This window comes from Sciurus carolinensis, chromosome 6 (genome assembly GCF_902686445.1).
Source record: "Sciurus carolinensis chromosome 6, mSciCar1.2, whole genome shotgun sequence".
In the NCBI taxonomy this organism is placed as follows: Eukaryota; Metazoa; Chordata; class Mammalia; order Rodentia; family Sciuridae; genus Sciurus; species Sciurus carolinensis.
The window spans coordinates 38,158,795-38,302,973 of NC_062218.1; the positions used below are offsets into that span (position 1 = coordinate 38,158,795).

At 35.5% G+C, this 144,179-nt stretch overlaps 1 protein-coding gene across 1 annotated transcript; it reads right to left on the reverse strand.

Moving 5' to 3' along the window:
• Nucleotides 1–31,509: 31,509 nt before the first annotated feature.
• On the reverse strand, nucleotides 31,510–112,449 carry Fgf10 (fibroblast growth factor 10). Its single transcript, XM_047555986.1, has 3 exons — nucleotides 111,416–112,449; nucleotides 40,036–40,139; nucleotides 31,510–34,355 (listed from the first exon to the last, which is right to left on the reverse strand). Exons 1-3 carry the CDS (start codon nucleotides 111,744–111,746, stop codon nucleotides 34,158–34,160), a joined length of 633 nt encoding a protein of 210 aa, XP_047411942.1. The 5' UTR covers nucleotides 111,747–112,449; the 3' UTR covers nucleotides 31,510–34,157.
• Nucleotides 112,450–144,179: the final 31,730 nt, after the last annotated feature.

Here is a 144,179-nt window from a genome sequence, read left to right on the forward strand (position 1 = left end):
ATGAGAAGAAATTTTAGGATGTTGAAACATCTTAATGAGAGCATTTAAGTTTAGCTAATTAAGTATTTCTTTTACCTTGTTCCAGGGATTAAACTAAGGAATAAAGGGAAAAGTCAGAGAAAAGATGCTGATGGAAGAGGCAGCATACTGTGGGGTGGTCTGAGGGATTTCAGATTCCAGAAGTACAAGCTGTAAAGTAATGCAGTCAGTACAATGAAGTGTGGATTCCAGTAGTATAAATTCTTTTTTCCCCACTTTTTGTTAATGATGCAATTTAGTTGTACATGATGGTGGTTTTTGTTGTTACATATTCATACATGCACACAATGTAAGAATATTAATTTGTCCAGTGGTAAAAGTTCTTACCTTGGGAAGATATTTTTTCTCTGTAAAGATGTAAAATTGGTGATTGGAGCACCTGGTTTGTAATATATGGAAAGCAGCTACATATTGCTTGGTCTGGAGTTTGGAACTCAGTAGATCCCTAGTAATATCTTCTTTCCCTTCCTACTACATCATTAATTGTTCAGTATAGCAATTATATTTTAAACCTGTTGAATTGTGAGGTTGTTGAGAAATGAACCATGACTCATTCATACTTATAACCTTAGTACCTTATCATACGCCTTGTGATAATGAAGCTCAAAAATATTACATGGAAGTAACAGAATTAATTACTGGTACACAGGAAGATCATGAAGGGAAATATTTAAACAAACATGTTAAAGGTTATAAGCATTACTAGCAGAATTACCTTTATAGTAATATTAGTTCAAAAGGAATTAGATGGTTTTAAAATGAGATGAAGGATTTGGAAGTCAATGTGTTACAGTTGAGGAGAATTATCAATCACCCGTGCAAGAATCAAAGGCATACCTGAATGTTTCAATCCTGCTTGCTCCAAGAAGCCTTTCCAAACTCTCTAGACCAAATGTGCTTTCCCTCTACCTTTTTTACCACATTCACAATCAAAGTCAAGATTCTGGTTAGTGACAGCGCAGTAACCATGGAGTTTGTTAGGCTAGAACAAGACAGACAAGTTTCCTGCTGCCATTGCATTCTAGTTGGGTTGCTCACATTAGGCTAATACTTGACTCATTCCTAGTTCTTTATTACACATGCATAAATCTTGCCTCCCTGCCTTTTCTTCTCATAAAGACAAACAACTACACACACACACACACACACACACACATACACAAACTCACACAAACAAAATTGTTATATGCTTCTTCCATAGTATTAATTTTTGCTAGGAAAAAAAAGATTTAAGAATAAATAATAATAAAAGAAAAAGAAACCAAAATACTAGTGACTGGAATGAGACAGGTTCTCAATTTGTGTTCTCAGTCTTGCCACTCTGTTTGTGTTGCTGGGATAGATTGATTTCAGGAAATAGAAATAGATCACTTAGGTATATTCTTTTTTTTTTTTCACTTAGGTATATTCTTAAAGACGAATACTTGGAGAAACTCTTAAGAGAGAAGTCTACTAATCATCAGAAGAAAATACTTGGAGAATCAAATACACAGCAGGTTGTACTTGTCAAGCACACAACTGACAACTGCCCCCCCCAAATAGCAGATGTCTTATTAATCATTCTTTTCACTGTATACCACAATGTGAGAAAAGTGACATTTTTGAATTCTAAACTAGCCAATGGAATTAATCCAGTGAAATTCCAAAAACCTTAAGTGTCCCTAATTATTCTGTAAGCTATTCAGATGCAACTCAATTCTTTTTTCCTCCTGGGATCCATTGGGATAATATTGTTGATTTTCATATTAATTTAACAGACTACTAGTGTATAAGAATTATCCATTACAAAAACAAGAACAAGACACGGAAGTATTTGCTAACTACAAAAGTTACTTGGTAACTTGAAACAATAAAATTCGTAAAATTCTTGAACCCAATAGAAAAATGCCAAGCATAATTTAAAAATTCCTAAAATTTGATGAAATAATTAAAACAACAAAATTATTCCAAAAGGAGTTATAATATTATTGAATATGCAAAAGATTAGATTTCACCTAAGCAATAGTATTTATGAACAGTAATTTATGCATACCCATAAAAATATCAAATGGTGAAATAACAGAAGTTATTCTTTAACAAGATTTATTGACATAATTAAGATAAAAAATCATAAAGAATATTGTTCCATCTTCAATACCCATAGCTATATTCCCAAGTATAAAATAAAACCATTAAATGATTTTATATTTAGCTTTAATTGGTATTATTCAATAATTTTGAGTCAAAACAAACCATTAAAACCACAAAACATTTAAAATGGCTTATGTTAAAGTGTACTAAAACTGGGAAAAATGGATTGCTTGACTAGAGTAAACCTAAAGCAGATATCAAATAAGTTAGAATTTTGGAAAGAAATGAGGATGGTCAACTTGAAGAAGCTGTCAATGCACCTTACATTAAAAGGGAGTTTGTACCTCTCATCTGTTTCCTTGTAAACAGCCTTAACTCAATGGCTAATATATTCTGACTTCAAAACCCCCAAGTTATTCATCATGGAAGGAACTCTAGGGGTGGAGAACATTGGTACACTTGGAAAAGAATTGAAGCCCTAGTTGCATGCAGCTCCGTACATAGACTGGCTGTGTCTTAAAGATGGCCAACAGTCATCATAACTTGAAGTGAAGGGAAACACCCTCTCTTATAAACAGGCAGGCTATGAAGAGTACCAGCAGGATTTCTAACTTCCCTTGTATGGAGGGGAAGAACCTGAATGAAACATATTTCTGCATATGGTATGAGAGTGCAGAGAACTTTTTTTTTCTTCTTCTTTCAGAAGAAGACTTTGGGTTCAAATTTGAAAATAACATAAATGCAAGCAATTTAAAATACCTGTTCGTCTAGGATTTTAATAAGGGTAAGGAAAGGAAAAACAAATGTATAGAGAAGTTCTAAGAAACACTGACAATTTGAATTTTATGGAGGGAAAGTTTCATTCACAAGAAGACCACAAAAAAGAAGTTTCCTTTGCATGGTAAAAAAAAAAAATCAGCCAGAATCAGTGGCACATCCTGTAATCCAGCTGCTTGGGAGGCTGAGGCAGGAGGATGACAAGTTCAAGTTCAAAGCCAGCATTAGCAACTTAGCAAGGCCCTAAGAAACTTAGTAAGACCCTGTCTCAAAATAAAAAATAAAAAAGAGCTGGGAATGTGTTTCAGTAGTTAAGTTCCCTAACTTTAATCCCTGGCACACACACACACACACACACACACACACACAATAAGCCAATCATACAATCATATTTGGAAGAGTAAAAATATTTACTTTGGGGCCAGTGTCACTCCAATGACCTGATACTTTTGTTTTCTTTTCTAGAAATTACACTTTATTTATACTACCTTCATTGGAACAGTGAGATGAGACATACATATTTCCTTCTTTATTTAAACTATATATATTTAGTATGGCAGAAAATTCAAATGATGAATACAGGTTTCAAATATGTAATTTAAATAGTGAAGATATATTCATGAAAACAGATATTCCCTCCAAATATGAAACTTGCAGTGGCAAGAATGTAACTCTTCAAACACTAAAGGATGTAAAGAATGAACAAAAGATTCTGTTGACTACACCATTAATATTATTTTCAACTATGTCTTTAATAAGAAAATACCCAAAATCTTCCTGGACTCTGTGGATAATGTTAGAACATATGAAGATTATTTGGAATTTATAAAATAAAAAAATAGCTTTCTATACTATTCTTATCTGTTCAAAGAATAATGAGGAAGAGGTGGTAAAGTTGAATATGACTGTGTGAGAATGAAATATAGGAATAATTGCAACATTTTACCATAGTAGTTCAGTATCAGTATTGAAGGAAAAATATTTTGATATATAAAGTCTAAGAATATCATGGACACAGAATCTGAAAAATGTATTGGGGTAGAAGAATTAGCAGAAAGAACTGCATATTTAAAGACCTAGAGGCAACAAGTTTCTTGGCACATTTCAGAAATATTGCGAATATTCATGTGACCTGTGAATTTAAGGGATATGCTAATGATATCGTAGCAATGATAAAATTCAAAGAAAATATTCTTATAAATCCAGTTCTAATGGGAAGAAAAATGAGAGCTTAATAAGAAACATACTCATCTACTCTATTTCTTTTCTTCTTCTTTTTTTTATTGTAAACAAATGGGATACATGTTGTTTCTCTGTTTGTACATGGAGTAAAGGCATACCATTTGTGTAATCATAAATTTACATAGGGTAATGTTGTTTGATTCATTCTGTTATTTTTTCCCTTTCCCTCACCCCTCCCACCCCTCTTTTCCCTCTATACAGTCCTTCCTTCCTCCATTCTTGCCCCCATCCCTAACCCTAACTCTAACCCTAACACTAACCCCTCCCACCCCCCATTATGTGTCATCATCCACTTATCAGCGAGATCATTTGTCCTTTGGTTTTTTGAGATTGGCTTATCTCACTTAGCATGATATTCTCCAATTTCATCCATTTGCCTGCAAATGCCATAATTTTATCATTCTTTATGGCTGAGTAATATTCCATTGTATATATATGCCACAGTTTCTTTACCCATTCATCAATTGAAGGACATCTAGGTTGGTTCCACAATCTGGCTATTGTGAATTGAGCAGCTATGAACATTGATGTGGCTGTATATCTGTAGTATGCTGATTTTAAGTCCTTTGGGTATAGGCCAAGGAGTGGGATAGCTGGGTCAAATGATGGTTCCATTCCAAGTTTTCTAAGGAATCTCCACACTGCTTTCCAGAGTGGCTGCATTAATTTGCAGCCCACCAGCAATGTATGAGTTTACCTTTCTCCCCACATCCTCACCAACACCTGTTGTTGCTTGTATTCTTGATAATCACCATTCTAATTGGGTTGAGATGGAATCTTAGGGTGGTTTTGATTTGCATTTCTCTTATTACTAGAGATGTGGAACATTTTTTCATATATCTGTTGATTGCTTGTAGATCTTCTTTTGTGAAGTGTCTATTCATTTCCTTAGCCCATTGGTCGATTGGGTTATTTGTATTCTTGGTGTTGAGTTTTTTGAGTTCTTTATAGATTTTGGATATTAGTGCTCTATCTGAAGTATGATTGGCAAAGATTTTCTCCCACTCTGTAGGCTTTTTCTTCCCATTGCTGATAGTTTCCTTTGCTGAGAGAAAGCTTTTTAGTTTGAATCTATCCCAGTTATTGATTCTTGCTTTTATTTCTTGTGCTATGGGGGTCCTGTTGAGGAAGTCTGGTCCTAAGCCGGCATGTTAAATATCTGGAGCTACTTTTTCTTCTATAATCTGCAGGGTCTCTGGTCTGATTCCGCGGTCCTTAATCCATTTTGAGTTTAGTTTTGTGCATGATGAGAGATATGGGTTTAGTTTCATTCTGTTGCATACGGATTTCCAATTTTCCCAGCAACATTTGTTGAAGAGGCTATCTTTTCTCCATTGCATATTTTTGGACCCTTTGTCTAGTATGAGAAAATTGTATTTATTTGGGTTTGTTTCTGTGTCCTCTATTCTGTACCATAGATCTACTTGTCTATTTTGGTACCAATACCATGCTGTTTTTGTTACTATTGCTTTGTAGTATAGTTGAAGTTCTGGTATTGCAATACCCCCTGCTTCACTCTTTCTACTAAGGATTGCTTTAGCTATTCTGGGTTTCTTACGCTTCCAGACGGATTTCATGATTGCTTGCTCTATTTCTCTAAGGTACGTCATTGGGATTTTAATTGGAATTGCATTGAATCTGTATAGCACTTTTGGTAGTATGGCCATTTTGACAATATTAATTCTGCCTATCGAAGAACATAGGAGACCTTTCCATCTTCTAAGGTTTTCTTTAATTTCTTTCTTTAGTGTTCTGTAGTTCTCATTGTAGAGGTCTTTCACCTCTTTAGTTAGATTGATTCCCAGGTATTTTATTTTTTTCAAAGGAATTGTGAATGGGGTAGTTTTCCTAATTTTTCTTTCCAAAGATTCATCACTTATGTATAAATATACATTAGATTTATGATCATTGATCTTATATCCTGCTACTTTACTGAATTCACTTATGATTTCTAAAAGTTTTCTGGTACAATTTCCTGGTTCCTCTAAGTATATAATCATATCATCAGCAAATAGGGATAGCTTGAGTTCTTCTTTTCCTATTCGTATCCCTTTAATTTCTTTGGTCTGTCTAATTGCTCTGGCTAGAGTTTCAAGGACAATATTGAATAGAAGTGGTGAAAGAGGGCATCTCTGCCTTGTTCCAGTTATTAGGGGGAATGCTTTCAGTTTTTCACCATTTAGAATGATATTAGCCATGAACTTAGCATAGATGGCCTTTACACAGTTAAGGAATGTTCCCACTATCCCTATTTTTTCTAGTGTTTTGAGCATGAAGGGGTGCTGTGTTTTATCAAATGCTTTTTCTGCATCTATTGATATAATCATGTGATTCTTGATTTTAAGTCTATTGATATGGTGAATTACATTTATTGATTTCCTTATGTTGAGCCAACCTTGAATCCCTGAGATGAAGTCCACTTGATGATGGTGCACTATCTTTTTAATATTTTTTTGTATGCGATTTGCTAAAATTATGTTAAGAATTTTTGCATCAATATTCACTAAGGATATTGGTCTGAAATTTTCTTTCCTTGATGTGTCTCCGTCTGGTTTAAGTATCAGGGTAATATTGGCTTCATAGAATGAGTTTGAGAGGGTTCCCTCCTCTTCCATTTCATGGAATACTTTGAGAAGTACTGGAATGAGCTCTTTAAAGGTTTTGTAGAACTCAGCTGAGAACCCATCTGGTCCTGGACTTTTCTTTGTTGGTAGGCTTTTGATGACTTCTATTTTATTACTTGAAATTGGTCTATTTATTGTGTATGTCCTCCTCATTCAGTTTAGGCAATTCATATGTCTCTAGAAACCTGTTGATGTATTCAAAATTTTCTATTGTGTTGGAGTATAGATTTTCAAAATAGCTTCTAATTATGTTTTGTATTTCAGTCGTGTCTGTTGTGATATTTCCTTGTTCATTCCGAATTTTAGTGATTTGAGTTTTCTCTTGTCTTCTCTTTGTTAGTGTGGCTAAGGGTTTATCAATTTTGTTTATTTTTTCGAAGAACCAACTATTTATTTTGTCAATTTTTTGTGTTGTTTCTTTTGTTTCAATTTCGTTGATTTCAACTCTTAGTTTAACTATTTCCTGTCTTCTACTAGTTTTAGTGTTGGTCTGTTCTTCTTTTTTTAGGGCTTTGAGCTGTAGTGTTAGGTTGTTTATTTGTTGAGTTTTACTTCTTTTATTGAATGCGCTCCATGAAATAAGTTTTCCTCTAAGTACTGCTTTCATAGTGTCCCAGAGATTTTGATATGATGTTTCTTTGTTCTCATTTACCTCTAAGAATTTTTTTAATTTCCTTCCTAATATCTTCTGTTATCCATTCATAATATAATAGCATATTATTTAATCTCCAGGTATTGGAGTAGTTTCTGTTTTTTACTCTTTCATTTATTTCTGATTTCAATCCATTATGATCTGATAGAATACAAAGTAGTGTCTCTATCTTCTTGTATTTGCTAACAGTAGCTTTGTGGCATAAAATATGGTCTATTTTAGAGAAGGATCCATGTGCTGCAGAGAAGAAAGTGTATTCACTCTTGGTTGGATGGTATATTCTATAAATGTCTGTGAAGTGTAAATTATTGATTGTTTTATTGAGATCTATAGTTTCTTTGTTCAATTTTTGTTTGGAAGATCTGTCCAGTAGTGAGAGAGGTGTGTTAAAGTCACCTAGTATTATTGTGTTGTGGTCTATTTGGTTCCTGGAATTGAGATGGATTTGTTTGACATACATGGATGAGCCACTGTTTGGGGCATAGATGTTTATGATTGTTATATCTTGCTGATTTATGCTTCCCTTAAGCAGTATGAAATGTCCTTCTTTATCCCTTCTGACTAACTTTGGCTTGAAGTTCACATTATCTGAAATGATGAGGATTGATACCCCAGCTTTTTTGCTGAGTCCATGTGCATGGTATGTTTTTTCCCATCCTTTCACCTTTAGTCTATGGGTATCTCTTTCTATGAGATGATTCTCTTGCAGGCAACATATTGTTGGATCTTTCTTTTTAATCCAATCTGCCAGTCTATGTCTTTTGATTGATGAATTCAGGCCATTTACATTCAGGGTTATTATTGAGATATGATTTGTATTCCCAGTCATTTGGCTAATTTATTTATTTGTTTATTTTTGACACGACTTGGTTCCTCCTTTATTTCACAATTCCTTTATGATAGTTCCTCCCTTTGCTGATTTACTTCTTTGTTTTTCATCTCTTCCTCATGGAATATTTTGCTGAGAATATTCTGTAATGCTGGCTTTCTTTTTGTAAATTCTTTTAGCTTTTGTTTATCATGGAATGATTTTATTTCATTGTCCAATTTGAAGGTAAGTTTTGCTGGATATAAGATTCTTGATTGGCGTCCATTTTCTTTCAGGGCTTGAAAAATGTTGTTCCAGGCCCTTCTAGCTTTTAAAGTCTGGATTGAAAAATCTGCTGATATCTGTATTGATTTCGCCCTGAATGTAATTTGGTTCTTTTCTCTCACAGCCTTTAAAATTCTGTCTTTATTTTGTATGTTAGGTATTTTCATTATAATGTGCCTTGGTGTGGGTCTGTTGTAATTTTGTGTATTTGGAGTCCTATAAGCCTCTTGTACTTGATTTTCCATTTCATTCTTCAGATTTGGGAAATTTTCTGATATTATTTCATTGAATAGATTGTTCATTCCTTTGGTTTGTTTCTCTAAGCCTTCCTCAATCCCAATAATTCTTAAATTTGGCCTTTTCATGATATCCCATAGTTCTTGGAGATTCTGTTCATGATTTCTTACCATCTTCTCTGTTTGGTCAACTTTGTTTTCAAGGTTAAATATTTTTTCTTCAATATCTGAGGTTCTGTGTTCCAGGTGTTCTATCCTACTGTTTAATGCTTTCTATGGAGTTCTTAATTTGGTTTATTGTTTCCTTCATTTCAAGGATTTCTGTTTGTTTTTTTTTTTTTTCAGTATCTCTAACTCTTTATTGAAATGATCTTTTGCTTCCCATATTTGCTCTTTTAACTGTCGATTGGTGCGATCATTCAATGCCTGCATTTGCTCTTTCATCTCATCATTCAATGCCTGCATTCGCTCTTTCATCTCATCATTTACTTCCCTGATCATTTTAATTATGGACATTCTGAACTCCCTTTCTGTCATTTCTTCTGCCATGCTGTCATTGGATTTTATTGATGTAACATGTAGATTTGTTTGGGGCATTTTCTTCCCTTGTTTTCTCATATTGTTCAGGTATCAGTGGATCGCTGAGATATTGCAGATTTCCTCTATTGACTTATAGTGTCCCTGAAAATTTCTAGTATATCCCCTCTTAGACTTCAGTAGCCTGAAATCTTGGAGGAAGTTGATAATGCCGTGCTCCACAAGGAAGCTGCCTCTCTAGGGGTGGTGGCCTTCAGGTGGGGTATGTTCCCTGCTATTGGGCAGAGGTGCCTCCACTTTTTGACCAATGGTCATCCAAAGAGGAACTAGGCTGCGGGCTGAGGCAAGGCCTGTTTGTGCCTGTGTCTCTGGTTTTACCGTCCTTGTGGGAAAACCTCACCCGGCAGGGAAGACTCACCCGGTGGGGAGGTCTCGCTGGTCATTTCCCCTCCTAGAGGTTCCTCTCAATCCACAACTACCGCCTGGGCTGAGCAGCCTTCCTCTGCAACGTTCCCAGGGACCTGGACCTACCTCCTGGGCCTGGGAGCCTCACCCTGCGCAGAAGAGTCTCCGTAGGCTGCCCCTCCTCAGAAAACCTGCCTGCGGTCCTGGAACCTTCGCTCTGCCCCTCAGTTTGTCTCTGTGCGGCTCTTCCACCAAGAAGCCTCCTAGGTCCTGGGACCCTGCTCTGCACCTAATCGCCTGGCTATGCAGCCCCTCCTCTGAGCAGCCACTTGGAGCCCCGTACAGTCTCTCTGAGTCCCAGTGACCCACCGGATGCCTCCTCCTCCGGGCAGCCGCCCGGTGTTCTGTGCGGTTGCTCTGAGTCCAAGTGACCCGCCATTTACCTTTTCCTCCTCCACGCAGTCACCTGGAGTTCCGTTGCGGTCGCTCCGTGTCCAAGCAACTTACTGCGCACCTCCTCCCGACAGCCGCCCGTAGCCCTGGTGCAGTCCCTCCGAGTCCAAGCAACCCGCCACACTCTTCCTCCTCCTCTGGGCAGCCCCCCGTTTTCAGGAGCAGTTGCTCTGAGTCCAAGCAACCCGCTGCACGCCTCCTCCTCCAGGCAGCCGCCCGGGGCTCTGGTGTGGTCCCTCCGAGTCCAAGCGACCTGCAGCACTCCTCCTCCTTCTCTTCTGGGAAGCCCCCCAGTGTTCAGGAGCGGTCGCTCTGGGTCCAAACAGCTCGCTATGCAGCTCCTCCTCCGGGCAACTGCCCAGATCCCTGGTGGGTTGCTCCAAGTCCAAGCGTTGTGCTGAGCGACCCTCCTCTACGATGCTCCCAGTTGTCCGAGTTCACTGCTCCAGCAGGGGGAGGGGTGTCTCGTTGGGCAACTCCACTTCACAAACTTCCCTGTGTTCCAGGACTACTGCCCCATCCAGGATGCCTCCCCAACGGGAGAGACACACCCGGCGGCTTTGAGTTGGTCCCAAGTCTCTCAATATCTCCTCTTCTTGAATCCTGAATCTGGAGCAACATGAAATGCAGCCACCCTCTAGTCTGCCATCTTGAAAGTCCCCATCTACTCTATTTCTACTGAATTAATCACACTAAAAGTCATTGTACATCGACATTTTCCAAATATCATACTTGGTTTTCAAAGTTTTTAATAATATAAGATTAACAAATTCATGATTCAATTGGATTTGTATAATACTATTTGATAATTTGTTCAATCAAGAAAAAAGTTACTGAGGACAGACTTTGTGTGAAGAATGAGCCATAACATAAAATACTCACCTTTATTTATAATCATGTAAATAAAAGTTAAAATAACAACGGATTACCATTTTACAACACCAGGTTGTTAAAAATATTGTTTTAAATTACTGAAAACACAAGTGTTGGCAAGGATACACTGTCGGAGTATGACTGTTACTATCAACATTAAAAAATGACTTCGTATCAGCTTGTAAAGTGATAAATGTACTCACCTCTGTAATTCCTCTCCTAAGCATGTGAGTTGCAGGTGTTCATAGCATCAGAAACCAAAACACAACAATCAACAAACAAACAAGACTTACAGCTTTTAATAGTAGAGTAAATGAACAATTAGTAGTATCTTTATGAAATTAGGCAACAATGAAAATGAATTAACTCCAGTCAAATTTAACATGGGTGCATTTCAAATTCACTCTTAGGAAAATAGTTACAGAAAATATATAGAATCTGATCACTTTATATATACATGAATTCAAAAGCAAGTCGAAAATGAGTTTCCTGGGGATATGTCCATCTGGGTTGAAACTATTAGGAAAAAATGGGGAATTTACTATCACAATTCTCAATTTCCTTATTATCTCATTCCTCCTCCTTTTGCTGACACTATTTATTATACTGTGTATCTTTCCTTTCCATCATCTAAAATTCATAATGCTGAAATCTTATCCATTTGACAATAGCCAAGTCAGAATGTTCTTTCTCTATGATTCCCTTTCTTTCCTGCAATATGGCTGTAGTCTGTTATTTATCACATTATACATTGTACAATTTATTTAACCAGTTTTTATTATTACCTTTTATTGCATCAATTTCATAGATGGATCATAGATCTTTAACCTTTTTCAGGCTCACAGGTCTTAGCAAAATGCTTAGTATCTAGGAATACTCACAACTTTTCTATTGTAAATTGAATTGTATCTCAACAAGAAGTCAACCTGTTTTAAAACCCTTAGCAAACCCCATAATAAGGTTATAGGGTAAAACACTTTACTGTGTATTTTCCAATTTTGAACAAAATATAACTGCTTTAGAGACAAAGTCATGAGAAAGGACTCACTGTGCTTGAGTGTACACAATCATGCACATTTGACTTCTTGTAAGTAGTAAATGGGTATTATTTTCAGTGAAGTAACGCAACAAAAGAAACTTTTTCAAACATTTTCAAATCACACTCACCACACAATGAATGTATTTTTAAAAAAATCTTTATTCTTGAGATCTTTGATAAAACTTTCCTTTGAAGGAATAGAAGAAATAATGAGTTTATTTTTTTCAGAAACTTTTTCATTACGTTGTAAGTGAAGAGCTTGTTCTGAAAGTGGAAGGGTTGGTTCTGCTATTTTCTGGTTATTTATACTTGTTTTTTGGCATTGGGGATTGAACCCAATTACTTTTTTTTTTATTAATTTTTTTTTGTAAACAAATGGGATAGATACATGTTGTTTCTCTGTTTGTACATGGTGTAAAGGCATACCATTTGTGTAATCATAAATTTACATAGGGTAATGTTGTTTGATTCATTCTGTTATTTTTTCCCCTTCCTCCCCACCCCTCCCACCCCTCTTTTCCCTCCACACAGTCCTTCCTTCCTCCATTCTTGCCCCCCTCCCTAACCCTAACTCTAACCCTAACACTAACCCCTCCCACCCCCCATTATGTGTCATCATCCACTTATTAGCGATATCATTCGTCCATTGGTTTTTTGAGATTGGCTTATCTCACTTAGCATGATATTCTCCAATTTCATCCATTTGCCTGCAAATGCCATAATTTTATCATTCTTTATGGCTGAGTAATATTCCATTGTATATATATACCACATTTTCTTTATCCATTCATCAATTGAAGGACATCTAGGTTGGTTCCACAATCTGGCTATTGTGAACTGAGCAGCTGTGAACATTGATGTGGCTGTATCTCTGTAATATGCTGATTTTAAGTCCTTTGGGTATAGGCCAAGGAGTGGGATAGCTGGGTCAAATGGTGGTTCCATTCCAAGTTTTCTAAGGAGTCTCCACACTGCTTTCCAGAGTGGCTGCACTAATTTGCAGGCCCACCAGCAATGTAAGAGTGTACCTTTCTCCCCACATCCTTGCCAACACCTGTTGTTGCTTGTATTCTTGATACTCGCCATTCTAATTGGGGTGAGATGGAATCTTAGGGTGGTTTTGATTTGCATTTCTCTTATTACTAGAGATGTGGAACATTTTTTCATATATCTGTTGATTGCTTGTAGATCTTCTTTTGTGAAGTGTCTATTCATTTCCTTAGCCCATTTGTCAATTGGATTATTTGCATTCTTGGTGTAGAGTTTTTTGAGTTCTTTATAGATTCTGGAGATTAGTGCTCTATCTGAAGTATGATTGACAAAGATTTTCTCCCACTCTGTAGGCTCTTTCTTTGCATTGCTGGTAGTTTCCTTTGCTGAGAGAAAGCTTTTTAGTTTGAATCTATCCCAGTTATTAATTCTTGTTTTATTTCTTGTGCTATGGGAGTCCTGTTGAGGAAGTCTGGTCCTAAGCCGACATGTTGAAGCTCTGGACCTACTTTTTCTTCTATAAGATGCAAGGTCTCTGGTCTGATTCCCAGGTCCTTAATCCATTTTGAGTTTAGTTTCGTGCATGGTGAGAGATATGGGTTTAGTTTCATTCTGTTGCATATGGATTTCCAATTCTCCCAGCACCATTTGTTGAAGAGGCTATCTTTTCTCCATTGCATATTTTTGGACCCTTTGTCTAGTATGAGAAAATTGTATTTATTTGGGTTTGTGTCTGTGTCCTCTATTCTGTACCATTGATCCACCTTTCTATTTTGGTACCAATGCCATGCCGTTTTTGTTACTATTGCTTTGTACTAGAGTTGAAGATCTGGTATTGCGATACCCCCTGCTTCACTCTTTCTGCCAAGGATTGCTTTAGCTATTCTGGGTTTTTTATTTGAACCCAATTACTTTTTATTTTATTCTATTTATTTTAAGAAAAGGTCTCACTAAGTTGCTTAGGGCCTTGCTAAATGACTGAGGCTGACTTTGAACTTGCAATCCTCCTGCCTCAGCCTCCCATCAGTGAGGTTACTGGTGAACTATACTGTGCCTGGCTCTAATTGTTGATTCTTGCTTCTTTTGATAATGTTATCTTTATTCTGAATATTTATAGAAACCTCTTAAAACTTCTTGTTCATCTTGTTAGAGTTACTTGAATTGAAACTAAGTAATACAAACCTGAAAATCCCCTGGACTGGTCCCTGTAAGCTCCACTGTATGCTAATGTGCTAAAAGCAAATAAATTGGGAGGGTCACATGATTCGCCTTCCTCTTCCCACAGAGCACCTCTCCTATTATGATCACTCATGATTGTAAGACAAAAGGTCAACAGTGTCTTTATGTTTTTAGATATCAAGAAAGGTTCATTTCTGTTTTGCTACTTTGATTCAAATATAACAAACTTTTCATGCAGCACTCAGATTATTTTGTGGCTTTTTACACTCCTCTTTTGAGACCCATTGAATTAATCAGAAGTGGGGAGATGAAGAATCACCAAAGAAATGCTTCAAAGTTGTCATAAACAAATTGCTCTCTCTTCACCACCCCTGGTAGTCCTCTACCATGACAGTAAGCAACAATGGCTCTTCACTTTGGTAGAAAGAAAGGGGAAGTTGTTTTTTTTTTTTTAATTTTTGTATTTGTTCTAATTAGTTATACATGACAGTAGAAGGCATTTATGTATTTTGATAAATCGTACATAAATGGAGTATAATTTCTCATTTTTCTAATTATACATATTGTAGGATCCCATTGGTCATGCAGTCATATATTACAAGAGATAATGTCTGTTTCACTCTACTATCCTTCCTATCCCCCTACCCCTTCCCCTCTCTTCACTCTCCTCTACCTAATCTAAAGTAACCCTAATCTTCCCTAGTGCTCCCTGTCCCTTATTGTGAATTAGCATCCACATATCAGAAGAAAACATTTGGCCTTTCGTCTATTGGGTTTGGCTTATTTTGCTTAGCATGATATTCTTCATCTCCATCCATTTACCAGTAAATGCCATAATTTCATTCTTCTTTAAAGTTGAGTAATATTCCATCACATATATATCACATTTTCTTTATGCATTCATCTGTCGAAGGTCACCTAGGTTGGTTCCATAATTTAGCTATTGAGTTGAGCTGCTATAAACATTGATGTGGCTGCATAACTGTAGTATGCTGATTTTAAGTCCTTTGGGTATAAACTGAGGATTGGGATACCTGGGTCAAATGGTGGTTCCATTCCAAGTTTTCTGAGGAATCTCCATACTGCTCTTTGTAATGGTTGCACCAATTTGCATTCCACCAGCAATGTATGAGTACCTTTTCCCCCACATCTTTACCAACATTTATTGTTGCTTGTATTCTTGATAATTACTATTCTGATTGGAGTGAGATGAAATCTTAGAATAATTTTGATTTGCATTTTGATAATTGCTAGAGATGTTGAGGGAAGTTCTTTTTGAATGGGCATAAATGTAAAGATAACTGAAGGGCCAAAATATAAGACTATCAAACATCAGTGCTTCTCCAAACAGGACATTCTTTTTCTGAGTTTTCTCCAACTCCATTTCTCCTTCCCCCACTTCTTAAATCAGAATATTTCTTTAAAAAAAAATTAAAATATGTTTATGCTATAATCCAAACCTATGAGATGAACCATCTGAAAAGAGGGGAGTTACAAGGTCAGAAAAATGAAAGTAATATGCTGTAGAATTATGGATTATATTTTATAAACTTTGGTAATTAATGATTAATTTAGAAAAACTAGAAAACCAGAGTGTTTCAGGTTAAATATGAGTTTATATTGAGCCATGTGTTTCATCATTGCTAAATTAGAAGACACATATACCTGAAAACTTTAGGGTACAAATCAAGTTTCCATCTGAATCAAATATCAGTAAGGAATCTTTTAGATGTTTTTTTTTTTACAGTGCAACGTTTTTGCATTTATTAAGCTTTTTCCATGGACCAAGAATTGTGATAGACTTGCTTGTATACTTAAAATCTTTATAAAAATCTTAAAGGATGAATTATAATTGTTATTTTACCATAAACAAACTGACCTTCAATTCAGTTAATAAATGACTGATCCAGATTTGAATGCAGGTTTGTCTGAGTCCAATGTTTATATTTTCTCAACAACAGTGAGATTGTTTTTGATAGACCTGTGAAATCAACTGTAAAAAAAGCAAATTTTATTACTTTAATATGGTTGCAGGAGAAATACTTAGAAAAAGCAATAAATGATTATAATTTTCATCATTGCACATTATACCCATATTACTGGAAGGAATGGAAGATAAACCTCATTCAAACTCCTAGGACCTGCATAACAAGTAACATGTAACATATTTTCTACAGGTGTTTATTTTTTGTTTTCTTCAGTGTTTCAAAACTATTGTGTGTATGTGTTTGTGTGTGTGTACCATCATGTATATTTATTCTTGAATCAGCAATTCTACCTAGGTGGCAATAAATCTGTTGCATATTTCATGCTCAATTAAAATGAAATCTTACAAGATTTCCATGTATTATGGAAAGATTGCCATCTGTCCTCTATTTAATTAGGTCCATCCTGATTATGTTAAATGTGTTCTGGCTCCCGTTAAAATTCTCTAAATATACATGAAGGAGAAATTGTTAAAAATGAGTTGTCACCAAGAAAGGAGAGATTTAAACAAAGAAAGAAATCCTAAAAAAAGTTTAACAAAAAGAAATATCTCAAACCTGAATGCTTAGATTGAATTAAATAATAACTTTTTCCCTTCAACTCTCATGACTAATCCCCACCAAAATGCAAATGCAACTTGAAACCAATCATTTTGGAAGTTTCAGGAGTTTGGTTAATTTTTTCTTCCTGTTACTTTTCATTTTGGAACACCTTTAGGCTTTTGGGACCTGATTGGAGCCAGGAGGGGAAATGCCAAAATACTATAGGGAAGGCTTGATCTTGGGGTAATTTAGACCTGATTTGAGGAAGAAAAATGTTGCTATGAATGTGCTACGTTAAAAAAAAAATCTCTTCTTGTGATAGTTCCAGTGGGTTGAAAAGATGTAAGATTTGCAGACAATAAAACAAAATTTAGATAATAGTGCAAACATAGGGAGTTGTTAGAGGGTCATGGGGGTGAGGGGTAGTGTATTAAGTTCTGGTCCTGAGGACTGGGTTCTCTCCTCTGCTTTGCCATCAATTCTGGTTATTTTAAAAATCTTTACCCTGAATTTTCCTACTTCAAAAATATATGACAGCAAGATCTGATTGTACCAAATCATCAGGAATATAACAAGCAATCTAAAACACACTAAAGTCCTTTTTTCATTCATTTATGCATTCACTCAACAGATATTTGCTTGCTGACAACATGCCAGGAGCTATTCTAAATTCTGACCATACAACAGTGAACAAAAAATATCTGCCCTATAGGATCTTAAATTCCAAGAATAAAGAAACAAATACATATGTATTTTGTTAGATTGTATTAAGTGACATACAGAAAAGTGAATCCATGTAAGAATATATTTTTTATAGAAAGTTCAGAAAAGGCCTTTCCAAAATTGGCATTTAAGGAGAGAACTGATAAATAAGTAAAACATACAGAGATTCTAGGGAGAGTACCACAAGTTAGGACCAGTATAACCAGAAGTCCTGAAGTGTCCTAGGGCTGGTGGGTTTGAGAAGCAATGAGAACAATGTGGTGAACAATGTGGCTGGAGAGGAGTGGGCATGGAGGAGACTGACCAAAGGCACATACAGAATGTTAGCAAGAAACATATAATGTGAGCCTAGAGTTCATGCTCATGTGTGAGAGAAGTAGTGAGCAGCATGTACTGAGAAGCTGCTATTTGACCATGATAAAGGAATACACTGTGCTACCTGAGTTTAGAGTTGCAGTATATTTTTCATCAAATTTGTCAAGGCAACTAGTACAAATGTAATCCATGCTGGGGATAGAACCCAGGGTCTTGTGCTTACAAGGAAAGCACTCTACCAACTGAGTTATATCCCCAGTCCCAAATGTAGTCTTTAAAAAGCCAATCTATCTGCACAAAAAAGGTAGAAATTTTGTTTAAATAAGAGAAGGATATCACTGGAAAAAATTTAACTTTCCCCTAATTACACTATGCATTTCAAACAAGTCAGTTAAAATCCCGAAATGATGCTTCCTCCCTCTTCTTCTCTTCTTCTTCTTGGCTTTCTCTTCCTTCCCTTTTTCTTGACTTTGCTTCTTGTCCCTCCTCTTGCCTGTGTTCACTCACTTCCCTCAGGTTATACCCTGTATGATTTCAGTTGTGTAACATTCTTGAAACGACAAAGGAATTAGAACAGAGAAAAGATGAGCACTGTCAGGAGGACAGGAAGTGGGTGTGGCTATGACGGAGCAGCGAGAGGAATTCTCATGGAGGTGCAAACGTTTTGTATCTTGTGTCTAATAATTTCTACACCCTGTTTGGGAAACAGTGCTATAGTTTTCCAAGAGTTCATCTTTGGGAGAAATTATGTAAGTAGTACATAGCTTCTATGTTATTTCCTTAAACAATAGACAAGTCTGCACGTATCTCAGAATAAAAGTTTAGTTTAAAATATGGAATACTGCCTTACTAGAGGACACCCCTCACTCACAGCACACTACCCCATCATCGTTCTTTAAAACCTGTCTTGCTGCACAGTATTTTCAGGCATGTTTATTTCTGATATATTAAAGTAACCTTAACAATGATTTAAATTGATCAGTTCTCTCTTCAGCAAAGAAGTTATAATACTGTAGTGAGTGAGCTTTGTGAATTGAGAATGATGAGTATGGCCAGCTAAGAGCAGAAAAATCACTGAGATATACAAAAAACAAGTTTTTAGGAGAGCAACATAAGCTGATTTGAAAACTCATATAGAATAGAAAAGGGCCAGGAAGCATTTGGAACATATCGAGTAACAACAAAGCCCACTTGACTACCTTCCTTTTTCCTCTTTCTGCCAAGGTACCAATGGTGTATGAGATATTTTTGTTTTACCAAATATTCCATACTTGGTATTATCAGAATTTCTAATTTTCTCTCATCAGATAGGTAGGAGACAAAGTCTTATTTTTTTCATTTTTCTGGAAATTTGTAGAAGTTCTTGGGATATCCTAACACTAACATTTCTCAATTATGTAAACTGAAAATATCATTTTCCAATCCGAAATTTTTAAGAGTTTCTATACTATAAGATTTCGTCTTTATTTTATTAAAGTTTTGTTAAAACTTGCCTGACACTATTTGGCATTTTAAACTTTCAGTTATTAAAACTGTGTGTGCAAGAATAGACCAAAAGTTTTAATATAAGAGACTAAAGCATCAAAAAATAGTCCCATATACATATTGGAATTTGGTTTATGAGTAAATGACTTTATGTCCTCACTTGCCTGGGACAGTTCCTGCTTACTTCTGCTGTCAAAGCATAATTATTAAAAGTATCCCTATTCAATATTGAAAGCTTTTTGGTTTAAAGAAAAAAAACATGCATGCTCATTTTATACATGATAGAATTGTACATAGAAATAAATAGGTATACCATTGACTACCCATACTGAAAAGAATAAAATTTTATCCATATCCTAAACCATAATAACAACAAATTCCATAGGAGTTGAAAGTCTAAACGTGAAAAGAAATCTTCAAAGCCCTCAGAAATAATTACAAGAGAAAAGCCTAACACAAGATGAGGACAATTCTTTTAAATGGCATGAAAACACAAGCCATGTTAAAATTTAAGTTTTATTTTTTGGAGACACTTTGGCTAGCAACTTGATGCTAGATGGAAAATATAAAAGATGTTCAAATTCTGGAGTCTATCTTTAGTTACACATTAAGGAGACCTTTGATCTTGCACACAAAGGGACTTATACAAGTTATTTACTGCCTTGGCATCCATGAAAATTTACGAACAATTTATACATGCATCAGTTTGAGAGAGAAGAAATAAATTGTGGTATTTTATTTAAGCAGAATGCAATGCATCAGTTAAAACAAATGGACCAAATAAAAATTTGCACAAAATCATAGGGAGGCAGATCTTGGCCTTTTCTCTTGAAATTGACTGGGTCACCTGTTCCTTGTGTTCTGCATACTAAGAATGCCAAAGGCAAGTGCACATTTCTTTAAAGACTATTTTTGTGACATTAGAAAATGGGAATCACTAGATACTTTTATATTTTAAGATTTCTTAGCAAACTCAAAATTAAAAAAAAAAAAAAATCCTGTCTAGAGAATATTGTGTTTAATCATCAACAGACACTTGAAATATACCAAAGAGTGATTTTAGAAAAAGTCTAAAGACACAGTTTAGAACTCCAGGCACTTTCAGTATTATCTTATTTTGTACTAAATTCAGACATGTTCATATAAAATTTTATTAGTTCATAGAAGATTTTAGGATCCTCAGAAAATGAATATTACAAATGTAAGGTAAAATAAACATATGTAACTTCCAGTTCTTTTGGGTTAAGCTATTATTTACAAACTGTTATTGACTACCTGTAACATTTGTTTTAATCCGAGTTTCTTTATGTCTGTTGATGACTTTTGGTTATTGAATATTGATCTCTGACTCATGGAGGTTTAGGTATCTTCACTGAGCTTGAAGAGTGTTTCTGGTTTTCATTTTTGGCTTCACTACTGACTACCAATACCGTGGTGTTAAATAGCTGTGGAGAAGTAAAAGGGATATTTGTCCTAAAGTAGATGATTTGCTCCCTTAGATGATATTGGTGTTGAGGAACCAATTCATAAACTAAGACTGAGGGATCATAAAAACTATCCAAGGTGCTGGGAATTGCATGGTGCTCGAGTTCTTTGGTAAGATTTGATTTTACTTCTTTATCCCTGAGTTGAATATCTTCGTATTTCCCCTTTCTCTTCTTTTTGTCAGTTTGTGTGCTCTACAGATGGCAAAATAATTAACATCAAAGTGTTGGGGCAAGGACATTGGTGATGAGGTCTTAGCCACCTAATCAAGGACCTGTTTCACTGCACTCTGTATTTTCATTAGAAGTTGAATTATACTGTTGATGATATAAATTGCCCTATTTGGGACTATTAGAATAAAAAAAAATTCCTTAAAAATGTCTTTCAGGGATTGAGGGTAAAGCTCTGGGGTAGAGTGTTTGCTTGCCTAGAATCTCCAAGGCCCTGGTTCAATACCCAGTATGCAAAAAGAAAAAAAAAAGTGTTTCATAAAAGTAATTATAATTTGCGTTTCATTCTGGATTTCTTCAAAGGCATCCAGGGCGTGTTCATTAGAACATAAATGGGCAAATTCTAACATGCTAAATAACAACGACGAGTGCTTTTTGAGTTGGGAGATGTGGTGCACTTCATTTCCTTGACTAGTTTAGCTGTGCAGTAATTGTTAGGGAAACATCTGGTTACTGTCACATACTTCAGCATCCGATCTCATTGCATGACATTTTGTTCTGTGACATTTAGTTCCCACTTGGGACTTGGAATTGGAAACCTAAAATTAAGTTCCATTTCCAACATAATAATAGGGAATTGTCCTGGATAATGATGTTTGAGGTTCCCAGTGATGGAATTTCAACAGAGCACATTGAAAAATAATAGCCAATTGTTATCAATGATTTTCTATATAAAAATGCAAGTACGTAGATAGGTCCCAGAAGCTATTTGGAAGACAATTGTGGAACTTTGCTTGGTTTGGAGAATATTGCCCTTTACCTCTTGGAGTTAAGGTAAATTCAAATGAACTCTCTTAGAGTGAAGTTTATATGTCTTCATACCTTTTATTTTCCCTTAAACGCTTATTTCCTGTAAGGATATACTTAAGAATGTTCTTTTTGGAGTCTCTGAGTATACATTTCCAAACTTCAGATTTCTGCATTATAACTGTTTATTATTTGCCCTCTCTGCTCGTTCTTCAATAAAATAAAAATGGAAAGAAGCTTATAGATTGTCCTTTTGCTTCCGCCTACTCTTGGCACATAGCTGATTCCCCACATGCCTCTACTTCATATCAGAACTAGCTTGGTAAATCTATTCTTACTCTCTCCTCGGTTGTTACCTCTCTCCAAGCTAGTACTGAAAAACAGTACTTTCCTCATCATTTGGCTCCAAGAAAGTGTTGTGTATTTTCAGGTTTCTTAGGTGCAGTTATTAAACCCACATGCATTGTAAGTTAAAACTGAGAAGGTCGCCACGTAGAAGAAGAGAAGGCCACCTGTTACAACTTTCTCCAACAGTCCCTGCTATGATTTGAATATGTCCCCCAAAGTTCCTTTTTTTGAAGTTTCATCCCCAGGGCAACAGTGTTAGGAGATGGGACCAAGTACCATGTATGTAGTTCCTGAGAGCTCTACTCATGAATGATGATTATAAGAGGTCTTGAAACTGCAAGTTAGATCCATTGCCCTCTTTTGCTTTCCCTTCTGCCTTTCAAATGACAGTGCAAGAAACTTTCCCCCTACCCCCATGCATGCTCTTTGACCTAGAACTTTCAACTCTCCAGAAATGTAAAAAAAAAAATTTCCCTCCCTTGGAAATTACCCAGTTTAGGTATTTGATTATAACAGCACAAAATAGACTAAGATATACCCACATTAAAAATAAACAAACTATACTTACAGGATAGTTGCAGAGGAAATGGACTCTGATGAAGATCTACATTGTTTTAGTCAGTTCTTTTGCTGCTGTTACTAAAGAATCCAACCAAATCAATTGTAAGGGAGGAAAGGTTTATTTAGGAGCTCACAGTTTCAAAGGTCTTAGTCCATAGAAGGCTGGCTCTGTTCCTTGGGGGCTCAAGGTGAGGCAGAACACCATGGTGGAAGAGTGTGGCAGAGGAAAGCAACTCACACAGTGATCAGGAAGCAGAGAGAGAGAGAGAGAGAGAGAGAGAGAGAGAGAGAGAGAGAGAGAGAGAGAGTCCACTCACCAGATACAAATATGTACCCTAAAGTCACCCCTCAATTCCCACCTCCTCCAGTCACCCCTACTACTTCAGTTACCACTCAGTTAATCCCTAACAGGGGATTAATCACTGATTGAGTTAAAGCTCTCACAACCCAATCATTTCTCCTCTGAACCTTCTTGCATTGTCTCACACTGGAGCTTTAGGGGACACCTCACATCCAAACCATAACAAACATGTAGGAAGTTTTCCTGGGGCAGTGCACTTGAGAACCTCTGTGAGGGCTGAAAGAGGCAGAGTTGATAAAAAAGGAAATGTTGTTGACATGGCACCAAGTGCCCACAAATGTTTCAGCTGATCCCATGGCGGAATGATCCTAATGCAATGTCCCCAGTTCAGCAAGGGAGCAAGGTTCGTGTACCTCACATGGAGCCTTCTTTGAATGCAGCTGCTACAGTGAAGAGATGCAAATTGCCCTCAGCAGCTGGGAATAACTGCCTGGGGTCATGGAAAGAGGACACATAACTTTTCTAGAAGTTCTCACACTACCAGCACATACCTTTCCTTTCAAGGGGACATTTTATTTTATTTATTTATTTTTGACTTTTTTGTAGTTGTAGATTGACAGCATATCTTTATTTTATTTGTTTATTTATATGTGGTGCTGAGGATGGAACCCAGTGCCTCTCACTTGCTAGGCAAGCACTCTGCCACTGAGCTAGAACCCCAGCCCTCAAGTGGACATTTAAAAAAATCAGCCCATTTTAGTTCTTTAACCAGATTTCCCAATGACTACATCACTTCCATATCTGAAGCTAAAAACTGTGTTCTTGCTTAGTATTTTCTACCATGTCTTTGTCTCCTGTGTTCTAACACATTAGGAAGTCCATTTTCCCCTGAGGAAAAAGTGTGATTCAGGAACAAAGTGTCTCCTAACGAGTTGGCCCAGTGCCCAGTAATCCATGGTGCTGAGAGAAGCATGATTTCAATATAAAATGATGGTTCAGTCAATTGTCAGAGAAAATTTCTTGAAGAAAAAAAAATACAAATATACAAATTAAAATGAAAATCTGCATAATGATGTAATCTCTTGAGTAAATGTGGAGGTTTTAAGAGTGACCTATTCATTATTTTACTACATAAAAGAATTTTTTTCTAAATATTCACAATTGACTGGAACGAGAGGAGAAAACCAGCATATACTGAACACTCATTGCTCACCAGGTATTGCACAAAACAGTTAAGGAATATAACACTCAATCCTTATAACTGTTCCAAGTGTTAAGGATTGTTAACAGAGTTTTTTGGTCATTCATTTTTATCCAAAAGAGGCAACATTTCCAAATTTACTGCTAGAAATTGACAGAACCGGAATTCAAAATATATGTTTTCCTGATCCCAAAGTATATTCTATTACTTCTTAGGAAGTATTGAAAAAGAGAGATATGTCATTAAAATGAAACACTTTCATTACCCTTAGAATTACTTTTTAAAAAATTAAAATGTTATTGGTACATTAGAATTATACATGATAATGGGATTCATTGTTACATGTTCCCGCACTCACATAATATAATTTTGTTAATTTCATTCCCCATTATCTCCCATTTCTCTTTCTTCCTCCCTAGCCCTGGAAAATGAAAAAAAATTTGAACAGTGGGTTATAAAGGACATGGCTTTTATTTGGTTTCTGTAGAATGTCTATATAGTGGACAGAAGACTGATTTTCTAGTCAAGAGAACAACTTCATTACCTAGCAGTGAGCTCTGGAAAATAAAATGAACTTCAAGTTTCTCATTTGTAAAATTAAGATTAATTAAAATAAGGGAGGCAAAGAAAGATAAATACTGCATGTTCTCATATTGATGTGGAATCTGTGAAGTTGATCTCATAGAAGTAGAGAGAAGAATAGTAGTTACCAAAACTTGGAGAAAGCTGCAGGAAGGGATGGAGACAGCATGGTTAATGGATACAGGGGTATAGTTGGATACAAAGAATAATTCCTAATGTTCTATATAGCACAGTAAGAAAATTAGGGTTGACAATGATTAATTGAATATTTCAAAATAGCTAGTTATACAGGATTTTGAATTTTCCCAACAAAGGGAAATGATAATAGTCTGAGATAATATATGTACCAATTACCCTGATCTGATCACTACACATTGTATACATGTATTAAAATGTCACACTAAAACCCATACATATGCACAATTACTATGTGTCAATTAAAAATTAAATATATATTTTTAAATCATGATATTCAGATAGAATGATAGAGGTAATAGCTCAGCTACTTTCCTGCATTTGCTGTAGTATATCTTGAACATATTTTCTGGTGCAGGAACCAGGCCATGCCTTGGAATCTATTTGTGATATTTTGAATACTGAGTGCTCCTGTAATCATAGGTGATATAGCATAGGGTTATCCCAGTGTGATTTTATTTTTCCGGTAGAGATTTATTTTGTTGAAGATATGCTAGTTCCTTGCTTGTTTAAATACTAGAAATACAAAACAAGATGGGGGTGCCAAGGTTGAAGAGAGAAGAATGAGACGCAAAGCACTGTGGGAAGCCTGGATACTGTTGGCTTCACCAGTAATGATCAGAAAAGGGTGAATTTTTGTCCCAATAGCCACCTCATAAAATCTCTTCCTGAGTGAATTATAAATTAGATAAAAATATAAATTTGCAGTGAAAGAAGATCATAACCAAAACAGAAGTCCAAAGGAAGATTAGAAAATACTTAGCAAAAAACTTAATGAGAAATATACAGACCTTGTAAATGGGCTTGAGAAAATGAACTGATAAAATATGTACTTGGAGAAAATTCAGTATTATAAAAATGTTTACTTACCACAGATAAATGAGGTTTTTGGCTGCCCCATTGGTGGGGTGTTATGGGCATCCAGTCTACAACGCACAGGACAGTCCCATAAAATGTCAAGAATAAAGTAGTTAAGAAACCCTTGCCTTAGACAAAGTCCTTAACAAAGAAAATCACTAGTAGAGAATCTCTGGTGGGACAAGTGCAGTTTGAAAACAAACTAGCTCTTGGTCCAACTATTTATATTTTTATTCAATATTTTAAATTTATTCTTACCTTCCAAAAACATTAAAGGAGAGGTTGAGATTTTTGTGTTTATCAAATGGGATGACAGATTAAAAAGTCTGTGAAACACTGGTAGAGATTAACAAATTATGGTGCTCAGACCAATGTAGCTGTTAATGGTCCAGCTACATTTTTAAAGAAGGAAAAAAAAAAAAAAACTAGGAGGGAGGTTTGGCAAATACAACTGTCTTTACAAAAGATCCTTGTAGTTTTGGGTACATAACACAAACATTCCTTTGTTTTATATGTTGTTGGTTTTGGATGGATTTACTAAGATTTGGGGGAAGACGGTCCTTATTATTTACCCATTTTGTGGTTGCACTTAGTAGGATTATAGGAAAGGGACCAATTTAGTAAGTATTTAGATTCAGAGTCAATTATATCATCCTACTGGCAAGGATGGTAAATTATTGTGAGTTCAGTGACCTATGTCTGATGTTAACTGACATACGTAAGATGTAAAGTCACATGAATCAAAACATGCCTTGGAAGGAGGTAAAAATTGTTTAAGAGAGCATCTGATTTGTAATGTAACGCTTGTTAATATAGATAAACATAGTCATCTAAAGTTCTAATCTGAAGTGGGCAATATTAATTTGAAAATATACATTTGGATATATTACCCATTGAATTATTTTGTAGTTACATCTTCTTTATTGCATAATTTCAAATATTTATGTATAAAAGTAATTACTAAGAGATGTGCTAATTCATAAAAATTGTAACAAGCTATCAGGAATTAGTGGAGGCTGCCATAAATAGATTTATAATGTATGTTTTGGTTTGATGGTTCTTTTGTTTTTCATGTGGAAAACAGGGAAGGTTGATATATTTAGGAATTGAAATCCTCTAATTAGATGTCTGTTCTAAACTAAATTTTCTGGCTTACATCAAACTCATCTAACTTGGAGTTGAGGCATAGGTGAAACGTGGATGTTTGACTCTCTCTTTTTGAGAGCCATTGAACAAACTAACCATACAATACCCTCAGTGGAGGATGAAAGCATGACATGATTATGGGAATGCTATAAAGATCTATGGGTTGAATAAGTGAAGATTGAGCAAAATTTTGCTTATATTTTGGCAATGACATGTCTTAGAAACATGTTAACTTTGCTTTGTCAAACAACTCTGTTGCACAATCTGTAAGCCTTATGATCCCAGATATTAAAGACAGCTTTCCAACTATGGGTTCTATGGTCAAAGTTATAGGCCCTTATCAATTTCCTTAAGTTTCCATAATAAAGTACCCAAAATTGAATGGTTTAAACAGAAATCTATTTCCTAGTTCTGGAGGCTAGAAGTTGAAATCAAGGCGTTGCCAGTGTTGGTTTCTTCTGAGGGATCTGAGGGAGAATATATGCCATTCTTCTTTTCTAGTTTCTGATAGTTTACTGTCAGTCATTGGTATTCCTTGGCTTGAAGACTCAGTACCCTAAACTCTGGCTTCCTATTCACATGATGTTCTGGCTGTAGAATGTGTATTAACTTTTCATCTCTGTGACAAAAATACCTGACAAAAATAACTTTGAGGAGGAAAGTTTTATTTTGGCTCATGGGTCACAGACTCTATTGCTCTGGGTCTGAGATGAGACAGAACATTATAGTGGAAGGATGTGGCAGAAGAAAGCTGCTCATTTTATGGCAACCAGGAAGCAGAGAGAAATAGCAAAGAACCAAGAACAAGGTATAATCCCCAAGAGCATGCCCCCAGTGACTTACCTCCTCCAACCATGCCCCACCTGCCTACAATTACCACCCAAGTGTTCATTCTCATTATTAATCCATCATGTGGATTAATCCACTGATGAGGTTACAGCTCCCATAACCTAATCATTCACTTGTGTACATTCCTGCATTACCTAACACATGAGCTTTTAAAGGGACATTAGAGATCTGAACCACAATAGACTAAATGTTTGCATCACCCTAAAATTTATATGTTGAAACCTAATCCCTAAAGGAGATGAAAAGCTTGGGAGGTAATAAGGTGAGAAGGTGGCCACTTATGAACCAGGAAGCAAGCCCTCATTGAACTCAACTAGTCAAACAGCCTGATCTTAAACTTCCAACCTCTAGAACTATGAAATATAAATATCTATTGTTTTTAAAAGCCATATAGTATATGGTATTTTGTTTTGGAAGATTTTATGGACTAAGACAGTTCTTGTTTGCATGCCTGTGTCTAAATTCCCCCATTTTATGAGGATGCCAGTTATATTGGATCTACTCTAGTCTGACTTCATCTTAACTTACTACATCTGCAATGACACTGTTTCTAAATAAGCCACATTCTAAGGTAATGTGGATTAGGACTTCAACCCAAAACAGTACCTATGCTTGAATTTTTTTTTTTTCCTAATTGGCTATTTCTCCTCAATACTAGTATTGAATAATTTAGATGATTAAAATGCATTAATTTTATCACTAGGGGATATTTATACGTGTGAAAACAGAAATTAAGGAGAAAATAGAAAGGAAAAAGTAATAATAATCTAGGTTCCTAGCACCACTTGCTTCCTACAATCTCTATTGATATTATATGCATTTTTCACTCATTGACACAGCTGAAGTAGATGATTGATCCTAATGAAGTCTGGCTCCTTCTTGTAAGTCTAGTAAAGAAATACATGTCACATAGCTATTAAATATTACCTAGCATTAAAAATGGGGACAAATAGAAAAATAATTAACTATGGTACTTAAAATATGCTTATTTACTTCTTTTTTAGGAAATCTCAGAGGATGGAATGCAGAGCTTCCCTAAGGTAAGATGAGGAGAAGTGATTGCTGGTATTGGTCTAAAATTCCTGTTTAATTTGTTTCCTACATGAGAGTAAGCGCAAGTTTTAAAATGTGCTTCACGTCTGGTATTCAATTTATCAGGAAAACAAGATACTGTTCTTATCTGTAATTATATAGAAATTGCCATCTTCAGTGTTTCTCCATTGGAAAGTTCCCTAAAAACTGATATATTTTACTTATATAATTATAATAGGTATAGGCTTAAATGTCATTGGTTTGAGCATATTGATTCATGTCACCGAAAAAATGGCTATAGGCTATAGAGAAGTCTGGTGTTTAAATACCAGATGTTAAACTATTTTTTTAATGTTGAGTTGAATTGATAAGTGACCCCTAACCTTAATGCATCCCATAACCATAAAAAGCAGTCTTTTCAAAATTTATAATACCTCATGAAACACTGGTTTTAATTTACTTCTTGAAAGACCTCTCTGAGAATATTTGCATTGTCAGCAACTTAAATTGACCACAGAAATGATAACTAAATAATTTAGAAAATTGTAAGATGATTTAGGCATTTAAGATGTGTATAAGGTAATTAAAACCAAACTTTAGGAGGGCTAAGGCCATACTGCAGCGGGTTATTCTGCAGCTGGGGTCACTGCCTAAGTTGTACAAAGGCATATGTTCAATTTACAGTTGTAATGAGTAACATGGGATGTTTTGATTTTTCATTTGTTGTGCTCATCTCTGGAGGATGCAGTCGCCTACATTAAAAAATGAACATGGGCTCTTTTGTGGAGGATAATAACAATGTGTAAAATAATATATGCCACATGCATGCATGGTTGGCATATGGCTCTTCTCTGAGTATGGAATTGTTGCCCTTAGCTCCTATCATGATGCAGTCTCATGGAAATGTTCATTATTATCCACTTAGGAATGAGACTATTTCCTTTGATCTCATTAGTTTGATCATGATTATTCCATTTAAACTAATGCATGGTGTTTATGCATGTGCTTTTAGTAGGTTATTCACTTTCAGGGTTCTTAGTTTATATTTTATTCTAGTCTGCAAAAGGAAAGAGAAATTCAGATTACAAAATTTCCTTTTGTCTCATGTTGAATGTATACAAGACAGTGAAAGACATAAAGCAAGTAATTTCCTTTTTCTGATGAATGACATTGGGGTTTCTTGTTTTTTTCCTGTATGTTGATTTACTTGAAAAGACTCCTACATACTCTTGGGATAAAATTAAAGAAATAGTAGAACATCACATTATGTTACTGTTATTCAGTGTAAACTTGCATTCATCACAATTATCTTTCTATAAGGCTTACAGAACCACAGTGAGCCTGGCTATAACCAAGAACCCACTCCTGGCTTAAAACAAAACAAAACAAATACAATCTTCTATTTTAAAAACTGCATGAAAGAAAACAATCTTGAAATCTCTCTGATTTGGACAAATAGATGAAGAATGATTAGAACTGGTAAAACAAACAAACAAACAAAAAACCAAAGGCAAGAAGAAAAAAATAGATGCAGTTAATAACCACTCTGCTTTTGCATCTGCCTACCACGACTTTTTCTTGCCGCATGCTTGTTTACTAACCCCAATCTTCGGGACTTCTAAAGCCTACACTCTGGTTTTTGGTGGTCATGTGAGTGAAGATGAGCCCGTCACAATGCCTGAATCCCTTTTCATGCTGATTGATCCAGTGGTTGGGGTGTTATCCAGTACCTGATCAGCAAGAGTCCTACCTAGTATATTTCTATTTTTGGATTTTGGAGTTTTGGGTTTGGAAGTGGGAAAGAAGTGAATTGGAAGCAAGCAGCAGTCAAACACATACAATCCATCTGAGATGAAAGCAAGAGAGTGTCAGAGGAAACAGATATTAGTTGCTTCTTTTTCCAGTTCTGGTAGAACCCTAGAGTTGCCCTCCCCCAAACCTTCCTGGAATATGTTCTTTTAGCTTCTTACAGCTTAGTTTTAGTTGCAAAAGTCCTGTCTAGTGAAATAAATATTAAGAACTTTAATGAACAAGGTATTCGTTTGTATGTTTATATGCTGTTCTGTGTATAAGATAATCTTAGATATTTCAAGCTTCTTACATAGCTCTATTTGGACAAAGTTTGGATTAGCTAAAGACTTAAAGAAAAAGGTTAATCGTGTCTCACTAAATAATCATAAACGCTGAATTAGTAACACCTAAATTATTAGAAATGTGCAGTATTACTGTGGATCCATTTAATTTGTGTCCCTAAACTTGCTTGGGTCCTGGAATCAACTTGTGCTATTACAATTTTTTTCTCTCCACTTTTCAAATGGAAATTCATTGGCCTATTCCATCCCCTTGAAATCAGATTTTGCAGCCCCCTGGCTTTCCTCCAGAAGTCTTTCATTGTTTCACAAGCCATCCTTGTTTTCAATTCATTCTTCTTTATCCACTGTGTAAACGAGGTGGACCTGAATACTTAGGAAAATTGAAAGCATTTGGTTATTATTAGAGTAAGGATAGCCGACTCACACATGTAAAACATTAAAGAAACCTTACAAATGTTTGAGTACATTTTTTTTTTCTGTTGTTGTTGGGGCATTTAACCACATCCTGACTTGCACACCATTCTCCAGCTTCTCTCTTCATTATCAGGTAGAGTTTTAGGGTAATAAAACAAACAAAAACAATATTTTTATTTTCTTTTCCCAGCATTTTTATTGGTTTTATTTAAATGTAACATACTATACACTGTTCAGCCTTTTGGGAGGTAGGAGGAGGGAGTGATTCTGTACCTTTAGGAGTTGCTTCCTCAGAACCAACACTCATATGGACACATATTTGTGGCTCATGCACCTGAATTTCCTGGGCCAGGGCCCATGCTTCCCACAGAGGCAGAGCTCCCAAAATCCCTATTTTTTTTTTTTTTTAAACCTACAACATTCAGGAATTCAACTTCTTTTACTTCAGTAGTTGCAAAAAGGACCAGAATTCTATATCAATATCCAGCAGAGATGACATTTTTAAATGCAGAGGAATCTCATTACTCCTTACCAAACCATTTCTGTCTTTACTTCTGTTGGGGTGTGGGGTGGGGACTGGAGGCAGGTAGGAAGAGAGATGTTTTCTATTTTTGGACACTGCAAGCTTTGATACACTTTGCTAGAAGCTGTTTTAGTGTCTTGAGTACCACAATAATGACTGTTTACACAGTCTCTTGGGTAATCTAAATGGCTATGTGAAGTAAGAATCCAGTTTGTGCCCTCTGCTGTCACTGTGGTCATCTAGTACTCTATTTGTCTCACTAAGCATTTAGGTCTGGTTGTGGGTGGTCCATGTTCATGCGTCAGGTGCAATAATTATTTTAAAGAAAAGAAAAAAATACCTAGTTTTCATAGGAATGTGTTACATTAAGAGCTCAGACTCAGTTACCAATTAAATTTTAACATACAGATCCCAAGCATAAAAATTAAACATTTTTAGAATTCTATTTGTCAAAAAGCAAGTTGGAACAAAATATCATGAGATGCAACTTTAGCCGTTAGCCAGAACACTGTGCCTCAAATGCATTTCTTTCAAAATATCAACATTTTTAAGGAATCATAAAAATAGACCTTTTATGGAATTACTTTAAGGGAAATTTTCTTAATAAAGTTAATTTTTAAATAACAGATTAGCCAGGAGTGCTGGTTAAGCATCAACACAAATAAGTTATAAGAGGATCACAAAACACCAGCCTTTCTAGAGGTTAAACTTCAGTAAAAAGACACATTTGGGGAATATTTTCCTTGTACCAAAATACTGTGTCCAAACCATAAAAATAAACAGACTTTTTCAAAACAAGAACTATGAAGATAAAACTGCAGCATCAATATAGTCTTATAGTTATCACTTAAGTATTTAGAACAAATAATATTTTTCTACATTTTTAAAATCACTACAGACACTGCAAATAAGGCTTATGTATTTATTTAGTGGAATACATTGTGATGATGACTGGTACACTTATGTCCTTATGTACTGTTTTCTATACCTGCTCTAACAAATGGATTTCAATACGGCTACATTATGGAACCTTCTAAAGCTCTTAAATTTACAGAAAATAAGTTTATTTGGATTTGTAAAGACTAGATCATACAGCTTGAACAGGTTTCAGTATATGGTTACACATATACCAGGATATATTTGCTCAGTTTAAGCCCCTGGGAGAGTTGCACTTCATACCCAATTCCTTGATGGTTCCTTGGGGGAGATGCACTATGTGGGACTTACACAGGGTTCTTCCATATGCAGACAGCCTCTTCATCATTTACCACTGTGACATATGGCAAGAAATCATGAGAAAGTAATGAGGCTAGGTTACTAAAATGCATTTAACAATTAACTTTCCTTCTTTAGTATATTATTGGAGATGAATTGATGCATTCAAAGAGAAGAGTTTGGCCTTCTCATTTTTTTCTTAGGAAAGGAAGTGATATATGTTTTTAAATGATGGCAGACAGATCTTACTCAAGCATGGCAGAGCACCACCATTTTTATTACCAATGGATCTTATTGCAGAAGTGCAAATTAAGTCAACTGATGGGGTGCTCACATTGCTTTCTTAATTTTATCTTCTATATTTGAAATGTCTGTCAAGTTTTAAAAACACTTTGTCATGAACATGCATGTGGTGTGCTGAAGAAAAAGAGAAGGTAAATCAGAGGGCAGCTGCTGAGGATACTCTTTAAAACCCCAAAAGATATTTAACATCCTATTAAATAAATAACTTAGAAAGAAATAGAAAAGGATGAAGGCAGAATGCACAAGCATACCATACTATTTGTATTGTTAGAACAGTTTCACACTAACACATTTATATTTTTAAATCCTATCCAATTCTTCCGTGGTGCCACACCCAATGCTCCTTTGGTTGTGCATATGACATGACCCAAGTGCTTTCCAGTAAATGCTTGCGTGTCTTACTGCTCATTGAATCATTAGGCTTGAATGAGCAATGAAAGTCTTTGATATGAGTTCGTATTCCATAAATAACTTTCCCGAAGATCATTCAACGAATTGTTCCATGTCCTTTAAGTTCTATCTCAGAGGTTCACAAACAAAAAAACTTTACCAAAAAAACCCAGCCACGATGTTGTTCTCTTGGGAATCGCTTCTCTCCCATTTGATTTGCCTTTATCTTAGTTATAAGGCATGACACAGAGCTAATAAAAGAACATCATATGTCAGCAGTGAGTACAAAAACCTTCAAAGGCTTCCATTCTTTTAAGGAGGCAGATGTCTGTAGTGTTTCTTTGCCTTTTGAGCTACTGTCTCCATGAAGGATACCAAATATTCCTTGCCGAAAAGCCTTTGGTTCCACAAACATCGCCTTCCTCTATGAGTGAACCACCATGGGAAGAAAGTGAGCTGAGGTGTTTTTCCTTCGTGTTTTCTGTCCTCTCCTGGGAGCTCCTTTTCCATTCAATGCCACGTACATTTGCCTGCCGTTGTGCTGCCAGTTAAAGGATGCGTAGGTATTGTATCCATTTTCCTCTATCCTCTCCTTCAGCTTACAGTCATTGTTAAATTCTTTCTGCAAAAGAAAAACAATCTTTTATCCTGAGGGTGATGATACTTGATTCCATTTAACACAAACTATCTAAAGAACTCCAAAGGTCTTATTTGCGGTTGCCATTTTTATGAACTTAATAATGCACTTAATGAATAATGTCAACAACAGGAGAGTCAAATTCATAGCCAGAAATCAGATTCTGTGTTTGAAAGCATGTGATCCATTTTAATGAATCATTATAGCCATATATTTGAGCCCTTTTACAAATCCAGTGTGCTTTGAATATGACACGGTGTGTTCACGTGAAGCCTAGAATGATTCTCAGGAGCAGACATCCCACTGGTGATACTTGTGATGAGCCAATAATAAAGAATGGTGCTATAATCCTTCCTTCATCATGATAGCCAGAGGTACCAAGGGAAAAATAGAACTACAGGAAACGTTAGTCAAGTTTCAAATCTTAGGTATGGAACTACACTGAGGACACACATTGACAAGAAGGCAGATCTCATAGGGACACCACAACAGTACTACATAACTTAAAAGGGGAATACTTGCCTCTTTCCCAAATACCAAATATCTCAATTTTAATAAATTATGTACAGTTTTCCCTAACTTGGAATTTTGAAAAATGTTATTCTGAGTTTGAAGAATGATTGAAAACTAGGACATGGAAAACATCTTGTTTTGTTGATTATCATGTCAAAGAAATTATAAATGTGTTAAATAGCAATGCCCACAGAGCACAAGCCTAAAGACTGTGATCCTTGGAAATTCCACTTTATGGCCACAGCTCCTTAGGCTGTCATGTCAGGTGGCCAGGTGTTTTGGGGGAGTTTTGTAGGGAAAAAGATTCACTCCCAGTTGCTTCACAAATCCAGCATCTTACTCTGGCATTAGTAGCAGGGGTTAACCTGTTGATCTCAAAACTCTAGTTTCAGAAATGTCCCTCTTCTCTTATACTGAAGCTAAGGTAGTTAAGAAGTTAAGGGACTGGGGCTTTTGCCCTTGGATTCCTCCTTCCACATCTAAACCAAAGGTACTGTAGGCATAATTTGGCTGAGGACTTTACTGGGTAGTTTCTTTCACCTTAGGGACTTTTTGAAATTTCAACTAACTTTCAAATTCTTGGATGAATAGATTCAAGATTCTGTGGGAGAGATCATAATTTTGAACATTATTAGAACCATCACAAGCAGATATATTTTATGTTAATGTTATCAGCTTTAGTTTTCATTTCTGGAATTTATTAGTCCTAAGTGTTTCTCTTCTATAAAATAATCATAAATTCTTTTATTTAATATAGTCATCAAATGATGACTGAATTGAAAGAAAGGAGAAAAGGTAAATTATTCAAGGTAAGGATTTTAATAAAAACTTCTGCAGTAGAAAGAAATTTAAATATTCAGCGTGGATTTCTTTTCCTCTTCATTGCACCTCATTCTGTCAACAACTATGTGGTTTTCAAAGCAGAGATGACTTTTACACCCATAGTTATACTTATTTCAAAAGGGGAAATTTAGAGACTAAGGAAAGATTGAGACTATTTCAGGTAATTTCATATTGGAGATGACAAGGTATATAGAAAAGTGGGAGGTGATTTTGATTATTTTTCTTCCCCAAAATGAATTTTCAAAACATTTTTATTAGTGTGTTATAATTATACATAATAATTGCATTTGTTATACCATATTCATACCTGGACATAGCATAATTTGATCAATTTCATTCCCTAGTACATTCCTTTTCCTTCTTCTCCTCCACAAAAACAAATTTATAAAGTTATATTTCTTAAAGTGAAGTGCACTTGAATCAGCCACCTCATCTCAGGTAAGTTTAACATTTGGACCATAACTCAAAGGTGCATACTTCTATCTCTGGAGGAGGGACCTAGGAATCTATGTGGTTTATATGATGTAGGCAAAGCATATGTACTAATGTTAAAAAAAAAAATAAAGATTAAAACATCTAGGCTAGAGCAAGATCCAAAAGCAGGATTTGGGCAGTTTAGAAAGAGGTTTTGGATTTCCTCCAGCTATCTGGAAAATTTCTTTGGTTCTTAAATCATGCTCTATGAGGGCCTGTTTTATTTAATTCAGTTTTACAACTTATTTAATTCCATCAGTGAAGAGGAAAGTTAGAATACAACAGATACATTGTTCAGAGGATGACTGGTGAAGATATAAAAAAGATGTATATTTTCCTAAAAGGAACACCAGAAAATATTTAAAAGAGATTAGATGAAGATCTGATTTAATCAAACACTTTTGGTGTTGCCTAATGGAGAGTTTTCGGAAGTCTTACAGAGTTGATGGAAGTTGTATGGAAAAAAATTGAAGGTAGGAATTACAAAGAGTTCTTATTTTGTATACAAAATTATATTACATATGCAATCATGAATTTTGGGGTTATACCCTTTAGATTAGTTCTAAATTGTTCTATTCCACTCTATGCTGGACATCAATTTGAGTAGATTTTTTAATTTAAGTCACAACTTTTCATTATGATAATAATGCTAAAATCATAAAACCAAAACTCTGGTTAGAGAATGACTTTCTTCCTGAGAGAGGCTGAAAGTGGAAATCATGTTCTCCAATGGGCTGAGCTCTTTGCTCTGTGGGGTTCTAGATGTTGAGTGTGTAGTGGGAGACAAGGCTACACTGGTCTTGTTGAAGGTCACAATCTGATGAAAGAAAAAGTCAACAACAAACACATGGAGGAGAGAAATGCTAGATAAGAACTATTGCAGATAATTCACAGAAGGCAATGTAATAGAAAGCATGCTGACGTCAAGAAGATAAAGAACTGGAATAAAGTAATTCAGAGCCAGAGCTGTGGACTGTTTGGGGATAGAAGAAAAAAGTGAGGGAAAATAGTAGGTATTGTTTCATAATATTAGTACTATTAGGTCATAGTTCACTTGAGTGTTATGTTTTATATGAGGTGTCTCCAGGTGTCTCCCAAAAGTTCATGTGTAAAACAATGCAAGAATGTTCAAAGGTAAAATGATTAGATTATGAGAGCTATGATCTAATCAGTGGATTAATTCACTCTTACGGAATAATTGTGGTAACTATAGGCCAACAGGGTGTGGCTGGAGGAAGTAGGCCACTGGGGGTGTGCCATTGGGGTTTGTATTTTGTCCTTGGTGAGGAAACTTTCTCTGCTTCCTGTTTTCCGTGTCCTGAGCTGCTTTCATCTGCCTCACCCTTCTGCTATGATATATTGCCTCATCTTGGGCCTAGAGCTATAGTCAGCTGACCACAGACTGAAACTCTGAAACCATGAGCCAAAATAAATTTTTCCTCTTCTATATTGTTCTTGTCAGGTCTTTTGGTCATGGAAATTGAAAGCTTACTCAGAGATAGCTAATTCTTCTTGATGTTACATTTATAAATATTTATCAGTTAAAGGTAGTTTAATATTTTATTTCAGTTAAAATTATTTAAATTTCTTCTTTAATTTAAATTCGTATTAGCTAGCTTTACCTTAAAGCACTGGTTTTTGGCTAAATGTGTTTATCAACAAGGGATATACACCTATTCCTCCTGCCCAGTAACTAGCAGAATAATCTAGGAGGGACTTAAGCATGTTTAATGGATTCCCCCTGACTCTGCTTCCTTCCTTTCCTTTCTTTCCCTAGCTCTTTCTCTTGCCCTTCCTTCCTTTCCTTTTCTTCCTTCCGTCTTTCTTTCTTTCTCTCTTTCTTTCTGTCTTTCTTCATTCAGATTAGATCATGCTTTGTTGCCCAGATGCCCTTGAACTCCTGGGTTTCTAACACTCTCAGCCTTCTGAGTAGCTGGTTGTGCATGTGCATTACATCATGCGTGGCTCCAGGCATGATTAATGAAAAGAAAAACAAGAAATGCCATAAAAGCAACTATGATTTGAACCCCTAAACATAATCACTTTTTTAAATGCTCCATGCTCCATTGCTCTTAAAGGGTTCATTAATGGAGTGATGAATGCATCATGGAGAAATTTAACTCAAATAACTTTGACCCTCATGGAAAAAGTATTTATCCAGGTAGCCCCAAGTCCCCAATTAAAATTGGATTTGTTATGAATTAAATGCAAGGCTACTCTATGTCCCGAACACTGGTTCTCAACTTGCAGTTACCAAATCAGAAACATCAGCAACATCTAGGGTCATGCTAGAAATGCAAACTCCTGAACCCTATCACGGTCCCACAGAATCAGACAATCTGGGTGTGGCTCCCACCATCTTGTTTTTTAATAAGTCCTCCTGTTGATTCTGATGCATACTCAAGTGTGAGAGCTACCAGCTCTGGGTAGTCATTATATTCAGCCTTATTCAAGAAAATAAGCTTATTTATAATTTCAAGTAAAGTTCTTTTTTGATCCTATAAAAAATGTAAAAATGATACAAGATATGGCTAGAAAACAATGGGATTACTTAAGTGAACTGTGTCATTGGCAACTGAGATTCTTATATATCCTTCAAAAAATGCAACTAAAATTTTACATAGCTAACTTCAATGTATTCCTCTAAGGTGAAAGTTCAAAAACATAACAAAACAAAACAAAACACACATACACGAAAACCCTTAAATTCATTTAACACCCCTTTGATCTGGCTCTGAAATTGACACAGAAAACACAGCCACATTCATAAACGGATCTACTCCTGTCATCATTTGAAGAGACTAGAACTTAGTTCCTAAGTTTACCATAAGGCTATTACATTATTCCTGGCCTTTTCTTGTATTTAACAATTAAATATTCTATAATTACATTTAACAATTAATTGTTCTGTAATTATTTTTAATTTGTTACATTTTCCCATGAATATTGTAAATTACTTTTCAAGTTAGTCAAGGCTTATTTCCTATATTTCTTTCTTATGCCAAACACTATTTGACATGTAATCAATGTTCAAATAATTGATCGGCCTATCTTCTAAATATCTCAATAAGATAAATTGTTATACTGCTTATAATTTAATTTTAATTATAATTGTAATTCTAAAATAACTGCTTATTATTTTACATGAGACTTCAGTCTAAGAAATTTGGTCTAGATGAGATTGAATTAGTGATATTCAAAATATTTAACGGTTGGAATGATGCACAGTAATGGATCTACCCAAGGCACTGACTGAATACTAGCACCACAAGGACCCTACTGTAAAAAATAATATTCTCACATCCATCTGATTTTCAGGCACAATTTGAATTAATTACCATTGTCTATATATATATAATTTGGAATAACCAACAAACTGATGAATTTCTTGATATTTCCCCATTTTGGATTTTATTAAAATACAAAACATCTGAGTTCCTATTTTATCTTCATCTGTAACACACAAACACATAGTATATGGTTTTCTCTTCAGTTCGGGATCTTTGTTTTTAATGATTCTTCTCCAAGTTGCCTGCTGCTCCCATGCCAATCTGACCAGATGCTTCCGTGAGAGTCTGACTAGTTAGAAGTTCAGAACACTCACAGACAAATGTGAGTAACAGCCTGTGTGGTAAACTAATGGGTGAACAACAGAGAAGATTGTGGAGTTGGAAGAGATGCTTTGCAGCCCTTAAGACTCTGGTAGCCAGACCACTGTAGCTGTATTTACTAGCAAAGGATGATAACAAAGATATTCAATGTCTGGAGGAAGCATTCCGAAAGTGTGGTCATGATTTACTACAGTGGACTTCAAAAACAAAAGCATGATACTTACTGAGCCATAGAGTTTCCCCTTCTTGTTCATGGCTAAGTAATAGTTGCTGTTAATGGCTTTGACAGCAACAACTCCAATTTCCACTGATGTTATCTCCAGGATACCTAAAATATATAATTAAAAAAAAGATTAACTATGAAAAGTCACATAAATTTAGGTGAAAAAGAGTAAAACCAAAAGAAACTGCTTAACATATATTTGATGTTATTTAAAACAAAAGGCAATAAAAGGTGGTAGAGGGGGGAGACTCAACCAAGACTATTTCAATGTGTTGAAAAATCCAGCAAATATTTCCAGCAAATACATGGAAACAAGTAGTGAACCTTTAAAAGGATTCCCTTCCATTTTACTCTAAGCATGAGCATATACAGGAAAATATTGTTTTAATTAAAATGCTTCCTTTGCTAACTCTGCATTTTCAACCCCATAAATATTGAAACAACTCTACTCATCTTAGCCTAGATTTCACAAAAACTTATCAGAGCCCACATCTGTACTATGGTATTAAATTAAATCCATAGCATATGTCAATAATATGTCAGATTTACCTCAATCTGTAAAAACAATGGTGAACTATTTTTTCTTTGTAGGACATTTAAAGTAAATCTCTTGGCTACATTTAACTAATAAATTTATTTTGGGCAAATGTGTTGACATTCTGAGAGAGAGTCTAATCCCAACATCCACAGTGTCTTTAAAATAACAGAATCAATACCCTGAGCCGGAAAGTTTTTTCTTCTAGAAATAAATGAAAATTGTGTGAATTAGTAACTGATAGACGAGATCTTTTCCTCTGAATACAGGTGTTTAGATTGGTGCAGGTAAAGATGATCTCTGAAAATCTGGTTATAGAGAAGGCATTTGATATATTCAAAGAGCCCACTCATTTTAGGTTAAGATCTCAAGAACTGAAACTACTTCTGATTTAATAACTCTTAGGAAAACTTACTCAGGGTAGAGAAGAAGATTGGGGACTAGTATGAGGCCTCTGGAGTCAGGATTTCTGGTTTTGACTCCTGAATCTTTTGATGAATAATGACAACAGGAACAGTCAGTGAGCTGCTCCATTCTCAGTTTCATTTGTCGATTAGACAACACAGTAGTATTTTCCTCATAATCTCATGGAGATAAATGAGACAGTACAAACTAAGCAGTTAGAATTTGCCTAGAGTTTAGTATCTCAATTATTATTGGAGGGACATTTTTCCCCTAACAGTTCTAGAATTCAGTTTCTTCAATAGGTTATGCAAAGCTTGACTAGAGCAGATTTCCCATTAGCTTAGCCCCTAAAATCTGAAAGTTGTCATTCATCAAGTATTACCTCTCATAAGAAACACTACACTAATTGTAGTCCTAAACATAGTGTGTTCATACTATTCTCATGGGGATCATGTGGCTTATGTGCAAGACCTGGTTGTCTTTCTCCACTTCCTTCACAGAGTGGCTTCTTGGAAGCTAATATAAATGCTAGAGTTCCCCTACAGCAGGTTAGTAGAACCAGAGTCCTACCCAGGACTGCATGCCACAGACCATTTTGTCCTTGTGTCCTGTAGGAAGAAACTGACCTTAAGCAGCACACCTCTTCACTGAGTTTCTCATTCCTTTTGTGAAGCCAAACCAAGGAAAGACCATGAAGGCTAAAGGGAACATCATTTGTATTTTGAACATCTTGTTCCTTTATGGTAGTTATTGCCTCAAGGTAAACACACACACACACACACACACACACACGCACACACACGCACACACACACACACACATAAATATGGTAGATTATTTTTAGTTTAGATACCTTGGGATTTCTTTCTGTTTTACCCCCTAATGGGAACTTGGTATTCAAAGAATCTTGAGTCAACCTTCTTTCTGTGCCCCTGCTCTGCAATTGGTTCAGGCTAGCTCAAAAACGTTTATTTATTTATTAAAATTTTTATTTTTTAAACAGTTACATAAAAATTATACTAATTTATGGGGTATCTTGTAATGCTGTGATACATGCATACTTATTTTAATGTACAAATCTTGAGTAAGCATATCTATCTTCTCAAACTTGAAAAGGTTTGGTATCGCTTCAAAATATAAAGAGGGAAGTCCTGGATGATTTAATATCTTTTCGAATTCCAAAAATAATGTTTTGGGTGCACCACAAATTATATTGATTGATGTTATAACTATGGAAAGTAGGCTGTGCCCTTTCAGAGAGTTACTCCATGATGCCTAGGACATTAGTTTTTAGACTGTGCCTAACCCTGAGTTACTCCACTTTTTGAAGTGGTACTTTGTCATGAGCTACTCTGTTTTGAGTCCTCGTGCCAAGTCAGATTGACTCTACATCCTGTTCATACAAGTAAACAACCACCATCTGCCTGGCAAAACCAGAAGGCACAAATTGATAAATAATTTATATGTGCCAATTTGTCAAACCAAATCAAGATCACCTGGACCTGTGGCCATTCCAAATCATATCTAGAGCACCAGATACAGGAGCTTAATAACCTTTCCAGATGCCACCTCCCCAAGACCCCTAAAAGGAAGAACTACCCAAGATTAGACACGGGGGCACCCTGACCCCATCACTTGGTCACTCATCATGAGCCTTCCCCAGGAAAATCACCACAGCAGGGAAACTCCAATTTCCTATCCCTTTGGGTTTCAGCACAGTGCGGTTTCTGCTGCCCCTGATGATGGTGCACAGCCCACTCCAAGCTAACACCCTAAAGCTGAAGGTGCCATCTGTCCAGACCCTCTGCTTTGACAACTCTGTGGAACTGGTTCATTAAGACCCTTATCTGTCCACCTGCAGTGATGCTTTGACTCTTTGCGCTCATATCTCTCTCTGCCTGTAGTATTAGCACAGTATCCTGTAACCTATGGCTGCCTTAATCCTTTCTGTGATGTATGTAGGTGTGTATGTGTGTGGGTGTGTATGTGTGTGTTTCTATGTGTATCATTGTGTTAGGTGTGATAGACATTAGAAATTTAAAAATTAAAATTAAGATTGAAATAGAACAAAAGAATTTGTGATTGCTGGGCTCATGACTATCAAGACTTGACCCACAAGTATTTGGTGAATCACTGCCACTGAAAGTGGTATCGTTTGTGATTTGATAAATTCTGACAATGTGGAAAGACACATATCTGTTTGGTCTATGTTGATGGCATAACTCCCTCATGACCATGGTCATGTGAATGGTTGACAGAGACAACATTTATTGAAACACCTGTGAATGTGAAAGCAACTTTCTGAGGGACCAAGACTAGAGGACTTCCCTACTTTTCATATAGATTTTCCTCCAGTTTTCTCTGTTTCTTTGGTGAGGATGATCAAGTTTGCCTGTAAAATTATTTTTGGAAAGTATCTCTGGAATTGTGCTTGAGGAGTGTTAGGTCATTAGTCTATAATTCTATGTGGTCATGCTTTGATGTAAAATTAAATGTCCATTGAGGACATTAAATGTCCTTGGCTCCTGGTGGAAAGTGAGCCAAGGGCACACTGGAACTCCCTGTGTTGCAACTACTGTTTCTTGACAATTAGCTCAAAATTGAAAGTTTTTTAAAAGCACAGTTTTGTTACTGAAAAAAAATAACACTGCAAATTATATCACCAATAAAAGGAAACACAGTTGTGGTTCTCATTCATGTGAATCAGATATTCTGTAAATTTAAAGACATATTCTCATAGTGGAATTCTGTGATTTATATTTAGTTGTAGCCTTTTCAGTTTTGTTGTGCCTCAAAAGATGAATCTCCCAGTTGGTGTTGTAAATCTGTTTAAGGGTCTCTAGACAGTGGAGTTCAAACAATTAGGAAGACCTGCATGGAGAAGGGCACTCTTTTAGGGACTAGAAATACAAAGTCAGATAAGTTATGACTCTTTTCTGGAAATTGTATGTTCTATTGAGAATAAAAGACAAATACCCAGAGAAGGACCATAAAACCTATTATGTGATAGTCGGTGCCAAGACAAAGGGAAACTGTGGAGCAAAGATGAGGCAGTTCCTACTGGCTGGGGTTCGAAGGCAAACTTACTTATGGAGAAGGTAAAGCTTGTGTCTTGTTTGTCTTTGCATCCATCATAATGAGAGCTAACACTAGCACTTAACTGGTGCATAATACATTTTCAAATTAATTTACTCAATCTCTAGAACTCCATTATGTACTCATGTTGTGTTTATCTAGGAAAGGATAAGGGGGAATTTTCAATTTATTTTTTAAATCCATTTTTTCCTAAAACCTTGTCTATATCCTTTCTGTTAAATAAAACTTGTGTTTGTCCTTTACTTTCTCTTTCCGTGCCCATGAAAAAAACCTTGATAAAGTTACCATTGAAGTCAACATCTTCAATGAAATTGAAAGTGAGGTAATATGAGGACACAAAAAATTAATTATAATACAAAGAAAATGTACTAATAGTCTACGAGAGATAAAATGTGTTGTCATAACTTTAACAGTAAAGAAACCATCCTGAAGAAGAGAGCTGGTATTTGAGGTGAACCTTTCAGGGCTATGGTTTTAAGAGATGGGGATTTGGGAGGTTGGGGAGGAATATTCCAGGCAGAGAAAAGTGTCTGAGTGGAAAAGGGTGTGGAAGAGAGAAATAACTCAGTGTGTGCTTGACCCACAACTTGGTGTACTCTCCTGTGGCACTCTGTGGTTGCCACTCCGGCTACAACTAAATGTTCTAATTCATTGACTAGTGGTGTTGCTTTCTGGGATGAGGTGTGTACTTTAAAAAATAAATTATTGGGAAACTTGGAAGTAGCTCAATAAAAGAACCTCATGAATCCTGAATCAGTCATGCTTGCTATTTTTCTCTAAATATTTTAACTCAAAATAGATCATAATGCTATGTAGTTTGATGATTTTAGTCATTGTACTGAAATATATCATGATTAGTATGACCTAATACACAAACCTTAACACTTAAAACTAAATATCTCTCTAGTGAATTGTAGTCAGAGTTCCAAACTAACCTATTATATCCTAACATAGAAAGACCTATGGTCCTCTTTGGGTTACATTTACACTATACATGCCAGGGACTGACTGGCTATACCCAGTGGAGTGAGACACTAGTCCCCCCAAATTTGGTCTTATGCTAACAATTACTGTGGGTTTATCTCCCTCATTGTGTATCTTCCTTAAAGAATCATAGTAATCACAGTGATCTTCATTTTTTTTTTACTAGAACATAGTTCATTATGTATGCTCAATATATGTTCATTGTTTGAAAACAAAAAGAATTGATAAATTATCTGTTCAACGACTGGCCAAGTAAGCCAAAACTGGGTATTCACTAGATATAGAATCTTTTTCTTTTGACAGTAGAGTCATATTTGTAAACTCTTGAAATGAATTAATTCCATATGCAAATAAATTGAAATTGAAAGTAAAAGGAAATATCAAAATGTGATGTGCTTCAATGGAAAAGTCAGAGAAATACAAAATATAAACATTTGATATCAGCATAGATAAATTATTATACTTTTTAAAAATTTTTCTAAATGTATACATAGTTTTGCAACTATTTGTTCTTATGATTGTAATGAAAGGAGTCTTGAACATGGATCAGAAAAGCTAGTTAGGGTATGAGTTCCTTGGTCATGAGGACATTGATTCTTTTTCAAATTTTTTAATTTTTGGTACTAGGGATTGAATCCATGAGTGTTTAACCACTGAGCCACATCCCCATCCCTTTTTATTTTTTATTTTTTGAGATAGGCTTTTGCTAAATTGCTTAGGGCCTTGCTAAGTTGCTAAGGCAGCTTTGAACTTATGATCCTTCTGCTTCAGCCTCCCGAGCCTCTGGGATTATAGGTGTGCATCACTGCACCTGGTAGGACACTGATCATAATGTAGAAAATGCGATATTTGGCGTAAAACAAATTTAAAAATAGCAGACGGCACAAAAACAAGGAACCGATACACAGTAACTCTCATATGCTGTATGCCTTTGTACCTCATTCATATCTCAATCTTTTTGAATTCATCAGAGGAAAGTCTTATATTCTATAAATGTTGAAACTCAGCCTTGGAGAAATTATGTAAATTGGCCAAACATAGATGCCCCCTTGGATATAGTAAATGGTGATTGTATACAAAACTTCCTCTTTTTCAACATCATTACTGAATAAAGTTGACAGTAGTAACATAATGAAGGCAATAGTAAACATGGGTTTCACCTTTCTCCATATTCTAACAAATACTAGATTGTTGAATTTCAAAAAAAAGCATTTTAGAGAAGCATCATCGCATCAAAATGAAGAAATTAACTGCCATATAGATCTGTGCAAGTGAAGTTTTCCAGCAATCAGATAGGATTTATTTAAAAGTGTTATACAGATTTAATGCAATTACTCTTAAAAATCCCAATGACATTCTTCATAGAACTAGAAAAAGTACTCATGAAATTGATTTGGAAAAATAAGAGACCCAGAATAGCCAAAGCAAGAAGAGTGAAACAGGAGGCATTGCAATACCACACTTTATACTACAGAGTCATAGTAACAAAAACAGCATGGTGTTGGCACCAAAACAGACATATAGACCAATGGTGTAGAATAGAAGCCACAGAGACAAACCCACATAACTACAGTTATCTCACACTGGACAAAGACACCTAAAACATTCACTGGAAAAAGATAGCCTATTCAACAAATGGTGCTGGGAAAATTGGAAAGCCACATATAACAAGATGAAATTAAACCCCTATCTCTCACCCTGCATGCAACTCAACTCAAAATGGATCAAAAACTTAGGCACCAGAACAGAGACCCTGCACCTAATAGAAGAAAAAGTAGGGCCAAATCTTCACCATGTCTATCTAGGATCTCAGGAGCTCCTAAGTAACTACATTAGTAATTACTTACTAATTTACTGATAAATGAGTTACAACTATAGGCAAGATTTGGTACAGTTCCTTTTAGAGTATGGGATGTGAGCTTTTGTATTGACCCCTATGGTTTGTTTATTTATTTATTTTTATAGATTCTCAGTCATACACCAGAGAATGAACATCTACACATTATAATTCTGGGGCAAACATAAAAATATACCTTACAGATAAAACAAATTTGGTAATTTTTCCTATGTTTTAAAAATTATAATAATCAGCTAATTCATAATTAGCTTCATAAGTACCCATGTGGAAAAGACTCTACAGCAATTCATCACAACCCTGAGTTTGGGGAAATCGCGATTTCATGGTTCTAGAAAACAAATTGCTACTTTTCCTTCAGGATGTCCAATAAATTCTAGGCCTCTAAGAACATGTTGAAGAAAAATACATTTTTCTTTATCTAATTTTGTAATATTTAAGTAATTTTGATCCAAATACTGGAAATTTTTCAACTAACGATATTTCCACCTCTCTTTATATGAAACCTGAAAGTATATGACAGCTGGGAATTCATAGGTGGCACAAAGGATATTGCTGAGCATTGTGCTGAGACACTTGACTCAATTTTAGTTTGGCTTTCACCTGCCGTAGGCCATGTTCTTAAAAGTGACCACCCAGCTCTCTGCTGAGTCTTTGCTTAAGATAATGTAATGTTGCCACACTGCAATGTACATTGGCCCAACTTACCCTACAATGCCATTTTCTTTACTTTGGGCACTTAACCACTGAGCCACATCCCAGCCCTTTTTTTTTTTTTAATTAATTTTTTAAATTTTGAGACAGGGTCTTGCTAAATTGCTTAGGGCCTCTCTAAGTTGCTGAGGCTGGCTTTGAACTTGCAATCCTCCTACCTCTGCCTCCCAAGCCACTGGGATTACAGGTGTGCGCCACCATGCCCAGAACCATTTTTGATATTGTCTACTTAATTCCTTCTAGGATTTTCCATTCCAGATAGCCTGTGGTCCATTTCTGTTTCTCTTCTTTGCTTCCCTAGCTATGGAGAACTTTTGTTCCCTGCTATGGTTCATATTTGTCCACCAAAATTCATCTGTTAGAAGCTTAGTCCTCAAATTCTTATGTTAATGGTCTTTGAGAAGGGGGCCTTTTGGAAAGTAATTAGTAATGGATGAGGTCATGAGGTTGAGGCTTGCATGGTACCATCAGTCACTTTAGAACAAGAAAGACCTGAGCTAACATGCTTCTCTGCTTGCCATGTGCTGCCCTGTGCCATGTTATGATGCAGCAAGAAGGCCCTCACCAATGCCCATACTTTGACATTGTATTTCCTATCCTCCAGATCATGAGCTTAGTAAACCTACCTGTATTCTTTATAAATGATCCATTCTGTATTTTGTTATAGCACCAGAACATTTCCTATTACTCCTTTGAAAACCTCATCTACCTTTGTCTTAGTTGGGAATAAGCTCGGTTTGTATAGTCTCTTTCTCCTACTACAATTGTCAGAAAAATATCCAACTTGTTGCCTTTAAAAAGTGTCCAGTGATTTTTTTCCTCCTTTGATGATTACATGATATTTTTAAAAATTTCCCAGAAATTATGAAGTAAAAGAATTGTCACCAAATACATGGGTGGCATTTGTTCAGCAAAATAGTACACAAGTACTTGATGCAAAAAGGAGAAAGAGAAGGGTTATGGAAGTCCACTTAAGGAAAGCAACAACTGAAGGGTAACAGAACTATGCTAGTGTCTGCTAGTTTAAGACTTGCTTTAAGCCTGTCTGGAATTAAAATATCATTTATCCTGTGGTAACACCTGTAATATTGAAGTAAGGACTTTCTGAAAATTGTCTCTACAATGATACTGTAATGAGACCACATGCTTTAGACCTGTCTGGGATTACATACTTAGTTAATTCAACGATTTTTAAAAAATGCATCTATGATCTGGCTTGACTGTCATGAATGTCAAATGTGCCTAATTGCTGCATGTTGAGTGTAATGGAATCTACACTTGTATTAATTTAATTAATTTTTTTGTATTACCCACTTATTTCCTTATTTTATTTCTTAACCCACTCCCCATACACAACTTTTGAAAAGGGAACCATAAAGACTCATTTCATGTGATGAACATAAGGGAGGAGTTTTGCTATAAATGAGAGGGAATTAAGGAATAGCTCCAAAAGAGCATAAATATGTGATGTCGGATACATCATTTAAACTCCTGAAGTATTGGTTTTCTCACTTGCAATTAGAACTAATTGCCTATGGCTCATAGGGTGGCATAGAGTTTCAGAAAGTGAATATATATTTACTGTCTGTTCAATAAGAATGGTGGCAAGTTAACTCATCTTCACTAGTGGTTCTCAAACTTAAGCCTGCATGAGAACCATCTGGAAGGCTTGTTTAAAGACATATTGCTGGGATTTTTGACTTAGTAGTAGAGCTACGTTGAAGTCATAGAATTAGAATTTGTAGCATGTTGATTCCTGGCAATGTGGATTCTGTTGGTCCAAGAAACACACACCATTCTATATGTTAGGATGCAGAGGCAGTACACAGCTGTGATGTGAAAAAACAAAACAAACAAAAAAACAGTCTTGACAAAAAACATGTGCAGAGAAACAGAACCACAAACAGGAATAGATACAAATAATGGCAGCAGTTTCACACACACACACACACACACACACACACACACACACAAGAATGTTAAAAGAATTGAAGGTCTTGTTTTTGACATGAGTGAAATTCTTAACATCTGCATAACTAAAATATAGGTTGGGATTTGAATACAAGTATATGCATTGTTGTCTATAGTCAGGTTTTTAAAGGCCTGTAATAAGATTATTATCAGAATTTAATTTTTTCTCCTTAATAAGGATATGGAAACTTAAGAGCTGTCAACATTTTTATAGGCATTCCTAAAGGGCTATTTGTGTTGATACTCTAAAAATTAAAAGGACTACGTAGCCCCTTTAATGTTATACTCATGGCCATGAAATTTCCTCAAAGCAATAGAGATTCATTTTATCCCCAGAACTGAAGGCATATACTTTCTCTAGGATGATCTCATCTTTAAAAGGAGGATACCAGAGTGGGCTAATCACCCGAGTAGGCTAATCATTAATCTAAGTCTGATCCACCTTGTACAATTATAGACTCCAGCTGCCTTTTCAGCATAATGCTATAGAGCTATTCAGTTTCTCTATCTGCCACAGTTCTTTCAGATAACCTTGACATTCATTTAGAATTACAGATAGAAACAGGTCCTGATTTAGAAAATCCTCATCATTTTTCCATTAGAAGCTATACCTTTCCCAGTTTAGAAAAGACAAAAGGGCGTTTACATTCTCAAATGGTAATCCAAGTCACGAGATAAACTCAGTGGTCTTTTTATGAGTGCAGTGAGTGGCCAGTCCTGAAAAAATTGCCAATTTAAGACTGCATTATAATTTAACTACTGCCCGTGACCTAACATTAAAAGTATCAGAAACTTACAATGCAATCTAGGACCAATATTCTAAAGTAGTAGGTAATTTGTTGAATTGTGTTAAAGATAAATCTCTTCCTGTATTTTTATCCCAAATGAGGTGTGACTCCAGGTTCTATACACTGATCACAATATTTTCAGATGGTCAGCTAATGTTTCTTTTTACAACATACACTCAGTATTTTCTTTCTAATTTCTTTTTCCTCAGAAGTAGACATTTTTTATCATCCATTTAACTTTATGGAAATATGTCAGGAAATAACCAATTATGTATTAATATTGTAATAGTGTCATGTTTTCAAACTTTACCTTCTGTATTCTTAGGCTATATTCAAGTGAGACACAAATGACATGATTCTAAGACAGAAATTTATTTGCAGTTCTTCTAGGTTATCCAGTCAGTACTAATATAAATTTAACTCACAAAGTGAGGAAAGATACCACAGCTAGTTTGGGGTGAAGTAAAAACCTAGAAAAGCCTGTGTGCCAAGGAAATAGGAATTCTATCTCACTCCCAACTACCAGCAATCCAGGGAAAAAAAATACAGCACTGGAAATACTTAAATGTTTGAGTCATCTGTTGTGATCCAAGCTGATTGACATTTCATCTCATTTTGAATGGAATCAATGGTGGGAAATAGTACAAAACAGAAGAGTTTAGATCTGCAGATAACTTCAGAAGAGTCCAGCATAATTCTTTTGAATGGTAACAAAATGAGGAGCAAGGCAGAGTAATTACTGAAAATATTTCCCCTGGAAAGTAGTTCTTTTTTTCTCTGTTGGAAAGGATATTTTATAAAGTTTTATACATCTTTTTATTAGTTTTGTCTTTTCTCTCCATTTCATTTCTTAGATAAATAATCCCTTTAAAATTGATAAAAAGTGGGGTAGGGCTGTAGCTCAGTGGCAGAGCACTTGCCTAGCATGTGTGAGGCACTGGGTTCAATCCTTAGCACCATATAAAAATAAACAAATAAAATAATAAATAGACTAATAAATAAATAGATGCTGTCTATCTACAACTACAAGAATTTTTTTTTTAAATCAAAGTCTTAGCTTCTTATTAGGGGATCCTCACCACACCCCGCATCTGCCCTATTGTACATTTCCTGCATTTCACATTTGGGGAAAAATCCTGAGGGAATCCTTTGTGGCCTGTGTCACCTTACAGAACATTGGAAGGAAGGAAAGCCTGCCATTCTGTATAGGAACGTTCCATATGCTGGCTATGTAAAAATAAGGGACAATTCTGTGATGTTATGGCTTCCTGAAAAATCTACTTTAAAAACTATACAATATAATCTAAGCAGAAAAATACTAGAAATATGTTATCTACTAGTAGAAGTCAACTGATCCCTCAATAAGATCTGTGATCAGGAGGCTCTGGCAAGCATCTCAATTTGTGTGATTTTTTCATGTGCCCAAATTAAGTGGGAAATCTACATGCAATTAAAACCTCTGATCAGTCTAATTTTAAGCATGGATTTCAAGGACTCAAAATGAGTGAAAATTACTAAAAAAAAAAATACTAGAAAAATTCAGCTCACTTAAGAATAGGCTACATTTTAACAAATTGTGAAATTAGGGAAAAGCTTGAAGAAATGTGGAGATGGTCTGCTTCATGGTCCATTCTCTTCTATAACAGATGACACTGGGAGATCCAGAGAGATTGAGGGGCTTATCCAAGCACCTGCAGAAAGGTTACTAAGAGCCTGAGATAAATACTTAGTTCATGTTCTTTCTACCACACCATGAGACTCCTGTAAACATTTACAAACCGTTGGCAGCCAGACAAAGATTTTATGTATACTTAATGTTTTATAGACTAATTTATCTTGTTCGTTACACAGAAACAATTCATTCTATTTGAGCCTTACCACTACTTTTTATTTATAAAGGGGAAAAAAAAAGAATTAAAGCTACATAAAGGGTTAGAGGACTTACTGTATGGCATATTTCAATAAATGATCACCATGTTAATACAGATTTTTACCCTAAAGATAGTGCTATAAACTGTCTACTACATATACTAAAGTTTTTATGAATTTATTTAATGTAACTATTTATAATATAGTATACTGTTTCTCCTCAATTTAATGGAAAGTAAAACGGGTTGGTACAGCACATCTTGATGGGTTTCTCACAGGAAAAAAACCTTACCTGATGCATTCAAGTGTTCATAAATAGCTAAGCACAAATATCCCTAAGTAGGAAAATACTTATTGTGGAACAATTTTAAGGGTTAAGGCTCACAATTCACTTTTAACATGCATATTGCAAATCTGACAAGCTTCCAACATGGTATGGGAGAACATAAAATTTAGCCACTTCACTCTTTCCAAGGTTACTTAAAGAATAGGTATTATGGTTTAGACATGAGGTGTCCCCCAAAAGTTCATGAATGAGATGATATAAGAATGTTCAGAGGTGAGATGAGAGTCTTAAACTAATCAGTGTATGAACCTGCTTATATGGATTAGCTGAGTGGTAACTGTGGGCAGGTAGGGTGTGGTTGGATGAAGGAGATCACTGGAGTCATGACTTTGGAATTTATATTTTGTCCTAGTGAGTGAAGCTCTATCTCTCTCTGCTTCCTTGTTACCATGCCCTGAGTCACTTTCCTTTACCATGTGCTTCTGCCCTGATGTTCTGCCTCACATTGGAGCCCAGAGCAACGGATTTGGCCATTTGCAGACTGAGACTTCTGAAATTGTGAGCCTTGCTGGAATAAACTTTTCTTCCTCTACCTTGTTCTCATCAGGTCTTTTGGTCACAATGATGAAGAAACTGACTTATAACAGTTGGTAAATCTAGTACCTCCTAAGAAATAGAAATATTACTATGTAGTATGTGAATTTTGGTTTGATTGTGCAAAGAGACAGTTTGTCTATTTAAATACACTTCACAAACTGCAACAATGATTTCTATGTCATCTATAACTATAAGCTCTGATTCTGTAACTCATATTGGCAATAAGGAATTCTGGCCTCTGCTTAAAGAGGAGGTTTAATCAAGATACGCAGGTCATGGCTCTCTTGACAAGAGATTGCCAGGTATTGGCTAGACCCCAAAGGTGGAAGTGATACTTTATCCCCAAAGTCCATTGGAATGCCCTGTCATTGAACAACATGTGGATGGCAGAAAAAAACAGAATGGTTAAGTTGGCAATAGAAAAGGACATTTCTCACCCCTCATACAATGCATAGCCAATGTGCAGAGAACATTGAAGGGAGTACTTTTGTGAACATTAATGTATGAGGTTTTCTGGATTCAAAATTTTGAGAAAGTGTAAACATTTAAAATACTATGAGTCAGATATGGTAGCACAGATGATGACTGACACTGTTACCCGAACTACACAGAAGGAGGGAATATTTCTCCTTTTTAGTGAGATGCAACTAAGAAATGATATCAGGTCCAACAAAGATGATTATTTTTTGTGATTATATATGTGGGAAATTGTTTGTTAACTAAGATTTTTGAGATGCTTACTGAATGGTTTTGTTAACAAGTTAACACTTTATAAATAATTCCTAGACAAGGTAAATTCTATCTGACACACTATGATCTGTAGACAAAGAAAGAAAATGATCTCAGCATCATTATCATATTTTATCTAAAGACCAAAGCTTAAATTGGTTTCAAATAGTATGTTCTTGAGAAAGTGTACCTGCCTTTTAAGAGAAAACATGAACTGATCCAAATTCTAAAGTGAAAACTGATGGCAAAGAGAGCATTTTATGTAGGTGTTGGTTACCTAGTGTTAAACACTCATACTCATCTTGATGCAAGTCTTAGTAAACAGCTAAATAAAGCACATTGAAACTTCAGCATTTGAGAGTAGAAGAGAGTCCAACTACTATGTACTTGAATTCTTACACACCTAAGATGTTTCTGGGATCCAGAGAAAAGAAGAGATAAAAAGAATACAAAAACAAAAAGTTAACAGGGAAGAAATACTGAAAGAAATAAAATTTCTTGATTTTGTGTATTTTGCATTCTTGAAATATTTACCTTGATTTTGTATATCTTGCATTCTTAAAATATATACCTAACCCATGCTAATTGTAATTAACTTACTAAATTCAAATTTTATACAAAACTAATAAAGCTTAAAAACTTGAGAGAACAATATTCAAGGAAATGTTAAACTCATTTTAGTAGGGATGAGTTCCGTCAATTAAAGACCCACAAAATCTTGAAAAGTTTCCATTTGCATTTATGGTCAAAATAAGAAAATATTCCTTCTCAAAAGAAAGTTTTGATATTCTTTATTGCACATAATGAATTAGGAGAAGGAATTTTAATTGACTTGCTCAATCCTGACTAGCTTCTATTGTCAGATAATCATTTAATTCAACTGAAATAAAAGAGCTAATTTATAATAATGTATGGTGATTAAGATTTTGGTGGATAGATACAGAACAAGGAAAAACAGAAGCTGGAAAAAACTGGACAAATTTTAAAATAACTTGTGAAATTACCATCAAAATAGCAAAAAATAGTTCTAGGTAATGACTAACTTTGTAGCAGGTTAGGTAAATAAAATTAGTGGAAATATCTGTAAAGAAGAATGCTCAGCATCTAACAGTTTCATGCTTTTCAATTTCTCTTACAAATATTTCCTCTTCTGCAAATTCTAGATCAGATAAAATCTGTTTGTAACATAATTTAATTTAATACAAACACTGAAACATTTCAGTAAGGATTATTCTTGGATAAGACTCAAAGTAAACCCTGTTTTTTTGTTTTCATATAAGGATCCTACAAATGACATCCAAATGGATGTGAAATTTAGTGTCATAATCTAATTTTTAAAAGGAGATATATTTCACCAAAATGACTCAAACTCATGACCTGTAACATGGCATAGATTTCACAGTCCCTGTTAATCACTAGACATACGGACAGGTAGGTGAATGGATGAATAGATACATTCTCATCTATGTGTCTTATACAAAAGAACAGGTTAGAAAAACAATTTTAAAATTAAAATAAAACCCCAACCTAATGAAAACAGAAATAAATAAAAATAGACACGCCCTTAAAAATCTTGAAAAATTTTAACATTGGCAGACCATGGAACTCAGGAATAGAATTCCATTAAGCAAATTTTACTTATGTATAAGTCATAGCTACTCTATGACTGAGCTGTATATTTATGTACTGATAGAAAAACTCAGCATATTTGCATTTCAAGGATAAATTCTCAGTATGGAGATTTCAAGTTGTTTCAAAACTCTGACCTTTGGTCTCATGTTGGAAGTGAGAACTATAGTAAAGGAAGAGGAGAGTGGATTTGACTAGAGGTAGGAAGGGATCTAACTTGCTCTTAGTTTACTAAAAGCATGACTCTTCAATTTCTCCATGTGGGCCTCATCTATCTCTTACTTGATGCTGTATTACAAGGACCTGGTCCATAGCAGGTGCTCAAGAGATAATCAGCAAATAAATTAATTTATCTAAAAAAACTCAAGTGCAAAGTATCCATTTGAACCTTGTCAAACAGATTCTCCTCTAGAAGTAAAGAAGAAAGAGGGGCTGGGTGTTCCTTTTTTGGTTCACCATAGCTCAGTCCTCAAGTTAAAAGGGGGTGCTATAGGAGAAGGGACACTACTCTACCTTGGAAGGGATTACATCTTAAATTGTGTGCAACGGTATTCAGGATACTCAATGAGGTAAAATCAGAAATTCAGAATAGGAAGGGATGGAGAACAGCATGTGACCTCTTCCCTCCCCACCAACTCCGAACTACCCCTAGTTTTCTTTCATTCTCCACATAGTCTCTTCTAGCCTGGAGACTAAATATTCTCATTATTTTGCATATGTGTATGTTACTCAAAGCAATGAATAAATATCCCAAGGACTGATAGTCAAAGGCAACCCTGTGAAAACCACGTTAACGATATTTGATGCTTACTGAATATAAAATCCATCTATTGAGGAAAGACCTACTGTGACTTGCATGCTATAGGAAGGGAAAGAATAAAACAGAATCCAAAGCCTAATCCAGAATTATTCTGCTCAGTCTTTTCCTATTAAGTTCACTTGCTTTAAGCACAACAAAAATCAAGGACCATTCTGTTCCCTTTCCTTACACACGGGTGTGATGGGAACCTTTTTAAAAAAGATTTTTTTTTTTTTTATTCCCTGAACTATGAAATCTAACATTTCAGTTCTCACCCTAAAGTTCTTTGCCATGGAAACTTGGTCAAGGATGTGAAGATAGAGATCTGCTACAAATATCCAAATATAAACAATTGCTTGTGAAAACACCCAGATGAGTGTTTTCATCTTGAGGTCTTAACAGCTTTCTGACATGGTGGGAGATCCTATCTTTCTTCCTCTGGTCAACAAACCTTCTCATCCCTCTTTGCCTTGTCAGTCATTCAACACTTTAGCTCTGGAGAGGATGACAAAGCCTTCTCTTTAGGTTGAGACTTGAAGACTACTAGGAAGAGCACAACCGTTCACACCCTTCCTCCTTCCTCATCATCAGTTCTCTTATTGTTTCTCCAACTTGCCAGTCCACAGAGACAGCCGCTAATAATTAAGTCTGCGGTCCTGGACTCTGTGATCTAATTGCACAGGCTTGTGCCACATGTCTTGTCCAGTTACACAAGTTTGATTTCCAAGAAGAGAGTTTCAGAGTCTTTTTCTTAGATGCCTTCTCACTCACAGGCTTCAAGGATATGCACACTACACTGTGCAAGGGCTGTGTTCGTTGTTCTCACATTTTTTTTCTTTTTCTTTCACCTTCATTTAACCCCTCCAAAAATACTGGCATGCATGAGAAGTGTACTGTTCTTTGGAATCTGATAGTCTTGCTTTTTCAGTTGCCATTTCTAGCTAACTACTATATAAGGAAATAACATTGGAAAGTAAGAGATATTTTTGACTTTGCAATTGAAGCAAAATATTGACACACAAACTCTTTTGGTAGTGAATTTTGCTGGTAAATTTGTCATAAGCAGAAAAGTGCACAATCATTTATTTTCTTTACAAGACTCTGTCAGACAGATTCTGCTCATTTCCCTTAACTCTCACTATAATATTTGTAAGCTCTCAATCGTCACTGTGATATTCTCATTGAGATCTTGACCTTTACTGTGATGTCATCTATGAGATTTTGACTCTTACTAACAGTCTGTCTACATCATAGAATACTTTTAGAAGTCCAAGGAAGACCATATAAGGAAAATTATTTTAAGATTCATATCTAGAATAATTTTTTGACATATTTGAAGAATTATGGATATGGACTTTGCTCTTCTCTTAGCAAATAGATACAACTCACTGATTCCTTTTGGTTTTATCAAGTCAAGTTTTCACCATTTGTTGAAGTCTTCTCCTAATTAATTGACGTGGTATGATCACAGCCTTTTACCACAGCATCATTGTCTTCTACTTCATCAACACCTCCAACTTAAACCAGAGCACATATCCATGTGATAATTTAAATGAAAAATATCACACAAAATGAGAATGCACCCAATATCAGAAACATTTGCTTTGAAATTTATGATTCAGCCTTGTAAATAGTTGAGTCAAAATTACCATCTAATCTCCAACACAAAACAGTGGTTTCAAGTGGCAGACTCTTGTCAAACTAAAGCACCTCAACCTAAAGATGGGATAATTGGCAAGACCTTGCTCCCATTCATCCTTATTCACTACTGAATCTAGGCAAACCGTGAATTTGCACCAAAATCCCTTTTCTGTCTTATAAAGCTTGGCTTCCCCTGGAGTCCCTCACTGTCCCCAGGGTATCTGCCAACACAAAGCTGGTTCAGGATAAGCCACACTGATGGCACTTTGCTCTTGTCAATCTTAAACTGTCCTTTTGTATTTTTTGAACTCATCCACATGATTTGAATATTTTGGATGTATTTTTGCTATGTCAACATTTATCCAATACTTGTTTAAAAACCAAGAATTGTTTGTTTAGTAAATAACTTTTCAACATTTCCAAAAGTATTATATTTTCAAAGGAAAGACAGTTTAAAGGAGCATTATAAACAAGGTGCAAGGAGACAGTGGCCATGAATACTTCTCTTTCTCAACATATGGCTTATGTTACAACTGAGCAAGTCTCCAGCTTTCATCTCTGGGAACTGTGAAGTTGACTGCTCATAAGGTCTCAGTGTCTAATTAATTCTTACTTAAAATTCACCTAAGTAGGTCTAACATGGATAGGAAGTTGGTTTTTGTTAGCTGTTCCACCTTTCACACTACCACACATCTGGGAAATATTCAGTTTAAGATCAGGTCCAAGTCTCTTGGCATTAACTATCATAAAGCATTAAGATATCACCAGAAATTTGTCTCTGTTTCAGAAAATTAAAAGCATATTTGGAATGTAAACATGAGTGTACCACTAATATTACTGGCAATGATTGAGAGACATTCTTTTATTCTAAAGGAGCTAGAAGATATTCTCAGATGAAATTGGTAGAGTAGATCTAAATGGTAATACTCTGCTAAAATATCTGCATAGGTACTTTTTTTCAGGTCTCTACATTTATTATTATTTTTAAAATTTTATTTTTAATTTTTTAAATTTTTTTACAGACTGAATTCTGATTTTTGAATGCTAAAAATAAGGTATATTAAGTACTGTTTTTTACAGTTAATACACTGTTATTATGGTAGGGAAATACATACCTTATATAAATATTATAAAATTTGGTCTATTGCTTAGGAAATTGCCCAAAATCACAATTTAAACTGTGCAAATTATAAATTACAGATTACTAACTCAATTAATCAGATATCATCATAGTTTGTAAGATTTTTGACTATTTAGTTTAAATTGGAAAAAAGAAAAAAATTTACTAGGTTGTTTACTTCAGACCCAAACTCAATCCTAGTGAATAGGTTTTGCGTTCCTGTTCTTGATAGTTAGAGAGCTGGTGTGGGAAAAGCATTATAAACAGTGATTCCTGGTCATATTATGACAATTGATTAAGATTTTTTGTTAACACACTAGAGTTGATGGTAAAAGAATAGATGGGTGAACAGGAAATGTTTTTCTGTGCTTTGATCGCTGAAAGATTTATCTCAGAGCTAAATTTACATTTCTGACAAGCCTCTACCCTTTGTCAACTTAGAAATTAAGCTGGAGTAGATGGTCCTTCATATTTTTATGTACACATTCAAGGGGCTCCTCTGTTGCTGGAAAATCTCCACCAAGATTTGCTTCATTACATTTTTTCATTTTGAAGTTTTGCTCAACAATTTAGACTTGGAGAAACTACTTGCAAAAATAACTGTCAACATCCAAATGCTTATGCCCACAAATTTTATGTGATTTAAGTTTTTATGAAACAGTTGCATTGATAAGGAAGAGAAAGAGGAAGAGGAAATTGAAAATGTGGCCCTTTGTGCCTGTAATTGGAGATTCAGAAATTTTTCTCAAGCATTTTCCATGTTTGCCTCAATGTTTTCTAAAACAGCATTGACATTTAAAACATTCTTTAAAGGGTCACTTCGAAGACATGTGAGTAAATTGTACTGAGGGTGTTGGATGTGCAATTAGATTCTTTTCTCTGTAAAGCCTTGCCAATTTCTTAGATGAATGAGGATCCACCAGCTTAGTTTTCGACACCTTTTGTATCCTTGGGTCTGACACAATGTTGTTGATCCCATTTTGCATGCAAGACATGTGGGATGGAGAATCAAAAAAGCAGTTACCAGCCAAGCTATTCTAATACATGTAACCCCAGACCACCAAGAGCAGAAATCATGCTAACGTCATGCCAAAAGGAATGTGAGACAGTGTCATACTGTGGTTTCTCAATGCTTTGTGATTGGTTGATATTTACACATGGATACTTTTGGTCCTGACATGGAGACCTCCAAGCTGTGTTCTGATGGTAGTGTTGCTGAATATAAATAAATTGAGGAAGAAAAAAAAAAAAAAAGAAAGAAAGAAACAATAAACCCCCAAAACCCATAGCATCCTCTCTATATTCCTGTCATTTCAAAAACAATAATTAGTGGTATTAAGACCATAAGATATGTAAGTATAATTATGAACCCCATTTGCCAATGGCATAATACAAAGAGATGTTAGCATTTTGTTAAAATCTCTTTTTCCTTTTGGTAGTTCCAGCTTTGGCTTGGCAAACCATAAACTCTGATTTGGGAAAAGCTAGTTAACCTATCAGTTTCCTTCCTCATTTGTAAAACAAGGAGGTTGTCACAGAGGTGATTATCAAGGCCTTTGCTAACTTCACAATGCAAAGATCTAGGAACCAGAGTCAAAATTACAATTTGGAATTTGACACCTGATTTTATACTATGTTAATGCCATGGAACTGCCTATTTCATTAATGTGACATGTTGAATTTCTCGATATTACCTGGCCTGACTTTGTTGATTTTCCTTTAAAGAAACCAGGCATATTATCTCTTTGGCAAATGTGGGTGATTCTCACAAGCACTTTTAATCACAATGGGTAAATAAAAGCAATGCCCTGTGGTACGTATGTCTTACTGCCCTCTAGTGGTTGAAACCATATCTTCCCTAGATTACCCTGGAGACTGGTTAAAATACTGCTTCTCAAACTTGACACTCATCACCCAAAAGTGTGGTCTCAGGGTCTGCATTTCAAGCTCCCAGGGGATTACAATGTCATGGGTCCACACTTTAAGGTGCATGAGTTTAACTAATTAAGGTTCTTTGATACGTAGTTGGTTCAAGTAAGGAAGAAACCATACTGAACATGTGATATGAAATCAGTTTCTAGTTAGCAGAGATGAAGAGGAAAAAGGAGGAAGGGGGAAAAAAGGAGAAGCAGAAAAAAGAAGAGGGACAAGGGCAGGAGGAGAAAAAAGAGCAGGAGGATGGTGGGGAGAAGAAGGAGAAATTAAATCCATTGGACTGAAAGGCTAATGTGGCAAAAATCACATTGTGCCTCATTATTGCTAATCTGTAGAAAGTTTCTAAGTCTAGGATCCAGATGATTGGACATGCATTAGGACTTATGTTGGGTCCCTCTTATATTTTACTATTATATTTTAGTAAATTGTTATTTAAAATAGGCCACTCAAGAGAATTTAGTACTAGCTGAACCCAAATCAGGATGCTACATCTATAATTATGTAAAAACACATAATAAAATCAGTCTAGACAGAAAATATTCATCATTTTTGTATAATTTACCACAGAAGTTAGCTGTGCTGATAGAACAATGAGTATATGTAGCCAGATGCAGTGAATTCTTGCATGGTAGAATTTCTTTCCAGACATAGAATGGCCCAAGTTTAGTAACAAAACCCTGTGTTCAAAGCACTATGCTAGGCACTGAGGGTACAGATGGAAACACGGAACTCAGCAGTGGTATTTTGAAGTGAGTTCATGTCACAGAGGGGAAGAGAGAAAAATGACATAAAACTACACTAAATTATAGCAAAATTTATAGGAGACTAATAATAGCTCTCCTTTATGGGGCATCTCTAGGCACTTAATCCTATGCTGAACACCCTGGGCCATGACTTTGATGGCCCCACTGTACACATCATTCTGAACATGAGGGAGCTGAAACTGAGAGAGCTCAGTGTCAAGGACAAACTCATGTATGACATCAAACCTCTTAGCTCTCATCCACTAGATCATATTGGCTGCCCTTGATATTCAAACTGTTCATTTCTATTAATTAACCTATGAAGGGCATCCTTTCCCTCTGTGCAATTTGATTTCCATATTCTCAACAGTGGTCCTTTTTAGTGCAATGAAAGGAGGTGGTGAAGGCCACCAGTTTAAAAAATACTGTGTTTCAGTACTTCAGCCTCTCTTCATTCCTATTCCATGTGAAGGGTGTGTGACTATAGGAAAGTGGAGGAGACCCAGGAGATCTGAACCTGATACTTTCATCTGTGTCTTAAGTCTGGTTCTTTATTCTAGCCCTTCTTTGGAGCTTCTATTCTCCCCCAAAGACATTTTTGAGCCTTACCCTCTCTCTTTTCAGAGATGAAAGAACACATGGAGCAAAAGGCAATTTTAATCTCTTTTCCTGCTATAAGTAGGAAGGGTACTACTTCCTTACAATAATTGATAAATTTCTTCTCCAAATTTATCACCCCAGTTTTCTGCTTCCAAGCAGGATTTGGTTGTCCTGAAACTTTGTGGAAGCTTTGTGGTACTCTAAATTCTTTTCTCTCTCTCTCTTTCTTTCTTTTCTTTCCTTTCTTCTTCTTATTTTTTTTTCTAATTAAGGATATAGTGCCTTCTCATTATTTCCATAACTTTAGACTTTCCACCCTCTCCCACTGTATATTTCCTGTGTGCTCTAAAAAAAAAAAAAATCTAAAAATACTGCTTCTCCTAGCTCTTGCCTAGAGAATATACCAAATGTGTTTCTAAAATATTCTGAGGCATCTTCTGCAAAGATCCTCTTGAAATCCAGTTCTTAAGTTCATTTAAATAAATAAATAAGTTTGAGATTGGCCTCAAAGTTGTGATCCTCCTGCCTCAGCTTCCCAGGTCCCTGGAATTATAGGCATGCACTGTTGTGCCAGGCTAATCAACGTGCTTTTAGAGGTCACATGAAAGATTATCAGTAATTTGGATTGGACACAATGGATGGCCCAAGGATTAAATGGATCACCTAGTTTTATTCAACAGGTGGTTAACCCAGCCGAAGTTCAAATTTAGTTTTTTTTCAATTCCAACCTAGTGATCTTTCCACTAGCTTTAGAAAACGAGTACTATTGCAGAGTAGCTACTACCTGAGCTGGTAAAACCAGATGAACAGAAGAGCTAGTGACTGCCATTATTCAGTCAGCTGGAATATTGTTTTAAAACTTGAATGAGAATTTATTTCTTAAATTTACTTAAATGATTAGAGCTGATATATAGTAAAAGATTTATGATGATATTTAGAGTTACATCAACAAAAAAATCACACCCATGGTTTTAATTAGCACATGCAATTCACTGCAAAGGTAAAAATACAGACAAGAGCTTTCCAAATGAAGTCAGATGAGGCGGAGCAAGACAGCATGTGAACATAAAGGATTGCACTCACAAGAAACAGGGCATGGCTAGGATATACACAGGATACATACCTAATGGTAATCACTGCATGTCATGCTAGCAAATTGTACATTTACTTTTAGAGTAAATCATTCAATATAATGAACATTAAGACTAAACAGTTCTCAAATACCCTTTATATTGTTTCTGACACATAATTTTGGTATTCATGTAACAGCATTTGAAACCTGTAATTACCAGACAGAGCATGTGTTCAAGGGATAAAAGATTTGAAATATTTATCACCACTGGTCTTAAGTGCATTTTTATCATTTTATCATTCCAGTCAGTTGGAATATAAAGATAATGGTAAGAAATAAAGCCAAGGAAGACTTGGTAGAAATTGGTCATAAATGGTGGAGAAAATCATGACAAAGAATTTGAGAAAGGCCTGTATGACAGAAGAACTTTTCTCTTTCTCACTTTTAATCATTCTCATTTCAACACTTTCTCCTACTGTTTATGATTTTCTTAAAGAGATATTCTTGTATTTGGTTTAATTTCATATTTTCCACATACTGATAGGCTCAGATTTTAACCTCAACATAAAAGAATAATGAGTAATGGCAAAGGAATAAGTTATAAATCTGAATGGCTTGTATTTTCCTAATCATCACTTATTAGAACTTATCCCCCTACTTGTATCATGATAACATAATAAAGATCATTGGAAACAATGATCATTTACCAAGAGAGATTCACACATCTTTTCCTAATGATAAAAAGAAATGACCTGCTCTCTCCTCCCTTCAGCAAGTCCTGGTAGACTGGAAAAGTTCTCCAGATTTTCACATGAGTTAAGCTTGGGACTATAACTCCCAACCTGTTCATAGTGTGTTCTACCTAATATGTCTTAATATGTAATAAAAATCTTTCACAGTAAGGGCATCTTATAAAAAATAAAAGAAAGTTTAAAATTCCTCTTGGGCACTACTGGTGATTCTACAATCACCCAGGTTTAATGATTCCAAAGCTACACAACAGCAAATATAATTCTGCCATGTTAAGCTTATTCATTGATTTACAATTTGAACATCATTTGTGGAGATCAATCAATTTCTTCTTCCTTAGGTCACTTTAAGTCATTTTTTGGTACATGGAAGTTAATCATGGAAAACAACTCCTTTGTACAAATTCACATAGCAGGTAATAGGTCAAAGATAATTTTGTACAATATTTTTAGTGTGCCTGTGTCATATGAGCTCACATGTGGAATCTCTCACTCATGTCATTTGGGCACTCAAAAGTTTCAGATTTGGGAACATCTGAGATTACAGATTTTTGGATTAGGGATGTTTGACCTGCATTTTTGTGTGGTTTCATTTCATAATATTGAGAGATCATTGTTCCCAAATATTTAACATGATAACAATCACTGACTTTCCAATTCTCTTTTTGTTTTATTTTATTGCAGTTATATCACTTAATTTCCCCAAGCCTTTTTTCTCCTCCTCTAGAGAGAGGTGAGGGAGGACTCTCTCACTGAAAGATTTTTCTAATAAGTAATATAATTGAGAGGAAAACTACATAAAACAATGCTTATGAATTAGGACTTTGGAAATTTTAGACTCTTCGAGTTCAAATCCTAGTTAAACATATTATCTTTGAGATGTTGGGTAAATTATTTCATCTTGCTAAACCCATTTTTTCCATCTGTAATATGAGATAATAATAGAATTTAGACTTATAATGAGAACTAAATGAGATGATGCCTTTAAAGCATCAATGAGAATAGTTATATAGTAAAAAGGATAATATTATTATTTATCTCTTCATTTTGTCTATTTCAGAAATTAGAAAAGTTTTATCTGACCTGTGTTCTAACATAAAGTCTAAAGAGAAAAAATGATATATTAAAAAAACTGAAGTGCCTACCAACCAATTGGAGTAGAGGGGGCAAGTCAGAATAATAAACTAGAAAAATGATCAAATGTGAATCTCAAATTTTCGTATGTTCTATATTCCTCCCCTTGACTCAAATTGAGAAAGAGGACTATCTTAAATAAAATAGATTACCACCATCTTTACTACTGCTGTTATAGAACAATTTTTCCAATTCTTCAAAGACTCTAGTATCTAATTGTCTTCCTTGTGTTATATTCTAGAACTAGTGAGTTCATGCTACACTAGTGACTTGCATTTATTTTGCAAATAGTCACATAACCCTGCTTTGATACTGAAATATGGATGATAGAATTACCTAATTAAAGTATAAAAATTATCTACTGAAAATGTCAATAGTTCTTTAAGTTGCTTCAGTACAAGTCATTCTAAATCAAGAGTTTTTCTATGTGCTAAACACTATTAGGACATAAAATGGTTAGAGATTCAAAAAACATATCTATGCAATAAAAAATATATTGAAATTATTATGTGTGGTAATGGCAAATCAAAAATAATTCACATGTCCAACTAAATGTATAAGTAAATTATTATCTACTATATGGTTCTTCTAAATACATCATTATTCTTGTTCTACTAACAATCAAAAGAAACATTAGAAAAATGTTAGAAACAACATCAATGGTTTAAGGAATTTCTACTAATGTAAGCTTTAAAAATGATGATGTTAAATGCCATTGATTCTATAAAACTGTAAATCAACTTATATCTTATCATATACAGTTCTTACATATCAGAAAGGAAGAAGATAATCTAAAATAATAGTGACTGACGCAGGGATGGCATTATTGGTGATTCTTATTTTCTTTATATTCTTCTGTATTTTCCACAACCATTATTGAGAACTTCTTTTTTCAGAGTGCAAAGTTGATTTTTAGGAAAGATGACTTAATGATCAAAGTTGAGGGATACAAAAAAAAAAAAATAGAAATTATGAAGCTCTGTGTAGACATCATGGTTCAGAATCCCTGTAGTGACTGCAGCTCCTCTCTGCCATTTAGAGGAGATAAATGCCCTATCAACATTGAAAGATGTGGCATGGATACCATTCAGCTTGACAAAAGGATCTGTCCAGGCTGCTCAGCTTCCCAAGGCTTTGATGTTCCAGAGATCAGCAAAGCTCTCCCCTTGTCTTCCCTCATTGCAGCACAGGTTCAAAGAAACAATTATTATGAAGAGGCTAAACTGTAACAAAAGCCTCCCTCCAACTTAAAATTACAATGTAAAGTTTCTCTATAATTTTATTTATCAGAACTTCTCTAAAAGCTGAGATAATCTATTAATTTTCATTTTCTGTTTGCCATAAATAGTTCTGTTTCAAGTATCAAAGGCAAAAAATAGAGATATTTTATTGTTATTCAGTAAGAAATAGAAGAAGAGAATACAGAGAATTAATATAGAAAAGCAAATTGTATTTAGAGCAAGATTATTTAACCAGGTATTTAATAGTGAATTTGAAGCATATTGAGAATATCACTCAGAGTATGAATTGATGTTAATGTAAAGCCAAACCAATGATCTAATTTCCTTCTTATTTAGGAGCAACAATGTCCAATTTCTAAAAGCCCCTCTTATTATGTTTCTTTCTAAAAGTGATCAAAGCATACAAGGAATATGATCTAAAGGTATTTTATAAAAATATCCAAAATATCTAATCCATCTCCAGATAGATTAAATCTAAGCACAAAGAACATTTTAAATTTTATTCAATTATTTTTATTTACAGTTTATACATCTTAGGTTCTCAATGTTATAAACAGATGCCAGAATAGTTAATATATTTTAGAATTCTTAATACAAGTAAGTTTAACACTTACTTACCTAATACAAGTGAGCCTAACCCACCATTCAAAACATATTACATGTATTATAATTTAATTGGATTTTAACATTCAAATGTACAAGTGATGGCATTGTTCTTTCAGTATACTAAAATGATAAGGAAAACAGAAAATAAAGCACAGAATTAACATATTGAGAATAAGGCACTCAATTAGGGACATTATCTTTCTTTATATGAAAAGGCCTTTTCTGTTATGCCAAAGTAATTTTCTTCTTGTGTATTTGCAAATTGTTTAAAATGCTGTGATAACCTCCTATCAACACTATGCATGTGAAATAGTAAACTACTGGACCCATGCTGAGAAATTTCCACTTCTTTTTTCACTTTGAGATTCTCTGAATGGTGTCTTCTTATCTTAAAGATTTCCTCTGGCCATTTGACCCCTAGCTGTAATGTCATGCTTCCTGCTCTTTGCTCTTCAGCTCCTTACCTTGCCACTCCTGGCTAAATTCTTCCACCCTTTCAGGATCCTCATTATCTCAGAGAACCAGCACATCAGGCCATCTGCCCCCTTTCTTTTCATGTTCCTATCAACACCCATCTCTCACATCTGAAGACTTGGGTCTTCAGTCTTATGCACCACTTTCAAATGAGATAGAGCCTTGACCATTTCCCTTAACTTTCAATTTCTTTTTCCACTATTTGGTTAGTGGGACAGAAAATGGTAAAAAATCAGGCTGTATGGTAAACTAGAGGGGAGGAAGTTTAGAATGTAGTTATACCTTTTCCCCATCCACTAAATGTCCTGACTGCCATTAAATGAGTAACTGTTAAATTTTCCACATCACATACATCTACCACTTTGTATAGTTAAGAAGGAAATGATACTAAAGAGGGAAGAAATATATAAAAGGGACAGCAGCCAAGAAGACCCAAATAGCGAGTGGTGTGCAAAAGCAGACATTTGTACCAACACTATTTGGAAGCGTTGAAATGAAAGTGGCCCAAAGAAGAGCGATAATGAGCTCCTTGGAATTGCTTCTTTCTCAGTCTTCTAAAGAATTGCTCAAGAGTTATAAACTTGAGTGACAGTCAATAGAAACCTTTGAAATCTATCATTGCATGGATAAACTGTCACCTTTTTAACTCCCCGTTAGCTCTTTAAAAAGCACATAGCACTGACCTAATACTGAAGTACTATGAGACTTGATAAAAGTATGAAAGTTTAAGAACCTGGCATATGCGGGTATTAAAACAATATGTGTTACTTTCTGGACAAAGTTCAATGTTTCTTTATCAGATGGCTAAGGTGTGGCCTTTTGTCAAATAACAATATGACCTTTCATTATTCCATCAATACTGACACAAATGGGATAGCCCATCGATAGCTCCTAGCTCCCACTTAAGAACTAAAAAATATTACCAGATATGAGATTCTGAAAGAATGATTTTTGAGAATTTAGGCTCCAACAGAAGAGCTTTTCTGTTTGTTTGTTTGTTTGAATTTAATATATAGTCTTCTTTGTACTATTTAGAATCTACCACCTTGGGTAAATTCAGAAAGAGAAGAAAAGAGAATTATTTATTTATTATACTTTACTGGAAAGGAAAAACAGAAGTGTCAGTCAAAGATAAAATCAGTCAATGAAGAAAAAATCATGAATCTGATTTACAGAATACAAAGAAGATCAATACATGTGTTTCATTATTTTACATATTCAGGTAGATAGGCAATAAATGCATAGATAGATAGATTGTTATGGTTTGTATGTGAGGTGTCCCCCAAAAGCTCAAGTGTGGGACAATGCAAGAAGGTTTGGAGAAAAAATAATTGGGTTACAGTCTTAACATAATTATTGAATTAATCCCTGATGTGATTAACTAAGTGGTAACTGGAGGCAAGTGGGGTGGAGGAAGTGGTTCATTGGGAGTGTGACTGTGGAGTATTTATTTTGTATCTGGAGAGTGGAGTCTCTTTCTCTCTGCTTTCTGATCACCATGTGAACTGGTTCCCTCGGCCACACTCTTCTGCCATGATGTCCTGCCTCATCTTGAGCCCCAAGAATTGGAGTCAGCCTTCTATGGACTAAGACCTCTGAAACCTTGAACCCTCAAATAAACTTTTTCTCTCCTACATTGTTCTGGTCAGGTCCTTTAGTCACAGCAGTGAAAAAGCTGACTAAAACAGAAATGGTACCTACCAAGAAGCTCAGTCAATGCTGTGACTAACCTGACCACATATTTTTGAAGCATTTGGAGCTTCTTGGAATTGGTTGGAGGAATTTTGAGATGTTTAACAGTGCAAGCTGGAAATGCTTTAGGTTGTTGTAAATGGAGCTTAATGGCCAATTCTGGTGGAAGCTCAGAAGTCCAGAATACCCATAGAACCATTGTCAGTGAAGACAGGGCTGAAGAGGGTTCAGAAAAGGAGGACTCCTATTGAAATTTGGAGTCGAGGCCATTTGTGTTATGTCCTAGCTGGGAAGCTATCTGTATTTTGCCTGTGTCCTGAGATTTTCTGTGAAACTGATTGTAAAAGTGATGGACTTCTTAATCTGGCAGAAGAAATGTCTAGGCAGCATAGCATTCAGGTGGTGGCAGGAGTAAGACCTCTGAAACTGTAAGCCCTCAAATAATCTATTCCTTCTCTAAAATTGTTCTGGTTGGATCCTTTGGTCACAGCAGAGAAATAGCTGACTAAAACAGAGAGAGAGATAATTGCCATAGTTCATTATTAGAAAACAAGGACATAAAACTCATCAGAGTTTTCAAGCCAGTGAATTATTTTAACTTATTCTTTGAAGAAGAACAATGGAAGTCCTTTAATGTCCACATTGCATACCATCCTATTTTATGGTAATCATCTTGGAAGTGATTTCTAATCCATTATCTTAATTCCTATTGGGGAGCTGTTACAGTTGCTCAGCACTGTTACAGAAGAATAGAAACATTCCTAAATGTTTCTAGGAGGAGCTATGAAGGCAATATTGTCCTTTCTATAATAATCTTTTAAAATTAGTCATGTATCTCTTAATAATCCCATTATACCATTATTATTTGGAAACTTAAACCCACATGGAATTTAGCAAATTTGTTTTTCAGTCCATGCTGAACTGAAAACATAAATTCACTTGTGATGTAAACTATTGTCTCTTGCATAAAATTACATGTTTTTTTTACTTTTAAATTTGACCTTTATGAGCTTTTATAGAGAGCCTTTATGACCTTTTATAGAGATTTTGTTGATTTTTTTTCATTTTTTTTTTTTAAAACCAACTCCCTGACCCACTTCTGTTTCCAGGGACAAATATTTTGTGTTTTCAATACCTAAGATTGAGAGTACAAGTTTTCTTTTAAGATTATTTTCTGTGGAACATTTGCTAATAATAACAGTAAGTTTCAGCATTGTTCTGATTTTATGGTATGTACTGGGTCAGTGGTTTCTAGGGGTCAGTAGAGGAAAGGAAGTTTTTGGACTTTCAAAGGATTTCATTTGAAAAATAACTTTCTGAATTTGGATAAAAATCACTTGTATATTCCCAGTAACTTTCCTAACATAGACTACATATAATATAGACAATTACTTATGGGCTCCTTTCTTTTTCTATCATATATGGGCCATCAATCTGTGGCCTTGGCTGTGTAAAAAATTCAGTTATCACAATTGATAGTCAGTCATATTACACATTATAATTTAAATCACCATATCTTATGTATGTACACTCTTTTTCAAATCCTTGTGAATATTTTTAGTGATAAAACAAAAAATATTTAAAGCATCCACACCAGCTCTTTAATATGATATGAATATGATTCCATGTGTGAGTCTGCAAAAACATCTTAAAAATAGTCTTCAAAATGTCAAAAGATTAGGCATTATTAACAGTATATTTTTAGTTTTATTGGAAAATAATGAATGGGAAGATGGGAAGATTTCATTTGAACTGAGAAAAATATAAGTAAAATTAAGTAAAATCACAATAGTATTTCCCAAAAGGATATCACATTTCAGTCATTTTTTAAATTATTCTGTTTATAAGAATATTAATACACTAAAATTTCCCATGACTACTGAACTTCATTTTTATGCGAGTGATTATTTCCATCACCAATATCTGTCCATATGTGTGCATCATTCTCTACAATATTTTTGGGTATTTCTCATATTAAAAATAACCTTCCTTTGACTGTGGGTTTTCTCCAACATTCTCTCTATTTTTGTTCTGTGCTCCTTCTACTAGAAAAGCATAAAACGTTCTATATGTGAAATTTCCATTGTCTCACACTTCATTGCTTCCTCAACTCAATAAAATTGGATTTCTACTTGCCATTCATCAGGAACCAACAATTCCCAAGTTGCTAAATTCCAGTGCACTTTTTTCATCTTACTCCTCCTTTCAGGGGCATTTGATGTAGCTGACCTTCCACATTTCTGGAAACAGTTTTCTCAACTGTCTTCTGAGATATCACACTTTCTTGACTTTTCTCCTATCTCTTTGGCACACCTTCTAAGTCCTTTCTCTTCCTTCTCCCCTCGCTGTACTCAGTGTGAAAGTACTGGGCTGACTTGGACTCAGTCCCACGTGCTCTATGCTGGTTCCTCAGGGACCTCTGTTGCATGAGTTTAAGTTCTAAACACATGTTGCTGATGCCCAGGCATACATCTCCAGCCATGATCTCTTCCCTAAATTCTAATTACTTAACACGTACCCTTGAAATTTTAATAGTAATAAAATTACTATTAAGTAAAATTTTATAGTAATTTATTTAATTAAATTACTATTTAATAGTAATAATTTTAATATCTCCGAAATTGATTTGCACTCTCAAAGCCGTTGCTTCTCCAACAAAGTTTCTTCTTCTCAGTAAAAAGTAATACCATCCACTTGTTCTCTTTTTTTTGTCTTTTTATCTTCCACTGCCATTTACAGTCAGATATGAAGACTTATTGATTCTTCTGCCAAAATCTCTCTTGATATTATCACTTCTCTGCAGCTCTGTGGTGCTAACACCATCATTCTTCTCATCTACATAATGTTTCCATTTTTCTCTCCTACTATCTCTTTTCCCCAAAGTTGTCAAAGTGATTTTTAAAAAAATTCATAAAATATATTATGTCATTTACCTACATTGGTCCTTCCACTGAGTGCCAATTAAGTTAGATTAGATGTCAGACTCCCAAGCAAGGCCTTCAGGGACACAATTACTTTTTAAACCTCTTCTCCCACACTTTGCTTCACACAACATTCTCCATCCCAACTGGTCTTCTTTCTATTGCTTTAGCACGTTGGTTTCATTCTTTGTAACTAGTGTACTCTGGCTGAGCTCTGCTCCCCTGATTTTGTTATGACTTACTCTATCCCATCATTCAGGTCTCAGTGCAAAATCTCCTTACTAATAAATAATAAAATAATCTGTGTTAAGTAGCTCCATCCTGAACTTTAAATGTTTGAAAAACCATGCTATTCAATGTATAACTATTATGCACTTAATATGGGGATATTGATACTGAGAAAACTGAATATTTAAAAAAAATTTTCACTCATTAAATTAATTTGAATTAAAATAACTATATGAGATTGGCAGCTACTATATTGAATAGCATAATTATAGAGTAGTACCTTCTTCCATTTTTAAAAAAGTAGAATTTGTTTACTTCTTTAAATTTATTAATATACTTTTATGTTGCATTTTAATTAATTAATCTATTTTGATAAAAATTATAGAAGCATGTAATATATCATTAGGTATGATTTATTCTTGTAGTGATCAATGTATGGCATGCATGCACGCATGCATACACACACACACACACACACACACACACACACAAAGTGATCCTTCTCAGGAAAGAACCATCATATAAAGCAGTCCTTTACATTTTTAAAGGATGAATCAGGTGTGCAGAATACAAAAGGGAAGTATCGTTCACACCATCCCAAGCAATCGAATACGTGTGCAACTCAGAAAGATCACTTTGACAGTGACATGCAAGGGAGGTCTGAGTGAAGCTTACAGATGCTGCTAGAATGATCGGAACCAAAGAGATTAGGAAAAAAGTGTGACTTAACCAAAAGCAGGGGATGGATTCATCCATTTTTCATGTGTCCATTTTCCCCCGTAAATTTCTATTGAGTTATCTACTCACCTAGGTACTGAATATATAAACAACAGACACTCCTGCCTCACGGAGTTTACACTGTAGAGAAGAGAGATCACTTTGACAGTGATCATTTTGAGTTATACATGTATCTGATTGCTTGGGGTGGTGTGAACAATACTCCTTTTTGTATTCTGCACATCCCACTCATCCTTTAAAAACATAAAGTTCTGCTTTATATGATGGTTATTTCCTGGCAAATCCTACTGCTCTTGCTGAGGAGTATCACTTTGAGTGTGTGTGTGCGTGTGTGTGTGCGTGTGCGTGAGTGCACCTTTGCATGCACACTTTTATACTCTGACTATAAATTGATTGCTACATGAGTAAATTATACTTGGTGCTTTCCTTTGTAACCAAATCACAGAGCAAAAGGTCTACCTTTACACATAATAAGTGCAAATCCATACTTGCTGATTAAACTCTGTTCACAACAGAAGTCTGTTGCACTGGTGATTGGGACCTAGTGACTCTGGCTCAAGTTTTGGTCATTCCTACAAGAAAACAATTCTTCCATCAACCTTACATAGAGCAAGTATTTTTTAGTGTCTTGGTAGTATACTTTCATTTATGTTGGAACCATGGTATATTTTTATTTAATTTAGAAGATAAATAAGGAATCTTCCATATAACCTTTCTCCAACTTATTACTTTTCCTAAGGCTGTCATAATTTGGTATAAAATGTAAATAGAATCTGCTTGAGTGAAAATAGTTGAAAATATGAGGGTGATTAACAGAAGTTTCCAAAGATTCTACTGCCTTCTAGGTTACTATAGATTATCTCGTGAATAGGCATTAAGGCAACATTTCTTTACACGCTGTCTTAGCTATTGTGAGAAGTTGTACGTTTAAAGGTGGGCCATCAGTGAGTTATTAAAAATGTAATTTTTTTATGGGACCACTGGCAATAGTAGAATGAACTATTCTATAAGTATTAAATGAAGTTAACACTAATAAAACTTACTAATGGAATAGTCTTGCCATAAATGGAAATAGAGATAGAAGAAAGGGCACTTAACTTGGGATCTGGCTTTTATAATCATTCTGACACTAATTATGCATATTTGTGTTCCTGGACACTTTCAGCTGTGAAGAAGGTTCAGTGCCAGTGTCTATCACTTCCATTCCAGATAAGGTATAACCTGTTATCCTTCCTGTTATCTCCAGGGATTCTTAGGAGCAGGTTGCCCAGACTTAGCAAATAAAAATGTAAAATGCCCAATTAAACTTGGATTTCAGATAAACAATACATGCATTTTTATTTTGAGGATATATATGTCCCATGTAATATTTTGAACATATTTAGATTAACACTCATTTTTTGTTTATCTGAAATTCATATTTCACTGGAAGTTCCATAAGAGTTTAATGGACCTGCAAAATTTCTGTAAGGAGAGGTCTTACCTGATAAAAATCTGGCAGCTGTACATAGGGAGGATGCTGGGATGCTTTGTGTTTTTCCTTATCATTTCTGGCTCTAAATTCATATTTTTGTACTGTGGATTTAATCCAGGGGCACTTAACCACTGAGCAACACCCACAGTCTTTTTTTATTTTTTTCTTATTTTGAGATAGTCCTAAATTGTTTAGGACTTTTCTAGATTACTGAGACTGGCCTCCAGCTTGCAATTCTCCTGCTTCAGTCTCCTGAGGCGCTGAGATTATAGGCATGTGTCACTGCGCACAGTTGCCTCTAAATTCTTGCTTACCCTAAATGTTCCATCTTATGTGTCCACTAAAATCGCCTTCTAACTTTTTGTGACTAATTTTTTATGCTCTTTGCTAGCCGTAATATGAAGCAGAGATTCTTTTCTGCCATGTTCTTCCCCTCCCAAGACCCATTAAAGGCATTTATGTATGAAACAGACTTAGCTTAACATTTACAATTAGGGAGAGAATAGAGGTTGTGCCAATGTAAATAATTTAAGATTAAATAAAATGTGTGCTTATTTTCCATAATACTTCCATCACACTCCCTGCTCCTCTTCCACATTCTACTGTCAACTAATTTCTCATTTCCACTTGTCTTCATTGCCTTTTATCTACTATTTTGTTTCACCTTCTCTTTCATTTCCTGAACCTGCTCTCCTGTCTTGCTACTTCACTCAGCAGCCGGATCTCTATTAAGTTCATGTGTAAAGCAATTTAGCTATCTCATCCTTTTCACCATCACTTTACAAATTAAGGTCTTTATAACCTCAGCATTTTTAATGATGGTAATTCATTCCTAAGAAACAGGGACTGCGTTTTCCCTTTACATATACCAGAAATGTTGATATATATAAAAAGCATAGTAAGTGTCATATATGCTGGCATTTCCAAAAGCTGAATATTTATCTTATTACTTTTGTTGGAGTCATTTTATTTCCCTTCTGGAATTCATTCTATTTCAAACTCAACAAGGTAGATGTGGTCTAGGTGTGTATGTCATAACACTTGGATTCATAGTTGGTTTTGAAAATAGTTTAGAGTTGTAATTTTGCAGTGGTTAAGTATTTAAAAAAACAAACAGAAAAGATGTCACTTCAAAAATCTGAATACTCTTTGACCTAAAAAGTTGGTGACTTGAAAAGTATTTGAAGATAGTGATGTTAAGTGGTTAAGATCATTGGAATCATACAGAACTGGGTTAAAATCCTGTTTTTTCTGTGGAAAATCTAAATCTCATTTGCTTATCTGAAAAACTAAGATAAGAATGTTAAATTAATAAAATTATTGTGACTATTTTAAATATTAATATGTATATATCCTAAAGTTTTATGACCTATATATAAATGGTTAAGTAAGCTATATTACTGAGTCAGAATATTGCAAGTCTTAAACCAACATATATGAGTATTTCTAATGACATGAAAAAATGAACAAGAGAAAAATGTAAGTATAACCAGGATGAAATTTACTATATACAGTGTGAGGCCCACTCAGAGTATCCTTGTTATTTATAACTATATAATCATAGATATAGAGAAGTGAAGGAAACTCATTAAAGTATCTATAGGTGGTAGAATTATGAGTAATTATTATTTTAATACTTCTTTATTGTACATATTTGTAATAACAGGTATGTAATGCTATTAGAAATAAGAAAATTATTTGTTTGTATATTTATTTATACAGGTCTTACACATGTGTAAAATATAGGCATGTATACATATTATACATATGTTCTTAAGTTATATGTAATGTATTATTTATGTATATAATTTTTAAAATGCACACAACTTAAAATGTTCCATAAGAAGTTTTAAAAAGGAAATACTTTTATCCATGCATGATTTACTTGATGAAAGAAAAATAAAATCACTATCTGGCTTTGGCAAAGATCTCATCAAATTACTATGGCTCTGCCAGGTGTTGTGGTGTATGCCTGAAATCTTGGGACTCAGGAGGCTGAGGTAGGAGACTGCAAGTTCAAAGCCAGCCTCAGCAGCTTAACGAGGCCCTAAGCAACTTAGCAAGACCCTATCTCAAAATAAAATAATAAAAGTGCTGAGGATGTTCCGTGGTGTTTAAGTGCCCCTGGGTACAATCCCTGGTACCAGAAAAAAAAAAAAAAAAATTACTATGGCTCATTGTTGATTTTGTTCCAGCATTATATAGCACTGCAAGTTTATTTTTAAAAATATGATTTTAGTAATTTCTGAGAGTATCCAAGTTGAGAAAACCTCTTTATTTTCATTATTAGGAAGTTTAGTAAATAAGGACCAAGAAAAAGTATTTTATCTACTTTACCACGCATGTCCAAGAATTTAAAAAGCATTGAAAATTAATCTTTTCAAGGTCAGATTGCTTAGTCTGGAAGTGTCAAATAAATTAAATAAGCTAATTCAGTTTATCTCACATAAAATATGAATTATTTTAATCCTAAAATATTCTTATTCTTTTTCTTTGGGAAGAATGATAATCCCTGATATGAATTTCCTTTTTATCTCATTCAAAAAACACTAACCAGCTACAAGAAGACATGATGGTATCTATTTTCTTACAGAAAGCAGTGGCTTAGTTTACAATCCAGTGATAGCTAGTTATGCTTAAAAGCAGTCTCTATTATTGTTTCTAAACTACTGCAATTAAACCCTTATTATTTAACTTCTATTCTCATTCCCACATTTTAATTATCTTGTTTTGCATTTGCATTTATATTTTAAATTGCCTCAAATCCTTTGACAGGTGAAAATAAGATGCAAAGTAAAATAAATCCTGAGAGTTCTTCCCAAATATCACACTGAGAACCTCTCATGAATCTTCTAAACTGAAAGATATTCTTAATTAAATTGGAAGGTATCTACCAAATTTTTCTTCAGCAAAAGAAGATGCTAAGAAAATAAAGTGGTGGAAAGAATCAACAATCTCTTCCTATTAGCTTTAAGATTAACCGAATTATCTACCACGCCATCACTGGGGAGAGAAAACTCAATAACTTATACAGAAAAATGTTCTTGTTTTCCCTGTAGAATGTACAAAAGAACACTTCTGGTTTACCCAATCAGCTCATGCTTCCATTTCTAAAATAACATGAAATTGTAAAACAATGCACTTAATTACTTCATAAGTAATGTGAGGATTCCATACCCCTCCCATTTTTTGTCTCATATTGGTAGCAACAGAACTAGATAGTGCAGAGGAGGATGCAAAGCTCAGAGTAGGACTGTGAATAATTAGCTGCAACTGGGGAGATCTTTCCCAGTTAAGTGAATTAAAATAGTTGATTCTCTCTAGCTTTTCCATATTAGAAAGTTCCCCTTCTAAAGATAATATAAAGAAACAGATCAGCTAACAAAGAACATACTGGATCCCTAAGCTAAACTCATTAACTGCTTTTCAAGCAAAATTTTTAAAGAAGGGGTTGAATGGCATGTTAAATGCAATGCCCTTAGTTCTTAGTGAAGTGTTTCTGTCTAGAATATATGATGCATTAATATTGTAGTTGTTATTTCTCAAATTGAGTAAAAGTATATTTTAATTAAAAATGCTTTTTAAATCAAATACAAAATTATCTACACTATGTTAGATTTATTATTATATCATTTATCTTACTGCTTATATCTTACATTTAATATTTTATCTTAATATTAAATTATTTCTGTCATTAAATAATATTTTATATTAAATAATATTTTATGATATATATTATCTGACTCTAATATACTAAAGTAAGATTTGCATTTGTAAAGTCAAGTCATCAATTTACTCTTAAATTTAATTGCATCTGAAATAAAGACCATGAGAGCCCCCAAATGTCATTCATTGTAAACTTTACATCCTGCTCAGAAGGTGTCTAAATAGACCCTGGTGGTCATATACATGTTGAAATCTCTAAAAGGGGGGTTTTGGGCTGTAGCAGTAGGTCATGTATAGGGATTTGTTCTGTTAGAAAAGTTATAATGCAGCTGGAGTTTTAATACTAAATCTGTGATGGATAAAACCCAGGGCTACTGATTCAGCTACTGCCGGTCCTGAGTCACACTATCTCCTCTCCAAAACACATGTAACATATTAACAATCCGATAATTAGTGCACATTCCTGCCTGCTCCTTAAAACCTCACTCCCAGATGCAGCTTTGGTGGGATTTGGTTTTATTAGCGTTCATAATTCACTACCATTGTAATACCAGTTCCCCTTCCATTCATTAGGCTCTCGCTGGGCAGTGTTGATGTAAATTCAGATCTTAAAAAAGCAGTGACTTTCATCTGCTGCTTGAACCCCTCTCTAAATTATGTGTTCACAAAGTGCAGAACTATGGTCTAAATGGCACAAAGGGGAACTAGAACTTGCAAGAACATTTATTTGACTTGTACTTAGAAAAATGGGATAAGACAGATGACAATTGATCCATCAAGCTTAGCCATTGTCTCCTGGACTGTTTAGAATGTATAAAGCCTCACCTCACCAACCATTCTGATGTATGTGGTCCCAATCTCATATTAAAAATGACTTTCTAAAGGGAGTATGTGAAGTTAAAGTGTGTTACACTTTTGTTTGGGATAATGTGTTTGTTGTGGACATGATAAAAGATTGAACAAAAAGAAAAAATGACTTACAAGATTCTGTTATGGAAATAACAGAAGGATAGAAAGTTCTTGGAGGACTTGGAATGTGTAATATCCTTCTGTATATTTATGATCTACATGTAAATGACATAATTTATTAAGAAAGCAGAGAAAAAAAAGCAACTTAGATTCCTTTGTGCAAAACAAAGAAAGACTAGGTGTTGGTGTACAGAACGTATCCCAGAAGCAAAGACAATGTAATACTCCATATTTTTCTGCTCTACTTTCACAAAACCAAAACGATGCCAATAAAGTACAACAAAGCATAGATTTTAATATATGATTTTGCATGAAATTTTTGAGAGCAGAGTACATTTTCTATTTAAAATATCATGAGTCAGTTTTCCTATTGTGCATTTTATAAGTAGACTAAATTGAGATAAATTATGTTAAGTGGTATTTTGGGCCAAATATTTGGAACATATCACTGTCTTTCCCAAGAGGCTTGATCCACTAATTCTTTAACAAGGGAATGCTGATCACACAATTCTCAGTGTCAGGGAAGGGAGGGAGGTGAAGTTGTTAAAATTTCCCCTAGGAAATGAATGATGAAAATCTAAGGATTTAATTTCAGTTCCACTCCTAAACTTTCACTAACTCCATTCTGGCTCACAGTCTATTGGTCAGTCAACAGGGACAATAAAAAATATTCTTTGCCAACTGCATTTTAACAAATTTGGGAATCAACATGAATTAGATGACCATTAGCGATTCAGTTGAGATTAGCCAACTTCTCCCACTGAAAGGGAGTGGTTCCCATGGGCAATATCTAGATAAAGAATCTCACCCTCTATTATCAACAAAAAGTTGGATATGTTTCAGTTTATCAGAAAATCAATTCTCTTTGTCGCTGTTGGAGAAGTAAATTAAACCCAATTTCAACTTAGATTTAAGTTTAAAATAAGTAATTTTATTAGCTGATCTACCTAACACTTTATTACACAATGCATCCAATGTTGTAAACATGCTTTTTGGCAATCTCTTACTTTAGCTCAGGAACTGACTTGGAAAACCCTGGACAACATTTGGATAATGACAATCTCATCTTGTCTTCTTTGGAAAGTAATAATGTAAACAAAATGAGCTCTTTACTGGCAGCCAAATGCAATGGAGATTGTGACTGTTCCTTTCCTAATATCAATGTTCCAGGGCTCTTTACTGAACATGTTTCTGGAGGCAGAAAGACTCCATGCCTTTATTTAGTATAAGGATCTTATGTGGCATTATCAACTGTTTTTCTCAGTCAGGCTTTTCTAGTGAAAAGCACTACTTGAGAAAGTCATTAATTTATCTACTATTTTAAAAAGCAGTTCTAAAGTTCTCTGATGCTTTAATGGAGGGAGTGTTCATGAAAAGGTGTCTAGGATGGTTTTAGTTGTTAGGAAGGGCAGGAAAACCTTATCAAACTGTTGCAGTGTTACCCAACTGCCATTCTGAAGAAGCAAGAATGAGGTGAGAGAGAAAAGAATTACACACTTTAGACTAACCGGGTGACCTTACATCCCCTTTCCTCCCCGATATATTTGCTCAAAAAAAAAAAAAAAAAAAATCTAGTGTGTCCCTTCTTCAGGCTTCAATTGCCAAAACTGTAGAAAAAATATTATTACAAAGAAAATATATGTGCAGGTAGGTAAGAGATACCTTCGAGATCACTGATACTACCTTTAATTTCCTAAGATTTTATGAAAAACACGCTTTAATGCAATTTGGAAGCATGCTGAGTTATTTTGGCTTAGCAACTACAAAACCCTAAAGCTGGGTTAGAGCTGAAAGGAGCCATACAAGTGAGCTTCAACCTCCTTGTTTTACAACTAGATCCTAAAACGATCGGACAGTTGTACAAAGTCACAGCTTGCTAGTGCTGGGACAGGGCAAAACATCATCTTGTCATTGTGTGTGTTGTGTGTGTGTGTGTGTGTGTGTGTGTGTTTTCCTCATTAGTTCACAGAAATAAAAGTTGTTCTCTATGTAAATGAATAACCATGAACTTACTATCATAAAAAAATGGAAAGAATTGAGAATTCCCAGTTGGGATTTTCTTTAGTACTTACCAGGTGTCATTTATGAAGTCATTTAACTATGGTAATTGCAGCGAGTAGGGCACTATTAGTATCTTCATTTTATCTAGAGGTGATAGACACATGAGGTTCAGTAACTTGCCCAAGGTCACATACCTCCTAAGTGCTGAAACCTGAATGCGAACTAAGCATCTGATCCCGTGTCCTTGTTCCCAACTATTATGCTATATCACCTCCCTTTGTGAGGTATTATGTCAGTTAATGGACCAGATTATAAGATCATGAATCAGAGTTCCTATGAGGAAGAATAGAGCTGGTATACACCAGAGACTAAGTGACATCAAATCAGGAGGCTTTGATGGAGGGAAAAGGCATTTCCAGATCAACTTAGACTATTGGCCCCTAGTGGTTTTCCATCTTTTCATTGTTTAAGAACAGAAAGAATGTTACAAATAAGATGATTATGGTTCATTGAGATTAGAGGAGATTTTACCTAGCAGAAGTTGAGTATTAGACACATATTCAAGGGGGAAGATCTTGAACCCATGTTCATTGGCTAATTTCTTTATAAAATTTCTGTAGGTCAGGGTGGCTTAAAGTGTCACACCCTATACTTGGAAATTTTGTGTAAACATTGTCATGCTTTTTCTGGGGTGCAAGAGCACATATTCTTAAAATATGAACAATTCCTTGATATAGATAATTTTTCAATATTTTGATTCTCTTAAGTATGTGGCTTTATAAGTACAGATTTAATTAATCATATTTTAAATAAAATATAAGTGTTATTTGAGTCAAAAGCTCTGAAAAACAAAAGGACATTATAGGACACAGACAGCTAGCTGTTTTCTTACTCTGCTAATAAAGATCTCTCTCCAGACCGTTTATGTAGTATGCACAGAGTGTCAACTGATGTGGATTGTGCTGGAAACTTTCAGACATAATTAACTTCAGTAGCCTCATAATGCAGTTTCACCTATAATCCACAACCCAGCCTGTACCCAGAAGAGTCTAACAACTAGCTCACCCCAGGATTGCAACATTTCATGAAGAATCTGTGATTAAAGCCAGACATATAGACAGTAAGAAGCCATGTGGTGTGTATTATCTCCACACATCAGTTTTAATGGTACATGCTCTACCCATGACAACATTAAATTCAGTACACTGTATCTTAAATTCACATATGTATTTTAAAAGTCAAGAAAAATATGGAAATTATGTAATTAATAGGATTTACCTCCAAAAGTAAAAATCTCAGAATAAGACTCCAAGAAAACGTACACTTTAGTGGTACATTTGTTCTGTGTGATACAGTGTGTACATGCTCAAAACTCAGTGTGCACCTCTTTTCTGTTAATTATGTACAGTCTAATGCCCCACTGAGAACCTTACAAGAATCTGAGTCCCATAAAGTCAAGGCACCATTCTCTTGCACTTCTTTTGAACCATCTATAGCACCTTGTAGAGAACTTAATGTGCTGATGAAGTCTTGAAATTCTTCTTCCTGTTACTAACTATGCCCTGAATTTGCATATTTTTGCACAAGAGATTTTGTAAGGAAAATTTCCATTGGCCCATACTGAATGGATGGCATTGAAAAACTCAAATGAATATTTAAAGATATTGAAAAGGTATTCTGAATCTCATAGGGAACACAGTCCTTAATTATTCCACATGTCATTTCATTTTACAGCTTTTCAGGGAAATCAGTGCAACACAAAAACATCCACATTACCTGGGAGAGTAGGAGTCTGGACTAGTTAATTTTTTCTGGGCCAATCCTGAAGATTCTGAAGAGTGTCTCGAAGGTGAAGAAACCAGGCTGGAGTCTTAAATTTATTAGTTGAATCACTTCAGTAAATTGACTTAGTGTCTTAAAATCTTGATTTTTCTAATTGTAAAAGGTGATGATGACACTTTCTTCAAGGGTTCATGGTAGGGACTCATAATAGCACATGCAAATCATTCGACTATTGCAGATACTCTCTAATGGTTTTGATTCCTTTGTCCCTCAGTTGGCTTGTGCTGGATATGTAATGGTGGTATAATTTGACTATGGTGTAATTTGAAAACATGTGACCTAGGTTTAACACTGTGATTGTTTAGAAAATGTCAATTTCCTTACTCAATCACCTTTGTGGAATATCTATATTCTTTTATGAATCCTAAGAGATGTCCTTTAAATCACCCAATCCTTTAATCCTGAACAATATAAAATGAATTTGCATTGACCAGTGTTCATTTAATGCTTTGGTTCATAAGGATAGATCACGTCCTCAGAGATGGTTTTTGCCAAGATTCACTTGGAGAATTCATGATATCACTGTCAAAATGACATCTTGATCACACTGGAACAATCTTTAATTGAAGATTAAAGATCTAGACATATCACTTAATTGTTCAAAGTGCACTCCATCAAGAAAAATGGTTTTAAAGGGTAAGACATTTAATATGTTAACGGAACTTTCCTACTTATCCTGCATTTGAAATCTTCTGATGGCTTTTGATTCATCCATTGAGTTTCCCTGCTAGTATCTAACACTTTCTTCCATGGAGCAATCACCATTTAGCCATATGCATCTGGCTCTTGATCTCTGAACACACAGGTCACATTTCTAATTTGGGCCAAGGTTACCACTCTGAATTCCCTGCAGCCTCTCCTATAGACTGTGTGCTTTTTCAAAGAGCATCTCTTGCATGTCTACCTAGATGGGTTCTTCAGACCTGCCTCTGTATTGATTTTATATGTCATTCCATTTGCATTCAACAATTGGAAATTTTTATAGGTACTTATCATTATTCGACCTGCCTCGGCCCCTAAATTAGTTTATAAGATTCATAAGCACGAGGGCTGGAGTTTTCTGTATCTTCACTTAATGCCTACGAGTTATTTGCAATGCATTATGATAATTATTATCATTGCTACCATGGAAAAACAAGACACTTTAGCAACCCAACCACCAGTCAAATGAATGACAAAGAATAGTAGCCATGCAATGACTATAAAATACTTTGTCTTAATAGTATGTCAGGATTTGGATCTTCTAAGGAGAACTGCTACTGCTGAAAACATGGACGAATCCCCTAATTTTCCTAACTTCAACTCCTAATATTTCTTATGAATGTTCTCCAAGTTATCTGCTTGACCCAATGTAGAACAAACCAAAGTGCCCAGAAATGTGTACATTAAAAGGTAATCTGTATACCCACAAGCAATAATAAAAAAAATTAAATGGAAGGAGTTGACTTGCAGGGGCAATGCAGTGTCAAGATTATTCTTCAGTGTTGAAATCTTAACTGGAATGATGACAATCAGAGGGTGTGCTAGTTCAATGAAACACAGTTTCTGCTGCTACACAGAGGCTCCCTGGGTCTTCTTAGCTTGTAGTTTATTGCTTTCTGAGTTAAAAAAAAATTAAGTTGGAGAAATAACAGCTGAGATTTTTCAGAAACTCATGAGAGCCTTCTATTTTAATGCTGAGGCATTTGAAGGCCACTCAAGGGGTACACTCATCTGTCTCCTCCCTAGGGGCAATGTCGGAGATTTGAGAGTCTGACAGTTCAGTCTCTAAGAACTACTGGGTGCATAGGGATGACCCACAGTGTTAATTAGATGAGCAAAGCTTGGTGCATCACTCTGAAAACTCAATGGGGAGTAAGAGTTCCACTCCAGATGACTGAACATCAAATAAGAATTTGGAAGGGGTCAGAGCATTTGGAATTATCACTCCAGATAATGGTTCTGTTTAGGAGCTGAGCCAGGGAGTTGAGAGAAGTCTGTCTTGCATAGTCTGGCAAGACTTAGAAACATTGGGCTTCTACAGATCCGTTGTGCCTTACAAACTCATTATTACATTGCACTTAATAAATCTGCATTTGATATTTTCTGTAAGTTGGCTTGAAAATTTTCACTGATTTTGGTTTGTCTGCTCAGCAGTTTTGTAGTCTCCATTTTTAAAGTGCCCAGATCCCATTCTTTTTTTCTTTTTTCTGCATTTTCAAAATGTCTCTTAAATACATACACACACAAACACATTGCCTACCATTTTCTCAATTGCTCTCTTTACCAGAAAGTTGCTCTGCATTTATTTTACCCAAGCACTTTGCATGCATTTATTATGCCTTCTACTTGCATTCCTGAAGGTCCTTTGAAAAAGACTATACTCTCTAAAAACCTTACCAAAGATGATGAAAACCCATAGAAGAGAGAAAATATTCCATAATGATTGGCTTGGCATCATGGCTCTGCTACTTCTGTCCTTGTCAAATTGGATGTTACTCTTCAGTTCTCCTAAAAAATGGGAATATCATCACCTGCTCCTTATTATTTTTATAGACTGACCAAAACATATGGAAAACTCCTGTAACCCAGCTTACAGTATACAATGCCTATTACATTTCCTCATGTTTGACAATATTAATGTGATTCTCAAGAGCTGAAATTAACAGGCATTTTGTCAGATTCTCTATCTTACGTAGAGAATTCACACAGTATGAGAGGATACTATATGTTGGAGAACAAATATCATGCAAAGTTTCTTTTGCTTCACTGGACATGACAAATTGTTACTCCTGTCTGCCCTTATATGTGTGGTTCTCCCTCTGCTCACATGTCTCTAATGTCTTAAAGATAATCTATACACATCCTCATCTGCTCCTAGAATTACCCCTTGGAGAAACTTGAATTGACATCATGCCTGTGTTTCTTGTTCTCATCCCAAACACTGATACCTTGGTCAGGGTTAACTTTTCCCTCTTATTTTTCTTTTTTGTTTCTACCTTCCTATTATTCAGGCATTTTATTGTGCAATATGATTATGTGTTTATATGTCTTCTCCTGGTTCTAGGTTGTAAGCAGCAAAGTGCTAATGTTGCTGTCCCCAAAACATTTCACAGGACCTTGAGAGTAGTAAGTACTCAAAAAATATTTGTCGAATAATGAAATTACTTCTCAATAAGTGTGTCTTTTAATTTTTTCAATTCATGACAATGTCAATTTTTCTGGAGTTTATTTTTAGGGAAAAATGACAGATATAGTTGACCTATATTACATCATTTAAAGAAAAGTTTTGTCTTACTTGCCTCAAATCTATTTCCATCATTTAATACATACACCACCAATACAGTTTCCAACTTGTATACAAAACATAAAAGTTCTTTAAGTGAAGACTTGCATTACAGCAACTGGTGAATCTCTAACATAACTCTTTTTTAATAGCTAATTGTGAATGACACCTGGAAATTTAGGCCTAAGAAAATGGGAATTTTAATTTACATAAATAGAATTAATGAAATGGCAATTTCATAAGCAAATACAATTCTACAGTAAGACTCGACAATTAGCAGGGGCTGAAATCAAACCCAGGTATGCTCTACCATTGAGCTACTTCCCCAGTCCTTTTCACTGTCTATTTCAAGACAGAGTCTTCCTATATTGTCCAGGATGAACTTGAATTTGGAATTCTCCCTCAACTTTCAGAGTAGCTGGCACTATAAATAGGCACCACTGCACTCAGCGAGTCATGGAGTATTCTTGAATTCAATAGCAATTCTAAACATATACATTGGAAGATTTAAAGAAATTTCAAATAAAACTTCACTGCTCTAAATTTTCTGCAAGTACTTTGGAACAAGCTAATTTTAAGGAGTTTGAGATTTTACTTGAAGTATCTTATATACTCAAAAATCCAAAAGTGTTGTGTTTGTTGAAAAGTGAAGAGAATGAAGTATTCATCCACTTTTGATGTGATTTTTCGGTAAGGTCAGGAAAAATATCTTTCTTTACTGAAAAATTTACAATATAAAGAAAGTAATTTTAGCAACCAGGTATTTACTCTATGTCCTTAAGAATAATTATAATAATAATTAATATGAATAATTATACATAATAGTGGGATTCATTGTGACATATTTGTACAAGCACATAGCATAATTTGGTCAGTTTCATTCCCCATACTCCTCCTTGCCTTCCTTTTCTTCCTTTTCCTAATCCCCTTCCTCTACCTTATTTCTCTCTCCTCTATTTTCATGAGATTCTTTTTAATTTTCCCCTTTTTTCTCTCTTTCTTTCACATATGAGAGAAGACATATGACCCTTCACTGAGTCTGGCTTATTCTGCTTAGCATAATGTTCTCCAGGTCCATCCATTCTCCTGCAAATGACAAAATTTTGTTCTTCTTTGTGACTGAATAAAAACTTTGTTGTGTATGTAGAATACATTTTCTTTTTTTGTTCATCTGTTGACAGATACCTAGGAGGGCTGGGGACACAGCTCAGTGGCAGAGTGCTTGTGTTGCATGGGTGAGGCCATGGGTTCAATTTCCAGTGCTTGGAGACAAAAGAAAACAGATAAACAGACACGTAGGCTGATTTAATAACTTGATTATTGTGAATTGTGCTGCTATAAACATAGGTGTGCATGCATCACTGTAGTACACTGGCTTCAGTTCTTTAATATAAATGTCAGGGAGTGGAATAGCTAGGTCATATGGTGGTTTTATTCCTAGTCTTTTGAGTAATCTCCATACTGATTTTCACAGTGGTTGCACTAATTTACAATCACATTAACATTGTGTAAGAGTTCCTTCCCACCCCCCCCATCATTTATTATTATTTGTATCCTTGAAGGTGCTATTCTAATTCGAATGAGATGAAATCTCAGCATAGTTCTGATTTGCACTTCTCTGACTGCTAAGGATGTTGAACATTTTTGCATATATTTGTTGATCATTGTATTTCTTCTTTTGAGAAATATCTGTTTAATTCATTTGTCCATATATTAATTGATATATTTGAGTTTTGGTGTGAAATTTGTTTTGTGTGTTTGTCGATATATTCTAGATATTAATCCTCTGCTGGAGGAGTAACTGGCAAAGTTTTTCTCCCATTATGTAGGCTCTCTCTTCACCCTCTTAAATGTGTCCATTATAATGCAGAAGCTTTTTCATTTGATACCATCCCATTTATTAATTCTTGGTATTGTTTTCTGAATTTTAGGAATCCTGTTGAATAAGTCATTGCCTATGCCTATATGTTGGAGTGTTTTCCCTGTGGTTTCTTCTAGAACTTGTAAAGTCTCTGGTCTAATTTCTAAGTATTTAATCCATTTTTCATTTACTTTTGTGCCTAGTGAGAGTGTTCTAGCCTCATTTTCCTACATGTGTAAAACCCGTTTTCCCAGCACTGTTTGTTAAAAAGGCTGTCTTTTCTCCAACATAGCTTTTTGGCACATTTGTCAAGGATCAGATGACTGTATCTGAGTGAGTTTGTCTCTATGTCCTCTATTCTAGTCCATTGGTCTATGTGTCTTTTTAAATGCCAATACCATACTGGTTTTCTTACTATGTTTCTACAGTATAATTTGAAATTATGGTGGTGCACACCTGTAATCCCAGCAGCCTGGGAGGCAGAGGCAGGAGGATCAAGAGTTCAAAGCCAGCCTCAGCAAATCAATGAGGCCCTAAGCAACTCAGTGAGAACCTGTCCCTAGAATAAAACACAAAAATGGACTGGGGATGTGGCTCAGTGATTATGTGCCCCAGAGTTCAATTCCCAGTACCAAAAATAAATAAATAAATAAAAACAAAATCAGGTATTGGAATGCCTCCAGCATTGATTTCCCCCCACCTTAGGTTTGCTTTACCTATTCCATTTTTTCTAGATCTGTGAAGAATGTCATTGGTATTTTTATGGGAATTGTATTGAATCTGTCAATCATTTTGGTAATATAGCCATTTTGATAATTATTCCACTTGTCCTTGAACATGGGAGGTCTTTCCATCCTCTAGTGCCTTTGTCATTTTCTAGTTCTTTTTTCAGTGTTTTTAAATTTTTATTGTTGAATTCTTTCACTTCTTTGGTCAGATTTATTCCTAGTTTTTTTTTTCTAAGTTATTATAGATGAAATTTTTTTCCCAATTTCTTTTTCAGTGGATTCATCATCTGCATATATTAGAGCTGTTTATTTTTTTGTTGTTGTTGAATTTATATCCTGCTACTTTGCTGAATATGTTTATCAGCTGTAGAAATCTTGTTTTTTTTTTAATCTTCTAAGTATAAGTCATATCCTCTGCAAACAGTGAAATATGACTTCTTAGGAAATTTATTTTTTAGGATATGGATATGGATATGGGTCAATGACTCCATATCCATTTGAATTCACTAATAATTTTTGGTATGCTTTTGGTCTATGAAAACCCATAATTTTTTTTTCTCTAGTAATTTTATTGGTCACTTTTCCTTCATAGTTTATGTCTCTCCAGCTCTCTTATATAGCCCTAGAAACACAATTAAAATAGCCCTGGACTATATGGTAATGAAGAAACACATTAGCAACAGTAGTAAACATGAATAATTTTTCAAAATATTTGATGGGCATTGTATAATTCATTATGTATTTCACAAACTCAGAACTTCAGTGTGCATTGTAACAAAGAAAGAAAATGTCAGGGCTCAGACTTTGGCTGTAAACCAAAGCTTAGGTGGCTAAAAGACTCTCAAAAATCACCTGAGTTATATTTTTTCCTTGCTATTTAAAATTTTAAGAAAAAAATGCATTGTTTACTGTGATTTTTTCAAGGTGAAAAATTACTTTTTGATGATTAACCAAAAGAAGAATCAAAAGAAACTACTAGAGTGTATCTTCTGTGGTTGGATAGGCATGGTCATTATCAAAAAATTATAACTCTACAATCCTGTATATATTAATAAGAAGATGCTCATTTATAAGTAGAAAATTTAATAATGTTTAAGAGTAATCAGATACTGTTATTCTCCAGATATGATCAGGTTGTCAATCTCTCAGCCTACATTCTATCAAAATGCAAAGTTTGGTGGTCACTACTAGAGGGGTAGGATGACTGGCATCCAGTGGGTAGAGATCAAGAATGCTGCCTAGCCTCCTATAATCTGCAGGGCAGACTATTAAAATAAATAATAATCTTATTTGAAATGTCAATAGTGGTAATAAACCTTGATCTAGGAGAATATATTTTAATATTGTAGTTGCAAGATTATTAATTAGAAACCAGAAGAGAATTTTAATTTAAGTGCCATATGTGTTTTCTCACACATATTATGCTTATAACAGTCCCAGATTTTAGCCAATCCAGTATTGAAAGTTTACTCTCTCACCTCTGTAGCCATTAATTCCTAGTTTGTGTTATTTATGAAGATATTACTGTCTAGTTCCCTAACTGACAGAGCTAGTATGGAAACCAAATAAGATCACGTATGTAAAAGTATTCTGTAAAACAAATTATCTGAATGAATTAAATCACAATACGAATTCTTTTTGGTTAAAGAAAATCTTGGTAGAAAACTGATAATGCAATCTCTACAGATGGTTTTATATAGAAAATATAAAGATTTTAAATAGGTTATTAAGGCCCAATTATTTCTCATACTCAGTGAGGAGAAATGAAGACAGAATTTTACATTAGTGGGTACATATGCATATGTACACATATCCATTCAGATATTTTAGTATACCTTAGATTCTCTGGTTATGATTATTGTCAGTTCTCAGTGTGGTTGGGAGATGTTTAAAATGACAGAGTGTGATTTGCGGAAGGATCGAAGTGACCTAAATGACCTCTGAAAGCTCCTTCCATACTTAAGACCTCCACTGATTTTATTCCCCAAGATTAGCTGTCAACAGGCTTTGGCAGGTTGTCTTGTGGGATTCCAGACATTGCCACATTCAGGAGCTCTTTAATCAATTGTCTCCTTTTGGTCTCTTCATGCTTCATTCCTGGTGGTCAAATCCATTCTCAAGTAATTTGCCGAAAAAAAAAAAATAGCTCTCTTTTTGTTATTGTTTCTTTCTTCATAAATCCTGATTCTGTAATGCTTTTTAAAAATACATTTGGAAAGAAACTCAAAACCTTCTTCTTGCACCTCCCCCTTCTTGCTCCATAAAATTCCTACTCCACTCTGAGCCATGACTAACATGTACAGTATGCTTGCAATGAAAATTGTTTTTCTCCCCTACATATCCTAACTCCAGATTTTCACTATTATGACTGTAAGCTTTGATTAAGACATATGTTGAAAGTAAGAATCTGTTTTCATCACAGTCCCAGGTTCCTTCCCTTATCACACTAAGACACTTGAGAGGAAGAACTAAGGTCACTACATATTACAGTTCATTTCAGCCTAGAGAATCACAAGTAGCTAATGCTACTGAAAGGGGAAAACACAGAAGGTTAGAAAGGGGAGAAATAACTACAGACATAATTAGACACAAGTGTGATTGTGCATATCTGGGCCATAAGAAAAAAAACATTTGACTCTTCCTTCAGAGTACAAAAATAAATATAAATATGAGAAGTGTTAAAAATAACACAGCCTGGACACAAAAGAGCACAATTGGACAATTTTGGGGGCATCAAGAATCATGATAAAATACTTCTTTTCCTCCTATTAGTATTTTATCAGTCATCTTTCATGTAATCCTCTGAAAATGCTCTTCTATTATTATGCTTATAACAGTCCCAGATTTTAGCCAATCCAGTATTGAAAGTTTACTCTCTCACCTCTGTAGCCATTAATTCCTAGTTTGTGTTATTTTATTTTCTCTTCCACCTCCTAATGGAAGCCAATTAGAATAATGAGGGCAAGAGGTTATATATACATCTGGCCCCTGCATTCAACATCCTGGTTTATCTTTACACTTTGTTGAGAACAATGGTAAAAGGTGAGCAGGGAGATCCCTTTGTGTATATTTTCAATGTCAGAAAAAAAAAAAACATTCTACGTTTTCACATATGTGACATCTGAAATGACTCAGACATGGTGACATTAAGGGAATCACTGCTTCTTAGTTTTGTGTTTAATTGTCAGAGCCAGGAGAGAAGGAGGTGAAGAAAGAAGGCAGGACTTGCATGGGCTGACGATCTTTTAGGGACTGGACTTGAGCAGGCATGGCTTTCATTATATTTAAGTGAATTAGTCTGTTTCCTTTAAACAGGAGAGATTAACAAGCCACCAAGGGCCTGCTGTGGGATTCTGACACTTTTAGTGGCTTGTGACATATGATTTGTGAATATCAATTCACCTTCAAAAGCAAAAAGCAAATCTTACCATTAGCATGAACTATGCCAAAAGCTGATTCTAGGTTAGTTTGGTTGAAATTCATTAGGGAAGGCATTTGCTAAGATGCAGAAATAAATCTTTTATTTGATCCAGTGTTCTTACAATTTTTAAGTTGTTCTTTGGCCTTAGAAATGACTATATGTAGATGTGGGCATTTAATATGAATAAGTTTTCTTTAATAAAGAGAATAAATACCTCAAGTCTTAAACTTGGGAACTGTGGGGAAATTAAATAAAAGAGAAAATATCAGGAATCCTAAGTAAACTCCTCTTAAAATTTTTGTTTCTTAGTGAAAGACTATGTCTTCAGGCAGTTTGGCATTAAGACAACTATTTCTCAAACTGCAAGTAATAAAATAAATATTTTTCCTCATATGTGAGTAGGTAAGAAAAACTTCAATATTAAATAAATGACATAAGGAATTTCAAACTAAAAGAACTGACAGAAAAATAAATTCACATTATAAAACTATTTTTAAAACACTTCCAGTTTATCATCTTTTGAAAAGGTTACTTCTGAAAAAGTACATATATTTTTCCAATCCTTTTCTTTTATAGCCATCATAAGTATTGAGACAAAAATGGTCAGGAGTCAGAATTCTGTAGATGCAAGTAAGAATTCATAGACAGCAAGAAGAGATAAATTTTGGTCTTTATGTAGGCAAAATCTAGTTAAGAGAATACAGAGTACGACAGAAGCTTCCTCCAGCTGTAGAATTTGATCTGCTGATGTATCAGAGAAGAATTTTAAATTGTGACTTATTGAAGGATGAAACAGCATAGTGACAGTGCATATGAGCTAAAGCCACTCTACCTAGGTTCAAACCCTACAGCCACCATTTATTAACTGTAAGACTTCAGTGAAAGTCACTTGATCAGTGTTCTCAAATTTTCATCTGTAAACTGGGATGACCTGGAATCCACACCCTCAAATCGTGAGTTCATTTGCAGATTCATTTGCAGATGAAATGAGTATATATGTAAAGTACAAAGGACTAATTTAGCATTCAGTACCTTTAGCTCTTATTACCTGGTTCAGTTCTAAAACCAGAACTGAAACAGTATCTAAAACCAGGAGGTAGTCATCAGTTGCAGAGAACATTCATCTAGCATGCAGCAGACACATAATGTTGCCAATGAAATCCTTGTAGGTATGTTTTTGAAAATATACCTATGTAATAAATGAATGCCATAGACATCAAAATGATAAAAATAACAATGACATATGAAGAAACCACATAGTGGTTAAAACTGAACTGCTGATTAAAACCTGGACATTTTCCATGTGTAACATTGAGAAGCAAGGATATTCTGTATAGTGAATCTGAAAGATTGTAGGAATATTACTGAATCCTTCATGTATATAAATAAGAATGAATTTAATAACAAAGTTATTCCATGTTCTCATTTTTCTCTTTCTGTTCCCCAGCTATACTTCATCACAAAATATCATTATTACTAAGATGTTTAAAAAGTTTGTTAGTTCAGTTAGAGTGTCAGTCATGAATAGAACATGGGAAGCTAGGAGGGTCTAAAGCAGCATGCTCTTATTCTATAACCACTGTCATCAAAAAGAGAAATAACATACAGTATGACAATTGATGGATGGCATTTTTCTGGTGCAATTCTGATCCTTTAATAGGAAAAATAATTTTATGCTTCCTTTGGAACACAAAATATTATGACAAAAATGCTTTCAGTCAAGCGCCTCCTAAGACAGAGCACAGCAGGATATAACAAATAATTTTAAAACCCCGTGAAGTCTTTTAGGATTGAGGTAAATCCCAAACATGCTACTTTAGGTTGGTCTGTATAATAATAATCTTGGAGTAATAAATTATGGCCAATGTCAGTGGTTATATACTACTAAGTTCAGCTGAACACATTCTGATTAAGCTTACTAAATGACTCTGGAGCCTTCAGTACAGAGAAAAAAGTTTAAAAATAGAGGGAAAAAGGTACATCATAAGTGTGTTACAGGGGCCAAGGATGTGACTCAGTGGAAGAGCACTTGCCTAGCAGGTATGAGGTACTGGGTTCGATCCTCAGCACCGCATATAAATAAAATAAAGGTCCATTGACAAATAAAACACATTAAAAAAAAAAAGAAGTGTGCTATATGTTATCAATTCTTTAACATTTTCAGATTCGTATTTTCTGACTTTACAGGAGATATTCCATGAGTTACATAGGATATAAATCTGTTACAAGTTGTCTTTAGTAGGTATAAAGAAATGTAATTTATATTAGAAGTAAGACTATAATTCACATAGTCATGAAACACTCAAGGTGGACCTAGTCATAGCTTTTACTATAGTGTCAGTCCCAATCATCCAAAAAATGGGTCATAGGTAGAAACTGAAACCCAAACAATTTCCAATTTCTTTCATGTAAGAAATAATCCATTATAACCAAGAGTTCCTCTCAATAAGGGATAAGAAATTAAGGAACTGCTAGAGTTCCAAAGATGGTTCCCAAGGAAGCTATAGAATCTCATTGATATTTGTTCGTCATGTTTCCAGAGTTGGAAGCTTTGGTTCAAATTCAGATCATCACTTTGAGGGCTAGCATGCTTCCAACACTTTGGGAGTTAGAGGCATGTATGCACAAATTCCTGTGGCTTAAAAAAGATGAAGTAGGAAGGAACCCTGAAAGCCTGTTTACACAATTGTCATCTGGTGTAGCATCTCCAGCTCTTGATCATAAGTGGCAGTGATGGAGCACTCTGGAGTGGTAAGAAAACAGCCCCAGTGAGATGAGGATGTCCTCTCCTTCCTCCTTCCAGCTTCACATGCTCATGTGTGCACATGTGCACACACACACACACACACACTTACAACTGGGAGCTGAAAACTGACCTCATCTTAGGTTTATCAGAAAACCTCTTCCACCAACAAGGGAGCACTGAAGCTTAAGCATGGTTTTAACTTACTTTAAAAAAATTTTTAATAGAACATATGGCACTTTCTCCTTTTCCAGGATATATGCAAAAATTGAAAACATGCAAACATAGAATATATGCACACAATCCTCTGTGTCAAATTTTTCAGATTATACTTTCCTCCCATCACCTCCACATTCAATGTCACTCTTACTATTATGCCTTCTTAAGTTGTTTATTTAGAGGGGGGAATTAAAAATCACTTGAGAATGTTTATTAAAGTTCATGTTATGTGAATCCTTTATTTGGTCCCCCATCCCATAAATTATTGCTGAAATAAGATGCATAATATGCATTTTGATCAAGCATACCAGTTCATTCTGATGATGTGCTACATAAATCCAATAGTGAGAAGTATCTACTATTGCCTATTAATATTATTAACTATTTCCAATCTGACTTCCCTCTCCTTCTGTTCCAAATCTCTTTACTAAGTGCCAAGTAGAAGAAATGTTATCTTTAGTAGGAGAAATGACTAGGACTGAATTTCAAATGAGTTTGCACAATTGTCTCTGTGGCTATTTTGATACTAAGTTTTAGAAAGCTCCTAGAGATTCAAATGCTATCTTCCTGGCCTCAGAGACCATAAGTAAAATGCTGTGCTCAAGGTAATCCTGGGTCATATCTCTTACCAATTCCCTTGCACCAGATCCCTATTCCTAATTGCCCCTACCTTTCCAAATATCCGCACCATTATCTCTCTTCTCAAATTACTATAGCCCCAGCACTCAGTCAACAGTGAGTGTTAAGGAGAAAAAGGAGTGAGCACCATAACACTCTAAACTAGCAGCTGTTACCATCAGCCTCAGCCTGGCTAAAGCCCCATTACCCTAAGACTTGATAACAAAACATTTATCTTCTGTCTACGACTTCATAGCCCCTACTTGTGAGAGAAACTAATTTTCTGTTAAGAGGAAATGTCAGTTGTAGAACCATGCTGTTTTCTCCAGGCCTTAAAAATTCAATGGATATAAACAGACATGATAATAAATTTTAGAAGAGTCATGTTATTAGGAAAACACCTTGAGATGAGAGAGGCTTAAACGCAGAATGTTGAATGAGTTTTATGCATAATCAAGAGAGGATAGATGAAACAAGGTATCAGTTTTAAAGAGCACAAATGTACAGTAGCTTCAATGAACTGTATTTAAGCATTGAAAACATCCTTCAAAAACTACTAAGTATGTTTTAATCACATTATCTATTATTTTAAATAATTGGTCTTCTGTCACTGTTAACTATAAAGGGGACTCATTAAGTAGAAAAGGTTTCCGTGGGGTTAGCCTGCATATTCAGGAGGGGTTCTTGGACCAGTGCAAGAGAAACTCTTCAGACCAGACAGATTGAATTTATAACCCAGTGGAGAGCAGCCCACATGCATGGTTAAGTTCTGAATCAAACATGCAAAGTTTTTTGTTATTATATTATCTAACAGTGAAAGCAATATGAGCAAATGCACTATATATTTTAAACAATGGTTTACAAAACTGGAGTCACTCAAAATTGTTTTCCATTTAGACTCAACTGTATTTAAGTTCCTGTTATGAATCTTACACTTTGCTAGTATAGTAATTTTTACTAAATTATTTTGTTTAATTCTCATAGATGTGATGATGAAAGAGACATATACAGAATTAATTAAGAGGTAGGAGTATTGTAACTTACATCTATTTGAGTCCATGCTTAGTGCTTTCTGCCATAAGATCCTCTTTTTTTTTTTTTTTTTTTTTTTTTTTTTTTTTTTTGTGAATGATCCTTATTTGGTCTACACAAAGCTGTTACAGTTTGCTATTTGAGCTTCCTGGGACTGCTGCAACAATTTACAACAAAAGTCATGGCTTAAAACAACAAAAATTTATTATCTCTCAGGTCTGAAGGCCAGAACTCCAATATCCATTATACTGGGCTGAAAGCAGGGTGCTGTCAGGACTATATTCCCTTTTGAAGTTATCCAGGGGCACATCTATTCCTTGCCTCTTTCAGCTTCTGGAACCACATTCCTTGGCTTATGACCCATCCACTCTGTTCAAAGCCAATAGTGCAGCATCTTCAAATCTCTCCTTCCATTATCAAATCTCTTCTTCCATCTGTGTATATATCTATTCTCCTACCTCCCACTTGTAAGAACATTTATGGTGGCATTTAGGGCCCACCTGGATAATCAAGACAATATCATATCAAGATTTTTAATTAGTCACACTGGTAAAACTTTAAAATTATAGGTAACATTCACAGATTCCAGGGATTAGAGCCTACTATCTTTGGGTGACTATTATTTGCTCTTTTATAGTCTATCATTGTCTCCCAAATTCTTATGTATTCCATATGCAAGATATTCATCCCATCCCACAACATCAAAACTCATACAAATGTCATCAACTCAAGAATTTTAAATCTCATAATCTAAATTATGTATGGATGATACTTTGATCAAGATCCATCCTGGGGCAAAATTATTCTCTATCACTGATTCTGTAAAATTAGAAAATAAGTTATCAATTCCCAAAACACAATGGTGGGACATTCTCATTCCAAAGAGAGATAAATGTAAGGAAGAAAAAGGTCTCCAATCCCAAGCAATTTCAATAATCCAGCAGAGAAAATTCCATTAGATTTTTTCAAGGTCTGGGAATGATCCTTTTTGACTTGAGCGTCCTGCCTCTGAGCGCATTGTCAGAGTCTATCTGTGCACACAGCTCTTCCTCTGCACCAGGATCTGCATTCCCAGTGATCTTTCCTTTTCCTTTACTGACAGCATGTGTTTGTGGATAAATACTTTCATTGTCTTCCTTCATTTTTCCTTCTCCTCATCACTTTTTAGTCCAAGCTGGCAGTATTTCTGCTGATATAACATTCTCAAGTACTTTGTGGTCCTCCTGTGTATGTCATGGGATTCAGGCTATGAAAGGATCCTCCACAGATCTTTTCTGCATGATCTCACTTCTGTTCCTAGCTTCTGCTGAGATGCCTGAGAAAGCCCTGTCAGTCTTGTCTCTTCAGCACTAGTATAAAGCTTGCCCAGTCACTCCCTTGGCCTTCTCTGTGAAGTGTGGTTTCCTAACAGTCAGTCTCCTGATTTAGCATCCTTCATAATATGGATAGGTTAAGTGTCTCAAATCATCAAACACTGTCTCCATTCTGTTTGTTAGTTAGCTATCTTCTCTTTATTTCCTTTCTCTTGGATTTTACTTTAAGCAGCCAGGAGCAACTAGACTTGTCCTTCAACACTTGCCTTGGTAATTTTTCAGCTAAATATCCAAATTCACCACTTAAAAATTTTGCTTTTCATACAAGAATTGTCTGTCCTACAGTTTCCAATAACATACTCCTCATTTCTTTCTGAATCTTTCCCAGAAGCACTTTTAATATTCATACTTCTACCAACATTCTCTGTATGAGAAAACACAGATTCTCTACTGGGATAGATTTTCTCTAATGTGCCCCTTATCTCCTTTCAATTTCTCACCAGAATGTCTTTAATTTCCATGTAGCTACCAGTAATCTGTTTAAAGAAATCTAACCTTTTTTTTTTTTTTAAAGTGATGTGCCTCAGAAATCTTCCAGTTAATGCTCACTGTCCAATTCCAAAGTCACTTCTATACTTTCAGGTATTTGCTACTGTAGCACTGCACTGCATGTTTCAAAATTTGTATTAGCTTCCTATAACTTTTGTAACAAATTACCACAAAGTTGATGTCTTCATACAAGTATCTATCTTCCTTTACAAGTCTGGCACCCAGAAGTCCAATATCAATTTCACTGTGCCTAGATTAAAGTGTCAGCAGGGACAACTTAGGTTCTCCTCTGTAGGTTCTAGGGGGACAATCTGTCCTTTCCTATTTCAGTTTCTGCAGTCAGAATCTTTAGCTCAGGGCTCCTTCCTTCATCCCCAAAGTCCACGGGTTTGTATCTTCATGTCTTCCTGGTCAAATCACCTTTTACCCTCTCTGTATGTCTAATCTCCCTGTCTCTCTTACCATAAGAACACTTATGATGGCATTTAGGGTTCACCTGGATAGTGCAAGGTAATCTCCTCATCTCAGGATCCTTAATTTAATTACTTTTGTAAAAACTTTACGACATAAAGTAACTCAAGATCTAGAGATCAGGACCTGATGTCTTTGGGTGACAATTATTCAGCATACTATTGTTATTATTTTTTTATGGTTGCATGTTTTATTTGTTCAAATAGTTATACATGACAATAGAATGCATTTTGATAAATCTTACATAAATGGAGTAAATTTCTCATTTTTCTGATTATACATATTATAAGATCCTAGAATCTGGTTCTTAATCCATAAAATGAGCATACCAAACTAAAATATTTTAATAATAATTTAGTTCAATGCAGTGCACTTATTTCATAGATTAAGTCTCTGAGGTCAAGATAAAGTAAATGACTTGCTTAAGATAGCACAGTAAATGTTTTGACACAGCCAAGACTACAAGCCATATCCCTTTACTCCCACTCTCTGCAGTACATTATTCTTCCTCTCTAAAGTAATTACTAAAAATTATTCATTTCTTAATTCACATGATATCAAGAATTCAAACTTCAACCCGAAATCAGAAATAAATATCTCATAGCCAACAAGAACTTTGAAGATCAGTGAAGTCATTATAATATCTACTGAACATAATCAATAGTAATCTTGGATAGAAAAATGGGAAAAAAATATATATATAAAAGATCCATTTCATGATTATACAATTTTTATTCAGGAGTTTGAATGAACATAAGTACTTCACTCTCACTCAAGCAATGATGACCCTACTATCTTATTTTCTAAACTCTAAGAATTATAAAATTTAGAACTAAATAAAAATGTAAGAGATCATTTACTTTAACCACCTCTTTTTAGGTAGGTAATGTATCAATCACATTTTCTGAAATAGATGACTAACACAAAGAAAGAAAGTTTAAGTGACTTGATCAAGGTCATATGGTTTAAAAAAAGCAATTCATTTCCATATATATGTCAGATGCTGAATTATGTGCTTGCAAGGAAAGATCAATTAGATATAGTCTGCACTTGTTGACAAGTGTTCAGTTTATGAGGAAAGTAGATGGGTAAACAGTGAACCAATCAAATGTAGAATTGTGTTATAATACTAGACATAGGATTTGGGGGAAGCACATATTTTGCAAGGGTAACAGAGTGGTCAGGAAGGCTTCTCAGAGACAACATCTAACTGAAATCTTAAAGGAAGGAGAGCTGGGGATAGGGTGGGTCACCATTCCACACAGATTTCGTGTGTCTACAAAGGCTTGTCCCCAAGGGGACAAGTCACATTCTGGAACTGAAAACAATTTTGAATAATGTTAATATGGTAAGGAATGAGACCATCTTTACTTAGATGTGGAAACCAAGATCTGGGGAAAACTTGGCCAAAGTCACATGACTGTGACGTTTTGGAATTCAGATTCTAAACCAAGAAGTCTGACTCCCAAGCTCAAGGTCTCATTAGTGGATGTGACTTTATGTATACTGTCAGAATCCTGTTCCTAGTTTGTTTAAAAACTACTTAACTATACTCTTCTGTAAGAAAAATAAAGTGCAGTCTATTTGATTTCTTTTCCTGATCACCCAAATCAAGTAAAGCTAAGATGATTTAGAACAGCAATGACAAGAACAAATGTACAACTGCATCAGGTGGATATTGATGCCTTGGTAGTTCCCTTTGGGAATCTGCTAGAATTTACACAGTCCCTTCCCAGTGATATGTACATAATAAGCAATTTTTAAAGAGCACTTTAAATTTTAAAGCAGTGATCATTCGGTAAATTAGGAATAGTAAGGATGTAATAAAGATCTAAGAATTGTATCTTTTACATGACCCTAGTATGAAATTCGTTCTTTAAAAACCAAGCTATAACTTTTGCTATGTAACGTATTTAGATTATGTCTAATATGAAAGCATAGATTGTTTTCCAACAGTCCTGTGCTTTGTTTCTTTTTTCTTTTAATTCAAAAATAAAGTGCTAATAATAAAAATGAAGAAGGTTGGTTTAAAACAAAATGTTAGTGCAAACTTTTGCCAGAAATCATTATGTCCTCAGATGTAGGGATATCTGCATGTTTCCCTCTTACATGGTAGCACATTTTGGTGTGTAAATGGTGTGCAAATGGTTCACCAAAACTTCACATCTGACTCTGCACACACATGCTTCTGTACCTTCTCTTGGAATATTTACTCATCTTGTTGTCCAAGTCTGTGTCTAGCTGGAATCTTTTCTCCTCGATGTGACCTCCTGATGTTATCCATCTCTCCCTCAGATAGAAGTTGCAGTTTATTTAAATCCTGCCTAGCTTGTTGGCATTGACTATAAACTGCCTTATATGATCTTCTGGCTCTGACTCTCTGTAGTATCTCATTTCTCTAATCCAGACTGCAAACCCTGTGAGGGTTGCAGCCAAAAATGTCAATCATGGGATGAGCAACAAGAAATAACTAGCGGGTTTATTGAAAGGTGAACATGGGTAATAATCACAGTTTAAAACCATGCCATAATTTGCAATAAAAGATGTGGTTGATATGTTTAATAATTACTTTTACTTTTTTCTTTTAGCCTTTCATTCTATAACTTTCTTCAAGTTTCCATGGTTACCTGTATGGTTGCTAAAGTATTTTTTTTCCTTGCTTTTGTATTTCATAATTTGCATCCTTAAAGACAATTTTTTAAAATCTTCTATTCATTATTTTTAGTTCCTTGCTTTCTCATCAAGCTACCCTTGAATCTTCCAATGTCTGCTACCAGTCTCTTAAAGAACCAGGCCTCTATTCTTGCCTCCAATCTTTAGAATTGTTAAGGCATCAACTTTTTTCTTCCACATCCCCTGCCTCAGTTTTTCATAATATATCTCTTGGTTCACTTATGTTTTATGGTTTTTTTTTTAACACTATCTGCAGATTGTAAACTCTATAAGAGCAGAAATGTTAACATTTTCAGATAGTGTATAGTGTATCTATCTAGTGCCTCACACAGTAACTGACAAAAAGGAGACACTCACATTTCTGTTGAATGAGTTAAGGAGTGAGTAAATGATCTCATTTAATCTTTACCATGTAGGAAAGAGGTAGGTATTGTCAATATCTCAGTTTTACTAATAGCAGTTTACCCAAGTCTATTCACTCTTGTCTTGCACTTTGCATCCAGGTCTCTGGCTTCAAAGCCAACCTTCACTTGTAGCCTATACATGTAATCACTTGGAATAAAAGCCCACACTTTCCATCACTCTATGATATAGTCTTTTTAGCAGGATCTGGGTCTGAGTCTTCCTTACTTTGATACCCTGGCTGTGATTACTTGTGTGGGATTCTTCTTAGATCACAGATTCTCATTTGAGTTGATTTAACATCAAATACCAGGGCTTGGATTACATTTCCCTCACACCTTTCTTGTCCTGTTAGTTCTTTTGCAGTACAAATCATTAGCCTTCTCTTCTTCCTGGAAGTTCAAAACCCTCGTCGTGATCATTCCAGCAAAATCTCTCCTTCTCCTGTCACAGTGTATGTCTAAATGAGCTATGGTCTCTTCTGCTTTTCTAATTTGCCTTTGGCTTCTAATATTTTCATCATGTGTACTTTACTATCTTTCTTGCTTCCTAGATGTCAACATTTTTGAGCTTTAAAATGCTTCTGTGTTTTTGTTCATCAAGATGTTATTCTATAATTTGATTGATGTCTTTAGTACTTTTGCCCCCATATTTATGAAATCACTTTTTTTTCAGAGATAATTCCCCCAAATGGCCAGAATCTAATAATTACTCTTATTAATACCATTGTAAAAATACCTCATATTCAATGAAGAAAAATGTAAATAAGGATCATGTGTTACCCTTTTCTCCATGGTACAGAATATGAATTCTTCCTTTAAATAATTCTATTGGTAAATCAGTTACATAGAATTTGAAAACAACTTTAAAACATGGTTCAAAATTTTAATTATTGTTACGGTAGCAGATAAACTTAGTATATATAAAAATTCAGTTTCTGTGTATAATAAAAATAAATCTAACTCAGCAATCAGTCCCAAAATGTTTCTTAGAAGAATCATGAAAGAAAAAATCATATCTATTAGTCCAGATTCTAACTCCTGTTGATGTTTCAAAATATACCTAAGAAAGACATGTGCATACCATCACAAAACTGAAGCTGTTTTTAGGAAACTTACCATGAAACCCTGAGCAGGTTAAAAAAAAAAAAAAAAAAAAGAAAGTAATGGAATAAGGAAGGAAGGGAGTTTGGGGCAGAAAAATCCATCCCTAATCTCTGAATTCTTTTGAATTATTAACTTTTATTCATTTATCCTTAAATTCCATCTCTTCTACTAGAACAAAAGTGGTTTGGGGCAAAAATATGTGCTAGTCTTCCCAGTGTCTTTTACTGCACTAAGCAGTGAAAAGATACTTATATGCACTTTTAAATGAATAAACAAGTAAATGACTAAAACAAAAAAGATTTGCATTTTTATATCTAGCTAACCTACAGTACATATGGATGCATATTTTGCATTGCTTCACAATAGATAACCAGTGTTAAGAGAATGTGGGTTTTGTTTTTAAAAGCTACATTCATTTGACAGAGCATACAGAAAAGTTGGATAATCTTCCTGACATTCTGAAAGTTGGGAATATTCAAGACCTCTAAGTCAGTATTCATCTTCTACTAAGGTAGAAGAGAGATGATCATTAGGTTTTCTAAACCATCTTCACTTTCTTTCCTTTCCAGGAGTTCAGAAAAAGGCAGAAAGGTAAGGAAAATGACAAATAGCTAGTAAGTGATGCATGTGTTTAAAAGAAAGGTAAAGTGGACCTCGGGAAGAGGTATTGGATAGAGAATTTAACCTGGAAGAAAAATGCAGATTGGGGACCTAGATGGGGGTCAGTCCTATCCATTTTCAGCCAAGTGCTTATCTGGGGTTTGCTCACCTCCCCAGAGGTAGAACTTAGAAGAAAGTGGTCTAGAAACTGGGAAAAGGAAAAAAATTACCGCAGATTCAAAATGAGAAGAGGTTTCTGGTGCAGTATGTTGAATTTAAATTGTTGGAAGTTTTTGAGGCCCAGAGTACAAATTATCTTTTTTATATGCTACTCATGCACAACTATCTAGGTCTCTGACCCTAAGTATCACCTGGGGTGCTAACTAACACTAATGAAAGACTTTTGTTGGCCTGGAAGGTAGGCAGAAAGTTCGGAAACAAACAAACAAAAAAGGTAGGGGATGATAAAAAATAACTAAGTGGTCAAAATGTGATAAAGTTATTGAGAATCACAAGGTCACTGAAGTACGGTTGTCACGATCTTGAAACCAAACTACGAGAAAGAAATAGTGGAGCCTTAAGTCGTGAAGACAATTTGAGACAATTAACATCAAGTTATCCTCAACAGAGAGGTGAGGCCTCAAGAAAGGCTAAGAATAAAATAAGAATGTATGTTTATTAGTAAAGCATCTTAACAAAGTCCCAGATAGAAAATAACAATTATAAAAAATGCAAAATGTCTTTTAAAAAAGTTCTTACTCTTGCAGTTGACCTACACTTCAGAGTTAGCTTAGAGTTATAGTGAAGTTATTAGGTTTGTTAGGTTGACAATTACTTAGAGTTTGGGGTACTTCAACTTAATCAATACTTTGCCTTCTATTAGGTTTCATTAGACTATTCATTAACATCTTAGTGACATCATTCATTGTAGGAAGGATGCCAAACATTCAAAAATTCCTCATTAATAACACACATACTGACAGATTAGGTATAGGAAAAGGTAGACAGATTTAGGTTGAAGAATTATTAGGTGAACTATAAAATAAGGCAATGCTTTACTGCCAGCACTATGAATCTATCAAATAGTAATTGGATGCACGTGTTAGCAGCAGTAAAAAGTCACTGTCCAGTTGTCCACCTTACATGGGAATCTACTCTGAGTGTCTTCTTTGATTTATTGTTCCAATTAGAACACAGCGTTCAAAGAAAGAACACAACTGACCTGATTTAAAAGCAAGGGAGCCCTTCAGGCCATTATTTTGTGGGTGACCTGGCTGCCTTTTAGATAGCTTAAAACTTTCTCTTTGTGAAAATTCTGTACAAATTAAGCATTGGTTTCAAACTGATTCTATAAAATATCAAAATTTCAAATTCATTAATTCAGTATCAGTATCATTGGTGGTGTCCCAAGATGTGGGTATATTTCTTTTCAACAATTTTAAAGATGTATTTCTAAGTTATTCTTTTTTATACTATTGACTGACTGGTACAGGTAAAGGTAACATGCACTGAGAAAAGAGAGCCAATTGTAAAAAGTAAATATTCAAATCTGCAAAACCAAGTCACAAATACCACTGGTCACAAATACCACTGGTCAAATAGCAAATGTAAAAGATCTTAATCTTCCAATATACTGTGAAAGATTAAGATACTTCTGCATGAAGAACTTGAGACATAATAAAGTTCATTTCATCTCCAGACTGCGATAAAACTATATTAAAATTACATGAACATGAATCTTACACCCCATATGACTGCAAAGTTAAAAGAGGTCTTTAATTTCTGGAAGGGAAATGCTAATGTTTAACTTAGATATATTAAGCAAACATCAACTATTAATGTTGACAAATGTTGTAACAGTAATACTAAAACTGTCATCTGAATTACTCTTCATTGCAAAGTTCACAGAATTAATACTAAGATAGATTAAATCACTTTGAACTAATACACATGTATTACTCTTCCTTCTGAAGCATAATAAAGAAATATCATTTGCGCTACAATTTTGGATAAGCTTACAGACATTTAAGGCTTAGGAAAGATGTGGATATTCATAGGCAGCTCATAAATGTGAGGAACATTAGTTGCATTTCAAATGAGCTGTCAACTTTTTCCCAACATTTTGGCTTGTGGAAAGTTAGACGTTTGGGTAATAAATGGGGTTTGCCTCTGAACATTAAGGTAATTGTACAGGAATTTAAAGTGCTCATTCATGTCTACCATAAGTTCTTTAAATTCTAAGGAAATGCACTGAAATAAGGCATTTTGCTCTAAACTGGATAGTGATAGCATACAAAAATATGCATAAAATGAAGTTTCTTTGATTTTACAAGTCACAGCTCCTTTTTCACCTCCTCCTTCAATTCTCTGTTTAAACATCAATTTTGAAAATACTCCCCTGTAAAGAGTGGTCCATACCTTTGAGTAATAGGTTACTGAACACTGAAGACATAGAAACTGGTGTCTCTGAATTCTTCTACTCCAATACTGGCATGTAATTTCTGCCAACTGTTTTCTAGGATTTCTTCAGAAGGTGGTTATAAATCAGGTTTATGAAGAGGAAACTCTCTTGAATTGTGCATTTTTAATGGATTTATGATAAAACCATCAAAGCGGAGGGTCCATATGGTAGGAATGCAGTAAAGGTAACAGGACAGTGTCATGTAAACATTAAATACAGTGCCTTCCATCTTCATAAATCCTTGATGCTCATGATTAAATGCTGCCGGTTATAAATTATGCAACCAAATTCTAGAAACAACCACAACTTAAATAAGACACCAATGGAAGCCATAAATTGTCTACGAGTTTTCTTCCCAGAAAACTCTTGTGTATTTATTAAGAAACAATATCAGAGTTCCTACTTTCCTCAACTATTATTTATCTTATACTTTATTAAACTTCCTACAATAAGCTTTGGTCCTGATTAGAACATAATAATACAAATGTTTAACCTAGACAAAATCTACCATTTTTATGTTATAAAGTATCTTTTTTATTTGCAGGCTCATTTTAAAAGCATTCTTCATATATGTAGCTTTAGGTCTCAATGTGTTGCCCCTTGTAGAGTCATATAATAGAAGTTCATCCAACAGCCCAATTTCCCACAGGTATTTACAATCATATTATTTTATTACACGTGGGAACAATTAAGCATTTGGCCCTCAGCTGTAAACAATTACTATACACAATGACATTCATAGATTTTTCTTACTCATGTATTCCTAATGACCTCTGTTAACATAAGTGAGATTGATGCATGTGTACCTTGTGTGTGTCCATAAGCAACTGTATTTCCAAATGTAACATCAAAAGACAGACTTCACCTAGACAGTGCACTAATTAATGTTGCCTGTAACCATGTGACTACCTGCAATGGTTATCTTTAACTTATTTTGTTTCTATTCCACTGTCATTTTACTTTTGTTCCAGTTTAATTTTAAAAACTACTAGAGTTTATGGCAAAAAGCAAGTAAGATTTTGGATAATCTGCTTTTTTGAGATGTGGGCCAATTCTAATAAATCATTATTAACGTTGGAAGTAGCAGAGAGGAATAGTGTATATGGAGTGTAAACAAATAAGCTTAGGCTTATATCCTGATTCTGTCAATTTCTAGATGTGTGACCATGGACAATTTACTTTTTCCAACTTTAGTTTTCATGTCTGAAAAATATGGACAGCTATATATACGTCATAGGACTATTACAATTATTAAATGAAATATGTGTTTAAATAGATGGGGCACATACCACATACTCAGGTCATATTAATTTTTCCATTGTCTCCCATATCTCATTTTCAGAAAAGTGCTTAAGCTCTGGGACTGTTTGGGGTATATCCATCCTTAGTTGTCTCAAGTTTGGAGGCACATTTTCCTTTCACTAGATTCCGCTTTTCTTCAAGTGACAACCACGTGAGAAGCTCACAGCTGTTTTCCTTATATCCAGAAAGAAGGCAATCATTCCCAGTTGCAAGGGTACCTAACAGCTGTATGCAGCCTTTCTAGAAAGCCAGACCTGGATCTGAGTGGTAATGTTTCAAGGGCAAAGCTCTAGATGTAAAGAATGATAAAACAAAAACTAAATGAGCCCGCACATATCTAGTGACAGATACACTACAGTTATTCTAAATTATTCAAGCTTTCTCAGGCTTCTAGCAGGAGAAACAATTTATTTCTGTTCTCTTTTTCTACTCCCATATAATGGTAAACAGCAAAAATATGTCCCCTCCTTTAAAAAAAAAAAGAAAGAAAAAAAAGGAAAGAAAAAATTATAATAATCACCCAAATAGAGAGGAGTTTCTTTAGCACACATAGTATTTTTAGAACCAGCCAACTTCTGGGAACTAGCTTTGGAGGTACAAGTTAAAAATGATTTTGCAATACTTCTGGGTAATTTCTTTACTTCCCTTTTGTTAGCATTTTACTGGCAAAAAGCCAGTAAAACAGTTGTTTAATTACCCAGGACATCACAAACATGTAACCTCTTAGATAAGCTGTTACTGTATTTTAGCAACAATAATACTAGGGTCAAAAGTAACAAAGAAAATTAATCTTCAAATAAGCAACTCTCAAAAGAAGAGTATTGTGTATTGAGATAATTAATAACTTGTTTAGGAAAATGTTACTGAAATGTGGTTTTTGGACAAGGAACTGACACTCTTCAGAGGTTAGATATCCTAATATTTAACAGGCTGCCATTTGGTGGGCTGGCTGGCTGGCTACCCTGTGGGCATGGCAAAAGTTTGTTCACATGTAATTATGCAACATTTAGACAATATCTTAATGATACCATGTAGTTCAGCTGAATCAGTCCAGCTGGAAACTGTAGTAGCATTCTGATTACTGGACCACATGTGAAATTAAGCCTTTTTCAACCTGTACCGTTCACTTGCACATGTTCTTGGAAAGCCCAAATTATTTATAGTTTGATAATATTTAGAAGTATAATCTCTTCCCCCTTTTACTTCTAATCATTAATTAAGACTGTATTACTATTTAATATTTAGTTTATTAATTTTCAAAAAGGAACTATTAGTAATTAGTAGGGTTTATCACTTGGAAGTGGTATTAGTATATTTTGTACAGGTAGGATAAAAATTCACCATGCTTATTTACACAATAAATGTTATAAACTTTTCTGTGTTCAGATAGTCCATACTGTAAAAATAAAATTCAAATTATTTGTGGAATCACTTTACACTCAATAATATCTACTATTTTTAGATAATATGAATTTAAGTTGCATAAAATTAAAATAGTATAGTTTGGTGTTAGCATCACATCATGAAGACACTTAAAATATAGCAATGGCAAAACAAGTTATTATCAAATATTTTTAAAACAAGAAAGTTTTCTCAAGGTAAATACTCTGAAATTTTATTTCTTTGAGTTTTCCCCCATGAGCTAAAAATACATAGAAATTCAGTCCATGAGAATTATTAAAAAAAAAAAAATTCTCAGCTTACTATGTCCAACCCTGTGTTTGGACAGCTTTTTCCCCTACCTTTAACTGGATACCACCACACCATTTTGCTTCAGAAGTAAACAAAAATACTGTATTTTTGGCCAGTAACTGTAAAATCATACACAGTATCTCGGAAATTCAGGTAACAAATGACTTTCAATCAAAAACAATCATCATTAATGGTATTATTTCAGCCACTTTTAATGACTCAGAATGAAAAATTCTTCTAAAATATTTTATTCTTGTAAATATATTTCTGGTTTTAGAAAATAGAAGCAGTAGCTGAGGAGAAACAGAATTTATGTTGAATATGTATGAGACCCAGAGGAAAAAAACTAAGTCTTATTTCAATGCAAATCTTTATTTAAAAATAAAATGTTAAATTCTGGTCCACTGTCCTTTGCATCAGTAGCTGGTACTTTCTGTGCCAAGACATCTTGAAATGTGTGATCCATGTATAGAAGTTAACCCACAAATGTATGCTTAGAATTCCCAAACCACTAACACAAAAAGGTCCTCTTGAAAGGTGACTTGGAATTTACCACTGAGATAAAGCTAAATGGTCATTAAAGATGTTTAAATGTCATTGTCTACTGTCTTCAGTGTGCCATTACATAGCCTTGGGATCCTTTCAAATAACAATCAATAGAGGATGAATAAGTCTCACCACTTGAAAGTAAGTAGGAAAGGAAGCCAAGAGAGTAATCTGACTTGGCTGGATTGATTCAAGAAGAGACACAATATCCACCCCTTCTCTCCTCATTCTCCCTCCCCCATCCTTCCCACACCCCTGGAAGAAAGAAAGAGGGAAATAAAGAGAAAGAAAAAGGAAAGAAAGAAATCTAAGGATCCCACGCAGAATTCGTACAGAGAAGAGAAGCTCACTCTATGGGATAAACTATAGCCATGGAAACAGACTTATGACTTTTACTTTGAAAATAAAAGAATGACAATGAAATTTGTGTGAGGTCTGTGTGAATCCAGTCCCAGATGTTTACAATGCTGTAGTAGTATGGCTCTGCAATATGAGAGGTTTCAGAAGAAACAGTACAACAGGACACCACAAAGCAGCGCATATGCTGTTGACAATGCAGACATGAGCATCATGTTACCAAGAGAGAAGGCAGGCAGAAGACAAATAGCAGCAGTGGTGCCTGAAAAACTAACTTCATGGACTGCAATCACTCAAAAACCGGCAAAAGGGACCCAAAAGGGAAAAAAAAAAAAATCAAAACCAGAAAAGTGCTTTTTGCTCCTATCTAGAGGTGGTGGGTCAAAGGGATGGGGGTGGGGAGAGAGTGGAAGTGACTTTTCTTTCTTAAATAAAGTTCCCATAAAGCCCCTATAATTGACAGCGGATAATTATTTTCAGCTTGAGGAGCCTGTCCCAAAAACTCTTAAGATTGCCAGGGAAAGGAAACAAAATGTGTTTACTTGAGCCATTTCCAGAAGGGAAGGAAAGGGGACCTTGGGTGAGGTGGGGAAGGCACGGGGGACAGAAAGGGGCATCTATGTGCTACAACAACTCTCGGGCGCCCTGCGTGGTCCCGCTAGTGACAAGCTAGAGAGAAGGGGTGGATAGGGTGGCAAGGGGTGGGGGTTGTGGAGGGAGCGCGCCCAGGGGAGGGGATGCGGCAGCACAATGTATACACGGGAGGGGGGGTGATTTAGTGTGAAAGTATTCCACTTAATCATTTTACAGGGGTTGGGGACGTAAATATTTAGTTGGCCACATCTGGAACAGATTTTCCCCCCCGTGTGGGGTGGGGGGTGGATAATTGGAAGGAGGGGAGCACGCATTTGTTACTTACTGTACGGGCAGTTCTCCTTCTTGGTACCGCTGACCTTCCCGTTCTTCTCAATCTTGAGAAAGTACTTGGTGAAAGAGAATAGCTTTCTCCAGCGGACATCTCCTTGGAGGTGATTGTAGCTCCGCACATGCCTCCCCGCACTGGAAGGAGAGGAGAGGGAGGAAGAAGAGGAGGAAGAAGAGTTGGTGGCCTCTGGTGACACCATGTCCTGACCAAGAGCTTGGCAGGTGACAGGGACGGAAGACACCAATAACAGCAATAAGAAGCAGCAGCAGTAGCCGGGCAGGTGGGGAAAGGCTGAGGCACAATGTGTCAGTATCCATTTCCACATTGTACTGAAACTCTCGGCACTGGAAATTGTCTCATCAGAAGGAACATACTGGAAGGGTAAGACCCGGTGCAAGGCAAGGAGACAGCTGGAGGTGGTGGCTGGTGGTTAGCTCCCTCTGGGCGCGGATCTGGTCAGAAGTGAATGCACCAACATCCATAACTCCTCGGAAGGGCCAGCTGCCTCTCCTTGCTCCGCTCTCGGATCCGCTGCCTGCGCCTCTAGTCTCCGGGTGAATGGTGGACGTGGGTGGCCAAGCAGCAGGATCTGGTGGTGGCGATGGTGGTGTTGGTCACCAGAGCTCTCCGCTTCCCCCAGGAGTTACTTTGTTCTCTTCTTCACTCCTTTCTTCACCATGTTAGATACAAAAAGGGTCTGAAAAACAGATGACAGCGCGGTGAACAAAACCCAAAGAGGGTGGGGTGAGGGGTCGGAGGAGATATCTGTGCTCCTCTGCTGTTGGCACCTTCTGAGCCCTTTCTGCAAAGTCCCAGCCTGCTGGCCACTTCTAAAAGTGTGTCCCTTTGGGGTTGTCAGAACTGGAGGCAGCTGCACCGTCGCTGTTTTCTTCCCCCTCTTCCTTTCTCTTTTTGGTGGTGCCTGTTGATTTGAAGCCTCCAGAAAGTCACTTCTTGTTTGGGGGGGATGGCGGCTGGTGTTTTGTTTGGCCCTATCCCCCACCCCCCTTCCTTTGGAAAGCCCGCTTGTAAACAGGTTGAAGCCTGGAGTCTAAATGTCAGTGATTCTAAGCCAGAGGTGGGCTCTGCCTCTGCTGGTCAAACCTCATTTGCAGGGGTGGAGAAGCGGGGGGAGGGGGTCAAACGGCGGTGGGACATCTGAAACCCTCGACTGCTGGGAACGCCAGAGAGAGGGAGGGAGGAAGGGGCCGAGAGGGGGGAGAGCAGGGGAGCGAGAAGAGAGCGCGATGCCTTTGCACGGAGCTCGGGGGCTGTCGGGTCCTTTCCGCGCCGCCGCCGCAGGCGCAGCCTCCGCGGACGCCTCCAGCTCCCGCTAATTGCTGTTAGGGCGTCCTGTGCTCGCAGCTCTGGCCACCGGTACTGGCTGTCCTCACACTTTCCGAATTTTGCTGTCTTCCAGCCTGACCCAATCCCCTCTGGGGAGCCCCTTTCTCACTTGTTTTCCAGCGTACAATTTATATCCCTCTTCTTCTTTTGGCAGTGAAATACTTGAGAGCCACCTGGTGCTTGACTTTTTCTTTTTCCTTCTTTCTGCATTTCTTCTTTCGATCACCGAAGGGGGGAGGGCTGGGGAGAAAGCAGAAGATGCTGAAGATAAACCCTCCCAAACAGCAGATTATAAACTGGTCGGAACGAGCACAGAAAAAAGAGACATAATTAGCTTCCTTTCCTCCTCTTCTGCCAGCTTCCAAGGAGGTCTCCGCTTTAATGAATTACTGATTTCTCGCTTCCGTTGCCGAAGTAAAAAGTTCACACTTTGGCCCTCTCTGCCTTTTAAGCTCAAGGAGATTTATCGTCACTCTTTAAAGTCTCCTCTCTTTTGGAGCAAATGAAATCAGGAACCCAAATGACCGATTTCTAATTGCTAACATGAGTCCTTTACTGAATCACGCGTGCACTTCAAAGCGAACGCACTTTATTGAGATCGCAAAGATTTTTTACCGTACAATTTGACCAAATACTCGGCTGTTTTCTTTTCTGTGCAATTTCCTTTGCACTTTGCCATCATGGGGCATTTTCTTCAATCTTCAAATTCAATGTTTAAAAGGCTTTATTTTGCGATTTTAACTGCCCTACCAGTCTCCCTGTCCTCTCCCTATTCCACACGCTACTCCCCAGCTCCCCCATTGCTCACAGAAACTAGTTCATAGCCCAGGTATAGACAGAATTAAGTCCAGGTCTAGGGAGACTTTGCCAAGAGTTAAAAGGCACAAGGAAGGTTATACTGTGATAATCCATTCCAATCTGAGTAAGAGATAATTCCTAGAGGACCACTTTAAGAAATCCCCTAAAGTAGGGAAATTTGGCTGTAAGGAATACTTTAATATGTATTGGTATGTTATGTCAGACAGTTGGATCCTACTTTGTTGAGGCATATGAATTGCCAATATTTTACTGCTTTCCACTACAAAACTGGAAATTTCACATATTTAATTCAATAGACTGCCAGTCTAAGATGGAAACATTTCAAGGTGAACTTGGGAATTTAACAACTGCAGTTGTAATTTGGAAGGAACTAATCAGAAGAGCTTGTATACAAAAGCCAGGATTCCTAAAATATGCATTTGGCCTCAATCTTCATTGTGAACTGGAGAAAATACAAATGAATTTAGCATTAGAGAAGGTCAGTAGGAATGATTGCCCAACTTTGTTGTTTAGTGAATTGAAAATGCCTTTACATGCAAGCTCTTATATTTTCCTGTGCATTCAGAGCTTTTGAAACAGAACCATTTAACATCAGCATCAGGATTTTAATTGCATTATTTATAACTCGTTGAGATGCTTATTCAGAAGATTTCAACAATGTGGTGAACATCACAGTAGATTTTTAAGTTTAATATAATTAACTGATTTCTGTAGCTATTAATTGAAAAGTTAAGTAAATAAAGAGCATACGTCAAACAAGTCTTGTTCTTTAATTAAAGCATGAATATTGAAAAATGAACCCACAGTCCTAATTTTGATTTCCTAGTTCACAGATTTATACCTGAGCAAACAATTGCATGAAAGAATATACTGTTTCTCAGGGATTTGATTTTCAGCACAATAGTTTAGAAGAATTCAAGTTTTTGATTTGACAACTAATTAAAGCTACATTTTTAAAAAAAATTGAAGAAAGCATACAATAAAGATTCTACTGTGAAAAGTTTCAAAACACAGGAAGTTATTATTGTGGGGTTTCTCTACACTGGGAACCAATACTATTGATGCCATCTTGGGATTTTAATATAATCCCAAACTAGTCTGTCCATTTGTCCTTCTCCTTCACACACACACACACACACACACACACACACACACACACACAGAGGCACACAGACAGACATCTACCAACTTTCTGTTCCAATGTAAGTCATTCAGATCTTTTAACTATAAATTTTATTTTTTTTCTGTCTAACATGGGAAAATAATATGGTCAAGACTTCCATATTCAAGTCTAGCTACAGCAGGTGCAGGGTTTGAAAGTTCTAGAGCCCTTTCGCTGCTCTTCTGCACAGCGTGATGACAGGAAGAGCCTTTATAAAACAGCCCAATGGAAAAGCTGACATAGCTTTTTAGATTCTATCTCATTCTTCTTTTTCTCTTCTGTACAGCCTTTCTTTTACAGCACAGTTGAATCCCTAAATACCCCACTACTTTGCTTTGTTAGGTCACCTCTTAGGTTAGCCCGAGAAAGCCTGAGAAAAGTTCCACAGGAAAGATGCACTATTTAACGGAATTCAATCTCTCCCAATAGATTTGAATCACTAACATAAATGTATGAATGTAGATTATATCTCTGTAATGAGGCCTGAATCATTCTCAGTTACTTCAAAGGACTGAAATTCTACCTTCCTTTTTTAGCAGCAATAATCAGGTCTTAATGGGTTCCTTTATTAATTGTTTCTCTGCTAGGATTGAAAAGGACAGTACAAGCTTCAGATTAGAGTGGTACCTACTAATTCTAAAAGGCTGTTTTTCTCTTTTATCCAGTCTCCTGGAAAGCATGCTTTATTTCTATGCTTTTAACATATCCAGTAATATTAGGCTAAATCTTTATTGAGAGAAATAGATGTGGTCTTTTGATGAATGTGACGTCTTGAGAAACTGTTGAGACTTTTGAAAGCAAGACCATGACAGCAAGCATTGAAGAATCCAAAGAGTGGCTCTCAAAGGTAAAAAAGGCAATCTGTGTGTGTCCTACCAGAGCCTTCAGTAGCTATTCTGTTTGAGCAGTTTACACTTAAAGCATGCATTTCCTGGATTCTTCATGTTGCTCAGCACTATCTGTGGTTCAGTTACAAGATGTGTGTTCTATTACGTGTGATGTTATTGGCAGTGTCAGTAAGCTGCTTCAAATAATGCTAAGTCAGGTCAAAAGTCAGCCAGTCTGTTCGACAATTTAGACATGTGCAGGCCTCATTTTTGAAGTCTGTGGTGCAGCCCTTAAGAGTATGTGCCCAGCCTGTTTTTCCATTTGGATATAAGAGACATCCGTGTGAGGACTTGTTTTCTTCCCAGGCTGAGGCTAAAAATGAGGTTACAATTAGTACTATTTGGAGCATATTAAACTGTGACATATTATTATTACTCCTTTTAAACTGGGGGTTTCAGGTTAAAGGAAAAGAGGTATTACTCCACAGACAGTAGTGAAGTACTTCAGAATCAGTGGTAATCTTAGTAATAAAGGTTGAACATCCCTTATCCAAAATGTGTTACCATCAATAGTGTTTCGGATTTTGGACTTTTTGAATTTTGGAATATTTGCATATATAGAATAAGTATCTTGGGCATGGGACCCAAGTCTAAACATGGAATTCATTATTGTTTCACATACCCTAATGCACATAACTTGAAGCTAATTTTATTCAATGTTTTAGTGAACCTGTGTTTTCACTGTCACCCATCACATGAGCTCAGATGTGGAATCTTCTGCTTGTGATGTCATGTTGGTGCTCAGAAAGCTGGAGATTTTGGAGTGCTTTGGACTTTTGGATTAGAGATGCTCTACCTGTAATTGAATCCAACTGATGCAATTTATAGATGAATGAACTGATGCCCAGGTCAGCTGGCAGTAGAGCAGAATTTTAAACTTCAGTGATAGACCTGAGACTGTGACACTAAATTTTTGTAACACCTGTCCTGTTTTCTCTCTTCTCCCTCCCTCTTCTTAGCACTGGCTACTATCACCCTTAGATGCCAGAGTGGATGTGATAAGAGAGGTTAGACTTCAGTTATGGAACACCAACGGTATTTGCTGCAATAGACTAGCCAGAGAAAAGTAATAAAATAGTGTAGTGTAGAATTATTAAGTACCAGCCAAAATAAAATAAATACTGATATATGTTTGCCAAATGGGGTTATTTAATGTGAAATGAACACATAAAAAGTAGTGCATACCACATATTTTCAGGATATTTAAGGATTAAAAAAATAATCAGAATTTATAAGTTCTCCACAAAATTGATGGCACTTTCTTGAAAAATAGACATACAATTTGATTCAGTTATCTGTTTCCTAATGTTAAGTTTTCATAAATTGTGATATCTTTCAAAGCATATGTCATTCTTAAATAATTTCTTTCCAAATTTGAAACCAGGTAAATTATCTGTTCCCTTGCCTTCACACAGACTTAATGAATTATCTGTTATTGAGGAGGAAATATGACCAAGAGGGTAGAAAGGATCATTTGAAAGAAAAAAATCTATATAAAAATGTTGACAATATACTCACAATAAATTAGCAAAATTCCTGGAAACTGAACTCTGCATCTTGGTACCAAACACAGCAAACATATTTCCACAAAGCTGCTGTTTATTCCCTCCCAACTGATGGTAAACAGAACCTTCTCTTGACAAAGTTGTGAAGTCTCTGAAGAGCTTTGTTTGTTTTGGGTTCCCAGCTGTCCCTTTGTAGATTGGTGCCTCCTTCCACTTCAAGCCCTCTAGGTTTCTAAGTCCTGTTACACATGTCAAAAATTTAAACCTGATATTAGTTTGTGAATTAATTGGCAGATTATAATGTTTTCTTTAAAGTGTTGGTGTTTTGCCACAACAGACATTTTCAATGTGTTCATTTCTTCATGTATTTACTTAATTGGTTTTTATTCAAGTCATGCTTCTTGAGTGCCTACTATGTTCTAGCTGGACATTGTGAGTGGTGCAGGTTTTCAACAATAAATAGAAGAGCATTCACACACGTGTGAGTGAATGAATGGTTTTAAACACTTGGTCACTAATGAGGGGCAAAAGAGAGATATCTTGGAACTCAGAAAGCAGATGGAGAGATTTGGGAGAAAAAAGAAGAGCTCCTGGAAATTCTTTCTGATTGTACTTCTCTACAAAAAAGTGCTAAGGGAAGTTGTGACTTCTGACCGACTTCATGAAGGAACAAGATTCATCCATCTTTTCCTGTTCTGTGCCTCTGCAATCACTCACTCCAAGTTTCTCTTAAGGCGGGGATTTTGGCCACAATCTTTCTGTCAGCTCAACCTGACCTACTCTCCTTTTCTCTGCTCCCAGATTCCTGGGTGCATATTTCATGCTCTCTAGCTGATTGTTTTAATTACTTCCCAATAAAAGTTTTCTAATTTGTTGTCCTCTGTTTCTATATTATCAAATATAATTTGACCTGATACCTATTCTATTTGACCTTTTTTTGCCTCTATTGAATAGACTTTTTAAAAATAGATGTATTTTCTATGAAGAGTAATCACAGAAGTTTTATTATGTTGGGGTAAATGCAGCATTTGCTATACTGTTTTTTCTTGGATTAGCCCCCAGATCCATTCTCTCCCCGTCTCTGTTCAGCTCTGTGCTGACGTTTGTGGCTCATTAGTGCTCCTCTGATAGATGACTTGCAGTTGGCTATATCAACGAATCTTCAGAAAGTAGGATTTCTCCTTTTATTCCTGTTTGTTTCAGTGTCACTTTTCTGATGGTAACTGCATCCCTGCAGATCTCCACTTCCCACTGGGTGACAACTCCTCCAAGCAGAGGTAACAGTTCCTCTCTATTGCTGGCCTATCCACATTATCCCTTGCTGTTCCTTTTAACTGTACCTACATCTCTGAAACTGGTAATTTTATTTAAATCTTTCCACTTCAATCAACTGGGAAGATTTCTGTCCTAGTCAGGACTCTGCAGAATGCAGAATACCTCCCCCACAGTAAATATGCCAGTTCATGTTTTTGTGCATATACATGATAACAGGGAAGTGCAATTTAATACAAAGTGCATTATAAAGCATCTAATGCTTGCTAATGGTGTGCTGGATTCTCTGAACTGTACAAAAGATAATGACACATGGCATCTGTCTTCAAGGAATAAAGAATGTAGGATTTTATTTTTATTGCTTATTCCAGAGCTTTTTATTTAGCTAATGATTTTGTGGTACCAAATCAAAGAGTTAATCATTTTGATTGCTGAGTGTTCAATAAAATACTTTTACGTAAATGAAAAGGAATTCAGTAAAGGCATCCATAAGGATTCCTTCAGAAAAGGAACTCAGTAAAGTAGAAATTATGTACGTAAATGACACATTTATGGAGAACTGTATAGAGAAGTTGTAGATTAAAATAGTCTTTTTTTCTTTTCAGCTTACTATGAAAAATTTAAATGTTTCCTAATGAAAATTTTGCTGATCTTTAAAGTCATTATTTCGTGAATGAAAATACACTAACTTCTAGTTATAGGTTGATGTAAAAAAGGAGGTAAATTAATGCTATTATTTTCTGGCTCACTGAGGGCTATTGTTTGGACATTTTATTTGTAGCTAAAGAAAATTCTTTAAACATGGAGAACCAGGCAGTCCAGCATTGTACAATTAAGCATAAAAGCTGAGTACTGTACCCAAAAAATCTCAAGATGAAACACATATACAGATAATTTTGTGGGATGGTGACTGTCCAGACAGTTCCACAAATTTCATAGATGAATGATTTCTTACAGAAATGGATACAGCCCTGAGTCTACAAAACCCTGATTGAGGCTTTCTCATTTGTCCTCTCACTCTATTACCCTCAGCAATTAGAAGACATTTTGCACCTCTGTAGCTGGAGAAGACTCTAATTCCCTTAGTTCTACAGTCCTTCCTTTAAAGGTTAGAAGTAAAGGGGAGGGGACCGGGAAGGCAAAGTGAGCTGCTTGGGTTGGTAGGACTGGTAATGACAAGCTGATCTGTGTGTGCTAGACTAGTGAATGGCAAGGGTTTCAGCCTTAACACATGGGAAGTGGGTACAATCCACTTCCAAGAATAACGGTGGCCACATCTGAGGTTGTGGTGCTGGGAGGGATGAAGGGGAACATTCCATAATCTCTGGGGCATTTTGCAGGTGATCCTTAGAAAGTTTTCAGGGTTTATCCCAACTAGCATCTTTCAGAGATTATGTCCTTGTGGCTGAGGACATTCTGGGCCATCCCTAAATGGCTACTATCTTCTTCAATCCCTTTGATCTTAGCTAGGACTAGGAGTTCAAGAATATGCCATATTCCAAAGCACTTTTGCTCAAGAATCTATAATGGCTTCCTCATGCCTGTACTGTTAGTGTAGATGCTGGTTTTTGTATTCTTATTTCAGTCATCAGTGAAGGTTTGATTTGATATTTTGACTTTACTGGCAGAATAAAAAACCTTAGAAATTGTAAGAAAGAAATACTCACTTGTCCTTAACCACTGCTGTCATGCTCACTTGTGGGTGAATTAGGGGACATTCTTCCTACCTTATTGTCCTAGAGAGCAAGGTTTCTTGGTTTTATTTATGTATTTGTCTAGCTGTTTTTTTTACCATTTCATCTCTACTTACTGTGAGTAAAAATAGCAAATGTTTGTCAGAAGTATTTTATTGTCATGCTCTCTACAGTTTGAAACAAAAAGCCCTAATTATTCTTGTCATGAGTGTACACACACACACACACACACACACACACACATACACAAACATCCTTAAAAGATCTCTTGTTAGAAGTGTAGTCTTATTTGGAATCCTGGAAAAATTAAACCTGCTAGATAGAAGCTCAAAGCCTTATATAAACAACAGGGTCCCTGTTCAACATTTGCCTATCCCACATAAGTGCCATTTATGTGAATTGATGCATGATTCTGTTTTAGAGGTTAATGTCTAGACTGTTAGAAATAACCCTTGTATAGGAGTTTTTTAGCAGAAAGGAATGAAGTCATTTTAATTGGAAAGGAACTATGAATATTTAATTTATCAAGGAAATTGAAGTGTTTAAGAACAGCCCTCCAGTCGGCAAGACTGGGGAGGAAGTAGAAAGGTGCAGGAACTTTGGATATATATGTGTGAGTCCAGGAAGGGAGAGTAATTTGCCGAAGAGACAGAGCCTGGACTTGCCCCATATTTTGACACAATCCTGTGCATAGAAAAGCCCTGAGTACTCAGATTCAGAAATGGCAGATGGCAAAGTTTGGAAGTATCTGATTGGAAAGATCTAAGAGGTAAGGACAATGATACTTTGCACTGATGTCTTTGCCTCTTTGAGGTTTCTGATTTTAATTGTTTATTCCAGTAAGTTTTGGGTTCAAAAACAGTTCTTGTTTTTCTCTTTTCCCTTCCCAAATGCAGAGGTGAGTACTGTACAACTAACTACTCCCTTCCATTATTGATACTACAAGGCTACAAAGTGTAAAGAAAACCTTTATCCCTGACTTGGAGGCTGTGCTCTACGTGTCAGATGACCCTTACCCTTCTTCCCCCTGGGACAGAGACCTGACTCCTGGGTTACTTTTTTGCTGGAATGAAAGATAATTTGGTTATTTTGCTTGAAGCATAAGGCCGAATGGCAGCACAGAGCTTCTGAGTAAGTAGTGGAGAACAGATTCTTCTAGGTAGTGGAGGACATTATCTGAGAGCATTTAAAGCTTCCTTCAGTGAAGGTTCTTACAACAAGATCCCAATCTGACCATTAAAGAGCCAAGGCATGATTCCAAATCATTTCTATTTATTTATTTAGAGAACAAAGGATACTATAAGGAAAAAAAATCTCTATTTACTCATTACTTAAGAGTTAGAATTTGGGAAATAAACTCTATTGCCATTTTCAACTCTGTTTTTGTATTTTTATTTTGACAGTTGAATTTTAGTGAATGCATTTTAAAATTAAATAAAACTTTAAATTGGAACAAGCATAGTAACCTAAGGACTAGAACTCCCATTATCAAAGTCCAAAATGAAATTGCTCATAGGATTAAAAAAAATTATAACTGAGCAAAGCCAGGGGGAAAATGTGACTAGTTTATCTTTTGGTAAATAAGCAAGGGAAATGAAATACAGACAGTAAGGAAGCCACATATTTGGTAAAGATGGAAACCTCAGATTTTTTTTCTTAAATAAAGCAACTTCCAGATTTAGCAATAGAAAGTATAATTAGTTTTGGTACTTAGGAATGTTTTATTGATAAACACTACCCTTTTAGGCCTACTAAAATACACATGGCTGTAGTTGCATGACAGCAGATAAATGTTTTAGGAAGAAATTAATTGTTGTATAAAGTTTTGGGAGCCGTTTTCATTTGCATCATTTTTTGTCTCAAAAATATTTGCTGCTGTTGTTTTGGAAGCAATCTTTTTTATGGGGGGTGTTGAATTGGCTTTATTACAAAATAATTTTTCTAAGGCTATCCAACTGAAGAAGGGATGGATGACTATTAGAGAAAACTGGAAATTCATGGCTGTATTATGGTGGTGGAGGAGAAAGAGAAAACTTTCTTGTCCCAGTTTCCACTAGGAAAGATAAGAAGCTGGAAATGAAAAATTATATTGAGAGAGGATGAGGGGAAGGTGGGGTGTTTTGTCCCCCACCTGAGACTGCTCCCTATGAGGGTTCTGAGAAGGGGAATGATCAGAACCCTCCCGTAGCCTTCAAATGGAGAAGTATGTATCGAGATCCCTGCCATCAATCAGAGATCCACAAGACAAAGAGCCTGAGCCCAGCGCTTTCCTCTTGGGTGGAAAGAATGTTCTCAGTTTTAGGAAAGTGTGAGATTCCCAGGGAGATGGTCAGGCACTGAGGTAAGACATGGCGGAAGGATTCATGGTTCCTCTTGAACACATTGTTCAAAGCAACACCATTTGAAGACTCTTACTTAAATCATTATTTAAAATTTTTGTAATGTTTTACTTCCAAAGTGATTGTACAGATATTATTAAATAAGTGAAAGTCACATACTTTGGGATTGACGGTACCTTTAACTAATTTATTTTTATTATTATTTTTTATAATAAAATGACTTACATTGTGCAGAGTATGAAGGTAATGTGTTTTAATTGGACAGTATTTTGAAACACCAATGTTTGCCTTTGTAAATGTTATGTGTGTTGCATGCTTTTCGATTCTCTTCTGTTTATTCTCTGATGCAAGTCTATTTCCTGGAACTGTTTCTTATAGGAATATGTACAATTTCTCAGCCTTTATTTCTAGACTTCCAGATTGTCTGAAGAACGATGAGTGTATTTATACTGACTAGTGCTTGCTAACCTGTGCTTTAATTAATAGTATTTTCTATAGTGTTCTCATTGAAGGTAAGAATAAGATAGAATATTTGTTGGACTTACATAGTTTATACATTTTACATTTTTCAGATGAAGGGAAAAAAAGGAAGGAGCACTAGATCTGCAAGTTGGGAATATAAATTGTATTTCCAGTTCTTTTGTGAATGGTGTGAGACCCAGGCAAAAGGCTAGATAATTTTGAAATTCTTGACCCTATGAGACCCAGACTAAAGAATACTGTATTATACTAGCACTGTACTATGGCAATAGCAAAAATGGTTGATACTTGACATAAAAGATTGACCTCATTATTTGGTTATTTCATGGAATCATGGACTGATGAAACCAAAAGATCTACTTAATACTAAACTTCGTCTTCCCTTTGTGCCCCCTAGAGTTGCACATGAGACAACTATACTCCATAGAGGAAGGTTTACTTGACCAGGATTATCTAGTTAATTAGGGACAGTACTTTTAGAAGCCACATGCTCCAACTTTTTAATATTCTTTTCATTGTACCCATATTTTGCAGCAAGCAAAATGTAAAACTTTATTTTATTTTTAGAAAGATAATGATTTAAATAGTGAGAAATATACTGAGCAAATGCAAATATGGATAAAGGGGAACTCTGATCAAATAGAGTTTTAAATAAATTTTGAACAAGTTTCTATACAAAGATGTTGGCATAAATCTAGGTCTCTTGAGGTAGGGAAGGGTTGAACCGCAGGTCCACAATACTTGACTAAGTACAAGAAACCAAGAATAATAATGGGAAACCTTAATGGAATAAGACTGCTCTCTGATTATTTGTTTATATTTATAATGTTTGAGAGTCCTCAATGCCAGTGGTATCACCAGCAGTTGAAAATTCCAAGTAAGCAGGAATTGACAGGAATTTAAAAAAAAGTCTACATAAATTGGCAGAAAAATTATATAATCTTTCAGCAGGTAATTTCTAAGAATTTATCCCAAGGAAAGAATTCTTGACATTTTCTTCATGTGTATGGAAACACGAGTTAATTTTTGATTATCGATCTCACCCTTAAACGAACTGAATTTTATCACTGCCTGTTTTGGTCATTTCCTCCTCTAGAAATATATATTTTTAAACAGAGGTTTCTTTTATTATCACCCAGTGCTGTACTTTTGTGATGATTATTTTTACGAGTTAAATGGATTAGGCCATGAGGTTTCCAGATATTTGATTGAACAATATTCTGGATATGTCTGTAAGGTTGTTTTGGGATCAGATTAACAAATTTTAATAGAGTTAGTAATGTTAGTAGACGAATAAAGTCAATTGCCCTTCTTAACATGGGTGGACCTCATCCAACCAGGTGAAGGCCTGAATAGAACACAAAGGCCAGCCTTCCCACAGTTATAGGGAGATTCCTCCTGTTTGACTAATGGCCCTGGGTTCCTGCCTTCAGATGCAAACTAGAAAATCAACATTTCTTGGCATCAGTCTGTGACTTTCATACTGGGACTTATACCATTGGGATGTGAAGGTGATTCAGCTGCAATTTCTGCCATTCCATTGATCACCAGGGTTGATTTGGTTGAACTCAAGGCTTGCTCTAAGAGGACCTTCCTTCAAAGAGGAGGGAGCATTTTGGTCAAGGTTACATGAGTAGCTACACCACTTTGCTAGAGCCGTGAGCAAGCTCTCAAAGAACTTATAGCATTGGCTTTGTGGTTCAGACCTGGACTGAGATACCCCATCAGGTCTCCTGGGTCTTCAACTTGCAGGCTACAGATCTTGGGACTTCTCAGTCTCCACCATTACGTGATTCAATTCCTTATAGTTTTTCTCTCTATCCTGGTGGTTCTGCTTGTCTGGAAAATGCTGACTGATGCCAGTTGACTTGTTTTCTTTTTAAGAAAATTTACTATGGGTTTTTAGAAAATATTAGTTTGAACATTTTCCTTTGTCCATATTTTTTCCTAATATAATTATATATTCATTTATGTCATTCTCCTCTCGAATGCTGTTCTTGTTCCATATATATCCTCCTTAGAGTGTCTATACCTTGATTTCATTCCTATTTCAATGATTCTGTACATAGAGAGAAATAAAACTGATATTTTACTTTATTTTAGAATTTTTAAATTCTAGTTTTATAAAATTATCTAGTAACTAATTTTTAATAGCACCACTTTACACAATTGGGAGGCCCACAATTCCTATGCCAGTTCATGGGAAAAGCATCTCCTAGAGTTTTGCAGTGCAGAAGTTTATGTGGCAGTCCTGATTGGCTGCCTACCCAAGACCTATTACCAGCTTTTTCCTTTGAGACAGAGCTTCTAATTTGGTAAAACCACCCTCCTCATGGCTACATAACTCAGAGAGTCAAACATAATACACCATTGTCTTTGCTGGTAATTGGTTTTAGGATGAACATGTGACAAAGTCATGACTGAGGAAAGGCTTCTGGCAACTTTATTGATAAATAAAAAGAGGTGTCTTATGCTAGCCATTGTCAAATGCAAATGTGGTGCCTGGAATTGTGGAGTTTGTGACTTTAAGGGATGAAGTTTGAGGTCAAGATATAGTTAGCAGCCGTGAAGGATGATAAATCTGTCATGGACAACTATAGGCTTTCTGGCCTGAAACACAAAAAGACAGAGTGACAACTTTGTTGAAATGTGAGGGACAGTTCTGGAAAGGTAAAAGAACTGAGTTAGCTTTCAGTTTGAGTCCAGTTTCATCAGCCAGAGGACACGATGCCCAGTGACACAACTGAAACTCACCCAACACATAAAGAATCAAAGAAAACAAACAAGAAACAAAAACACAAAAAGACCCTTTCTCAAGTGCAAGGACAGTCAGCATACACAATAGAAGATGACCATGATGTTGGCATTAGCACAGAAGGATCTGAAAAATCTTCAGGGAGCAATGCAAATAAGGTAGATTAAGGTAGAGAAGAACACACAATGACTGCAGAAGTAGGTATCTAAAGAGATATAAAACTATTCAAAAGAAAAAAAAAAACTAGAAATTCTGAAATTGAAAATTACAATGCCCTCATAATAAAAGCTTTACTTCATAGAAAAGGAATTTCAAAGGAAAGAATCAGTGAAATGAACATAGGTCAATAACAACTATACACCTGAAAAATGGAAATATTTTAAATATTATAAATAAACTTTGAAACCTATAGCCCAATATTACAAGTTCCAATATAATGTCCAGAGCAGAAAACAGAGAGCATGTGGCAAAAACCAGAAGTGGAAATGGTGGCCAAAGTTTCTCCAATAGATGAAAGATACAAATCTATAGATATGTATAGGCTTTGTTTGTTTTTTTGTGTGTGGGGGGGTTACTTGGGATTGAACTCAGCGGCACTCAACCACTGAGCCACATCCCCAGCCCTATTTTGTGTTTTTTAATTTAGAAACAGGTTCTCATTGAGATACTTAGTGCTTCACTGTTGCTGAGGTTGGCTTTGAACTTGCAATCTGTCAGCCTTTGAGTCTCTGAGATTGCAGGTGTGCTCTATCATGCCAGGCTAGATATGTATGTTTAGTGACTCCCAAACTTATATGAATATCAGGCCCCACATCTTAAAGAAATCAAGAATATTATAGGAATATTTACCACAAAAGAGGAAAAAAAGCTGCAGGCCCAGATGGTGAAAGATCGAAGAAGATATAACTCCAATATTTTACAAAATATTTCATTAAAAAGAGGGCTAGCTGCTTCCCAATTTGTTATGAGACTAAACTAAAAGTCTGACAAAGATATTTAAAAATTTTAAAGACCCATATCCCTCTTGAATATATATACACAAATCTAACTTTAAAAAGTACCCTATAGACTCAAACAATATATAGAAAGAATACTAAATCTGACCAAATAGATTTTCAACCCAGAAATAGGCTTTATTATTATTATTATTATTATTGGCAACACTGGGGAGACCAGGCACCAGGGCCTTGCATATGGTAGACAAGTACTCTACCACTGAGTTATATTCCCAGCTTCCCATTTATCTTTAATATTTAAAATAGATCTATGTATATCAACATGTTAATAGACTAAAGAGAAAAAAGTCGATTTTAAGAAATGTGGAAAAACATTTGTGGAACTTCAGTACTATTTATGATAATATTTCTATTCAACTACTAAGAATAGAAAAGGACTTAATTTATGGCCTTTATTTTTCTGGTACTGAGAAATATTACAAATAATTTTATGCCCACAAATATAATATAGAGGAAATGAACTCTTCCACTGAAAGACACCATCTATAAAAACTAATGCAATAAGAAATAGATATTTTGAATAGGACTGTATCTACTAAAGAAATTTATGCAATAATTAATATTTTCCAGAACACAAAGCTCTAGGCTCAGATATGTATATTAGAAAATTCCACCAAATATTTTAGCAAAATAGTATACCAATTCTCTACAGTCTGTTCCATAAGACAGAAGCACTAGGATTTTTCCTAACTCAGTCTATGAGGTCAGCATCATCCAAATACCAAAATCAGATAAGAACATTATGAGAAAGAAAAACTGCAAATCAATATCTCTTATTAACATAGATACAAAAATCCTCAACAAAATATTAACAAATTGAATCCAACAATGTATAAGTAAATTACATACCATGACCTAGTGGGATTTCTAAGGTATTCAAGAGTAATCTATTTCATAAACCAATTAATATAATCTGTTACTTCAACAAGCTAAAGAAAAATCACATGACCAAATTAGTACATCCAGAAAGAACATTGGTCAGAATGCAACACTTTTGTTATGATAAACACTTGTAGGAAGCTAGGAACAGAGAGGAGCTTTGTTGACTTGGTAAAGACCATGCAATATCTTAATACTTGATGGTGAAAATTTGAAACTTTCCTACCAAGATCAGGACTAAGGCAAGGATGCCTTGTCTTGCCACTGTTTTTAAAAGCAGTACTGAAAGTCCTAAGACAATAACAAGATTAAGTAAATAAATACAAAGTGAGAAAGAAGAAATAAAACTGTCTTTGCAAATGATATTATTATCTATGTAGGGAATCTAAGAGACATGATAACTAATTAGAACTAATCAAGAGCAATGTTGCAGGATACAAGGTTAATATACAAAAGTCAATCACTTTCCTATCTACCAATAACAAACAAGTAGAACTTGAAATTTAAAACATGATTTTATTGGTATTAGCACCTCCCTCAAATTAAATACTTAGGTAAAATCTAACAAAATTTGTATAAGACCTAGATGAGGAAGACTACAAAACTCTGAGTGATAAAAGAAAAACTAGAACTGAGATTCTATGTTCATAGGTAAGAAGACTGTATAGTGTCAAGATGGCAATTTTTCTCAAGTTGATCTGTGTTTTTAAGGAAATCTCAATCAAAATCCCACCAATTCTTTTTGTAGATATCCATAGATAGATTCTAAAGTTTATGTGGAGAAACAAAAACACCAGAAAAACCAAGGAAATGTTGAAGGAGAGGAATAATATCAGCAGACTGATGCTATCTAAATTCAAGACTTACTGTAAGTTACAGTAATGAAGATATTAGTATTTGTGAAACAGTAAACAAATATATCAATGGAGCAGAGAATCTAGAAACAGACTTAGGTAATTATAGACAACTGTACTTTGACAGAGAAACAAAGGCAATATAGGAGAAAAGGCAGTCTTTTGCCCACTGGTAGAAATACAAAATGGAAGATCCATTTTAGAGTAAAGTTTGGTAGTTTCTTATAGAACTGAACAAGGTCGTAGCATATAATCCAGCAAGCACACACATTGGTATTTACTCAAATGAACTGAAAACTTATAGCCACACAGAAATTTCCACATAAATGTTATTAGTGACTTGATTCATAATTGTCACAACTTGACAGCAACCAAGATGTCCTTCAGGAGGTGAATGGATAAATAAAATGTTACATTCAGATGTTGGAATATTATTCAATGCTAAAAAGAAATGAGCCACAGGGAAACATGAAGAAAATGTAAATGCATATTACTCATCAATTACAATTAATCTGATAGCATTAGATGCTGTATGAAGACATTAAAAAGTTCATGGTTATGGGGGGTGGGAGCGATTAGGAAGAAGTGAGAGATGAATAGGGAGAGAACAAAGGATTTGGGGGATAGTTAAGCTATGTGATATAATGATACAATGGTGCTACATATCTTTACATTTGTCAAATCCCATAGAACATACAACACCAAGAGTGAGCCATTATGCAAGTAATGGACTTTGGGTGATAATGATGTGACAGTGTAGGTTCTTGGATTTTAATAATGTACCTAACACTCCGGGGCAGGGTGTTGAGAGTGAAGAAGAATGTGTGTATCAGAGGGCAAGGAGACACCTTGGAGACTTCTCAAATTTCTGCCTTATTTTGCTATGGACCTAAAACTGCTCTAAAAATAAAATTTATTAAAAAATTTTAAAGAATTTTGAACATTGGAAGAATATAACAGAATAACATAAATAATCAGATAAATTGTTTGACAATTTAGATGAAATGGGCAATTACTTGAAACATACAAAATGCTGAAAATATCCTAACCAGAAGTAGAAAACTTGAACGTCTCTATATTAAATACATTGAATTTGTAATTAAAACCTTAGCCTCTAAAGAAAACTGCAAGCCCAGATGTTCTCATTAGTGTATTGTTTCAAGTATTCAGAAAGAAATCCTCACACTCCCTTACAAATTCTGTCAGAGAATAGAGAAGAATGGGGTCCCTCTATATTTATATTTCAATTCATTTTTAAAAAATTTTTTCCTTCACACTACACACAAAAACTAATTCAAGATGAATTATGAATCTGAATGTAAAAGCTTAATCATCAAACTTTTAGAAAAACATGAAAGAACTTTTTCATGATGTCCCTGGAAACATAGTTTATTAGGTTACTGAAATAATAGGTACAAAGTGATAAATTATACTTTATCAAAAGTTAAAATTTGCCAGGTTCAGTGGCACACACCTGTAATCCCAGTGACTTCAGGGGCTGAGGCAGGAGATTCACAAATTCAAGGCTAGCCTCAGCAAATTACTGAGACCATAAACAATTTAGTGAGACACTGTCCCGAAATAACAAATATGAAGGGCTGGGGATGTTACTCAATGGCAAAGCACCCCTGAATTTAATTCCCAGGACCTCCCCTCAAAAATATTAAAATTCATGCTTATCAAAATACAGATTAGGGAAATGAATAGACAAACCACAGGTATGGATAAGATGTACACAAAATATGCATCTGAAAAAGATCAAGTGTCTAGGACATACAAACCAGACTTAGCAACTCAGCAAGCAAAAGACAACACAAAAACACAAAAGTTTCAATAGACATCTTACAACACAAGAGAGATGAAAGGACAGTATGATGAATATTTCTGGTGCCATCAGAGATATTGACATAGAGGTGTATTTGATGCACCTATATATGGTGCATGTGTATATCTGATATTTATATTTTGAAAGTGTTATTTGATTTTATTATGCTCACATTTACCTTTTGTATAATTATCCATAAATATATACCAGAGGGTTTAAATCCCACTCTGTAGGTCATGTCTATCAAATACCTCCAGAATGTCTTACAGATTTTATATCACATTTTAAAAGCTAGCTTTCTGATTTAAAATGTGAAGTCTCATTTATGAAAAAAAAATTTTTTATTATTATATACAAATGGGATACATGTTGTTTCTCTATTTGTACATAGAGTCAAGGCATACCATTTGTGTAATCATACGTTTACATAGGGCAATGATGTTTGATTATATTTTTTCCTTCCCCCCCACCCCTCCTACCCCTCTTTCCCCTCTATACAGTCCTTCTTTCCTTCATTCTTACCGCTCTCCTTATCCCTAACCCTAAACCTAACCCTAAACCTAATGCTAACCCCTCCCACCCCCCATTATATGTCCTCATCCACTTATCAGCGAGATCATTTGTCCTTTAGTTTTTTGAGATTGGCTTATCTCACTTAGCATGATATTCTCCAATTTCATCCATTTGCCTGTAAATGCCATAATTTTATCATTCTTCACTGCAGAGTAATATTCCATTGTATATATATATGCCACAGTTTCTTTATCCATTCATCAACTGAAGGGCATCTAGGTTGGTTCCACAATCTGGCTATGGTGAATTGAGCAGCAATGAACATTGATGTGGCTGTATCTCTGTAGTATGCTGATTTTAAGTCCTTTGGGTATAGGCCAAGGAGTGGGATAGCTGGGTCAAATTGTGTTTCCATTCCAAGCTTTCTGAGGAATCTCCATACTGCTTTCCAGAGTGGCTGCACTAATTTGCAACCCCACCAGCAATGTATGAGTGTTCCTTTTTCACCACATCCTCGCCAACACCTATTGTTGCTTGTGTTCTTGATAATCGCCATTCTAATTGGGGTGAGATGAAATCTTAGGGTAGTTTTGATTTGCATTTCCCTTATTACTAGGGATGTTGAACGTTTTTTCATATATCTGTTGATTACTTGTACATCTTCTTCTGTGAAGTGTCTGTTCATTTCCTTAGCCCATTTGTTGATTGGATTATTTGTGTTCTTGGAGTAGAGTTTTTTGTGTTCTTTATAGATTCTGGAAATTAGCGCTCTATCTGAAGTATGGTTGGCAAAGATATTCTCCCACTCTGTAAGCTCTCTCTTCACATTGCTGATAGTTTCCTTTGCTGAGAGAAAGCTTTTTAGTTTGAATCTATCCCAGTTGTTGATTCTTGCTTTTATTTCTTTGGGAGTCCTGTTAAGGAAGTCTGATCCTAAGCCAACAAGTTGAAGATTTGGACCTACTTTTTCTTCTATAAGATGCAGGGTCTCTGGTCTGATTCTGAGGTCCTTGATCCATTTTGAGTTGAGTTTTGTGTAGGGTGAGAGATAGGGGTTTAATTTCATTCTGTTGCATATTGTTTTCCAGTTTTCCCAGCACCATTTGTTGAAGAGGCTATCTTTTCTCCATTGCATATTTTTGGAACCTTTGTCTAGTATGAGAAAATTGTATTTATTTGGGTTTGTGTCCATGTCCTCTATTCTGTACCATTGATCTACCTGTCTATTTTGGTACCAATACCATGCCGTTTTTGTTACTATTGCTTTTTAGTAGAGTTGAAGATCTGGTATTGCAATACCCCCTGCTTTGCTCTTGCTACTGAGGATTGCTTTAGCTATTCTAGGATTTTTATTCTTCCAGATGAATTTCATAATTGCTTGCTCTATTTCTGCAAGGTACATCATTGGGATTTTAATTGGAATTGCATTGAATCTGTATAGCACTTTAGGTAGTATAGCCATTTTGACAATATTAATTCTGCCTATCCAGGAACATGGGAGATCTTTCCATCTTCTAAGGTTTTCTTGAATTTCTTTCTTTAGTGTTCTGTAGTTCTCATTGTAGAGGTCTTTCACCTCTTTTGTGAGATTGATTCCCAAGTATTTTATTTTTTTCGATGCTATTGTGAATGGGGTAGTTTTCCTAATTTCTCTTTCTGAAGATTCATCACTTATGTATAAAAATGCATTGGATTTATGAGCATTGATCTTGCAACCTGCTACTCTACTGAATTCACTTATGAGTTCTAAAAGTTTTCTGGTGGAATTTCCAGGTTCCTCTAAATATATAATCATGTCATCAGTGAACAGGGATAGTTTGAGTTCTTCTTTTCCTATTCGTATCCCTTTAATTTCTTTGGTTTGTCTGATTGCTCTGGCTAGAGTCTCAAGGGCGATGTTGAATAGAAGCGGTGAAAGAGGGCATCCCTGCCTTGTACCAGTTTTTAGGGAGAACGCTTTCAGTTTTTCACCATTTAGAATGATATTAGCCATGGGCTTAGCGTAGATGGCCTTTATAATGTTAAGGAATGTTCCCACTACCCCAATTTTTTCTAGTGTTTTGAGCATGAAGGGATGCTGTATTTTATCGAAGGCTTTTTCTGCATCTATTGAAATAATCATGTGATTCTTAACTTATGAAAAATTTTTAACACTACATTTTATCACAATATACTTATTATCCCTGTATTCTTTATATATTTTCTTTTAACTATCATTTATTTTAACTCATGCTATTATGTTCTAGTGGGCATCAATGAGTTATACTCATTTCAGTCATTAAAAAGTTTTGATGCTAGGTTAATTTGTTGTCATTCTAAGTAATTTTTGTTATACTTCTTTTTTATGCTTTTCATTATGTGTATGTATAGGTTTGTGTTGTTGTTACAAGTGAGAAGTAAACTGATATTCTAATTCTTTTGTGATTGAGTTAAGAATTCTCCCAAATTAGTTTTAATAAAATATCACTTCCTTTTTATAAATGCTAGATCATTTATTTGTATTCTTGATAATGGTCATTCTGACTGGGGTGAAATGAAATCTTAGAGTAACTCTGATTTACATTTCTCTAAGTGCTAAAGATGTTGAACACTTTCTCATATATTTGTTGATTGATTGTATTTCTTCTTCTATGAAGGGTCTGTTCCGTTCCTTAGCCCATTTATTGATTGGGTTATTCAATTTTTTGGTGTTAAATTTTTTTTTTTACTTCTTTATATATCCTGGAGATTAATACACTATCCAAGGTGCATGGGGTAAAGTTTCTCTCCCATTTTCTAGGGTCTCTCCTCACATTATTGATTGTTTCCTTTGCTGAGAAGAAGCTTTTTAGTTTGAATCCATCCCATTTATTTATTCTTAATTTTACTTCTTAGGGAAGAACAGCATTACTTTAGATTAGGTAGAGGGAAGTGAAGGGAGTGGAGGGGAATGAGGGTAGGAAGGAAAGTAGAATGAATCAGACATTATTACCCCATGCACATATGTAACTATGTGACCAGTGGAATTCTAAATTATGTATAACAAAAAGAATGAGAAATTATACTCTATTATATATGATGTGTAAAGTGCATTCTACTTTCAAGTTTAATTAATAAAAACAAACTAGAAAATTTAAGAATATTTAATCATATGATCATAAATACATTAAAAAAAATTTTTTTTTTTGCCATGCTGGGGATTGAACCCAGGGCCTTGTGCTTACGAGGCAAGCACTCTGTCAACTGAGCTACATTCCCAGCCCATGAATACATTTTTGAAATGTAACAGAGTTTCTATATTGCTAGAGTCTGAAGTTGCTGTCTCCTCAAATAACTGTGTTGGAATCTAATACCCAATGTGCTAATACTAAAAGGTGGAGCCTTTGGGGAGCAATTAAGGCATGTGGGCTTCACCCTCATGAACTGGACCAGTACCCCTTAGAAAAGAACCTGGAGCCAGCTTCCTTGTTTCTTCTGCCTTGTAAGGATGCAGCACCAAGGGACCATCTATGAAGCTGAGTGAGTCCTTAGGAGACAATGAGTCTACTGACACTTGATTTTGGACTTTCTAGGCTCCAGAACTGTGAGTAATACTTTCTCCTGTTTACAACTTCCCCAGCCTATGGTATTTTGTTATAGCAGCCCAAACAGACTGAGACACATTGGTAAACTAAAATGACCTCTAAGACCACCACAATTGTTAATCTTCTGCCCAGATTCTTTCAGATACCTTTTACTGATTCACTGAGCCCCCTGACTAGGTTTGTTACACTTTTGCTCCCATCAACCTGTATGCATGAGTTTGTTCAAAAGAGGACTTTCTTCCTCTGTCTGTGAAGACATCTAGACGAGCTTGGTGTTTATGTCTGCTCAGGGTGACTTTGTTAATAATGATTTGGTGCAATGCACCAGTAATACAGCCAGCCCTCTTGTCCCGGGACAGGATAATTCTGAGATATAGTTGTAGTCTAGAGAACCATAGTGGAATCAAGTGTAATCATCCTTCAGAGCAAGGGGCTTTGCCTGAAATAGCATTCTAACTAGGTTTGTCCCATTCTCTTTCCTGTTTCTCTCACTCCATTACTGTTCCCCCACCCCCGCCCCTCATGGGAGCATTTTCTTCATAAATCACTTGCACATGAATTCTTGTATCTGAGTTTCTTTCAGGGAAACCCAATCTGAGAATGTTTCACTCAAAAAATATACCACTATTAAATTCCAAAAACTTAACACTTTTTCAGTCTTTCCTTTTTGTTTTGTTTTGTTTTGTTTTTGTTTTCTGGGTGATAACTTAAAACTTGGCAGAAAGGGATTGATAAATTAGTGTCCTGTTATGATTTTAATATTTAATATAAAATTTCTGATAATTATTTCTTATTCTATATTAATTGTTTTATGGGTTAAAATTGAAAACTATTTAAAAAGTGAGTCATTAAAAAATAGAAAGAGCCAAGATCTATCAGTTTTTTCAACTCAAGTTACATTTGTTACCACTTATTTCACATTCCTAGAAATCTCTGGTAGAATTAATTTTTATCCTAGCTAATTTTTGAAAGCCAATGTGGGTGTTGTCTGCCCTGTCTTAGGTCCTTTAAATATACTGGCCTGTCTCACTTTATACTCCACCTAGAACAAGGAGAGCTCAAAGCATTAGATCCTGGTCATTACCTCCCAGTTCCAAGTTCTGATCCATTGTTTTTGAGTGTAGCCTTCCCTGGATTCTTGGCTGTCTTAGCTTTGATTCTCAGGCTTCTTTGGTTTGACAGCACATTTGGACACATTTCTGCAAAATGACCCTTGGCATCTCTTCTTGGAATACAATTTGGTATTTGAAGTCTGGAACCATGCAGCACATATGTAAGCAAGAGGTACTTCTACCTTCCTGGGTGGCCCCTCAACTAGAGCCAGTGAGTCCAGGCTTGTCTAGCTCTCCTTCAGAGAGGGCTGGAGAGCTGCCCCCTACTGGCTTTCCCAAATGGAATTACTTAACTAGTGTTCTAAAGACAAAGCCTCATGAACATTGGATTTTTGCATGTAATTACAATTCTTAAATATGTTATTCTTACTCTCAGTCTAATATTTTGTTGTTTCCTAACTTCATCTTGAAAAAGCCTATAAATCTATTTGCATTTCTTCTAACCTTACATTTCATCTTGATTTTAAGAGAACTTCATCAATGAAATCAGGATAGAAAGCTTCCGAGTATTATTTTCGAACTCTAAGATGCACTCTGAAATTCTCATGAAATAGAATTTGTAATGAATTCTGTGAAGATTACTAAAAGAACAACAAAAAGCAACTGTTGTAAGGTAGCTTATAGGCAATGTAAAGAATATTATAACTGGTTTATAAATCAGAAAATAATTTGCTTTCTCTAAATCTCAGAGTCATATATATTTAACGAATGAGTGAATTCCTAATGATCCTAGCTCAAGTCTCACCTCTTATTCCGAATTATTTTTCTAACCAGTATGACTGGTTAGAAAAATTGTCCAGACTACCTCAAGTTCCTAGCAAGGATTCCAGGAATGTTGAAGATGAAGTATCAGTATTGCTGGTAGGTAATTTAAAGCGATACTATTACTAGGAAATGTATGTTATTTTTTAGGTGAAGAATTTCCTTGGAGGTGGAGAATTATCCTTTACCCAGAGTACTACATATGTAAGGTATAGTTCCATAGACGGCTCTGGAAGCCAGAGTGCAGGGCAAATCATGGACTCCTGCAGAAGTCTGCAGATTCAACAACATGAATTGATGATCAGAGTGGAATGGGAATTCTGAGTATGGATGTGGTGACAAGTCCTGAAGTCAGTCCCAATACACCTAATCTAGAAGCGTGTGAAGATCTTGAGGACTGGATGGGCTCTGTGTGTGAACTAAGGAGGTTTGTTCTACCATCTTCTGGAACACTGAAGGCTGTGGAAGACACAGTCAATTATCTATCAAAAGTTCATGAGTTTTTACTAGAAAGTGACTTCCAGGTAGTTGTCACGTTTCCCAGTTCTCCTTGTCTTTAGGTGTGACCTTTTCTTTATGTGTTACCTGTGACTGCTCTGCCCAGTGTTCCTGACCTGGCTCCCTAAACTCCCACATGTTTCTCCTTTGTGCTTTCTTCTCCTTCCTGCTGCCTACAGTAGAGACTTCTCCCAGGGAACTTTTGAAGGCTCATGTTGAAGATGGCAGGACCGTCATCAGTCTGGTCCCCGTGGAATAGGTGGGAAATGGATGCCCCATCTAATCTGTTCTCTCACAAGTAGTGTCACACAGTTGAGAAACATTTTCTATTGTTTTGAAATGTACACTCTTTTGGGTCCCACTTGGCATAACTATGAATCTACTCTAACTAGTAATGACCATGCCTTCCTACTGTAGAACCCTGCTCTCTCCCAATCATCCTTAATATGGTGAGATGGAACATTGCAAAGGCTGCTTCCATACTGTGGTTCTTTTAGAATTGATAATATTGATGCTACAAATAAAAAGGTAGGAATATGCACCTAATGGATTCAGAGATCTGTGTGAGGAAAACAGTTAATTGATGGTGAAGGGAGAGATTGGAATAGCAGAGACATTGGGGAGTTACAGTTCAAATTAATATTGGAGTGCATATAAGATCCTTTGTGTTACTGAAATTGTGGGGAAAGCCCAGGCATGTGAGCTCCTGGGTTAACAGATGGAAAGTTAGAAATAGCAACTTTCAAGTACTAATATTAACATAAAACAAGATGTATCATAGATTGGCCAGGCATGCATGCATTGCATTATGCTGTGCTATAATGGGGCACAATGCAAGTATTCAACAAATGCTTGAATCAATAGATGAGCACTGTGCTGATGACAACTGAAAGTATTTATTAAGAATGCTCTAGTTAAGTAGATCAGCACTTTGCAATAGAATCTATGCTCTTAGCTAAATCTAGGCATTCATTTCACTCTATTATTTACAGATGTAGTAACATGTCAGATCTTGAATTACTCATTCAATTACTCAAGCATTCAGAAATATTCATTGAGCATCTGTTATGTCTATGACATGGTGCTAGGCAGTGGCGATAGAATGGTAAATTAGGACAGACAAGATCTTTGTTCGGCCTGGAGCTTATTTTTCAGTAGAGAAAACAGCATAAAAATTAATGAGAGATGATAAATATTGAAATTGCTATTATGAGAGAAATAAAAGTCTTCTTTAATAAAAAAAAAAAAATCAGGAAATGTGAAAATGAGAAGCCAGACATATGAGGAGTATTCTAGACAATGAACACAGTCAGTGTAAAACCACTATGGCACAAAAGAGTTTGGGACATTCAAGGCACTCAGAAAAGATCAGTGTGGCTAGAACATGGTGAGAAAAGCTATATAGTATAACTTTATTGATTTATTATATCAATATTATATTGATATAATATTGCACATATTGATGAAGGGGATCAAGTAAGACCTTATAGGTCATGGTGAAGACATTGAGTTTTTACTCTAAAAGCAATGGAAGCAAAAGATTTTAAATAAAGCATTGAAATGGTCTAAGAGGAAGTGAGCTAAACTATCAGAAACTTACTACTGAAAAACAGGCAAGAAATTACAGTGACCTACAACAGTAATGTTAGAAATTCAGATAAGATTTGCTGATTGAGGGAAAAAGGGAAGTCTAGAATTACTCTGAATTTCTTGTGTTGTAATTAGGTGAATATGGGATGCTTGAGAATGGATCAAGACTAGGACAAAAAAAAAAAAAAAAAAAGAATCAAGAAGTCCTAAACATGCATTTTCTGAAGTGCCTCCCTCATATCAAAGCAGACCTACTAAGCAGATAACAGAACACAATAATGCCATTATCACCCTTGTGCTGGCCTTTCCAGAAAAGATATAGTTTCATAGCAGCCTGTACTACATATTAGCTCCATTCATTTGCTCATGTATTTTACTCAAAAGAAAAATTAAATATCTCCACTCTCACTTTACAGTCCTTTGTCCTACTTATTAGTTTCATCAAATTATATTTCTGTGTAACAGGTATCCCCCAACTGAGTAAAGTAACAACTATTTTAGTATATTGTATGGATTTGGTGGGTGAGAAATTCAGGTAGAACTAAAGTCTTCTGCTCTTTAGGGTACCAAATGAGGTAATTCAATGGTATGCAGCCAACAAGATGATCTGTAGAATCTAAGATGGCTTTATCACTATTTGGCACCTTGGCAGGACTGGCTGGGTTGGCAAGGCTTAGCTGGGATTGTTTACATTAATGTCTTCATGTGATCTCTGTGGCATGGCAATCTCAGACTTCTTATATGAAGTCAAGCCTCTCCCAGAGTGATCATCTGATGAAGAAAATCTGGCAGAAGTTGTAAGATCTTTTATGACCTAGCCTTAGAAGTCACATGACATCACTTCTGGTAATTCTAACAGTTGGAGTCACAAGGTTACTCATTTTCAAATAAAGGAAACATAGACTGTACCTCTGGATGGGAGGAGTTTCAAAGAAATTATAATTATTTTCTAAAATTGCTATATTATTATAAGCATGCTTATAAGTTTAATACCTTCTAATACAATAGTTATTTGTTTTTAGCTTCTAAGCCAATTGAAAAAAAAGTGAAGTTCATCATTTTGAGGTGAATGTTATCCAGGAAACGGAAATATGAGAAAGCAAGTAGCAAAATCAGCTAAGTTCTCTAGTTATCAGGGATCTTGGAATCTTGAATAGAAAGGGATTTCTTCACACAACATCTTCTAAAAGAAGTAAAATATAAAAGGAAGAATGTAGGCCTGGAAAGAAGAAAAAACTTTTTCAACTCTTTAGTTTGGCTAGTTAGAACACATAGGTAACTCTGTATTTTACGTGCTAAGGAAGAGAATAAAGTTCTGTTTCATAAAAAGCAAGTGGTCCCATACTTGGCTTGTGTGGAAATTATGATAATGTGATGCTAATTTAATGTGTCAACTTTGGTAGACCATCATACCATCAAATGCCAGTCAAATGTTTCTATATTTAATTAGGATCTATTAACATTTATTTATTTATTTATTTATTTTATTTATTTATTTTTTTACGTTTACATAGGGTAATGATGTTTATTATATTTTTCCCCTCCCCCCCACCCCTCCCACCCCTCCCACCCCTCCCACCCCTCTTTTCCCTCTACACAGTCCTTCTTTCCTTCATTCTTACTGCTCTCCTTAGCCTAACTCTAAACCTAACCCTAAACCTAATGCTAGCCCGTCCCACCCCCCATTATATGTCCTCATCCGCTTATCAGCGAGATCATTCGTCCTTTAGTTTTTTGAGATTGGCTTATCTCACTTAGCATGATATTCTCCAATTTCGACCATTTGCCTACAAATGCCATAATTTTATCATTCTTCATTGTGGAGTAATATTCCATTGTATAAATATGCCACAGTTTCTTTATCCATTCATCAACTGAAGGGCATCTAGGTTGGTTCCACAATCTGGCTATGGTGAATTGAGCAGCAATGAACATTGATGTGGCTGTATCTCTGTAGTATGCTGATTTTAAGTCCTTTGGGTATAGGCCAAGGAGTGGGATAGCTGGGTCAAATGGTGTTTCCATTCCAAGCTTTCTGAGGAATCTCCACACTGCTTTCCAGAGTGGTTGCACTAATTTGCAACCCCACCAGCAATGTATGAGTGTTCCTTTTTCACCACATCCTCGCCAACACCTATTGTTGCTTGTATTCTTGATAATCGCCATTCTAATTGGGGTGAGATGAAATCTTAGGGTAGTTTTGATTTGCATTTCCCTTATTACTAGGGATGTTGAACATTTTTTCATATATCTGGTGATTACTTGTACATCTTCTTCTGTGAAGTGTCTGTTCATTTCCTTAGCCCATTTGTTGATTGGATTATTTGTATTCTTCGTGTAGAGTTTTTTGAGTTCTTTATAGATTCTGGAAATTAGCGCTCTATCTGAGGTATGGTTGGCAAAGATATTCTCCCACTCTGTAGGCTCTCTCTTCACATTTCTGATAGTTTCCTTTGCTGAGAGAAAGCTTTTTAGTTTGAATCTATCCCAGTTGTTTATTCTTGCTTTTATTTCTTGTGCTATGGGAGTCCTGTTAAGGAAATCTGATCCTGAGCCAACAAGTTGAAGATTTGGACCTACTTTTTCTTCTATAAGATGCAGGGTCTCTGGTCTGATTCCGAGGTCCTTGATCCATTTTGAGTTGAGTTTTGTGTAGGGTGAGAGATAGGGGTTTAGTTTCATTCTATTGCATATAGTTTTCCAGTTTTCCCAGCACCATTTGTTGAAGAGGCTATCTTTTCTCCATTGCATATTGTTGGAACCTTTGTCTAGTATGAGAAAATTGTATTTATTTGGGTTTGTGTCCATGTCCTCTATTCTGTACCATTGATCTACCTGTCTATTTTGGTACCAATACCATGCCGTTTTTGTTACTATTGCTTTGTAATAGAGTTGAAGATCTGGTATTGCAATACCCCCTGCTTTGCTCTTGCTACTGAGGATTGCTTTAGCTATTCTAGGTTTTTTATTCTTCCAGATGAATTTCATAATTGCTTGCTCTATTTCTGCAAGGTACATCATTGGGATTTTAATTGGAATTGCATTGAATCTGTATAGAACTTTAGGTAGTATAGCCATTTTGACGATATTAATTCTGCCTATCCAGGAACATGGGAGATCTTTCCATCTTCTAAGGTTTTCTTGAATTTCTTTCTTTAGTGTTCTGTAGTTCTCATTGTAGAGGTCTTTCACCTCTTTTGTGAGATTGATTCCCAAGTATTTTATTTTTTTCGATGCTATTGTGAATGGGGTAGTTTTCCTAATTTCTCTTTCTGAAGATTCATCACTTATGTATAAAAATGCATTGGATTTATGAGCATTGATCTTGTAACCTGCTACTTTACTGAATTCACTTATGAGTTCTAAAAGTTTTCTGGTGGAATTTCCAGGTTCCTCTAAATATATAATCATGTCATCAGCGAACAGGGATAGTTTGAGTTCTTCTTTTCCTATTCGTATCCCTTTAATTTCTTTGGTTTGTCTGATTGCTCTGGCTAGAGTCTCAAGGACGATGTTGAATAGAAGCGGTGAAAGAGGGCATCCCTGCCTTGTTCCAGTTTTTAGGGGGAACGCTTTCAGTTTTTCACCATTTAGAATGATATTAGCCATGGGCTTAGCGTAGATGGCCTTTATAATGTTTAGGAATGTTCCCATTACCCCAATTTTTTCTAGTGTTTTGAGCATGAAGGGATGCTGTATTTTATCAAATGCTTTTTCTGCATCTATTGAAATAATCATGTGATTCTTAACTTTAAGTCTGTTGATATGGTGAATGACATTTATTGATTTCCGAATGTTGAACCAACCTTGCATCCCTGGGATAAAACCCACTTGATCATGGTGCACTATCTTTTTAATATATATTTGTATGCGATTTGCTAAAATTTTGTTGAGAATTTTTGCATCGATGTTCATTAAGGATATTGGTCTGAAATTTTCTTTCCTTGATGTGTCTCTGTCTGGTTTAGGTATCAGGGTGATATTGGCTTCATAGAACGAGTTTGGTAGGGTTCCCTCCTCTTCTATTTCATGGAATAGTTTGAGGAGTATTGGAATGAGCTCTTCTTTAAAGGTTTTGTAGAACTCGGCTGAGAACCCATCTGGTCCTGGACTTTTCTTTGTTGGTAGGCTTTTGATGACCTCTTCTATTTCATTGCTTGAAATTGGTTTATTTAAGTTGTGTATGTCCTCCTCGTTCAGTTTAGGTAGTTCATATGTCTCTAGAAATTTGTTGATGTCTTCAAGGTTTTCTGTTTTGTTGGAGTATAGATTTTCGAAATAGCTTCTAATTATGTTTTGTATTTCACTCGTGTCTGTTGTGATGTTTCCTTGTTCATTCCGAATTTTAGTAATTTGAGTTTTCTCCCTCTTTCTCTTTGTTAGTGTGGCTAAGGGTTTATCAATTTTATTTATTTTTTCAAAGAACCAACTATTTATTTTATTAATTTTTCCGATTGTTTCTTTTGTTTCGATTTCGTTGATTTCGGCTCTGATTTTAACTATTTCCTGTCTTCTACTACTTTTGGTATTGGTCTGCTCTTCTTTTTCTAGTGCTTTGAGCTGTAGTGTTAACTCGTTTATTTGTTGATTTCTACTTCTTTTTTTGAATGCACCCCATGAAATAAATCTTCCTCTAAGTACTGCTTTCATAGTGTCCCAGAGATTTTGATATGATGTGTCTTTGTTCTCGTTTACTTCTAAGAATTTTTTTATTTCCCTCCTGATGTCTTCTGTTATCCATTCATCATATAATAGTGTATTATTTAGTCTCCAGGTATTGGAGAAGTTTCTGTTTTTTATTCTGTCATTTATTTCTAATTTCAATCCATTATGATCTGATAGAGTAAAAGGTAGTATCTCTATCTTCTTGTATTTACTAACAGTAGCTTTGTGGCATAAAATATGGTCTATTTTAGAGAAGGATCCATGTGCTGCTGAGAAGAAAGTGTATTCATTCTTTGTTGGATGGTATATTCTATATATGTCCGTTAAGTCTAAATTGCTGATTGTGTTGTTGAGATCTATAGTTTCTTTATTCAATTTTTGTTTGGGCGATCTGTCCAGTGGTGAGAGAGGTGTGTTAAAATCGCCTAGTATTATTGTGTTGTGGTCTATTTGATTTCTGGAATTGAGAAGGATTTGTTTGACGTACGTGGATGAGCCAATGTTCGGGGCATAGATATTTATGATTGTTATGTCTTGCTGATTTATGCTTCCCTTAAGCACCATGTAATGTCCTTCTTTATCCCTTCTGACTAGTTTTGGTTTGAAGTCCACATTATCTGAGATGAGGATGGATACTCCAGCTTTTTTGCTGTGTCCGTGTGCATGGTATGTTTGTCCCCATCCTTTCACCTTTAGTCTATGGGTGTCTCTTTCTATGAGATGAGTCTCTTGCAGGCAGCATATTGTTGGATTTTTCTTTTTAATCCAATCTGCCAGTCTGTGTCTTTTGATTGATGAATTCAGGCCATTAACATTCAGGGTTATTATTGTGATATGATTTGTATTCCCAGTCAATTGACTCATATTTGTTTTTGACATGTTTTGGTTTCTCCTTTATTTGGCTATTCCTTTAGGCTAGCGCCTCCTGTTGCTGATTTGCATCGTTGTTTTTCATCTCTTCCTCATGGAATATTTTGCTGAGAATGTTCTGTAATGCTGGCTTTCTTTTTGTAAATTCCTTTAGCTTTTGTTTATCATGGAAGGATCTTATTTCATCGTCAAATTTGAAGGTAAGTTTTGCTGGGTATAAGATTCTTGGTTGGCATCCATTTTCTTTCAGGGCTTGGTATATGTTGTTCCAGGCCCTTCTAGCTTTTAGGGTCTGGATTGAAAAATCTGCTGATATTCTTATTGGTTTCCCTCTGAATGTAATTTGATTCT

What these genes read in the sequence shown, in the direction of transcription:
- Fgf10 (XM_047555986.1), bottom strand. Translation starts at nt 111,746, where the DNA reads ATGTGGAAATGGATACTGACACATTGTGCCTCAGCCTTTCCCCACCTG. An exon ending in GAAGGAGAACTGCCCGTACA is followed by an intron (nt 40,140 to 111,415) that starts GTAAGTAACAAA and finishes TATATATTTTAG; the next exon opens with GTATCCTGGAGATAACATCA. An exon ending in AGGGGAAACTCTATGGCTCA is followed by an intron (nt 34,356 to 40,035) that starts GTAAGTATCATG and finishes TTTCTTTTGCAG; the next exon opens with AAAGAATTTAACAATGACTG.